Raw genomic sequence first — 121,588 nt, 5'->3', positions numbered from 1 at the left:
ATGGCAAAACTGACAATGAAACTAAGAAACGGAGATGACAATGAATTTAAGGAAGAATGGAAGATGTTTATTGCATATATACAGAAGCATTGTACACAGTTTAATACATTAGCAGGGTTTTAAAAGTACTTGTAATTTTACAATGAATGGACAATAGTGATTTAAATATGTTACAAATTTAATAATGGACACGCAGTATATTGACAAAAAATGGAACCAGGGAAGGGACTAGAGGGAAGTCAATTTGTTTGTTTGTTTTGTATTGTTTTTTTTTTATTATTATTATTATTATTATTATTAAAACCAATAAAATATTATTTTTTTAAAAAATAAATCTCTAGCACCCAGCTTAATACACATGGGTCTAGTATCCAGTTTCAACACTCCAAGCATTGGGGCTCAGGGTGGGGGCCGTATCCAAGAACCCAGAGAAGAATCGTGTGCCAGGTGGGTGGCACTAGGTCCAGGTTCCCTGCTTTGCCATGAAGTCTGACAGCTCTTCAAAATCATTGGGGGGGGGGTGATTGCATGTAAGAAATCTATTAAAAATCCTTTTAAAAGCAGCAGCGCTCTCCATGACTGGGTGCCTTTTGGTGTCCAGGGTGGGGTTTGTTTCCTTGGGGGCACTTATGGGAGAACAGCCGTTCTGCTGCCTGAGGCCCTCTTGCTTGGGGTCCAGCATGGGGTGGGGGAAGTGGGGCTCCCCCAGAGTTGGGGCACAAAAGGGATATGGGGTCTCTCAGGCAGAGGACCCCCCCCTCCTAGGAGGTGCCCCCAGCTGACCCTTCCTCTGCCCCTAGGATGGTTATGGCCATATTTACTCAAATGTCATGCACACCTTTTTGTGTTCAAATCAAAATACTTTTCCTTGTATAAGACGGGGGGGGGGGTACTCAAAAATAAGGTTGAAGAACGAGGCAGTGCATTGTGGGGCCGGGCAATGGGGTGCAGCCGCCAGCTGCAACTTGTCCTGGGCGACTTGGTGGGCAATTGTCGGCTGCTGTGGCTGCCGCCATCGGGCGTTCAATAGCTGGCTGCTGTTGGCGAGCGGAAGACGCTGCTTGTGTTCTGCGTTTTCCATTCTGGTTAGTGATTTTCTGCAGTCCCCTCCCCCCAAAGAAGCTCAAGAAATCTTGGCAACCCCCCCCCCAAAAAAAGCTCAACAGCTATGGGCCACCTTCCCCATTTTCTTGTGAGTCCCCCCAAATAGGGAGCGTCTTATACAAGGGGGGGGTGTTATACAGAAAGAAAGACGGTATGTTGGAAAAATGAGGGTGTGCATTAGATTGGCATCAATACGGTCTCCTCCTTCTTTTCATTTGTTAAAGGTATACACCGAAAAGACACATTCCATAAGATGAGCAGCATCAAGGGGGGGGGGCAGGGAGAAAGCTTTCCAAGGCGAGAGACTCGAGGGTGAGGGAGGAGGCCAAGATGGAGGCCCAGACCAGGCCGGGGCCTTTCCTGCCCTCCTGCCTGCCTCTGCTCCTGCAGGACCCTTTGGGGAGGGGGCACCCCCCAGCTGAGCCAAGAGGACAAGGCCCCGCCCTGAAGGGAGGGAGCTGGGGGGCCATTTTGCAGGCGGAGCCACAACTCCCCGACCAGGTCTCCTGCCTCGTCTGGGTATCCCCAATGGGGGAATCTGGGCTGGGGGTGGAGGGGCTGAGGGTGGCTGGGCCTTGTCTTGGGGCAGAGCAGGGAGAAGCCGCTTCCCCCCCCCCCGATGTCTGCCCCCCCCAGTAGCCACGGTGGCCTGGCCCCCGCCCTCAAGCAGTGAAGGCCACGCCAGCCCCCTGGCACCTGAGGGGGGAGAAAGTGGCTGGCTGGGGGGGGGTCCTTCCCTCCTCTGGGGAAGCCCCTGGCCTGGTCTGGTCACCCCACCCACCCACCCCCCATCCCAGGCACCACCTCCTGAAGGTCTGGTGGGGCTGAATGACTTGGGGGGCAGGGGGCACTCAGGAGCCCCCTTTGCCTGGGCTGGGACTGCCTTGGGGGCCTTTGCCTGCCTGCCTCTGACTTGCTTTCTCCTCTCTTGTCTCCATTCCAGGTCTGCCTTGGGCTGAGAGGCCTTTCCTTCGTGTAACAGGTAGGATGATAAAAAAATTCCTTCAGTAGCACCTTAAAGACCAACTAAGTTTTTATTTTGGTATGAGCTTTCGTGTGCATGCACACTTCTTCAGATACAGTGAAATGGAAGTTTCCAGGCACTTATGTAGAGAAGGGGTGGGGAGGGGTGGGGATGGGGAGGGGGGATCACTCAGAAGGGTGGTGGAAATGGGTGATTGACTGACTGATAGCTGTTGATGACCGCAAACGACTGCAAATGGTTTTGCATGAAAAAGCAAGGGTTGAGATGGCTGAAGATCGCTTATCATGTATAATGAGATAAGAACCCGATATCTCTGTTCAAACCAGGTCCCTCCATGGTTTTGAGCTTGGTGATAAGTTGCAATTCAGCAACTTCTCTTTCCAGTCTATTTCTGAAATTCTTTTGTAGTAAGACAGCTACTTTGAGATCTTGTATAGAATGTCCTGGGAGATTGAAGTGTTCTCCTACTGGTTTTTCTGTCTTCTGGTTCCTGATGTCAGATTTATGTCCATTTATCCTTTGGCGTAGGGTTTGGCCTGTTTGTCCAATATAGAGAGCTGAAGGGCACTGTTGGCATTTGATGGCATACACAATGTTAGAGGATGAGCAATTAAATAGTCCTGAGATGGTATGTTGGATGTTGTTGGGGCCAGTAATGGTGTTGTCTGGGTGTATGTGGCAGCAAAGTTGGCATCTGGGTTTATTGCAGGCTCTGGTACCAGTGTCCATGTTAAGTCTGGTGGTTGTGTTATTGTGGGTGAGGAGTTGTTTAAGATTGGGTGGCTGTCTGTAGGCAATGAAAGGTCTTCCTCCCAGAGCTTGAGAAAGGGAGCGGTCATTGTCCAGGAGAGGCTGTAGATCTCTGATGATGCGTTGTACTGTTTTAGCTTGGGAGCTGTATGTGATGACTAGTGGTGTTCTGTTATTTTCTTTTTTGGGTCTGTCTTGCAGCAGGTTCTCTCTAGGTATCTGTCTGGCTCTGTTGATCTGTTGTTTAACTTCATCAGGTGGATATTTTAGTTCTAAAAAGGTTTGCTGTAGATCTCTTAGGTGAGATTCTCTGTCTGTAGAGTTGGAACAGATGCGGTTGTAACGTAAGGCCTGGCTGTATACGATGGATTGTTTGGTATGTTTGGGATGGTAGCTAGAAGCATGTAGATATGTTTGTCGGTCAGTTGGTTTTCTGTATAAGGTGGTGTCTATACGTCCATCCTGTATTTTTATAGTAGTGTCCAAAAAATGTATTTCTTGCATAGATTGGTTCATTGTTAGGTTGATGGTGGCATGGGCGTACCCAGGATCAAAACTAGGGGGGGCAAGGGGAGGGGCCAAGGCACGGAAGGGGAGGGGCCACAAAGTGGGCGGGAACAGCGAACAAAGTGGGCGGGAACAGATGCTTTTAAAATGTTCTTAAAATAGAACATTTGATGAGCGTATCTGCTGGTGGCTTAAGGTTTGCGGATTGCAATAGATGTGTGTGGTAGAGAAGGACATATGTTAATGCAAGACGAGTAAAGACAGAGCACAGCATATATATACTGTATATAGCAACTCCGTTGGGAAAACGGTCTCTGCTAGGATTATATGGGCTGCGGGAGGTTGTGTGGCGGCCAGCCTGATCGCAAACGGGTTACCTCTTACTACGTAACAAGACACGTATCGAAGTATTGTCGCACCGCAGCATCCCTTGGAACAAACCTGCCCCTTTATCCCTAATTGATGTCTCACAAAAAGATAGCCGCGGTTCTGCCGACGGCGTCTTAATTATTTTGCTTTGGGTCTGACAACCGCGTTGCAAAAAGCGGGGATGTCTACCGGGAGGAAAGGAAATACGGGGCTTTGGGGGAAGGAGGCAGGAAAAGGTCTGCGTAGAGATAATGGAGGGGGCGGTGGAAATCCCGCCAGTCTCGCTGGAGAACCTGCGCATCCCTGCAGTGCATCTGTTGAGTCAGCCCCGCCGCGTTCATCGAGGCCGATTCCGAATCCGTGCGCGCTGTGCACACAACCGTCGCCTTGCAAACCCTGAGCCCGCTTGAAATGAAGGCACTGCAGGCAGGCACAGGCAATGATCGAGCAGCTTTCGAGAGGGGGGCGGGTGCCCAGTACCGTATTTGTGGGGGGTGGGGAGAAGGAAGTGGGTGGGATGGGAGAAGCCCTCTCACCGCGTTGCTGCAAAGGAGGCGCGGGCTCTGAGAGCAGAACTCAAATCCGCAGCGCCTTGTTGCAGGGAGGAAGCCTTTTGGCAGCGCTCCTGACGCTGTAGGCTGTGCGAGGAGGAGCGTGGGTTCCCCGCTCCCTGGTTCCCCGCCGCGCTTGGCCTTGCCTGAGGGCGCGCCGGGGAGCTGGAGGGAGGGTGCGGCGCGGCGCGGCGGGAATGGCGAACTCGCGCTCCGCCGGGCTGTGCTCCGCCTCTGCCCACCAGCCCTGCTTCTAGAGTAGGGCAGCTGCCCTAACTTGCCGCATGGTGGGTACGCCCTTGGATGGTGGGGTGAAAGTTTTTATTTTGCACATCCAAGAACAGATCCTCACAAACACACCAGCGGAACCTCGGCCAGGAACTTTCTATCTTCTACCCAAAATACACAAACCAGGAAACCCAGGACGCCCCATCATCTCAGGTATTGGCACCATTACAGTGGGTGTTTCCGGCTATATGGACTCTGTTCTGAAACCATATGCTATCAGTGCTCCCAGCTACGTACGTGACACCACAGATTTTCTGAGGAAAATACAATATTTGAACAATCTTCCTAACAATACTATACTAGCCACTATGGATGTGGAATCTCTATATACCAACATCCCACACAATGATGGTTTACAAGCCATAAGGAACACCATTTCAGATAAAACCACAGCGGACTTTGCTACCAAACTCTGCCACTTTGTCCTTACCCACAACCACTTCAAATTTGGTGATGACCTGTTCCTCCAGATCAGCGGCACAGCCATGGGCACCCGCATGGCCCCACAGTATGCCAACATCTTCATGGCAGATTTAGAACAACGTTTCCTTAACTCCTACCCACTCAAACCTCTCCTGTACCTGCGATACATTGACGATATTTTTATTATCTGGACACATGGACAACAGACCCTGGAAACCTTCCACCAGACATTCAATGACTTTCACCCCACCATCAACCTAACAATGAACCAATCTATGCAAGAAATACATTTTTTGGACACTACTATAAAAATACAGGATGGACGTATAGACACCACCTTATACAGAAAACCAACTGACCGACAAACATATCTACATGCTTCTAGCTACCATCCCAAACATACCAAACAATCCATCGTATACAGCCAGGCCTTACGTTACAACCGCATCTGTTCCAACTCTACAGACAGAGAATCTCACCTAAGAGATCTACAGCAAACCTTTTTAGAACTAAAATATCCACCTGATGAAGTTAAACAACAGATCAACAGAGCCAGACAGATACCTAGAGAGAACCTGCTGCAAGACAGACCCAAAAAAGAAAATAACAGAACACCACTAGTCATCACATACAGCTCCCAAGCTAAAACAGTACAACGCATCATCAGAGATCTACAGCCTCTCCTGGACAATGACCGCTCCCTTTCTCAAGCTCTGGGAGGAAGACCTTTCATTGCCTACAGACAGCCACCCAATCTTAAACAACTCCTCACCCACAATAACACAACCACCAGACTTAACATGGACACTGGTACCAGAGCCTGCAATAAACCCAGATGCCAACTTTGCTGCCACATACACCCAGACAACACCATTACTGGCCCCAACAACATCCAACATACCATCTCAGGACTATTTAATTGCTCATCCTCTAACATTGTGTATGCCATCAAATGCCAACAGTGCCCTTCAGCTCTCTATATTGGACAAACAGGCCAAACCCTACGCCAAAGGATAAATGGACATAAATCTGACATCAGGAACCAGAAGACAGAAAAACCAGTAGGAGAACACTTCAATCTCCCAGGACATTCTATACAAGATCTCAAAGTAGCTGTCTTACTACAAAAGAATTTCAGAAATAGACTGGAAAGAGAAGTTGCTGAATTGCAACTTATCACCAAGCTCAAAACCATGGAGGGACCTGGTTTGAACAGAGATATCGGGTTCTTATCTCATTATACATGATAAGCGATCTTCAGCCATCTCAACCCTTGCTTTTTCATGCAAAACCATTTGCAGTCGTTTGCGGTCATCAACAGCTATCAGTCAGTCAATCACCCATTTCCACCACCCTTCTGAGTGATCCCCCCTCCCCATCCCCACCCCTCCCCACCCCTTCTCTACATAAGTGCCTGGAAACTTCCATTTCACTGTATCTGAAGAAGTGTGCATGCACACGAAAGCTCATACCAAAATAAAAACTTAGTTGGTCTTTAAGGTGCTACTGAAGGAATTTTTTTATTTTACTTCGATCCAGACCAACACGGCTACCTACCTGTAACCAGGTAGGATGATGGGGAACTTCTGAGCCCGTGGGGAAGGCAGGTTGGAGGGAATCCCCCCCCCGCCACTGGCATCGCGTGAGAAGCCCCCTTTTCCTGTGAACAAGGCCCCTCTCTCCTGGCTGGCTAGACTCCTCTTGCAGCTGGAGGTTCCATCTACAAAGAGGCAGATGGAAAGGGACTTGCCAGCAGGCCTTCCGCTTCGCACCCGGGGCACGTTACATCAGAAACCGTCCGTGTGGGGTAGAGTGGGGGACTAGGAGCCGGGAGACAGGGTGCAAATGCCCACTAAGCTATGAGCCTTGGGGCAGTTACTGTTTCTTAGACTTGCCCCATCTCTCAGGGTTGTTGTGAGGATCGTGTCCCCTGGGGGAGAGTCATGCATGTGACCTTGAGCTCTTGGGAGGAAAAGTGGTATATAAATACAAAGAGGAACAAACTGGAAGGAAGAAGAATGAAGGCAGAGAGCGAAAGTACAGTGCAAGTCCCATCAGCCATGGCAAGCGGCTTGGGCCTCCCAAGGTGACCTCCTGGGGGCAGGGGGCTTGCACAACTTGGCTGTGGCTTGTTTTCTTACCTGCTGCGGTTGTGGCCACGTCCTGGGCTCCTGCTTGGCAGCAGAGGCCACAGAACTGCAGTTGGTGGGGAGCACCACCCTCAAATCTTGGGCTGGGCGATCCATCTAGCGCCAGTCCCCTCCCGTGAAACTGGGCACATCTTCAGTCTGTTGAACTATTATCTTAATCTGCTGGCTTTTGCTCTGCCTTTGATGGTGAGATAAAAGAGTTGCACCTACCAGCTTGTAAAGGCACATCCGGAATATGTTCAGACAGCTTTTTATTAACCTTCTCTTGGGCTAACTCCAGAATTGGGGCCTGTTAAATAACCCGCAAGAAGGAAAATTAGACAGTGCTTCCCTGAGTTCTGACTAGGCCTTCCACAGAATGGGAGAAATGGAAGGGGCACCCAGTCCCACTGCCAGACACTCTGAACTTGCGTGGTTGTTGGGAACATGGGCCTTGCCAGGCTGTGTCAAGGGTTTGGTCCCCAACAGTGGCCAGTTGGATGGCCCTGCGAAGCTCACTAACAGGGTATGAGGCCCATTTCCTAACATCTAACTAACTCCTTTCCCCTACCTCCCAGGCCCTGTAAAAAGGTAAAGGACCCCTGACAGTTAGTTAAGTCCAGTCGCGAACGACTCTGGGGTTGCAGCGCTCATCTCGCTTTACTAGCCGAGGGAGCCAACATTTGTCCACAGACAGTTTTTCTGGGTCATGTGGCCAGCATGACTAAGCCGCTTCTAGCGAAACCAAAGCAGCGCACGGAAATGCTGTTTACCTTCCCTATTTATCTACTTGCACTTTGACATGCTTTCATAGAATCATAGAGTTGGAAGAGACCACAAGGGCCATCCAGTCCAACCCCCTGCCAAGCAGGAAACACCATCAAAGCATTCTTGACAGATGGCTGTCAAGCCTCTGCTTAAAGACCTCCAAAGAAGGAGACGCCACCACACTCCTTGGTAGCAAATTCCACTGCCGAACAGCTCTTACTGTCAGGAAGTTCTTCCTAATGTTTAGGTGGAATCTTCTTTCTTGAAGTTTGAATCCATTGCTCCAGGTCCGCTTCTCTGGAGCAACAGAAAACAATCTTTCTCCCTCCTCCATATGACATCCTTCCATATATTTGAACATGGCTATCATATCGCCCCTTAACCTTCTCTTCTCCAGGCTAAACATGCCCAGCTCCCTAAGCCGTTCCTCATAAGGCATTGTTTCCAGGCCTTTGACCATTTTGGTTGCCCTCTTCTGGACACGTTCCAGCTTATCAGTATCCTTCTTGAACTGTGGTGCCCAGAACTGGACACAGTACTCCAGGTGAGGTCTGACCAGAGCAGAATACAGTGGTACTATTACTTCCCTTGATCTAGATGCTATACTCCTATTGATGCAGCCCAGAATTGCATTGGCTTTTTGAGCTGCTGCATCACACTGCTGACTCATGTCAAGTTTGTGGTCTACCAAGACTCCTAGATCCTTTTCACATGTACTGCTCTCAAGCCAGGTGTCACCCATCCTGTATTTGTGCCTTTCATTTTTTTTGCCCAAGTGTAATACCTTACATTTCTCCTTGTTGAAATTCATCTTGTTTGCTTTGGCCCAGTTGTCTAATCTGTTAAGGTCATTTTGAAGTGTGATCCTTAGCCACCCGTCCCAAATTGGTGTCGTCTGCAAACTTGCTCAGGATGCCCTCAAGCCCATCATCCAAGTCATTGATAAAGATGTTGAATAAGACTGGGCCCAAGACAGAACCCTGTGGCACCCCACTAGTCACTACTCTCCAGGATGAGGAGGACCACTAGGTTGGCAGGAGCAGGGACCGAGCAACAAAAGCTCACCCCGTCATGGGGATTCAAACCGCCAACCTTCCAATCAGCAAGCCCAAGGTTCAGTGGTTTACACCACAGCGCCACACGCGTCCCCCCAGGCCCTGTAGCTAATCCTAAACAGGTATAACTGAAACCCTGTGCCTCTCCTTCCTGCTTTCTCCCCTCTGTCAAGTTTTAAATAATAAGTGCCTTGGGACAGGGACCTGTACACTGTCAAGTGTCATTCATACTGATGGCACCATATAAACAAACAATCAGAGAGTTTTAGAGTTGGAAGAGACCCCAAGGGTCATCAAGTCCGACCCCCATTTGCCAGACTCCAGTCTGAAGGAACCTCACCTGTTCTCCAACAATTCCCGAAGATTATAGACAGAGGCTCTGATATGACACCAGCAAGCTCCTTTCGCACCCTTGTGTGCAGCTCATCAGGCCCTGGAGATATGAATTAATTCAAAATAGCTAGGTGTTCCCTGACCACCTCTTTCCCTCCTTGCGGTCTTCCTGGCCTGATGCACTTTGCTTCTTCAGCCAGAGCAAAAAGCTGCAGCTTCTCGAGGCCCTTCTGCATTCTCCAGAACTAAAACATGATGGAGATTGCTCATCTAAGTTTTGCTCAGAGCAGACCTACCTTAGCCACATTCATTAATTTCAGTGGGTCTACTTTGAGTAAAACTTTGTTGACTACCACCCTAGTATTGTGAGAATGTTATATTATTACTGTACCCTCCTAGCACATTTCTAGTGCTAGCCACTTGTTTTTCTCCCCACCTTTGCTCCCTTGCATCCCAGGAGCAGCTGCTTCCATGGTTCCAACTCAGCCTTGCCCAGCCAGCCAGAAAGTGAAGTGCTCAGGTCCAGGTCTGGAGCTCCACCCTGCTGCCACGCTGCCCCCTCCCTGCCCCCACCTGTGCCCTGGAGTCCTGGTCTGGCCGTTCTGCCCTTCTTCATGCTCATTGGTTCACCTGTCAGCTCAGCGCCAGGTGCGCTGAGCAGGTGGTGACTGGATCCCCTCCCCCCTCCCTCCCTCCTGCTCCCCTCTTGTGCCTCTGACACTCCACTTTCTCTCTAAGGCTGCTGCTCTCCTAGTGAGGGTTCCGGTGGATCCTTCCATTTGTGCAGCTGTCACCCGGTCCTTGAGGCACCTCTCTGGGGTGGGGGTGCTGCTTATTGGGGGGGGGGGGAGTTGGTGACTTTCAGGCTCCACTCTCAATCCAGCTCCAAAGCCGCTCAGCCCACCTGTTGCTGCGTTGGAGGAAGAGATATCTTTATCGCCTGTGATCTCATTTGACCAAAGTAATAAGAGTCTTCCTTTTGGGATGATGTAGCATCCTCCACCCCCCCCCATAGCTTTCTAGATGGAATGAAGGATATATAATTGAAGGGCAAGTCCCAGACTGTAGCCAGCCACTGGGCTGGGGGGGGGGTGTCTGCTGGGGCAGCCTGTCCCTCTGGCCGCCAGCCCTTCTCTAATGAAGCCACTTAGAATGAGCCTAATCTAGATTCCCTGCCAAGAATGCCGCTCTCCCCCCCCCCCCCCCCGTCCCTGTGAGGCAGATCTGCTCTGCTTCTGCTGCCCTGCCCTGGGGCTCTTCCAGTTTAATCCGCCCTGGACAGAGTGGTCCCCACCGCCTGCACTTGCCCTGGGGGAAATTGCCCTCCTGCCGCTGGTGTTAATGCCAAGGAGTGGTGGATGTTCTCCTGTGGGTCTTGGGTGGGCCTGTCTTTGAACATGGTCAGGAAACTCCAGCTGGTCCAAAACAGGCCAGCAGCAGCGTCTGGCTGACAGGATTTGGCCAGCAGGGTCACACCATGCTGCCTGCAGGTGTCCTTGCCGGTTAATTTTTGCATTTTAGTGATCTTTCACAGGGCATAAAGACCACTTTTGGAAATGTAGTGAAATGTAGTGGAACTTTAGCACTCAATTCAGGGCTAGTTTTTCCCCCGAAATAAACAATCTGTATGCAACCCTAACAAAATTGTTTGCAACCCTGTTAATGGGGGAAATCCCATTGTTGGGCCCGACTCAACGTGCTGCTATTACTCTTTAATAGAATCCTAGAGTTGGAAGAGACCACAAGGGCCATCCAGTCCAACCCCTGCCAAGCAGGAAACACCATCAAAACATTCCTGACCTTTGGCCGTCAAGCTTTAAGGCCCCCAAAGGCGTGGGGCCGGGGCAGCTGAAGGGTCATCTTCAAGGCCCTTTTCTGGATGCAGGGGAAGGAGAAGGTTCCTTGAGCGAGACTCTCTTCAGTTTTGTGTCCCGTCCCCCCAGCGAGGCTCTCCTGAGGCCCACGCTGGCTGTAGCCTTTTTCTGCACCAGCTAAGGCGTTTTCATTTCCTCAGACATGTCATTCTCTTTAGCCTCATGAGATCCCACATCCTGATATTGCTCTCTCTGGCTGGCTTGGGGTTAGTTTGCTTTTAGATTTCACATTTCTGTTTTATTATTTGGTAGTCTTTTCTTTTTTACTGTAAATGGCAGAAAGCCTTTGTTATTGGCCAATGCATCAGTATTGAGGAGAGTAAATAAGCCTTAAGAAGAGAACTTGAGGGGCAGCATGGGGCAAGGAAGGTGTGTTCAGTGCTATTGAGCCTCATGCCCCCCACCCACCCCTGACGCCTCCCAGAGATCTCTGTCAAGCTGGTGAGAAACTGGCTGGCTAGACTAAGACTCTCTGAAGACAAAGAGGAAGCAGAACCGACAGCTGGCTGCTCTCCACCTCGACACACCTTGACTCCTGCTGCCAACCAGGGGGCTAGGCCTGCGGTGTCAGGATGCGGCTGCGGCAGCAGCATGGAGGGCCTTGGGATGTGACAGGGATGCCCCACATTCCCCAGGAGTCACCCTGTGGGCCTTGCCTCCCTAGCAGGAGGAGGGTGGGCTGCCCTCTGTCCCTGAACAAGGAAGTCACCCCCCCTTTTTTGGGGCACTGTCATCTTTGTCCCCCAGCAGCTAGCCTGTCTCCAGACCCAGAGTTGGGGTGGGCACAGGAAGGCGGCCTGGGAGCTTGAGGGAGGCAAGGAGGGGTGGGCATGGGCTGCAATGGGCCGCTTTGCATCTGCTGCCCTCTCCACCACCTATTTGTTGGTGATGGGTGGTCTTTTCCCGGGGGGGGGGGGTGGGGATGATGGTGCTGGTGGGTGAGGAAAGCCCATTCATTCTAGCTCTCCCCTCTTCAGAGGCAGCCCCAAGCTCTGTTTCCCTTGGACCACCATGAGTTCTGGACTGCGAGGAGGCAGCCGAGATGGTGCTGGCAAAGGCATGGCTGGGGCTGGGGCCCCCTCTCACTCCTGGCAGCCCCCTCACATCCTGGTCGTGGAGGCCCACCCCTCTCACTGGGCCCACACCTGCCACAAGCTCTGCGATGCCCTGGAAAACGTCTTCTCTCTGGCCTGCAGTCTGGCGGGGCCTCCCCGCATCCCTCTGCTCAGCCTCTATGTGGTCCAGAGCCAGCAGGAGTGCCTTCTGCCCTTTGTGGTGAGTGAGTGCTGCTGGGGGGGGCACAGTGGGCAGGGGGGGGAGGCCTCTCTCTGAAGGGGAGCATCTCTTTGCTGGTCTGTCCATGCAGAGTCTTCCTCTTGCTCCTTGGCTTGCCCTCCCAGTTAAAGGGCTCCAAACGCCCACTTTCAAGGGGCCTTGTGCCACGGAGGGCTCTTTTGTGTTTTCCGGAGGCGTAACATAGAGCAGCTTCAGGCAGCAGCATTGCTGGGAAGCAGGGACAGCTTGGAAGAAGCTCCCTTCAGAAATGGTGCTGCAGAGCTGGAAAAGGTCCAGGAAGGGGCAGTCAAAGCGATCCAGGGAATGGAGGGACTCCCCAAGAAGGAGCGCTGGAAGCGCTGGGGGGGGGCGGAGTTTAGGTTACAGAAAAGGTGCGTAAAAAGTGACAAGATAGAAGTGTGTGAAATGCTGCACGGCCTGGAGAATGTGAGAAGCTTTCTCTTCCTCTCTCATAATGGCTCATCCAGTGGTGCTGAATGGTGGAAGGTTCAGGACAGAGAAAGAAGCATATGGAACTCCCTCCCACAGGAGGCTTTAAAAGTGGATTAGACAAATGCATGGTGCATAAGGCTATCCGTGGGCTTGGATGCTTCCAAATGCCCTGTGGGGAGAGCCCTGCTGTTGCGCTCATGTCCTGCTTGGGGGCTTCCTCTGGTCGGCCAGTTGGCACCCAGTGAGAACAAGGCACAAGGTCAGCCTCCTTGCACCTGGTCCAGCAGCCAGGCGCTTCTGAGGGCCTTAAGGAGTGCAGGAGGGCCTTAGGCTGCTCTTGCTACAGACCAGAAAACTCTTCAGCTGTCCCCAAAACAAAGAGGACCCCTCGTTTCTCTGGAGGAGCTGAGCCTCAGAGAACCTGGCCACCTTCATCCCGAGCAGACAAGGCTGTCTTGGTGCCGCTGTCTCCTTGCATGGCTCCTGCAGCAGACTCCCAGAGTGCCTCGGCTGGGCTGGGCTGCAGCTCATTCCTGGCCAAGCATGTCTAGACTTGGGTGTCTCCTGCCCACAGAGGGGCTCATTAACTCAGGCTAACTGGCAGTGGAACTGCGCTCAGCACCCTGGCTGTCTCTCTACCTTGGCCCCCGGCCATCGCGCCCAGGCCGGCCCCAGCTGCATCTTGGGGAGGGGGGGGGGGCTTTCCAATGCCCAGTGTGTCCCACTTCATGCCCATCTCAGAGACCAGGGGAGCCGGCAGAGGCTGTAGGCAGAGTGCATGGCCAGGGCAAGGTCTCCCTTCTGGGAAAGGAGACGAGAAGGTGCTGTTTGCCTCCCCCCTGCCCCAGGGGCTGAGCACCCCTCACAGGGGAGGCATTGGGCCCTCACCAAGGCACATCTACCCACTGTCATTGCAGCCGGTGAGAGGGAGCTTCTCTCGGCTCCAGAGCTGCCTGGCGGAGTTGCGTGCCTTGCCCTCCGAGGGGGTCTTCCACCGCAAGGAGGACGCCATAGTCCAGGCCGTGCAAGATGGGCTCCAACAGTTCAAGCAGTACACAGGGCAAGGCATGGCTGGGGCCTCCCTGAGCAGCTCCTCCCTGGAGGTAAGAGGAGGGCAGACGGGGGGGGGGCGGGGAGGCCAGAGGGAGGGGGCCGCTTTGACTGCTGCAACTACCCAATTAGCTGTCTCATCTTGCCGGAATAGGAAACGGAGGGAGGAGGGTCACTGTTTCTCTCCACTTCCATCTCCCCCATAACCTTCCTCCTCCAGCCAGGTTGGGGCGTCTTCCACTGCAGGGGGTTAGACTAGACGATCCTATGAGATTTCTGCCCAAATGTCTTTCCCCAAGCAGAAGCTGGCACTGAGGCACATAAAATAATAATAATAATAATAATAATAATAATAATAATAATAATAATAATAATAATAAATTCCTGAGTTGCCCCCTCTTTGCCTGCCTCTTCTGCAGCCTCCAGCAAGACGAGGCGGCCTTGCAAAGCCACCTCTGCCATCCTGCAAGCAATACGCAGAGCTCTGCAAAGCACCAGTTTGCATGGAAAGAGCAAGTGGATTCCTTGCACAGACTCCAGCATGACTGGGGCCAGAATCTGGGGGGTGGCAGATTCCCTCTGAGTGTGTCCCATTACTGCCAGGGATGTTCATGACAGAGGGGCACTAGAAAGCCTGGGCAGATGGTTGGTGACACTGCCATCTGATGCTTCAAGAAGCTCAGGTCACATGTCCATCTATCCCTCCCCAAATTTATCCACTCAAGATCCTGGTGAGGTGCATTGAACTGGACCAAGGTCACCCAGTGAGGTTCCTGGCTGAGCAGGGATCTGAAGCGCCCCCCCCCCCCAATCCCTCTAGGGCTCTCCTCTGAGTCTCCGGCAGCCATGTGGCTTCTCTTCCAGATGACCATCCTGACTGGCCAGCCCAGCGCAAAGGTGGCCAAGCAGCTGGAGGCTGGGCTGCAGGGCATCGACCTGGCCAGCCTCCGCCAGCTGCAGGTGGTGGAGGTCTCCCGAATGGGGCTACAGGAGGCGCCTGAGGCTGCGGCTGAGGACGGAGAGGGAGCCACCCCCAGCAGCAGCAGCAGCGGTGGGGGTAAGTGCCCCCCAACCTGTGGCATTTCAAATGACGCTTCCAAGCAACCCCTTTATCACTCCACAATGTCCCTTGCCAAGATGCTCCTCTGGTGTCTGCTTAAGAGCAAGCGCCATTCATGAAAGGGAACTAGGAGCTCATGGCTTCCGTCTCTGACTACTGGAGAATGGCTGGCAAAGTGCCCCCTAAGTGCACAGGAAGTCAGTTTCTCTTCCCTGCGGGGCAATGGGAAAGGTGGCGTTAATTCCTTTTCTCCATTTTCTTTTCTTGCTTTTACAGCACATTAAAATGAAAGAAAGACAATGAAAGGATGCCACTAATTGAAGCCCACCCCGACCAGGCGGGGAGGAGAAATTGACAGAAGAGGCTTGCCAGAGATCTGCGCTGGGACCTCCCGGGCTGCTCAGTTTTAGCAGAGAGCAGCTGGAGAGGAACCAGCTGAATCTGGCTGGATTAGGAGGAACTTAGGTAATTGTGCTTGAGGGTCACCTAAAAGGGTGACACTCAGGGCAGACGAGTTTCCTGGGGCATCCAGGGCTGCTCTTTGCTGAGATTTAGAGAGTCGGGAGATCCAGTCGCAGATCTTGGTGCTCAGTGAATAATTCATGCCTCATCCCCAGCTCGGCTGAGGAGGAAGCACTTAGAGGCGGAGGAAGCCGCTCGGCCCAAAGGGGGAAACCTCTAATTAAAGGCGCGAGAGCCCAGGAAAGCCTCTGCGGCACTTGGCCTGCCCCCTCTGGGCTGGCTGGCACTGGAGCTGAATTTTAAGTGGGGGGAAATCACCGCAAATCAGATCTTGGGGGGAAAGGCAGGAGGACGAGGCAGGAAACTCTGGCGCACAGCTGTGGGTTGGCACCAGCAGCGCCTGAAACGGAGCCGGCAGGAGCCTCGGGAGGTTAAGAGCCAGGGCAGCTCTCTCTACCCTTTGTGCAGCCGTCACACTGCCAGTTGCAAAGAAATCCTGAGAGGGCCATGCATGGGTCACGACAGCCCCCAGCAGAGGCGACTTGGCTTGATGTGGAGAGACAAAAGTCACCCTTTGGCTAGGCCAGCTGACGGAAGCCCTTCTCTGGGGGAAGCCAGAGAAACAACTGCTGGGGATTTCTTGCTTTCAGTCTCGCCCCAGATGCGGAAGGGAAAGCAGCGAAAGGGGCCCAGCCTGGCTGCTTCCTCCCCTCCCGTTAGGAGGTCTCTTGAAGCCTTGATCCTCCTGGGTCTCTCGAGGAGCTGGAGTGTGGCTCCCTGACGGGACCGGAACAGAGCTCTGCTGGATCAGAACCGAGGCCCCACCTGTCAATATCATCATGCATGGTCTCAGGAACGCCTTGCTGCAGTTGCCTCTTCAGCTGCCAGGCTCCACTTGGAGGAGGATTTTTAGCAAAGGGCTGAGGGGATGGCCATGGCCTTCTGCTGCCACCTAGTGGGCACGGCCACCCTGGCTCTGCCCTCTCTTGGGCTGCCAGCTCTCCCCTTTGCAAGCCGGCTGCCTGCCCCCTAGCTGGGCACTGGAGGGCTGTGTGCTCACTGCCTCCTCCGTGGGGCTGCCTGGGGAGGGACAGATGGTGGCATCTGTCGTTCTTAATCCTGAGCCGCCTCCTTCTCAGGCGCAGATTTCTACCCCCACCCCCTGCTGGCCTGATCCCCCCTGCTCAGCCCAGATTAAGCCAGCCACCCTCCTTGAGCTGTGACTGGTCCTTTCTCTGTTGCTAACCAGGCCAGCAGGATTCCCACTTCTCCTTTCTCACAGCCACCAGCTTAGGGCTCTGGTTCCAGAGAGGGATAGGTTTCCTGTGGGGAGAGACCCCAGCCCCTGCTGGGTGCCTATTTCTGTGGCCCTCATGGCCTTGTATTCCTGCAGCAGCGGCTGGTGGGCCTCCTGGTCCCAGAGATCGCCATCAGAGATCGCCTCTAAGGAGCCTCCCCAGCAGAGATGCGAGTCCCAGGCAGGGTCTCTGCTGGACTTGAAATTGTTTTTAGCTACACAGTGGTCTTATGTGTTCTTATTGCCGTGTGAAACCACTTCAAGGTGCTTCATAAATGAACCACGTACGTTTTGCACCTGTGCTTGGCCCATTCTGGGCAGTTCCTCTTGTCCCCCTCAGAAAAGATAGAGCAGAGCTGCAATAAGAGACAACATTTGGTCCGGAAAAGGGCGAGCAACGTGATCCATGGGCTGGAGTGACCCTCCTATGAGGCTCAGGACAGGCAGCACAGAGCTTTTGGCTCCCAGAAGAGGCAGAGACGGCAGCCCCCAAGTGGGGTGACTTGGAAGAGAACTCGAGCAGCTCATGCCAGGAGGACGAGGCTCTCCTGGAGGATGGGTCTCGGTTGGGTGGCGCAGAATGGGCTGGCCCAGTTGGCAGCTCCTTCCCTCCTGAGGCCTGGGATTGGGGCACTCAAAGGACACGTTGACCCTCCAGGAGCCCCAGGGGGTTGCTGCTGCTCTAAGGGAGACGTCTCTTTGTTCTGGGGGGGGGGGCAGGAACTTGTTGGGATGCCCAGGCTGAGCCAATGTCGGGGTGGATACCCAGGTATGTGGAGATGGCGCTCCTTTCCTCTCCCTGTAGAGAGCGCTGTGACCCTGGGCGCAGTCCTTGACCTCCAGACTGTGGAGAGTGATGTGGTGGCCCTGGAGACTTTCTTCAAGGGCTGGTTCCACGACCGCAGCACCGACCAGGAGCACCTCCACCTCCTCCTGCCCACTGGAGCGCTCAGCCACCCTGCTGCGGTCCAGAGCTGCCCAGGTCAGTGTGAGCCAATGGGATTCCTGGGCTGCTGCTTCGCCCAGACCAGGCATCCCCAAACTTCGGCCCTCCAGATGCTTTGGACTACAATTCCCATCATCCCTGACCACTGGTCCTGTTAGCTAGGGATCATGGGAGTTGTAGGCCAAAACATCTGGAGGGCTGCACTTTGGGGATGCATGGCCCAGACCTTGAAGGGACCAACTTCCCCAAACTCTACGATTCCATGCTTCTGTGAGCCTGCCAAGACCACACCCAGCACCAACCCTTTGGAACTCCTTGCTGTTGTGGGAGAGACGGGTGCCCTCCTCTCTTGCCTCCACTGCTAAAGATGCTCCGCTTTCAGAAAACCTCCTTACCTCTCTATCGCAGTATTCTAAACTCCCTTTACATTTACAAATGTTTTGGTTTTTTAAATTGTTTCCCTGTGTGCAGTTGTTATTGCTATTTCAGTACTGTATTGCATAGTAAATTGCTTTGCCACTCATAAATGAAATATTACACAAATAAATACACACGCGTACTAAAATTACTGATACGACGAAATGTTACAAGGAAGCGGATGTAAAAAAATATACATCAAAATTTAAATAAACCCAATGGTTTTGAAAAAATAAAACCATATACAGTATTTGAATACATATCAAATATACATGCGTGGAAGCTTACTGAAGCAAAAAAATAAATAAAAATTAGCAGGTGTCCAAAGTACTGCAGCAACAGCGCTAGCATCGTTCCCATCGGCACCGAGTTCCAGAGTGTTGGTGCTGTTGTGTGTGAGGGGGGAATCCTTGGGGGCATTAAATACCAAGAGTGGCGCCTTGAATTTGGACGGGGCCTGGCGGTGCCTGTGCCCAGGGCCCCAGGCTGAGCTGCAGGGTTGGAATCCCCCCTGCTCCGCACCAGCAGGTGAAGGGCAGGCAGGGCAGCCTCTCCAAGGGCTTCCCATGGGATAGAGGGACCTTCTGCCCAAAGACACAAGCCTGATCTCTCCAGTCCTTGGCACAGCCCTCCCCCTCTGCCCAGAGTTTCATCCTGGGCAGGCAGTGCCGCCCACTTGGGCTGGCAGTGGCTCTGGGTCCTTGGCAGCTGGAGGGGTCCCCTCAGAAGCACCCCCTGCGCCCCCTCAGCCCTGCTGCCTTCTGCCCTTGCAGTGTCCGTGAAGTGTGATGCCCAGGAGAGGCTCCTCAGCCCCGCTCTGCTTACTGCCGCCTGCAGAGATGGCCCCACCGCACAACGGGAGGATTCCAATGGCCCCTTCTGGATGGCAGCTGGCCCAGGCCTGGTGCCACACAAGCTCCGCATCCTCAGGTATCTGCCATCTGAATGGGGGGGGGAGAGAGACTGGGAGCGCCCCCAAGGGCCCCTTTGAGAAGGGGGCAGCCTGCCATGTCCCTCAGCCCTTTCCCCAGTTCCCAGATTCCAATGGGAAAATTGTGTTGTGGCCACATCAGCTGCCCTGGGAGCCCTGCCCCATGTTCAAGGGGTGTGACTGCAGTGAGAAGCACTCTGTCCATGCTTAGAGGCACTCTTAACCCCAAAAGGGGCTCTTGTTAAAACTCAGGAAATCTGGCTTTGGCCCCTCACTCTCTGGGCTACAAGCAGCACGGAGGGGGGAGCTCCATGGGGTGGGGGGCAGGACAGCTGCTGTGCTGGAGCCAGTGTGCTTCTCTCTGCAACTGTCCCCCCCCCCCCCTGCGCTTCCTGTTCTGGGCTGGCTGCTCCCTTCCCCTGAACCTGCTCTGGCTTGCCTGGCTCAGTGGCGCTTGAGGTGGGTGGGGAGGACAAGCACACACACACACACACACACACACACACACACTGGCTTCACTTATGGCTGCTTGGAGGAAGCCCAGCAAGGCTGGGTAGGACTTCCCCCTCCACTGTTCCTGACTGAATGAAGGAGACCCCCACCCACCCAGAGCCAGGAGTTCAGCAAGTGGCCCTACCAGTGTGGACAAACTGTGTCTTGAGGTGCAGCCACAGATTGCGAGGCTCTGGCAGGCCAGGAAGCCCCCCCCCCCCGCTTGCCATGATGCAGGAGCACCTTGACAGCTCTCCCTCTCCACCCCACCCCACCGGGCATGGGCAGGTGGACAAAGGGGGCAGGGAAGACATTGGAGCCACACCGGGCAAGTCACAGGCCTATCACGGGGCCTGGTTTTTGGTCTGCTGATGCAAGGAAGTAACCCCAGTTGGTGGCAAGATGTTCACTGCTTGCAAAAGTGCCATGGCAGGTCAGAGGCCAGCTAGGCTCTCTGCTTGGGGACAGCAGCAGCCCCCCCCCACTCCACCCCCAGCAGCTCAGCACAGAGCCCCACCCCCAAGGGAGCTGCCAGGCACACAAACAGCAGCCCCAGCTTCCCCTTCTTCACAGCTGCTGACAGCCAGACTGCTGCAGGTTCCCCTTTGGCCCAGGACATCCTGCCAGGAAATGCCGATTGCTTTGCAGAAATGGTCCCTCTGAGAATCCCCTCCCTCCCAATTCTTCTTGTGAGACTGCTGAGTGATAAGAGCCTGCTGGGTCCAGCCAGTGGCTTCTCCAGCCCAGAATCCTGTTCTCATCAGACGCCCCAAAGGGATCCAGCGGCAGCTTTCCCCTCCTGGGTCTTCCAGCCCCTGGGAATCAGAAGCACGGCTGCTTGGGGCCCTGGAGGCAGACCAGAACCCGTGGGCCTAGGACTAGTCTCATCCTCTTGGAAAGCCATCAAAGCTGGTGGCAATCAGTTCCACAGTTGACCTCTGCTCTGCGGGAAGAAGTTCCTTTTATCTTCCAACGTTCAGCTTTCTGCCATGTCCACGAGTTCCGTTGTTTTAAGAGAGGAAAGCTTTCCTCCTCCACTCTCTCCATGCCAAGCATTGCTTTATAAGCTTCAATGCTGTCTTTACTTTGCCTTTTCTGCAAACTCAAAAGCTGCAGATGCAGCAACCTTCCTCCACTGGGGCGTCACTTGCCCCTAGAATCATTCCCAGTCCTGAGGGGCCCCCAGTGCTTCCTGGGAGCCAGAGGCAGGCTCCGCCCCCTTGACCAAGACCCTGCCCCCCGTCTCTTGCAGGGCCCTGGAGGCCAAAGGGCTGTGCACCTCACTGCTCTATGGGCTGCCTCTGGTCATCCGGCCCACAAGCTGCTGGCGGATGAACTGGGATGAACTGGAGGCCAACCAGCAGCTCTTCCGGGCCCTCTGCCACTGTCTGTGGGTGAGTTGGGGTGGAGGGTGCAGAGCTGCAAGGCACTGAGTTATGGGTGGGGGGATTCCATGCCATAGCACCCCCCCCGTCATGTGACGGTGCCTGCTTTCATGAGAGGGCACCCCCCTTCTCCCTGGCACAGGGTCCCTGGGAAAGAGGAAGGAGAACCACACACGTGGCCCCCCCCCCCCAGGGAGGGGGGTGCCTGAGACTGTCATTTCCTCTTTCAGAAGCGAAACTGGCTGCTGCTGGCCAAATATGAGACCCTCCCAGGGGGGCCTGGTCCTGGCTGGAGCCCCCTTCATGTCCTCCTGCCCTCGGAAGGGGCCGCCTCGCTGCTGCTCTGCTCCCTCGTGGGCCGGGAGCTCCTCCTGCCCTGCAGCTTCCCTCACCTTCCAGCAGAGCCTCCCCAGGCCACTCTCAGCCAAATGGAGGCAAGTAGTTTTTTGGGGAGGCAGCCAGGCAGTGCACCCCACCAACAACCCCGCCAGGCAGGCACTGGCCCACCAGAGAGAAAACTAGGAAGGGGGGTGGTCCCGGAAGAGGGTCCCAGGGGGCTGCACCCTCTTGGTCCCACCCTCAGGCTCTGCCTGCTTTCAACCCTCCTGCCCTGGGGGGTGCAGAGATATAGGGCTTCTACCTCATCCTTGCTGGGAGGGGGCTTGGGTGTGGGGGTGACAGGAGGGGCCTGGCTGGGTGCCACCGGCCAGAGATGCTCACCGATTCCAGGATGAAACCACCTTCTCCCGCTGGCTCCTTCCCTGCAGAACATCCTGGACAGCCTCGAGCTGGAGCCGGCCTACAGTCCCCTGAGTGGGGGGGCCCCCCTGTACCGAGCCTTGAGGAGCAGCCTGGGGCGCCCACCAGCCTCCCGGCCCGAGCGCAGGGCAGATCGGCACCTGCCCCGTCAGGTAGGTATGGCAAGCACCCTAACCCCACAGGTGGGACTGCAAAGATGGGGGGGAGGTCCACTTGAGATGCAAAGGGAGCCGGTGCCCCCCAGAAGCGGCAAGGGGGACACAGCCCTTGCCTGGGGGTCACACTGCCTCTTCCACCTCCTCCTTCTGCCCACAGCAGGGCAGCCGCCCCCACCTGGGCAAGGCCAGGGCCATGGTGGCCCCCCTGCCCCTGGCGCCCCCTGCCCCCCGCCCGCCCGCCTTCTCCCTGTTCTCCAGAGAGGATGAAGAGTTCCTGGATGCTGTGTGACAACGCAGGGGCCGCTCCCTTCGCCCCACGGAGGCACCCACAAGAAGAGGAGCCCAACCCACAGGCACCCCATGGCTGAGGGGCAGCCTCCTCCCCACAGACTGAGACCCCGGCAGATGCTCCTGAACTACAACTCCCAGCAAGCACCCTGTTGAGCACCTGAGGGGGGGGGAGGCATTACTTGCATCTGGAGTTGTCCCTCCCCTTCTTGTGGCAAAACTGGAGCCTCTGCAGCAATGCCTGGATCTCGGTCTTCTTGGGGGCAGGGGAGTCTGGCTGGAAGCCCCCTCCCCAGTTTCTGGTTTCTGGAGACCCCCCCTTCCATAAACTTTTGTCTTTGTTGCGCCAAACCTAGAGTTGTGCCCTTCTGTTCCCCCCCCCCGCAAGAGCAGGGCACTCCCCCCCCCCAAGCTGTGGGGAAGAGAGGAGGGAACCTGCTGGGAAGCCACAGAGGAGGAAGCGGTGCAGGAGGCGGAGGCTGCAGCCCCTCCCTGGGCCCCTTCCGCCTTTGCACCCCCAAGTGGCATCTTTTGGGGGGAGGGAGTTCAGCCTGGGACTAGTGAAAGGAAGCGGTGGGGGCTCATCACTCTCAGGCACTTCAGGGGCTGGGAAAGGGGCGTCTCTCTCTCCCCACCCAGAAAAAATGAAGTGGGGCAGACACCCCAGTTGAAGGGGAGTCCAATGCTCTGAAGCAGGTTGCCCCACATTGTAGAGGCCCTTAGGACCAGAGGGAGCTGGGGGGGGGGAACCCCCTGACGGTTGGTGGGAGCAGAAGGCAGGGCTCAGCTTCCACTCGCCTGGCCTGCTCCAAACTGCAGCCTCCCAAAGCAGCTCCAAAAACCTGCTTTGCTCAGCCCCCCCCACCCGTTGCCCCCTGGGGCAGCCAGCCCCCCCCCCCCGAGTGCATTTAGATCGACTGAAACAAAAAGCTTTAATATGAAAATAGGCATCTGTAGAAAAATATTGCAAGGACCCAAGGGGATTCCGCCTGCCCCTCCAACTTCCCTGGGGGCCATCAGATCTCACCCAGGTCTTCGTAAACAGAGGCCGGCCGGCTCTCGTCCACCGACTGCTCCTCCCGACTGCTCCCCCCTGAGCGACCGAAGCTGGCGAGGGGCGGCTTCACCACTTTGCTGTAGAGGGGCTCCTCTGCCCCGCAGCCACTGTTGTTGTTGTTGCTGTTGCCGGGTGCCGGTCTGGGGGCTCCTGGCTGGGGGGGCTTCTTGTGGGTGCGGGGGGGCTTGGGGGCAGGGCAGGGCTTGGGGGGCTTGGAGAGGCCTTGCTTCAGGGGGAAGGCCGGCACTGAATATTCCCCCGTCCCCAGCAGGCAGGGCAGCTCATAGCCAGCCGGGCTCTCCATGCCCTGCGTCCGCCAGGCCTCGCAGGGGAGGCAGGCCTCGTCGTAGATGGCAGTGGGGGTGGGGGCCGGCCACTGGGCCCGCCCCTCTGGCTCGTCATAGATGTGCACCTTGTCGCTCTGTTTGTCCTGGCCGCCGCCAGGCCCCACCTCCTCATACAGCAATTTGTCCTGGGGAGGGCAACGCTCCTTGCCCCCCTCGCGCCGGCTGTCCACGGGTTCTGCATAGAGGGTGTCCAGCCGGGGGCGAGAGGCCCTGAGCGCGTCCAGAGGCTCAGAGTAGACGTTGCCCGCATCCTCGGGGGGCAGTGGGTGTCCTGGCACCTCAGGGAGTGGGGAGCGGGGGGGAGTGCTGGGCCACTTGGCCAGAGGGTCCCGCAGGCCCAGCCCCTTGGCGGGGGCCACCACCTCCTCTTCCTCCGCAGCAGTGGCAGCGCTGAGCTTGGCAGCCAGGGCCGGGCGCAGGCTGTGCCTCTCGGGGGCCAGAGCGGGCACCAGGCTCTCGCCCTCCAGGCTGAGCGAGCTGGCCAGGGCGCCCGGGAGCTGGCCCACCTCGGCGTCCAGGGAGCAGGTGCTGTGGCGATGCTCAACCACCTGTGCCTTCTGCGCCTGAATGGCCGCCTCCACCACATGGAAAATCTCATTGCCCTGCTTGGTCTCAAAGGTGAAGTTGCCCGGCCCAGACTCACAGCGCCGTCCGGCTTCAAAGGAGAACATCACCTGAAGGGCAGAGAGCGGGCACAGTCAGGGGCCGCAAAGGAGCCCCAGGGGCCAAGAGACACCCTTTAAGGGGCACAGGGACCTCCCCGACCCCTGCTCTGCCTGCTCTGAGCACAGGCCCTGCCAGCCAGGAATCCCACAGGGCCAGCAAGAGAGCAGAAGGCCGAGGGACTGCTGCCCACTGCCCCACCCAACGCCAGCTGGGCACCTCCTCAACCACCTGGCCCGCTCATGAGGGAGCCCAGCCCCTCGCCAGCCCCATCACCAGCTCTCCCAGGGCAGCTCTTTGGCAGACAGGCAGCAAGAGCAGCTCCTCCTGTTCACAGAATTGCAGAATTGAAAGGGCCCCTGAGGGGCATCTAGTCCAACCCCCCTGCAATGCAGGAATCTCAACTAAATCCCCTTGGGCTTCCATGATCCCTGCCCCTGCCCCCAGTAATGCAGCCTCACCCCCCCCCCACCTACCTGCCTCTCCCTCCCACATGCACCCCCTCCTCCTGGACCCACCTTGTCCCGGCCATATCTGCGGAGCAGGCGGTAGGGCCAGGTGAAGAGGGGCTGGTTGGAGTGGGGGTCCCCAAGGACGAGGCCCTCGCCGGATGCCTTGAGCACGTAGACCCCCTGCAGCTTGCAGCGCTCAGCAGCCTCCGTCTTCTGCACCGTCACCCAGAACTCGCTGACTGTGGCCAAGGGGAAGAGTCAGAGCACAAGACCCCCCAGAGAATCGGGGGGGGGCAGATACCCACCCAGCAGCCATCACCCCAGAAGCAGCAGCCCTGGCAGCCAGCATCCTCCCAGGCCAAGCTGCGTTTCCCAAGCATGCAATTCTGTCCTGCAGCAGCCATGACTTCCTATGGCCCTCCCTCTGCCCCACCCCCCAGTCTCCCGGGGATAGGGTGGAGCCAGCTCTGCTCCTGAGCGCCTCCTACCTTCCTCTCGGGAGTAATAAATGGCATTCATGGCCATCTCCAGGGGTCGCCCCCCAGCGCAGTTGGCTGCTGCTTTGCCAGGATTGCCCTGCTGGGAGAGAAGAACGTCAGCAGACACCCCCCAGTCCTGCCCAGGAATGGCAGCTCCTCTGCCATCCCCTGCATGCACAGCACACCTGCCGCCACGGAGCATGGCCAGCGGGGGGGGGGGGGCAGGGAGTGAAATGGGGGGGGCTCTTGCCACCAGCCAAGACTGACCAGCCCTCTATCATCACTGCAACATAGGGAGCTGCCTTATGCAGAGCCAGCACAGGGTTGTCTACACTGGCTGGCAGCAGCAGCTGAGCAGGGTTTCAGGCAAGGACCTCTCCCTGCAAGGCACCGAGACACCCCCCCCCACTGCCACCCCAGGGTGGCCTCACCAGAAAGGCTGCCTCGCAGAGCCTGGCCACCCAGTCGGCCACCTCGTGGGGCTCAGCGGCAAAGAGGTAGCTGCGCTCGTTGGTCTCCAGGCGGAAGGCGGAAAGGCCCTCCTTGGGGCTGCCATCTGGGGCGGGGGCCACGCTCACACAGTCCGCCAGGCGCACAATCTTCTTGTCCAGGCGCCTTGTGCCCACTCGCTCTGCCGGCACAGGACCCTCCTTGCCGTCAAAGAACTCCAGGCGCGCCACACCATGCGGGCTGGCCGGGTACAGCACAAACCAGCTCTTCTTCCATCGCTGCAACGAGAGGCAGAGGGGAAATGGTGGCCGAGGAGTCTTGGGGACACACAGTCAGTGCACTTGGAGCCTGCCTTTCTGCAAGCAGGGAATTTGCATATAACCACGGAAGGGTCTGCCCCCCCCACTCGCTGCCTTCAGCTGGCGTTAATATGCCAGCGCCCAACAGGTGCCTCCAAGTCAGGGTTCGAGGAGAACTCGGTGCATGGCTCCCCCTGCAGGAGGTAATCATCAGGGCAGAAGCCCCCCTTGTGCCCCAATGGGGGCTTAACAGGCTTTAGCTTCTTTCTCTGGGGAGGGGCTCTAGTGATGTGGCAGGAAGCAAGCCACTTAATAATAATCTTAATGCTTTTGTTTTTTATATGCTGCTCATCTAGCTGGGTTGACCTACCCACTTTGGGTGGCTTCCATCAAAACATAAAAAACAGAGTAAAGCATCAAACATTAAGAAAATCCCTACACCCTCCCTCAGTGAGGTGTTGCAATTCTTGTGCTCCACTTGGGGGAGAAGTGGTGGAAAGACCCTCTTGTCTTCCCTTCCCTTCTTGGCCTGCGCCTGCCTGGGGGAAGAAGTGGTCAATCCGGTCTGTTGCAGTTCTGCTCCCTGAAGCGCCCACGACGCCCCACCCCCTCTGGGCCAAGCCAGGTACCCCTATTAACACCCCGGGGCGCAGGGGAGAGGGTGCAGCGCCCGTCGCCGGGATCGGGGTCGGACCCAGAGTTGTAAGCTGGGTGGGCGGCCCGGGAGGGCGAGACAAGGCGCCCGAGCGGCAGAACTGAACGCTGCCGATGCCGCCGCCGCCGCCGCTTCCTCCGCGCGCGGCTCCTCTGGCTTCGACGGGGCGTCAGAGGAAGTGAGAGCCCGGGAGGTGTCCCAAGCAGCCCAGGAGTGGGTCCCGGATCGGCCTTCGGGCAGGGAGGTGGCCCGGGGCGTTTCGTCGAGGCAGAGCAGCCCACGGGGCGACGCGGAGACCGCGTTGCCGGGAGCGCCCCATCCCGGAAGCGCCGGCGGACGGGCGGTGCTCGTCGGAGCAACCCCCGCGGAGGAGCCCCGGCAGCGGCAGCGGCAGGACGCCCTTACCTTGGCGCCGATACGCAGCCCCGATGGCTGCTGGAGCAAGAGCGGCCCGGCCTTGACCGGAGGGTCCATCCGGAAGAGGCGCCGCGAGCAGCCGAGCCGCTCCGGATCTGTCAGCGCCGCCGCCGCCGCCTCTTGGCGCGGGGAGGGGCTTCGCCGACGGAGCGGAAGCCGCGGGCGGGGGAGGGGCGGCTCCGCCCCCAAGAGGATGGGGGGCGCTCGCCTGGCCGCGAAGGGGCGGGCCGGAGGGGGCAGGCGGCCGCGCTCGGGGCCGCCCTCTGACGGGAAGCTGCCTCGAAGGACGGCCGGCCCTTTCTGTACTCGGGGGCCTCATCCCGGACGACGTGGCCGCCGCGAAGGGAAGCTTCGAAGCGAATTGGTTTCGTGATCCAAAGTTTGCCTCTGCATTTGGGACGTTACAAGACCAGAAACATCAAAACTTCGACGGGACCAAAAAAAGTTTGAGAAAATAGTCCGCTTTCTGGAGCGGACATTCAGGCGAGAGGCCACCTTGAAGGAAAAAATAACCCCCAACCGACGCAAAAAATAGAAGAGAGAAGCGCGTTTGTATTTTGAAGCGTGGTGGCAAGTCCCCCCCCCCCGGGGAGGGGGTTGGCTGCGACGTCAGAAATGTAGTCGAAACTTTTGCCTGGTGACTCTGGAGCTCGTAGGTCTCGGGTGGGAGCGCGCGGTCCGAGGGAGGAGGAGCCCCGCGCTGCAGGTCTGTCTTGGACCACCGAAGATGCGTAGTCGGCCCAGGCGGAGCCCCTCGGAGCAGGGCTGGGCGGGGAAGTCGCAGGAGAAGAGTGTGGTTTCCCAGAATGGGCATCTGGCTGGCCACTGGGGGCTGGACGAGCGGGGTCCCCTTGGACGTGAGATTCCTGCATTCTGGGGTTTGGACTAGATGACCCTCGGGTCCCTTCCCACTCTACATTTCTATGATGCCTTCCTGCCCCACCGTCCCCCCTAGAGACCACGCAGGGGGACACATCTTGCACATCCAGGTGGAGGGAACACAAATGCCACTGGGGAAGCCGCTTGACCATTGGACCCTCCCAGCACAGACAAGAAGGACTGCCAGCCATCCAGCTTAGGATCCCAGCAGGGCGGGGCCAAAGCCTCTCCTGCCCTTGGAGCCCACAGGAGGAGAGCAGAGCTCCTGCGGCAGCTGCCTGGCTGAGTGTGGCCGTTGCCTGGCATGGGAAGGGGACTTCTGCTGAACCCCATGGCCTCTCAGCTGAGGCATCTGGAGAATGGAATTTTTATTTTATTTAGTTAGTTTGTTTGTATATCACACTTCATCCATAGATGTTGGGGCAGATCCCAACATAAAATAAAAGATAAAAACACAAAATATGCAATAAAAACAAGAACAAAAACAAACAAACCAATCACCCGCTCCCCACCACATATAAAAGGGTATCTTTGAAGGCCTGGTTGAAAGGGAGCAAAGAAGGGCCTCAGAAGATGATCTCAGGGTCCAAGTAGGTTCCTATTGAAAGAGGCAGTCCTTGAGGTATTGTTATCCTGAGCTGTTTAAGGCTTCAGAGGTCTAAACTAGTACAGTACTTTGAATTGGGCCCAGAAACTCATTGGCAGTCAGTGCAGTTGGACCAGGATTGGTGTCCTATGCTCCAACCGTCTTGCCCTGGTGAGCAACCTGGCTTCTGAATTCTGCACCAGCTGAAGTTTCCAAACTACATGTATCTCCAGAGGCCGCCCCACGTATAATGCCTTGCAGTAATCTAATTTAGAGATGACTAGAGCATAGACATGGGACCCAGGTGGCGCTGTGGTTAAACCACTGAGCCTAGGGCTTGCCAATCAGAAGGTCGGCGGTTCGAATCCCTGTGACAGGGTGAGCTCCCGTTGCTCGGTCCCAGCTCCTGCCAACCTAGCAGTTCGAAAGCACGTCAAAGTGCAAGTAGATAAATAGGTACCGCTACAGCGGGAAGGTAAACGGCGTTTCCATGTGCTGCTCTGGTTCGCCAGAAGTGGCTTTGTCATGCTAGCCACATGACCTGGAAGCTATATGCCAGCTCCCTCGGCCAATAATGCGAGATGAGCGCGCAACCCCAGAGTCGGTCACGACTGGACCTAATGGTCAGGGGTCCCTTTACCTTTACCTTAGAGCATAGACAATGGAGGTTAGGCTGTCCCTGTCCAGATAAGGATGCAGCTGGGTTACCAACCAAAGCTGATGGAAGGTTTTCCCAGTTTCCACGCCACTCAGGTCACCTGAGCCTCAAGAAGTACAGTACCCACAAGCCACGTACCTGCTCCTTCAGAGTCCTCTGAAATCAGTATCAGGCAGCTGGGCAGGGCTGCTGTTTCCCCACTAGAGGGCGCTTGCCCCCGTTGGTTCCAGCACCAGCTGGTCCAGCGCATTTAGGATGGGATGCCTAGAAACTCGGCCTCTTTGTCGTGCCCGGAACCCACATGCAGCCGCCTAGGTGAGCGGAGCGTCTGTGCCTCATGTCAAGGTCTCCTTGAGCATTTTGATCAGGGGGACTATAGCATGTTTCCAGACAGTACTGAATTACTCTGGGGCTTTCATCCCTCAATCAGTTTAAAAGCTGTCATAACTCCTTTTTTTTAATTTTAAACACCGACAGTCTGGTTTCTGGGGGTGGGGAGTGGGTTTGTGGGGGAAGAAGAAAACGGGGGGATATGCTCTAGGGCAGGTATCCCCAAACTTCGGCCCTCCAGATGTTTTGGACTACAATTCCCATCTTCCCCGACCACTGGTCCTGTTAGCTAGGGATCATGGGAGTTGTAGGCCAAAACATCTGGAGGGCCGCAGTTTGGGGATGCCTGCTCTAGGGGAATGTGCTACATACCAGAAAAAAATCAAGTAGGGTTCTCCAAAAATTTGCCTAATCCTCTTTAAAAGTCATCCAAGTGGGTGGCCATCACTGCATCCTGAGGCAGGGAGTTCCAGTGCTTCATCCGGCATTCTCTCCTGGCCCAGAGCTAGTCGAAGGCCCTGGACAGAGGAGACGCCCCCTGTGGGGTCCCGACCACCCCTCAATCTTTGGAGAGGGCTCCTTCCTTCGACTGTAAGATGCGCCTCTTTTCCTCTTCAAGAAGGTTTCCCGGCGGAAAGGAGACTGCCCTGGCCCAGCTATTGGTCTCTGCTATAGGATCGCCCTGCGCGCCCGCCTGCCTCCTCTTGCTGTTGCTGCTGGCTCGAGACCCTTTCTCGGCTCCCGGGAGCTCCCCGTGCCCCCTTAAGTAGGGAGGGACCTTCCAGGCAGGCTTCTCTCCCCCCCCCCGCCCGCCCCGCGTGAGTCCGTCCCGCCGCGGACCTGCGCCCGCCCCGTCCGAAGCGAAGCCCCCGACGCCAGGCGAGAGCTCTTCGGTGGCGGCGCGCCTGCGCCTCTCCCTCTGCCCGGGGGCTGCTCCCTGCGCCGGCCCCGCCGCCCCGAGCCAAGCGAGAGCAGGCCGGCCGGGGGCGGGGTGAAGGAGAGGCCGGCCGGGGGCGGCCCGTTAGTCGCCTGGCCTTGAACAGCGGGGCAGCGCGGCTCGGAGGCGGCGGGGACGCAGCGGAGGCGGCGCAGCTCAGCCGAGGTCAGCGGGGACCCCGGGCGGAGGAACGAAGACGGCTCTTGCGGGGAGCGCACCGGAGGCACGCGCGCTCCGTCGGGAAGAGATGGAGCTGGGCGAGCGGGAGGGGGACTTTGAAGACCCCCCCCCGCCGCCGCCTCCGAAGCAGGCGCCCATGGGAGAGGCCGCCCCCGATTCCGGCTGGCGGGACCAGCCCTGCCCAGCTCGGGCGTCTTCCTAGCGGGGGAGGCGGGGGAGCTCCGGGGTCGACGGCTGCGTGGGACCCTGCGGCATCCAAAGGCAGCTGCGAGGCGGGACAGGGGATGGGGCAGGAAGGGGGCCTCCAGGCGCGTCCCCGCACGGCACCTGGAGGCCAGGACTCCTCGGCTGGGTCGTGGGACCGCGGGGGCCGACGGGCGGGCAGCGGTTCCTCGGAACAGTAGACGGCCTCTGCCCGTGGAGGCTCCATCTCGCTCTTCCGGCTCGCAACCACTTTCTTCTTTTAAAAGTCCCGGCTCGGCAAATGCGGCCGCCGGCTACCTTCTCCGCCCGAAAGGCTCTTTGTCCGGCCCAGGAGGGGCCAAAGCCGCCTCCGCCTTCCTTCTCCGGGCCCTCCGCGCGCGTCTCAGGTTGCCCACCGGCAATCCCCGTTTTTGCTAAAGTTAAACGCCCCTCGACAGTTCCGCAGGGTGACGCGATCCCCAAGTGGCGCCCACCTGGGCCAGCGGAAGGGGCTCCCGCGGACGAGAGGCTTATGCGGCGGAGGAGCAGCGCCAGTTCATCAGGAGAAGCGGGGTGGGGCGCCTCTGGTCCTGGGTAAGGGCACAGGATGGCCGCGGGGATTTGCTCTGTGCTCCTGGGTGGAGGAATAGCCTCGCTGGGGCAGGAGGACTAGGCTGAACTTGCAGGCCCTCGACTGCAGGCCTGCCTGCCTGCCTGGGCCCTGGGGGTTCTCCCCCCTCAACCTCCCTCTCTTCCCCTCCAGGTCCAGGCAGCCAGGATGAAGGGTCTTGCCCTTGGGCTGCTGTGTGGTGTCTGGCTGTGGGTGAGCGGCACCCAGCAGAGCACCCCAGCGGCACCCACAGCGCAGAGCACCCCAGCTGGCCCCAAGCTGCAATTCCGGCTGGCTGGCTACCCCCGCAAGCACAACGAGGGGCGCATTGAGGTCTTCTATAGCCAGGAGTGGGGCACCATTTGTGATGACGACTTCACTCTGGCCAATGCCCACGTTCTCTGCCGCCACTTGGGCTTTGTGGCTGCCACCGGCTGGACTCACAGCGCCAAGTATGGCAAAGGCATCGGTGAGCATCAAGGGCTGGGGCAAGGGGTGGCTGGGATGGGAAAGGGCTGGGAGCTGGGGGCGGGGGCAACCCCTGTGCTGTTTCGTTCTTGAGAAGAGGAGACACTCATACGTTTCTGAGCACAGTTCAAAGTGTTGGTGCTGACCTTTAAAGCCCTAAATGGCCTTGGTCCAGTATACCTGAAGGAGCGTCTCCACCCCCATCGTTCTGCCCGGACACTGAGATCCAGCACCGAGGGCCTTCTCGGTAGTGGCACCCACCCTGTGGAATGCCCTCCCACCAGAGGTCAAAGAGAATAACAATTACCAGACCTTTAGAAGGCATCTTAAGGCAGCCCTGTTTAGGGAAGTTTTTAATGTTTGATGGATTTCTGTATTTTAATATTTTGTTGGAAGCCGCCCAGAGTGGCCTGGGGAACCCGGCCAGATGGGCGGGGTATAAATAATATATTATTATTATTATTATTATTATTATTATTATTATTATTATTAGCTGCAGCCTTTATCTGATCCAGGCTGCACATTTTAATTTATTAAATTTCATCTGAAGATCCCAGGATGCTTCACAATATAAAAATCACAAAATGCGTAATATAGTAACAAACACACCATGCAGTTTAAAAGGCCATAGATTGTTTAAATACATAATATTATGTAATTGTTTATTGCACTTAAATAAGGAGCTTACAGTGGACCACGTGCTTCTCCCACTCCTCATTTAATCTGCACAACAACCTTGTGAGGTGGGTATGGCTGAAAGGCACAGACCGGCCCATGGTCACCCAGTGAGCTTTATGGCCAAATGGAGATTTGAACCCTGGTCTCTCCTGGTTTGACACTCATAAAACCACACTGGCTCCTCACTTTCCACAGCTTTCTAGGCCACAATCTTGCAGAACCAGTGAAGGAAAACGAAAAGATTGTGCATTCGGAACAGTCTCTGGCTAGAGATGCTCTCAGGTTAGGCTGAGTGCTCTCTCCTTTCCTTCTTTCTTTCCTCCCTTCCTCTCCCATTCTTTCTTTCTCTTTCTCCCGCTACATCACCCACCTGGCTCCTCCTGGCTATGGCTTTGCAGGGCGCATCTGGCTGGACAACGTGAACTGTGGTGGCAGCGAGAAGAGCATCACGGACTGCCGGTCGAGGGGCTGGGGCAACAGCGACTGCTCCCACGAGGAAGATGCCGGTGTCATTTGCAAAGACGAGCGCATCCCTGGCTTTGTGGACTCCAATGTGATTGAGGTGGGTGGGTGGGAGGACATTTGCTTGGGGACAGGGGCAGGAGGCTGGCAGGGCAGCTGTGCCTGTGGGAGCAGAGACAGTGGGAGCTCGGGGGACTCCCGTTCCTGCTGCAGACGACTGCTCCCTAACCATGTGGGTCCCAACAAGGCTGCATTAGTCAGAAGTGGAAGGCTTGAAAGAGCACAGGGTGTTCCCTGAAAGAGACTGGAGGAGGCCCAGGCGGGGCAGGGGTGGATGGGGGTGAAAGGAAGGAAGGAAGGAAGGAAGGAAGGAAGGAAGGAAGGAAGGAAGGAAGGAAGGAAGGAAGGAAGGAAGGAAGGAAGGAAGGAAGGAGGGCCCCCAGCTAGCCCTGCCGTAGTGCCTGGGCCTGTTGCTTGGGGCTCAGTCCCTCTTGAGGAAGGATTCAGCTACCCTGAACCTTCCAACCTCAGTTTCTTGGGGTGCCCAGGTGTGGGTGTTTATGCATCTATGTCCATCTGTACATACATCTATGGCAGGTGAGAAAGAGTAGGAAACAGCAAGCGAGAGCAAGGCATCTCTGGCCAGATGTTCCTCTTGCAGCTGCCTGGAGCAAATGTTCAGAGGAGGGTGATTTTCCAGGGGAAATGCCTCTGGCTCCAGCGCACGGACTTTTCCCGGCGCATTCCTATGTGGGGCTTTAACGTCACTGTTAGCACAGTCTGGGATCTAGCCCTGGGGGTGTAAGAGAGTCCCTGCAGAAGCAGGGAAGGAGGGAGCCTGGTCTGAGGTGTCCCTGGAGCTGGGCAGGGTGGTTTGGGGCCACATTCCTTCTGTTTTTCCATTGCCAGTTTAGCCATATTATTTTCTGGAGAAATTTGAGGCGGCTGAACTCCTCCCCACCCCACCCCCATTTTGAGCTTCCCTGCAAGCCTTTCCCAGCTGGCCATGCCCCAGTCAGGAAGTCCTCCTGGGAAACAGCAGACCCCTCACCCCCCACAGACCCCCCCTTTGCTCTTCCTTCCTCTGCTCCATTGGAGCTCCTGGCTTCCCTCCTCGCACCGCCCTGATGGCCTCCCGTCTCCAGCTGGCGGGGGTGGGGTGACGTCAGCCCTGGAACTGGGGCACCAGCTGGGCAGGAGGCCAGAGGCGTTTCACACCCCCAGCATTCCGTTCTGTGACTCATCACTCGAGGGGAAAGTGGGGGCCGCCTGGCGTCACTTGGCCACAGCAAAGCCATGTTGCTTTCTATTCAACAGCCCCCCCCCACCCCTGTGGTTGCATTTTTGGGTCCAGGGATTCTTTTCTCAACAGCAGGAGGTTCCACCCCAGCCCCAGCCGCCTCCTTCCTCCCAGCAAAAGAGTCTCTGCCCTCTTCCTCCTCCTCCCTGCTAGTTTTCTGTGTGTGCTTGGGGGGCGGTGTTAAAAGCTATTTTTCCAGCAGGCTCCCACCAGATAGGTCCCCCCTTCCAGACTCCAACTCCTCCTCCTTGCAACCCTCTCCCAACCCCCCTTGCTTTGCTTCTCTGCTCAGAGTTTGGGTGTTATCCTCTCTCTGGGAACTGAGAATGGCCTCCCTCCTGTCCCAGCGTCCTGCCTCTCTGGCTTGGAGACCCTCCTTCACCTGGGGCTTCCTTGGCAGCAGGACCTGCTGGGCTGCCACCTCACCTGTCTCTCTACTTCCTGCTCCTAATATTGCGCCTTGAAAATGATCACACATTTTATTCCCTGCATCTTATCCTGGCTGGAGGAGCTGCGGGGGGTGGGGTGGGGCTGAGCTTAGCTTTCAGAGAGGCTTTTTGCAGCCTCCTGGAGATAGTGGCTTGGCCACTTCCGCAGTCTTGTTATTAAACGGAGCAGTTCAAGCGGATCCTTCAGTTGCCTTATTCATGGAGTCATGGAATTGTGGTGTTGGAAGGGGCCCCGAGGGTCATCTAGCCCAACCCCCTGCAATGCAGGAATCACAGCTAAAGGATCCCGGACAGGTGGTCACCCACCCTCTCTTCAGAAGCCTCCCAGTGCAGGAAAGGACACCACCCTCTGAGGACTTACCCTCAGAATGTTCTTTCTGATGCTTAGTCAGAATCGCCTTTCTCTTAATTTGAATCCAAATTAAACTAAAATGATTAAATCTAAGACGCTGCCATCTCATTTTTACTTCTGCTGCTGTTTAGTTAACCATGAATTCATCAGCTGCTTCTCCTCCTGGTGCTTAGCTGGACAGTCAGGTGAGGCCCTTTTGAAAGAAGATTAGACAGATTGCATGGAGGAAGGACATTCTCCTTCCAAGAGGAGAAGCACCCTGTCTCTGATGGGGGGTCCACGGTGGGCCAGGGTTGCTGCCGCTGCTGCTGCTCTTAAGCCCCTCTTAAGCCCCTCTTGGGGGGTGCCACTGTTGGGCACTCGTAAACTCCTTGGTCTAATCCAGCTACCAGACTCCAGCAACAGGCCAGCCCAGATGGGCAAAGAGCTTGAGGTCTTGGCACTTCTTTATAGAGCAGCCTCTCTCTGTGTCACTATCAGGCCAAATAAAGCCTTAAGGGGTCAAAATTCCCATTTCCACTCCAGAAGTCTATTCCTCTTGGGTCGGTCTGTAGCCCCCCCCACCACCACCCCAAGGAGGGCTGGTCTTACTTTTCCTTTCTTCCCCAGTCTGGGCTGTAAAGGGGACGGACCAAGCAGGGAGTCTTAGCAACAAAAGATTGCAGAGTTGGAAGGGACCCCAAGGGTCATCCAGTCCAACCCCCTGCAATGCGGGAATCACAACGCAAGCATCCTTTCTTGGGGTGGAACCCAGTCCTCTGCCAGGTGCGGAGGGGAGCTCAAGCCATGCATTTGCTTGGCTTGGGTCTGCCTGGGGCTGACCCCTCCCTCCCTTCCTCCTCCAGACAGAGCAGAACCATGTGGAGGAGCTGCGCCTGCGCCCCGTGGTCTCCCACGCCAAGCGGCCACTGCCTGTGACAGAGGGAATTGTGGAGGTCCGCCACCGGGGCAGCTGGGCACAGATCTGCGATGAGAACTGGGGCAGCCGCAACAGCCGCGTCATCTGTGGGATGCTGGGCTTCCCTGCCGAGAAGAAGGTCAACCGCAATTTCTACAAGTGAGTGAGTGCATGGGGGGGGAGAACCGAGATGCCCCCCTCCCGTCAGACTCTTGGACCCAGTCTTGCCACGGACCTCCATGGGGGAGGGGGCAGGGGGGAATGGACTGGTCACGTGCTGGGAAATGGCTAGTTAACATTGTCTGTCGCTGGAGACAATGGAGGAGGGTGTCTTTGGGGATGAAACAATATATATATATAAATCCTTCCAGTAGCACCTCAGAGAACAACTGTCATTGGTATGAGCTTTCATGTGCATCCATGACTGGAGAGATCGATAGGGGAGAGACATGTTTTGTTGCAGCTGGGGCAGAGAAAGGCAGTCAGTTGCACTATGGCATTTCTTCTCTCTGCGCTCCTGCCAGTGGTCATTCCTCCTCTGGTCACTGCTATAGATGCATGACCTGTCTGTTGAGAAACCAGGAGAGGACCTTTGGGCTCTTCCCCACCCTCTGCACTTAAGCCATGTGTCAAGACTCCTTTAAGGCTCTGCCCACCTGAGTGTAAATTCCTGTCAAGGATTATGCCAAACTGGGAGGTGTCGCAAATGCCGCAGAAGTCAGAATCTGGATTCAAGATGACCTGTAACGCTTTGGGAAACTGGTCTAAAACTGGCAAAATGGATTTTAATAGGGGCAACTTTCAAGTTCTACACTTAGGCAGGGATAACCAGATTTGTATATAGAATGGGGGACACCTGACTTGGCAGCAGGTCATGTGAAAAGGATCTCAGGGTCTTATTAGATCACAAGTTTGACATGAGTCCACAGTGTGATGCAGCAGCAAAAAAGGCTAAAGCAATTCTAGGCTGCATCAACAGAAGTCTAGTGTCCTGATCAAGGGAAGTCAGAGTCCTGCTCTAGTCTGACTTGGTCAGCCTCCACCTGGAGTCCTGTGTCCAGTTCTGGGCACCAAAATTTATAGGTTTGGACTTGCTGTAAATGACATCACCATCCTGGAACTGAGCTATCCTACAGTTCACGTCTAGCAATGTCTATCTTGCCTTGCAAGGAGCCAAGGTATTTGGAGGAGGTTGCTGTCTTGCCTTGGACCTTCCTGTCTTGCCAGCTAAGCTGCTTTGAATTCAGACGGTTAGCAAAGAAACCTTAATGGAAGCCAGATTTGGGGACAGTGTCTGACTGGGAGGTGGGAAGCTGCTCAGCGCAAGCCCCTCCAGCTCTTGCAGCTAGAGAAAGGGAGGATTGGGGGCCAACTTGGCAAGATGTGGCCCTAGGGGCTCCCCCACCTCCCCCTGCCAGCCCCCTCGCCTATCTTCCTGAAGAGGCCCTGTTGAACTTTCCTCCCGCAGGCGGGCCAAGCGAGCTGCCAAGGGCCGGAGGAAGCCAGGCCCCCGGAAGAGGTAATGGAGCCAGGAGGCCCCCTGCTTCTGTGCAGCAGGTGGATCCTGGCCCCTCCTGGCCCCTCCTGGCCCCTGAGTCCTGCCCTACCCCCCACCTGACAGGGCCAGGCTGTCCTGCTCAGTCTTGATTCACTGGCTGTGGATCCAGAAGGGGAGGTGGTGAACCTCCTCCCCAAACCGAGCGCCCCTTTCCGCAATGCTTCCCCTGCGAGTTTGAGGGCAGGAGGTTCACCCGGTGACTCAGAGGCGCTGCTGGAGGGCTGAGCTCTCTGCTTTCTGTGTCCTCTGCCTCTCAGTGGGGCAGCACCTCTCTCTAGGGCGTCCCCCAGGTGCGGGTGACATTTCTTGTCTTGCCAGGGGCCTGAGTGTCCCATGGCCTTAGGCTGCCCTGGAGCTGAGCCATTTCTGCTGTGCAGACAGGGGTGGGGCGGCACTGAGGAACATGGGGAGTTTGGGGGGAGGCAGCATTTTTATTGATGGGACCTGAGGGTCATTTGACAGGCAGGCAGGCAGGAGAGAACCCCTCTTGCCTTTCGATGGATGGATGCTTGCCTGTCTCCATCACCCTGACTCTGCCTGAGGAGCTGGTGTGTCGATGGCACGGGAAGACGCCAGAATGTTTCTGAGGAAAGGAGCAGGCAGAGCGGGGGGAGAAGGAAAGTGGGGCAGCACCTGAGCCATGGGAATGGATGTCTGGCTGCGGAGGACTTTGGACAAAGGCGGCAGTGTGTGCTCTGTCTGGTCCAGGGATGTCTGAGCGGTGACTCACTGCTGGGCTGAGGGCACCTCTGTGTGCCTTCAGCTGGGAAGAAAGAGGTGTCTTTACAGGCAGGCAAGCAAAGGTGGGCTGCAGGGGGGAGCGCTGGGAGGGAGTTGAGCACCCAGGTCCCGCTGCAACACGGGCAGCGTGTAATGTAACCTGGGTCATCAGTTTCCTCCCTGAGTCCTCCCTAAAGGGGCAAATTCTGGGAGGCTCTTCAGCTCAGCCTTAGGGCAAAAGGAGGTATAGGAGGAAAGTTTATAAAGTCACACAGAAAGTGCTTCTTTTTTGTGGGGTGGGTCCTCTCTCTTTCATAATTCCAGGACTCAGGAAGTGATCCAATGTTGGGAGAGTTCCAGTGGGCAAAAAGGCAGCGCTTCATTGCAGAACATGGAATCTGCTGCCACAAGTCAGATGGGGGCCACTTTAGAAGAGAATTAGACAAATTCCTGGAGGCCAGAGGAAGTGGGTTTGCCCTGCCTCATTCACTGGCCCTGAGCTCTCTGTTATGACTCTCCAAAGGTCTCACCAGGTGGAAAAAAGATCTTTCCCGGCCTTTGGTGTGTGTGAGAGATTTTTTTTGGGGGGGGAGGGGGAGTATCCTGGGCTCTTCTGCATTCAAAGCACCATGTCCTCTGCTGCTGAGCTAGGATCCCTCTTGGCTAAATGGAGCCTCCTTTTTCAGAAGGAGTCTACCATCCTACATGTGCCAGCTGCTGGGGACAAAATGGCGATCAGCTTTGAGGTTTCTCACAGCACTTTGCATGGTGCTGTGTGGGGCACAGTGGGGTGGGCTAGAGGGAGGCTTTGAATGACCAGCGAGGGCGGGAGGGAGGGATTCTCCTGTTCTTCAGTGTCCCAAGGCAGAAATGACACATTGAGCCATAGAACTGCAGAGCTGAAAGAGACACCCCCCCCCCGCAGTGCATGGCTGCCGGTGTGGCGCTGCATGGCTTCTCTGCGCTGGGGCTGGGGCTGCTGGCATGAGTCCTGGGGGAATGGATGCCAGGCTTGCTTCTGACAAGCCTGGGCTGGCCTCTGCAGCCTGATCCATCCCGGAGCAGTGCAAATGAGCGGAAAGTTTGCAAGTATCCGGCCCCAGGGAGGGAGGGAGGGGGCATGGTGGGCTCCGTCACTCACCTTGTCTGTCTGTCTTCCAGGCCGGTCTCCAGGTCTCGCCCCAAACATAGACGCAGGGAGGACTTTAGGGGCACCAAGAGGTAATGGGGCCTTGTGAGTCCCTGGGAGTCTGAGGGCAGGACTGGCGCCCGGCTGCTGCCCTCGGAGGGAGCCAGAGGCTCTTTTGCAACCGTCATTCCAGGTCCAGGGGAGCCAGAGGCCCTGCTTGGTATGGGAGTGCAGGGGACAGTGAAAGGGGGGGGAGAGATGCTACGATGCACGCCTGCCCCACAGGTGCCCCACCTGTGTGCTCCTTCCAGCCCTGCCCTCTGACCCCCTCTCTTCCCTGCAGGCTTTCCATGGAGCGGCAGCGGCTGAACTACCGGCTGCACTCGGTGGCCTGCCTGGGGACGGAGGTGCACCTCTCCCTCTGCTCCTTCGAGTTCTACAAGGGCAACGCCACAGGCGTCTGCAGGGCAGGGATGCCGGCCGTGGTCAGCTGCGTCCCTGGGCCGCTGTTTGCCACAGGGAACGCCCAGAAGAAGAAGAGGCAGCGGCAGCAGACAGGGCAGGTGAGTGGGGAAGGAGGGAGCAGGGGGGGCTTGCCCTGCCTGGCGGCAAGAGAGAGCACCCTGCCAGCTATTTCACAGAATCATAGAATTGTGGAGTTGGAAGGGACACCCAAGGGTCATCTAGTCCAACCCCCTGGAACGAAGGACACAGCTGTTTATTATGGCCTAAACATCCCTCCTTTCCTCCAAATGGAGCACAAATTGGCACCTTCCCAGTTTATCCTGCAACAACCCTGCAAGGTAGGCCAGGCTGAGAGATGGCAGCTGGCTGAAGATCATCCCGTGAGCTCCATTGTGGTGGAGTCTCTCCCAGGTCCCAGCTCTCAAACCACTGTGCTGCACTACCTCTGAGGAACATGGAGAGGGGCAGCCTCAGGGCACCACCTTCTGGGCGTCTCAGCTGCCCTTTGCTCCCCACAGCAACGCGTCCGGCTGAAGGGTGGGGCCAAGCCCGGTGAGGGGCGGGTCGAGGTGCTGAAGAATGGCGAGTGGGGCACCGTCTGCGACGACCGGTGGAGCCTGGCTTCGGCCAGCGTCGTGTGCCGGGAGCTGGGCTTTGGGAGTGCCAAGGAGGCTCTGACGGGCGCACGCATGGGCCAAGGTGAGCCACTAGGGGGACGGGGCCTGGGCTGCTCCTTTGGGGGTGCCCCCCCTGCCCAACAGTCCCTCCACCCCCCACCCCGGTCTGGACTGCCACAGGTGCCAGAGAGGCCTGGCACACCATGTTCATGTTGGAATGCACTCCTGGGGGGGGGGAATGGCAGACCCCCAGTACCTCTGAGGGTCTTCCATGGACCTCTCCGGCTGGCATGTCCCTTCAGTCCAGAGCGCCGGTAATATGTGATCCTTTCCTCTGGAAAAGAGCACACAGGTCTTGTAGCATCTTGCAGTGAGAAGAAAGACTCACCTGCAGTTCTAAACTACTTTATTTGCAAGTTATAAATACATCTGTGTTCTCTGAACAACAGTTCAGAACTGTGACGCTGCAAAAGTGAAACTAACATTACAATAACACTTCTGCGGAAGAGATAAGACAGGCTTCCGTTCCCACACTCTCTCAGACAAGGAGAGCTTCATGGGGGGGGGGTCCCCAACTCTGCATGCGCCCCCCACCAGGCAGATATGTGCTCACTTTGGAAACAAATATACTTCTACAGAAAAGTCTAGCTTGGCAAATGAAATGTGGGTGGCGCCTTGGGATGGAGAAAGGGGGCACGGGGCAGTCTCTGACTTCCCACCACCGCCTTCCCCATAGACTGCCCCCCGCAAAGGGGCTCTCGGCTGGCCATTCCCAGAGGCCCAGCGTTTCCTCTCCTGCCACAGGGATGGGCCAGATCCACCTGAATGAGGTGCGCTGCCTAGGCACCGAGAAGTCCCTCTGGAGCTGCCCCCACAAGAACATCACGCAGGAGGACTGCAAGCATACCGAGGATGCGGCCGTCCGCTGCAACGTCCCGTACATGGGCCATGAAACCACGGTCAGCACTGGGGGCCCCAGGGAAGAGGGGCCTTGTCCTCTCTCCACCCCTAGGCTGCCTGCAGGCTTTCCCCAGCCCACAACTCCCCCTGTGCAGATTGGGCCTGCCACTCCCCAGTGCACCTGTGGCCAGGGCTGGGGAACCCTTGAGGCCACGATGATGTGCCCCCCACTCAGCCTGGGCTGAGGGCGGCTGCTGCCTGCCTGCCTTCCTGGCCTTGGCTGGTGGAAAGGGGCAGTGAGCCAGGATGGGGAGGGACAGCCGCCGGCTCATCGCTGGGCTTCCCCACAGATCCGCATCGCTGGGGGCCGAACCGCGTTTGAGGGGCGCGTGGAGGTGAAGCACGCCGGCCGCTGGGGCACCGTCTGCAGCACAGGCTGGAGCACCACGGAGGCCATGGTGGCCTGTCGCCAACTTGGCCTGGGCTACGCCATGCATGCCGTGACGGTAGGCGGGGGGCAGCTGTGGGGCTGGGAAGGAGGCAGTGGGGTGGGAGGGGTTTCCTGGGAGGGCAGCTGGCTGGAGAAGAGGCCCAGTGGAGAAGAAGGGGGACGTGGGGGCTACTAGCCAAGAGAACTGTGGACTTGGGAGGGACCCCATGGGCAATCTAGTCTGACCCCCCGCAATGCAGGTATGGCGGCTGAAGCAGCCCTGGCAGATGGCCACCCGCTCTGCTCCATCAAGGCAGGAGAGTCCATTGGATCTCGTGCTCTGGTCTCTGGTTGGGCACTGCAAGAACAGGATTTGGGATCCAGCACAACAGACTCCCTGAGAAGGTCTGAAGCAGAGGCTGGGTGGCCCTGTGTCCCAGAGGCTTTAGTTGCGACTCCTGCATTTCAGGGGGCTTGACTAGATGGCCCTTGGAGGTCCCTTCTGAGATCCTTCTGTTCGGTGCCCCAGGGGTGAAGGTGCCCCATTGCCCTGCCTCTTGTGCTCTGTCCCCAGGAAACGTGGTACTGGGATGCCAGCAACGTGACCGAGATGGTGGTGAGCGGGGTGAAGTGTGATGGGCACGAGTTGGCGCTGAGCCATTGCCAGCACCACAGCACCCTCAACTGCCCCAAGACGGGCACCCGATTCGCCGCTGGAGTCATCTGCTCAGAAAGTGAGGCGGGGGGAGGGGCTGCTGGGGGGCAGAGAGACCCCTGGGAGCAAAACCACCTGGAAGCCAGTTGGGGGTCTTTGGAGAGACATGCCCACCCACCTTCCCTGGGGGCTGGCTCTGAAGCCCTGGGTGTGGGGTCCTTGAAAGGCAGAGGGGCCAGCCCCACAGCAGAGGCTGGCTCTCGGCTAGCTGGCCCCCAGGGGCTCCTTGGGCTAGCCCCACAGCTGCTGGGCCCGGCCCCCTCCCCTTCTCTCTCCACAGCTGCCTCGGACTTGCTGCTGCATGCCCCCCTGGTCCAAGAGACGGCGTACATTGAGGACCGCCCTCTGCACATGCTCTACTGTGCTGCGGAGGAGAACTGCCTGTCCAGCAGCGCACGCAATGCCAACTGGCCCTATGGCCACCGCCGCCTCCTGCGCTTCTCCTCGCAGATCCACAACAACGGCCGGGCCGACTTTCGCCCCAAGGCAGGGCGCCACTCCTGGGTCTGGCACGAATGTCACGGGTGAGGGCCTTTCCCTCTTTTAGATCCCCTTTCGTCCCCAAGGAACTAAAGGTGGCGAATGCATGGTTCTCTCCCTGCCCTCTTTATTTAAATACCCCCAACACCCCTGCAAGGTAGGCTAGTTGCCCAGGGAGCTTCATGTCCGATGCTCTAACCACTACACCACGCTGCCATATCTCACCCCAGGCACTACCACAGCATGGACGTCTTCACCCACTATGACCTTCTGACTTCCAATGGCACCAAAGTCGCAGAGGGACACAAGGCCAGTTTCTGCCTGGAGGACACTGAATGCCACGAGGGTGGGTGAGGCTGCCAGGGTGCCTGTGGGGCCGTGGGGTGGGGGTGGGGGGGGAGAAGAGCATGAGGAGCCTGGGGGGGGGCTGAGTTTGCCTACAGCAGCTCCCCAGGGGTTTAGGGAGGAGTTTGCAGCCCCCTGGCAGGACTTGACACGCCTCCCCTTCTTTGGACAGATGTGAGCAAGCGCTATGAATGTGCCAACTTTGGGGAGCAGGGCATCACGGTGGGGTGCTGGGACCTCTATCGCCACGACATTGACTGCCAGTGGATAGACATCACTGACGTCAAGGCTGGCAACTACATCCTGCAGGTGAGACAAGAAGAGGGAGGGGAGGGGGCAGCAAACTCCTCAGGTGAACTGTAGGTTGTGTGAATGCAACTGTCAGGGGTGCTATAGTTGTGGTTCCTGCATTGCAGGGTTTGGACTATAAGACCCTAGGAGTCCCTTTGTAGGAGATGAATTGAGGATTAAATCTGTAGATTAGAGTTTAAAAGTTAAGTGGGCTGTGAAGCCTTTTTAGCAAAGTAAACACACTTGTCATTTTGCAACTTGCTGGCTTTTAGGAATGAGGCAGTTATACCTTTATTTGCGGTTTGCTAACCTTCCTTTCTCCACCTGCTGCAGAAAAGGTATCACACGTTTGCAGGCAGCAAATACAGGAAAGTAGAAGCGTAATGACACTTTTAAATTGCAGTAAAATAAAGGTTGGTAGTCTGGAGGGTGGGTTTTTGTCTGGAGCCCCCAGTCTGGAGCTTGAGAGCACGGTGGACAGGGAGAGTCTTGGAGGCGGAAGGAAGGACAAGGGATGTCTCCTTTGTTACAGAATTCCCTCCCAGAGGAGACACACACACACACAGGGGCTCCTTCAAACTCTCCACATCTATTAAGCCTGGTCTTATGAGAGGCAGAAAGCAATTTCCTCTCTCTACCCCCCTCTGCCTAGTTTGTCGTAAATAGGGCCTGATCCAGCCCTGTGGCTGCAACTCTATAGACCTGGCAATGAGACCCATAGGATGTAAAGGTAAAGGTAAAGGGACCCCTGACCATTAGGTCCAGTCGCAGACGACTCTGGGGTTGCAGCGCTCATCTCGCTCTATAGGCCAAGGGAGCCAGCGTTTGTCCACAGACAGCTTCCAGGTCCTGTGGCCAGCATGACTAAGCCGCTTCTGGCGAACCAGAGTAGCGCATGGAAACGCCGTTTACCTTCCCACCGGAGTGATACCTATTTATCTACTTGCACTTTGACGTGCTTTCGAACTGCTAGGTTGGCAGGAGCTGGGGCCGAGCAAGGGGAGCTCACCCCGTTGCGGGGATTTGAACTGCCAACCTTCTGATTGGCAAGCCCTAGGGTCTGTGGTTTAACCCACAGCGCCACCCGCGTCCCTTCCCCATAGGATGTACTTCTGAGCAAAAGGCTGTCCAAGACTGGGCACCAAATCAGGCCGTTGAAATCAGTGGGACAGGCATGGCGGGGGGCGCTGCACCTGTGGAGCTTCCACCTCCCTCCCCTCCTCACCCTCCAGCCCTTCCTCAGGGCTTTAACGCCCAGCTCTCAGGGCACTCCCCGCCCCCCCCCCCCCAGGCACAGGGCTCCCTTCAGCCTCCCTCCCTCCCTCCCTCCAGGTGGTGATTAACCCCCGATATGAAGTGGCAGAGAGCGACTTCACCAACAACGCCATGAAGTGCAACTGCAAGTATGACGGCCACCGCATCTGGGTGCACAGCTGCCATATAGGTACTTTCCCAGGGGTTTGGGGGGGGCGGGGAGCTTGCTGGGGGTCCCCTCCTCTTCCTCATCCCCTCCTCTGGTCCTTCTGATGCAGGTGATGCTCTCAGCGAGGAGGCAAACAGGCGCTTTGAACAGTACCCAGGACAGCTCAATAACCAGATTTTGTAGGCCAGACCACAAGCGCCACTGGCTGGCCTGGCCTGCCCCACAGGAGGGGGGCTGAACCCTGAAAGCCCATGACAGACAGCGGCTCACCTGGCGCGGCGCAGCCCTGGACGGGGCAGAGGCCAGTTGGCAATGGGCAGAAGAAAAGCAGGCTGCTGACCCCATGTGCCCCCCTCCATAGGGGAGCTGGGACTGAACTGCAGGACCAAACCCCCCAAATGGGAGCATCTGATGTGATGGGGAAATTGCAGGGGTGTGTGTGTGTGTGTCAGGAGGAAGCTGCTCCTTCTGCCCCCCCCTGCACAGCCACCCCCCCTTTTCTGGTGCTGCAGGCTCTGAGGCCAGGTCTTGTTTCCTATATAAAGTTCATGTCTTTTGTCCAACCTGCCTCCCTGCTGATGTGTGAGGAAGGGGCAGCTCAGCTCCAAGACAGGAAAAGCTCCAACCCCCCCCCCCATTGCATTTGCACCCCCTGGCAAGAGCCAGCTGCACCTGGGAGGGGGGCAGGTCTGGCAGACCCTCAGCATGGTGGAGGGATGGCTCCGGTAGCCCCCAAAGTGCCAGGATTACGCAAGATCACAAGAATCCGCAGAATCTGGCCAGTGGCCCAGCGTCCTGTTCTCACAGCGGCCAATCGGATGCCCCAAAGGGATGCCACTCGTCATGGCAAAGGAGGAGCCATCAATCATCTCCTCCATGTATCGGTCACTTTCTTTAAAGCCATTCCAGTTGGGGGGGCCATCCCTGCCTCCTGCAGGAGGGAGTTCCACAGTTTCCACCGCGTGAAGTCCTCTTATTCCAACATTCAGCTTCTTGGATGTCCACACAATTTCTAGTTTTGAGAGAGTAGGAGAAAAACTTCTCTAACTGCTCTATTTCCCTCTCTTAATCTGGGTGGGGCATCTCAGATGGAGACAGCTGCAGCCAAGAAGAAAAAGGGGCATTTAGCACAAACACCCCGACCCACGGGAACCCCCCCCTTTGACCACTTCAGAGCTATGCGAGAAATGTCCTAATGGAGCCCTGCGGTCAGTCGGCCAGCCTGGCCTAATTCTCCTGCAAGAACCCACCTTCTCCCCCCCCCCCACTTACTTTCCGTGTCCTGTTTTCCTTCCTGGCTGGGCTGCAGAGAAACAAATTCCACGGCTGGAGGTGAAAGGAGAGGCCTGTCTGGGCAGCCGGTGGCGGCACAGGGGGACTCGGCACCCCTCCCGGTGAGACCAGGCTGAGCCCCTCAGAAACAAACAGCCCCTCACACCCACCCCCCAAAATTCCTGGGGCTTAGCAAGACCACTTCCAAGGCAAACCACACACACACTCCCTCCCCTGGCAGAAATCAGCCCACTTGGGGGCAAGGACACTGGCAGAGCAGAAAGGAAATCTGTGTTGCCATCGCTAAGCGCTGAGGTGGCACGTCTCTTTGGTCAGGGGGGGGGGTGGCTCTTCTGGGCCCACCTCCAGTAGCCCTCCCTCCCTCAATGCAGGCCTCATTTGGGGGGGGGGAAGAGCCCCACCCCTGTTCCTCCAGAGCAAAGCAACCGATGTGCCAGTCCTCTGAGCTGCCCAGGCAGCAGTTGTGCAGCCCCCGCCTCAGATGGATTAATTAAACACCCTCAAGCATCCCATAATAAAGACGAAATTGCTGCCCCCTTGGCAGAACCCTTTATTTGAGCAGAAAGGAACGAGCCACAAAGCCCGTCCCAGTCCCTGTCTGGCTCTGCGGCAAGTCAGGTCAGGCGGAGCAGCGGCGAGCTCGGTAGGGTTTTAAAACAACTTTCTAGTCCTTAAGGACCCTGTGGATGGCACAACCACCAGCCGCCCAGTCTCCATTCATTTACCCCACCCCTTATGTCACCCATGGCAGACAGACCCCTCAGCCTCCCCCTTAAGGATTCTTGCTTCGCTGCAACACCGTCTCACTGGCTGGGAGCAGAAGGGGCTGCGGATTGGGCCCCGCTGGGCTCGTTCCTCATGATTCTGAGTGGGGGGGGGGTAGCAAAAGGGGCCATCTTCCTGCCAATTCCCCCCAGAAGGATGGCCACTTGGCCCCTTTTAAAACAGCTGGGCAAGGGGCAAACAGTGCCTGTGGAAAAGCCTGGCCTTCAGTGCCCGTTTGCGCAGCACCACGACAAAGGAGAATGACCCCTGATCTCCGCAAAACGTAGGCCTGGACAGGTCAATAGCCAACGGGGAAAGGAAAAAAGGAAAGGGCTGCCCCCTCCCTCCAAAAGGAGAGCGCCCAGCTGACATCACACGACCAGGGAAGAGCGAGACCCACCAAGCTGGCACCCCGACACCTGCTGGCCCCCCCCTCCTCCTCCCGTGGGGACAGAGGGCAGGATCAGTCCTCTCCACACTCAGGGCAAAGTCCGTCGTCCTGCCAAGACCCCCAAACGCAGCCGCCACAACCCCCGCCCGCCGCTACTCTGTGACTTCGGGGACAATGTTCAGCAGCAGCGCCTCGTAGCCCCGGCGGACCAGCAGCGTGAGGGTCTTCTGGCTCCGCACCGCCTCGTAGATGTCTTCTGCCCGCCGGGATGCCTGGCCGTTGATCTCCATGACCACGTCCCCTGCCTTGAGCCCTGCCCTGTGATGAGAGCAAAGTACGGGGGTGAGGGCAGAGAGACAGGTAAGGGGCGGGCAGGCCCTCCTTGCTCTGCCCATTCTAGGGTTGGGAGGGGTCCCCCGGGGTCATCTAGTCCAACCCCCAGCAAAGCAGGTGGGCGTTGCACTTACTGATGTGCCGGAGAGCCAATGATGACCTTGTGGATGAGGACCCCGTGAGAGACATCGGGGAAGGCCGGATCCCTTATCTTCAACTCAGACAGGATACTGGGGTGGGAGAGGGAGCCACAAGGTTAGGATTCCAGCAGGAGGGGGAGAGAAGGCTCTAGGCAGACCCCCAAGGAGGTGGGGACTCTGCCCCAGCAGCTTAGGGGGAGCCAGGGCCCACTCTGGAAGCAACCGCCCCACTTGGGCCTGGAAGGATCGGGCGCTGAGCACCTACCTGGGTGTCAAGGTCAGCATCATCACCCCAATGTAGCGCCTCTTGCCATCTGTGCTGCCAAACCAGGAGTCTTGGGGGGGGGGGAGGAGAGGAGAGGCTGTCATTGGCCCCGGGGGGAAGGAGACTCTGGGGCCCCCTCCATGCTGGAAGACCACCCAGACTTAAGGCTGCTAGGAGGAACATCCCTGGGTTGAGGGGGGCTCAGGTAGCCCCACCATATAGAGGCCAACCCCACCTCTCTCCCCATGGAAGGGGGGCAGATCCTCACCCTTGCGCTTCTCCTCCTGCTCCAGGAAGGCTCTCAGTCGGTCGGAGGGGATGGCGAAGGAGATCCCGGGGGTCACCTTCATGGTGTTCACCCCAATCACCTCGCCGTCCTAGGAGGCAGGGAGAGGAGCCCCGGGCAGCCACTTCAGGTTGGCTTTCGGGGGGTGGGGAGAAAAGCTCTGCTCCCCCCCCCCTCATAACACTCCTAGCCATCCAACAAAGATGAACGTTGGGAGATTCAGGACTGATGCCACAGAAGGAAGTCCTTCTTTACGCAGCCCATAGCTAAACTGTGGAACTCCCTCCCACAGGAGGGAGGGGTGGCCGCCAGCCTAAATGACTTTAAAGGAGGATGAGACTGCGTGGAGGAGGGGGCTGTGGAGGGCTCTGCCACCCCCCCCCCCCCCGCCCCTGGTCAGAGACAGCCCTGCTTCTGAATGCCAATTGCTGAATGCCAATTGCTGGGCTCCGATCCTGCTTGCAGACATCCCTTGGTGGCACCTGGTCTGCCACTGAGAACAGGATGTGGGACCAAATGCCGCCCCGCCAGCCTGAGCCAGCAGCAGGCCCTTCGGAGAGTCTGCCAAGCCCCCTGTGCCGCCTGGGAAATGAAGGCCCTGTTCCCCAACCAGTCAATGAGCAAAGACCCCCCCCTGTGCGGCAGGAGCCCCCATTCCCAAGAAATATGCAGAGGATGAGGGACTTACCAAGTTGAGAAGGGGTCCGCCGGAGTTTCCAAACTGTAGAGCAGAAAACCAAAGAGGAAGTCACTTGGAGTGACCCATAGCTGCCCCTGGTCCCTCTGGGCACCCCCACCCTGGCCACAAGGGACAGGAGGCGGCCCAGGAATCCCCCAGGCCTCTCCCCCATGGCAGGGGAAGCCCCCCCCTGTGTTGCCGCCCCTCCTTACGTCAATGGCTGCGTCCGTCTGGATGTATTCCATGTCCGAAGCTGCCAAGCCCAGCTCCCGCCCCCCTCGCTGGGCAGCGCTGACGATGCCCGAGGTGATGGTGTTCTGCAGGGCAAAGGGGCTGCCCATGGCCACCACAAACTCCCCCTGGCGCACATCAGAGGAGCGGCCGAGGGGCAGCGTGGGTAGCGGGTGCTGCGGGGGGGGGGGAGGAGGAAAGAGACATGTGTCAGTACCAGAACACAGCAGGGGAGAGGCCCCCCCCCGCCTCATGGCCCCACAAATAACCCAGAGATGCATTTTAAATAAAAGGACACATTCTAGTCATGTAAAAACACGCTGATTCCCAGACCCTCCATGGGCCGGATTGAGGAGGCGGTGGGCCTGATCCGGCCCCCGGGCCTTCGTTTGCCTACCTATGGTCTAAGTCCAAGGGGCACTGTTGCAAATCCCCTGCTGCCTCAGGGCACCCATCAGCCCCCACCCCCCGGCCTCCCCGTGGAGGGACTCACCTTGGCGTTGATCTTGATGGTGGCAATGTCTGCCACCTGGTCCACCTGCCTCACCACAGCGTCATAGAGCTCCCCGCTGGCCAGGCGCACTCGCACCCGCTTCCGGTTGGCCACCACGTGGGCGTTGGTGACAATCAGCCCATCCGCAGACACCACGAAGCCGGAGCCGTTGGAGATGGGCACCTCCCTGCCGGAAAACGGGTGCCTGTGGGAGGGAGGGAGGGGGGAATGAGGGACACGGGGACCAGGCCCAGGCGTGGGGGAAGCCCCAACCCAGGAGGGCCCATGTCAAGGACTCCAGCAGAGCCAGGATCAGGCCAATGGGCAACCTAGAGGTTGTACAATGACAATAAAGTTATTATTATATCACTAGTATCTTGAAGCCCGTTAAAATAACGGATGCTAGAACATATGTGGTGTAAACTTTGTAAAAGAATCAGTGCATCACAGACGATAAAGGAAAAAGGGAACTGAACAACTGTGGCACATCCAAGAGAACCAATGCCATTTCTAATAGAACAGGGAAGTTTTAGGCCAGTATTTTAGGCCAATCCTATTCATTTTCAGTTTTATTTTCTAATGTTTACTGCTCTTCCTCTGAAAAGCTATGGTCATGCAATGCCATGTGTATGTTTTCCAAAGGGGAAAATTTCCTCTCAGAAATATTTCTAAACTGCTTCTCTCCCACCCCACCCCACCCTACCCCCATTTAAAGGCTAGCCTAATATTGGGGTGGAGATTGGAGGAAGAGGTGGAGGCTGGAGGTAGCTCCAGTTCAGAGTCAGTGGAGAGTCCGTGTCAGGACTTCGCAATCTCCAAACACTGGACGAAAGGGAGCTGGCAATACAATTCACTGGGATTTCCCTTTTTTTCTTTTAAGGGCAATTTCACTCGCTCCCCCCCTCCTTTCCCCCTGTCTCTCTTCCTTTCTCTCCCCATTGCTTTCAGCACGACCAGCTTTGCTCTTGTTCACGGAGGAGCAGCAGCGTCGAGGAGATAAGAAAAGCAAGGGGTGGTGGAGAAGAGGAGAAGAATATATATGTCCCCGTCCCCCCCCAAGCTGCAGCACCGTTCACTTTTTCTCCCGGGCTCTCTGTGCCTCTGCATTCCAAGTCCGTCAGGTGGGCCGCCTGGAGCGCTCTTACCAGGAAGTAGACCCCACATAACACAGGGACTTACTCCTGAGTAAACGTGCACAGGCTTAAGCCGGGCTCAGTCCCCAGAGCAGACCGTCCAGTCCTGCTCCGCCAACGAACAACACACGACTCTCAAGCTCTGACGGACTGATTGGCTGAACTGAAGGAGGGAGGGAGCCAAATGCCTCGTGTCTCTGCGCTCCAAGTCCCAACAGCTGCCCGTGGGGCACATGCGCAGTAGCGCGGACACAGGGACTGGACGCAGAGACACAGGGACTTTATTATATAGGATTATTCTTAGAGGAATCTCCTGTTCTCACAGTGGCCAACCCGGTGCCCCCATGGGAAAACCGTAAGCAGGACAGGGCTTTCTAGGTGGTGGCTCTCCTTCCCTAGGGAAGCCCGACGGGCTGCCTGCTTGCTGTCCCTCTGCTCTGTCCCACCAGCTTTTAGAAATGCACTGTTTTGAATGGCAAAGCTGGCACAGGGAGCTTTCTCTCTCTCTTTTTTAAAAAAATATTTTTATTAATTTTTCAGAATACAGAAAAAGCAAAAAAGCACAAAAAAGCTTTACAGAAAAAACAAGAATAAAAAAGCAAGCAGCTAAAAAAAGAAAAATACAGAATAAAAAGGAGACATATAACAGATTAGACTATATGAGGTGATTAAAATGAGTTAGAATTTGCTAAAGTAGATATGTGAGTAAGAACCACAGAGGAAGGGATCCCCGGGGGGGCGGGGGGGGTCCCACAACGGCAATGTAATTTTCACAGGGAGCTTTCTCTTGCTGGGACTCCCTGCTCTGCTCCTTCTTGCACCTTCATTCTACCCGTTTCCCCGCTTCTCATTGAATCATAGAGTTGGAAGAGACCACAAGGGCCATCCAGTCCAACCCCCTGTGAAGCAAGAAACACCACCAAAGCATTCTTGACATATGCCTGTCAAGCCTCTGCTTAAAGACCTCCAAAGAAGGAGACTCCACCACACTCCTTGGCAGCAAATTCCACTGCCGAACAGCTCTTACTGTCAGGAAGTTCTTCCTAATGTTGAGGTAGAATCTTCTTTCTTGAAGTTTGAATCCATTGCTCCGTGTCCGCTTCTCTGGAGCAGCAGAAAACAATCTTTCTCCCTCCTCCATATGACATCCTTTGATATATTTGAACATGGCTATCATATCACCCCATAACCTTCTCTTCTCCAGGCTAAACATACCCAGCTCCCTAGGCCGTTCCTCATCTGAAGGCAGCCCTGTTCAGATAAGTTTTTAATGTGTGACATTTTAATGTATTTTAAATTTTTGTTGGAAGCCGCCCAGAGTGCGCTGGGAAAACCCAGCCAGATGGGCGGGGTACAGATAATAAATTATCACCATCATCATCCTCACTCCACGCAGCCGAGGCGCCCGAATGCCGGGGGGGGGGGCGGGAGGGAGTCCCGCCTGGCCCCCGGCGCCGCCCCTTCCCCGCCGGGCGCCGCCTACCTGCCCAGGATCTCGATGTAGACCAGCGCCGGCGCCGTCCGCTCCACCACGTCGGCGATGAAGTTGTAGGTGGCGCGCGGGGAGCCCGGCGAGGGCGAGGGGGGCGGCGAGGGCACGGCGGCGTGGAGCGGAGGGAGGCCCGGCCCCCGTAGCAGGAACCAGCCGCCCGCCAGCGCCCCCGCCGCCGCCGCCCATCGCCACCCGCTCCCGCGCCCAGGAGGACGCCTCTGCCCGCCGCCGCCGCCGCCGCCGCCCACCCCTCTCCGCAGCGCCAGCGCCGCCGCCGCCATCCAGCGCCGCGCCACCCCAGACGCCGCCGCCATGCTGCTCGGGGCCGCCCGCCCGCCTGCCTCGCGGGGCACGCCGGGAAACGTAGTCCTGGGACGCGGCGGAAGGGGCGGGGCGGACGGTGACGCGCTTCCCTTCGGAGCGGGCGCGACCAAGATGGCAGCGGAGGCCCGTCCGGCCCAGGCCCGTCGCGCTTCCCGCTGAACGGCGCCTCTCGGAGCCCGCGGGCAGCATGGACGCCGCCGCCGCCGCCGCCGCCCCCGTGGCGCCCGACCGGCTCTTCGACGCGCACCGGTGAGGAGGGGGGCTTCCCGGAGGGGGTCGGGGCCGGGTCTCTCCTCCCTCCCTCCCCGCTGACGGGCGCTGCTCCTTCCTTCCTTCCTTCCTTCCCGCAGGCTCCCCGGCGAGGGTCCGCGGGTGCTGCTGGCGCTGCTCCTCTACGCGCCGGTGGGGCTGGCGCTGCTGCTGCTGCGCCTCTTCATCGGCCTGCACGTCTTCCTGGTCAGCTGCGCGCTCCCGGACAGCGCCCCCCGCCGCTTCATCGTGCGCGTGATGTGCTCGGTGCTGGGCGTCCTGGTGCGCCAGGAGGAGCCCCGGCCGCGCAGCCTCCGCGCGCGCGTCTTCATCGCCAACCACGTCACCCACTTCGACCACAACGTCCTCAACCTGCTCACGTCCTGCAACGCGGTGAGCGGGGAGGCAGGGGTTAAAGAAAGGGGGCGCGGGGAGGCAGAGCCAAGGCTCCCCCCTTGGCACGCTTCTCCCGGGATGGGCATAGGCATAGCTCTTGCAATTTCTCCTCTTGCTTCGAAGAGATGCAGGTCTTGTTAGTGCAGCTTTTGGCAAGGTAAGAAGCACCCGCTGGATCGAGCCCATGGCCCACCTAGTCCAGCATGCTGTTCTCCCGGGGACCCACCAGATGCCCCTTATAGGAAACCCACAAGCAGGATTTCAGCACAGGGGCCCTGGCCCTCCTCCGGTTTCTGGCAGCTGGCATCCAGAAGTACCGGTATTATTGCATCAGACCGTGAAAGCAGAGCAGAGTCATTGTGGTTAGCACATCGCAGTTGTCTCGTTCTCTTTAAAAACCATCAAGGTGGGTAGCCATCACTGGCTCCTGCAGGAGGGAGTTCCATAGTTTAACGATGGGCTGTATGAAGAACAACTTTATTATTTGTCCTAAATTTTCCAGCTCTCAGCCTTGGATGTCCACCTTTGGGAGTTCACCTTAATGTAATAATCGTTGCCATTTCATAGAATCATAGAATCATAGAGTTGGAAGAGACCACAAGGGCCATCCAGTCCATCCCCCTGCCAAGCAGGAAACACCATCAAAGCATTCTTGACATATGGCTGTCAAGCCTCTGCTTAAAGACCTCCAAAGAAGGAGACTCCACCACACTCCTTGGTAGCAAATTCCACTGCCAAACAGCTCTTACTGTCAGGAAGTTCTTCCTAATGTTGAGGTGGAATCTTCTTTCTTGAAGTTTGAATCCATTGCTCCGTGTCCACTTCTCTGGAGCAGCAGAAAACAATCTTTCTCCCTCCTCCATATGACATCCTTTCATATATTTGAACATGGTTATCATAACAAGCCATGTCCAGTCGCGAACGACTCTGGGGTTGCAGCGCTCATCTCGCTTTACTAGCCGAGGGAGCCAACATTTGTCCACAGACAGTTTTTCTGGGTCTTGTGGCCGCTTCTAGCGAAACCAGAGCAGCGCATGGAAATGCTGTTTACCTTCCCTGTTTATCTACTTGCACTTTGACATGCTTTCGAACCGCTAGGTTGGCAGGAGCAAGGGACCGAGCAACGAGAGCTCACCCCGTCATGGGGATTCAAACTGCCGACCTTCCAATCAGCAAGCCCAAGGTTCAGTGGTTTACACCACAGCGCCACACGCGTCGTCGTCCCCCCAGGCCCTGTAGCTAATCCTAAACAGGTATAACTGAAACCCTGTGCCTCTCCTTCCTGCTTTCTCCCCTCTGTCAAGTTTTAAATGATAAGTGCCTTGGGACAGGGACCTGTACACTGCCAAGTGTCATTCATACTGATGGCACCATATAAACAAACAATCAGAGAGTTTTAGAGTTGGAAGAGACCCCAAGGATATATAATTGTGAAATGCTCTCTCTAGGGATGTTCGGCTGGCACCTTCATTATACACCTTTCGGCGCCGGGTGAAAATGTTCCTCTTCAACCTTGGGCTGATTGACCTTTAAAATAGGTTGTGGAATTGGGGGGGGGCAGAAGGCAATTTTAAGAAATAAGAATAAATAATAATGGGTACAGTTTCATGCAGCACATAATTTAAACATTGGATTTAGCTCCCACAAGAGTTTGTGATGGCCACCAACTTGGATGGCTTTAAAAGTGGATGAGACAGATTCACAGCAGAGGAGGGGGCCCTAGCCCTGATGGCTTCCCCCTGCCTGTGGGGCAGAAGGTAGCTTATGCCCTTGTGTCCTGTTTATGATCCCTGGGGGCTGGCTTCCCCAGGGCTGCAGGTGCCCCACCCCACCAGGGGAGAGCCAGGGGCTGCCGCCTGTCTCCTGCAGGCCCTGACGGATTCTCCTCCCAACCAACAGCCTGTGCTGAACGGCACCTCCGGGTTCATCTGCTGGTCCCGGGGCTTCCTGGAGGTTGGGGGTGCAGAGAGCCGAGCCGAGCTGCTGGAGTCCCTGAAGGCCTACTCCTCCCAGGGGGGCAACCCGCCCCTGCTGCTCTTCCCCGAGGAGACGACCACCAACGGCCGCGTGGGTCTCCTGCGCTTCAGGTGGGCAGAGCCTCCGGCCTGGTGCCAGGCACCCGAGAAGATTCCCCCGGGGTCAGGCCAAGGCCACGGGGGGAAGCCAGCCAACAGCGGGGTGGGGGGAGTCTCCTGCTGAGCGTTGCCCCACTGACTGCACCCTTCCCTCTCCAGCTCATGGCCCTTCTCCATCTTGGACAGTGTCCAGCCAGTGGCTCTGCAAGTCCAGAGGCCTTTTGTTGCTGTGGTGAGTGGGGGGGGCAGGGGGCTGTCTGTTTGCGGCCAGAAAGCGGGATCCTCGGGCACATCCCCCCCCCCAGCAATGGGTGTTTGTGAGGGATTCTTCCTCCCCCATCCCAAGGGTCAGGGCCTGCACTTGCAGCAGCCCCCCCCCAGCTTTTTACTGTTTTCTTTCTCTCCCCGCCCCCCAGAGTGTGGCTGACGCCTCCTGGGTGACGGAGCTGCTCTGGACGTTCTTTGTGCCCTTCACTGTTTATCAAGTAAGGTACTAAAAGTCTCTGCTACTTCTTTGCATGGGGGAGGAGGGGGGGGACCTGGACAGAAGGAGAGGAGAGAGGCTTTCAGAGAGGAAGGGAAGGAAGCCTCTCTGCCCCTGAGCCCCCTCTCTCTGCCTCGTTTTGGGGAAGGGGGAGGCAGGTCACCTGGGTAGCCTGAGGCTCGTCCTCCCCTCTTCCCTTCCTTCCTCCCCAGGTGGCTCCCACCCATTGGCAGACTGGTTGAAGAAACCCGCGAGGAGTTTGCGCTGCGGGTTCAGGGGGTAGGTGCGGGGCCTCGGGGGCTTGGGGTGTGGTCTTGCACGCCTCTCGGCGGTGGGGTGGGAGGGGCTGCCTCTGTCCGCTCAGGCTGTGTCAGAGCCTGGATTGGGGGCTTCCCAGCCTGAGCCCTGGCCTGCGTCTCTCCTCCCTGTAGCTCCTGGCCCTGGAGCTGGGTGTGGTGTCGACTCGACTCACTGCTGCTGACAAAGCCGAGCACCTGAAGCGATTGCGCCACAGCCCCTCAGCCCCCTACAGCCCCCCAGGTGAGTGGGGTGGAAGCTGTTCGTCTCCTGCCTGGGCTCTGCCTGCTCCCAGCTCTCCCCTGGTGGGTGGCGAGGGTCTTGCCCACTGTGCTTAGTAGTGGCTGGCAGGGAGGGAGGGAGGGAGGATCCAGGCCACCCCGGAGGCTGTGTCCCTCCCCCCAGGCCTCTGTGCCTCAGCCTCCCCCTTTCCCCTTGCTTGCCTTCCTTCCTTCCTCTCAGCTCCAAGCCAGCCTTTGGGGGCCCAGGACCGAGCTTTTCCCAGTGTCGCCTCCGCAGAGGATGTCCGCTGGAGTGGCATGGCCCAGCGTGTCAAAGAAGTCCTGCCCCACGTGCCCCTGGCAGTCATCCGCAAGGATCTAGGTGCGTGGGGGGGGGAAGAGGCTCCGGGCGGGGGGGGGGCAAAAGCATTTGAGTAAGAGCTTGAGGGTGGATTCTCATACCCAGAAGGGTTGGGGAGGGCAGCTTCCCCCCAGGGGCATAAGAAGGGGGGCAGATGGCCCCTGCCTCCCCCCAGCTGTAGAGCGGCCGAGGGCTTGCCGCTCACATTGCGTCCGTATGGGCTGCCTCTTGCACATTGACTGTAATAATAATAATAATATTTTATTTATACCCCGCCCATCTGGCTGGGTTTCCACAGCCACTCTGGGCGACTTCCAACAGAAATATTAAAATACAATAATTTATTAAACATTAAAAGCTTCCCTAAACAGGGCTGCCTTAAGATGTCCTCTAAAGGTCTGGTACAGTAGTTGTTTTTCTCTTTGACATCTGATGGGAGGGCGTTCCACAGGGCGGGTGCCACTACTGAGAAGGCCCTCTGCCTGGTTCCCTGTAACTTGGCTTCTCGTAGCGAGGGAACCGCCAGAAGGCCCTCGGAGCTGGACCTCAGCATCCGGGCAGAATGATGGAGGTGGAGACGCTCCTTTAGGTATACTGGACTGAGGCCGTTTAGGGCTTTAAAGGTCAGCACCAACACTTTGAATTGTGCTCGGAAACGTACTGGGAGGCAACGTAGATCTTTCAAGATGGTGTTATGTGGTCTCGGTGGGCGCTCCCAGTCACCAGTCTAGCTGCCGCATTCTGGATTAGTTGTAGTTTCTGGGTCACCTTCAAAGGTAGCCCCAAGTAGAGCGCATTGCAGTAGTCTAATCGAGAGATAACTAGAGCATGCACCACTCTGGCCAGACAGCTGCCCTGGATACAGAATTAACCTGCACCTCCATGGACAGCTGTGAGTCCAAAATGACTCCCAGGCTGCGCACCTAGTCTTTCAGGGGCACAGTTACCCCATTCAGGACCAGGGAGCCCTCCACACCTGCCCGCCTCCTGTACCCCACAAACAGTGCTTCTGTCTTGTCAGGATTCAACCTCAATCTGTTAGCCACCATCCAACCTCCAGACACTCACACAGGACCTTCACCGCCTTCACTGGTTCTGATTTGAAAGAGAGGTAGAGCTGGGTATCATCCGCATACTGATGAACACCCAGCCCAAACTCCTTTATGATCTCTCCCAGCGGCTGCATGTAGATGTTAAAAAGCATGGGGGAGAGGACAGAACCCTGAGGTACCCCACAAGTGAGAGCCCAGGGGTCTGAACACTCATCCCCCACCACCACTTTCTGAACACGGCCCAGGAGGAAGGAGCGGAACCACTGTATGACAGTGCCCCCAGCTCCCAACCCCTCTAGACGGTCCAGAAGGATGTTATGGTCGATGGTGTCAAAAGCCGCTGAGAGATCCAGCAGAACAAGGAAACAGCCCTCACCTTTGTCCCTAGCCCGCCGGAGATCATCGACCAGTGCGACCAAGGCAGTTTCAGCCCCATGATGAGGCCTGAATCCCGACTGGAAGGGATCCAAATGGTCTGCTCCTTCCAGGCGTGCTTGGAGCTGTTCAACAACCACTCGCTCAAGCACCTTGCCCAAGAATGGAAGATTTGAGACTGGGCGATAGTTGGCCATATTGACCGCATCTAAAGATGGTTTTTTAAGAAGCGGTTTAATAACTGCCTCTTTCTGTGGGTCTGGGAAGGCTCCCTCACCAAGAGAAGCATTTACCAACCTGTGAAGCCCATCGCCCAGCCCTTCCCGGCTCGCTTTTATTAGCCAGGATGGGCAAGGATCAAGGAGACAGGTGGTTGGTTTCACTCGTGCAAGCAGCCTGTCCACATCCTCGGAGGTAACAGATTGGAACTAATCCCACACAACTTGACTAGACAGGACTCTAGCACTCCCTCGCCCCGGCCCTGCTCCCACGGTGGAGTCTACCTCTTCCCAAATCTGAGTAACTTTATCTGCAAAAAAACTTTGCAAAATCATTGCAGGAGATCATGTGGCCCGTGCTGGGCCTCGATGGAGCAGGTGCTTCCGCTAAATTGCGAACCACCTGAAAGAGTCTCCTGCTGCTGTTTTCTGCAGATGCAATAGAGGCGGTGAAGAAAATCTTCTTCGCCGCCACTACCGCCACTTGGTAGGCTCGACACTGAGCTCTAACCCGTGTCCGGTCAGCTTCAGAATGAGTTATCCGCCATAACTGTATGGGCTGCCACGCGTGCGCAGTCCGTACAGAGTGCACACTCGCAGGATGTCACACATGCGCAGGCTGCACCCAGGTGCTGGAGCGGGTTCCTCCGCCACTGCTTCCCCCCACTAGAAACACAAGAATTGTAGGGCTGGAAGGGTCCTAGTCCACTCCCTCCAATGCAGGCATCCCAACTGAGAGGACCACCCAGCCTGTGGTCCGTTCTAAGTCTGGCCTCTTTCTCTCTCTCTTCCAGCTCAGACGAATTGTGTGGATGCAACCATTGCCAATCTCCTGGAGGGGCGGGTTCCCTTCATCCCCAGCGAGGCGGAGGCGGAGGATTCCTCGGCTGCCCCGTCCGTCTCTGGCGCTCACTACCTCGCCTCTGCTCCCCTGACCACGGTATCCAACACCCCCCACCCCAAGGAGGAGGGAGGGAGCAGGCGCTGGGTGGGCCCATGGGGGGGGGCTGAAGAGGGCCGGGGCTTCTCAAGGCTGAGCTGCCCCCTCCTCCCTCTCTCTGCAGGCCCCCATGAAGCTCTTTGCCCGGTCCCCAGAGGCAAGGCACGTCTCCCTCCAGGAGCGGAAGCGGCTGCTGTACGACTACGCCAGGAGGTGAGGCCAGGACCCTTTCCCTGCCGCAGAGGGAGCAAGGGGTGGACCCTCCCCAGCAGCAGTCTTTCTCACACACCCCACAGCCCGTCCGGGCTTGCTGTGGCTGAGCTGCTCTGCGCCTCCATGTGCTGATGAGAGGCTCCCTCTTGCCTTCACAGGAGATTCATGGAGAAGCATGGGATGGCGCAGAAGGAGGGGAGCCACTGAGCAGCTGGGGTTTTTCTTGAGGACTGCTGGCTTGATCAACTCTGGATCTTGGTGGAGGGTTGCTGCGGGCACTGCCGCCCTGCTGGACCCATGTGGGGTTGGCGGTGTGTCGGTGGCTGCCCTTGAGCGGTGTGCACTCACCCTGCCTGACGTCTCCGCAGGGCAAGAGGGAGGCTCCCGGCCCCCACCCCGCCCGCTGCAAGGCCCGGACTCCACATCGCCCTGCCGCACAGCCGGGGCCACCGACGGCCTCCCTCAGAGTGCGGGTGGGAGGGGGCAAGCTTTCACTATCAAAATAAACGTTACTCTAATTCTCATCCTCTCGGACGCGCCTTCCTTCGCTGCTGTTGACTCCTGCTTGAGAGGCAGCAGAAGCCCCACCAAGGGAGACACGATGGGTCCTTGTTCCGCCACCGCCAGGTGTGGCCAGGCTGCCTTGCCTCTTGGGAGTGTGCTGCCTGGGTGCCCTCTGGCTCTGCCCTCTGTGCCCTGGCTCCGGAGGGGGTGGGCCCCTGAGCCAGTCAGCTGGCAAGCTGAGCTGTTCTTGCATTTGGGGACAGCTGTCACCTGCCTTGAGCCAGGCTCCTCCTGTCCTGACCCAGCCTGAGCCACACCAAGCTCCATTCCAAGTGCTTTTCGGTGGCTGGTTTTTGTGTCCTCGCCGTCTTGAGTCTCTGGTTTCTGTTTCTGTGTGGTGAGAGTCTGCTTTAGCTTTGCGTACTTCACAGTGAAGCAGGTGCTGAAGACAGTGGTACCGCGGTTTATGAACACAATTGGTTCCGGAAGTCTGTTCATAAACTGAAGCATTCATAAACTGAAGCGAATTTTCCCATTGAAAGTAATGGAAAGTGAATTAATCCGTTCCAGATGGGTCGGCGGGGTTTGTAAACCGAAAATTCGTAAACCGAGGTGTTCATTAACCGAGGTTCCACTGTAGTGGGGTTGGGGTGATAGTAGTGTGTGTGGGGGGGGGGTGATTCTTGCATTGTGAGGGGTGGACTAGATGACCCATGGGCTCCCTTCCAATGCCTGGCGGCCTTTTCTAGCCCCCAGCGGTGTGGTGTTCCTTTAGCGGAATGGCTGCTTCTTTCCTTTGGTCTCCTTGCTGTGGCAGCCTTGCATAGCTCTGCCCTGAGCAGGTGCCCCAAAGCTCCTTGGAAACAAAAGCAGTGGGGGCGCCTTTGGATCCTTGAGTGAGGGCTGCGGGGGGCCAGCCCTTCTGCTCCCCCAAGAAAAGAAAGCCCGGCCACCTGCATGCTATTTTCCCTGAGAGGGGGGTCCAATAGACTCCACCTGAGCCTTGAAAATCACCTAGGAGTTGAAAGGGGAGGGGTTGTCACTGTCCAATTGGCTGCCTGTACTTTGGACAAAGGGAACCTTCCTGACCACCTGGAGAGGGCAGCGGTTCCTGGGGGGAACCGGGTTCCAGGGGGAGGTCTTAGGCGACCCTGAGGGGGAATGGGGGGGGGTACTCTCCACACCTTCCAGAATCCAGTGGCTGCGAGTGTGGCAGGAGGAACTCTGGATCCTTGGTGCCTCTATTCTGGGCATCCTTTGATGAGCGCTTCCTGCGTTGGGGGGGGGGTCCCCCTTCCAGTTCTCTGAATCAGTGGGGCAGCCTAAATTTGTTCAGGTTCCCCCCCCCCCGCCCCGCAGTCCTGGGCAAATGAAGCTGCGAGGAGGAGAGGGGCGAGGAAGGCTGCCCGGGAGGCGGGGGCGCGCGGCGCGCTCCGGAGGATACTGCTCCCCGTCCTCGGATCCCTTCTCCGCTCGCGGGGTCGGCCCAGGTCAGCCTCCTCCTCCCGGGCGGGAGATGCGTGCAGCTCGGCATGTCTGGCTGCGCCCCTCCCGGCCGCGCGTTCATTCATGGAGCACGTAGCCGGCTACTCTTAAAGGGGCAACGGGGGGTGGGGGGGCGAGTTGCCTTCCTCCAGCTCCCTCCTTCCGTGGCTTCGGCGGCGCCCCGCTCTTTGAAAGAAATAGAGCAGGACTAGGACTTCTCTTAGAAGAGCATTAGCCTTTTTTGCTGCTGCATCACACTGGACTCACGTTAAGCTTGTGGTCCACCAAGACCCCGAGATCCCTTTCACAGGTACTTGCTAGTAAGTAAGCCAGGGGTCCCCCCCCCCGTCCTCAGGGCCGGATTTAGGTTGGATGAGGCCCTCAGCTACTGGAGGTAATGGGGTCCTTTATATGTCCAGCTGTATTTTGTCAACAACAAATGGTCGCTGTTTTTTGTGTTGAATACAGTATGTTATGTAGTAATTTTGGCGCCCCAAGAGAGTGGGGCCCTAAGCTATAGCTTGTTAGCTTATACGTCAATCCGGCACTGGCCGTCCTAAATTTGTGCATCTGGTTCTTCCTGCCTCAGTGCAGAACCTAGCATTTGTCCCTATTGGAATTCATTTTCTGAGCTTGTGCCCAGTTCTCCAATCTGTTACGGTCATTTTGCATTCTGATTGTAACTCCACGGTGTGATGTTCAGAAAGCCTTCCCCTTAGAATCCCAGAATTGTAGAGATGGAAGGCACCCCAAGGGCCATCTAGTCCAACCCCTGGCAATGCAGGCACCACTGCAAAAGCTCTTCCTGTCGAAAGATAGAATTTCCTTCCTGATCCTTTGAATCCAATGGTTCGGGACGGGTTCTCCCTTCCGGAGCAGCTGGGAAAGGAGCCGGCTCCGTCCTCCATAGGGCAGCCCTTGCACATGGGACGGTGCCCCTTCCCCTGTCTCTTGCCGATTGGGGTCCCCACCCCTCCCAGGAGCAGGCTGGCGTCGCCCTTTTAAGGCGCGAGGGTGCCCGGCGCTTCTGTTTACAGAAGGCAGCCGGCTGGGCGTCACGTGGCCTCCAGCTGGCCGGCTGGCTAATGGGACGGGCACCTGCCTGGCACCGGGAGGGAGCCCCAGGCAGCGGAGCGATGGAGGCGCCCCGGGAAGACGTCCTGCAGAGTGAGTGGCCCTGGGCGGGCGGAGGGGAGGAGAAGCGCGCTCCCGCGCCGGGTCCCTTGCGGGACCAGATTGCGGTAGGGGGGGATCCAGTTCGGTCCCTCTAACTGCCCCTCCCTCCCTGCCTGCCCACTTCCTAGGCTCCTGGGTGGAGGTGACCCCACTTGGCCAGGAGGAGCCCCCCACGCCGGCCTGTGCGCCCCACCGCGACATGGAACAGATTCTGCTGGAAGCGCAGCTGGAGGTGGAGTCGCCGCGGGCCGAGGGGTAGGTGGCTGGGGGCGGATGACTCTTTCGTGGGCAGCGGGGTCGGCGGAACTCCTTGCAACTGGCTGTGAGCGCAGCCGGGAAGCGACGGCACCGGGGTGGGGGGGGGGCGGGCGGGCTGGAGACCAAGCTTGGACTGCCGGGTCTCTCTGGTGAGGGGATGGCAGATCAGCCCCTCAGAGCCAGACAGGCGCTACTGGGCATCCCCGGCTCTTCGCCCTTTCCTTAACCCCTGCTCAGGGCTGCGTACCCAGGGGGCGGCCCACTGCCTGGCCTGGGGGGAGGCCAGCTCTTCCTTCCAAGTGCTCCCAAAGTCCTCCCGTGAACCTGACTCTACTCCCCCCCACACACACTATGGGGCTGTACTGTGGCTTTTACTGGAGTTGGCATAACTGCGCTCCTAAGCAAATTCCAGTCAGCTCCTTTTAATGCTAATTGCCCAGATGTTCCCTCAGTACTTGCGGTTCTGTTCCGTTCCCTTGTTGGGATGCTCTGAAACGTCAGAGTTTGAACCAAATCGCTTCTCTTGAGATTTGTCTTTCTGAACTTTTCCCTGTGAAATTGGAAAGTTTGGCTGGTTTTCTTTGGGCTCCCCCTTGCCACATGAACCTGAGGAGGTGAACCCCACATCCTGCCATTATAAATGTACCAGAGCTGAAAGAATCGTGGAATCACAGAATTGTAGAGTTAGAAGGGACCTTCAAGGCCCATCTAGTCCAGCCCCCTGAAATGCAGGGATCTCAACAACATGACTGATAGCCATCCAACGTCTCCTTTAAAATCTCCAAGGAAGGAGACTCCACCACCTCCCTAGAGAGTCTCTTCCGCTGTCAAACAGCTCAGAAACTTCTTCCTGGTGTTTAGTCAGAAGGAGCCTTTGCTGTGTGGGGTCTGGTTTCTACAGCTGCTTCCCCAGAAACACCGGCCTGGGAGTGGCCACCAGACATCTTCCAGGGACACAAACCCCCCTGCAAGGATGACCTGGGCTTCTTCTGTGTGGTGACAACCTAGTGTCTTTCTCCTGCCTGAGGCTCCATTGGCCAACCACTTCACCTGCCCAGGAGGACAGGAGGCACCTGAGCATCTTCACAGGGTGTGGACAGGTCTTGCCTGGTAGAGATTTAGGTCCAGTGAGGGCATCAGCCTCTAAAGGGCTTCACAGCAGCTTCTGAGCATGCTCACAAACAGTATGGCAGTGAAATCTCTCTTGTGTTTCCAGCTCCTTCCTTGCACTGAAGGCACCTGGTGTGGAGGAGCTGAGCCCAGGGCAGGTGAGTGTCAATGCTGAGGTGTGCAAAGGACCCACCTGGGCCATGGGCTTGTGGGCTTGTAGCCTCACATTCAGAAGGCGCCAACCAAACTGGGGTCCTGAAAGGTTTAATCTCAGGGGTCTTTGTGGTGACCGGCCCACAAAGCACCTCGAGATCCATAAACAGGTGTGTTCACACCCACCCACAAGACATTCCCAGATGGTTGCCCAGGTGATGTCCCCCTCCACCCTTAAAAATATTATGGGATGCTGGACTTTCTCTTTGCAGAGGGAAGACGCTGAAGGGTCTGTCCAGCTGGGGACCCTGCCCTGGTCGTGGCCCAGCCCCCCTGAGCACCAAAAGTAAGGATGGCTCTTCACTGCCTTTCCATGGGGGTCCTTGCCCCCCCTGGGCAAGACTCTCACCCCACTGCTGCTCCACTTTGGACTCTGTCTCTCTGTCTCTCTGCAGGGAGCTGGCCTGTCTATCCCCTGCGTGTGCCCCCCTGCTCAGCCCAGTTCTACACAGGAGGAGGGGGTTGCGGGACCCCCAGCTGCTGCTTCTGGTCATCCCCTCTCTGCTGCTCAGCCACGTCTTGGCCTTGGGCCTTGGGTGAGTCGGGGGGGGGGGAGAGAGAGAGGCAACGAACCAGGCAGAGTTAGCACCTCCAAACCTCTTCTCTCACACACAGCAGTGGCCCATCAGTTGAGGAGAAATGGGATCATGCCAAAAAAACATGGGGACGGGGGTTGATTTTTCTCTCCCTTTACAGAAACACCCTTAATTCTGCCCAATACTGCCTGTCTCCTACCCCCCTCCCCTCCAAAACACATTGAGACCTGCTGTGACGTCTCTGAGCTTAGGTTCCCCCCAGGCACCTGGCTGGCCACTGCAAGAAGAGGATGCTGGATTCGATGGGTCTCCTCTGGCCTGATCCAGCAGCCTCTTTTCGTGTTCTTCTGCTGCTCAGAGCCTTCTGTTGTGGGTACCCTTGCCTCTCCCACTTTCCTGGAGGAGGGGAGCAAGAGAGGGGGCTGCTGGCCTTGCCTCTCCTGACCAAGCCCTTTCCCTCTCCTTTCTCCAGCATTTGTATCGGGAAGCGTCTGGCTGCCTCCCCAGCAAGCAGCCTGTGAGAAGCCGAGAGGGGCCTCCTGGGACATCCAACCCCACCCCAGCTCCCCACCGAACTGTTGCACGGCCCCATCTTGCCCAAGTGGTGCAGAGCCCAGCATCAAAGCTGATACCCCACCCCCACCCATTGTACACAACCTCCCTTGCCGAGCCCTCACAAAGAGTGTCTGCGGATTTAGCCCCCAAGCCCCCTCTCCACTTTCCCTCTTGTGGGGTGGCTGCTGCAGTGGGGCAGAGGGGATTGGGTAGCCAGGCTCCAGCAGCAGCCGCTCCCTTCCTCCCCCTCCTCTCCTGTGGGCCCTGCTAGCAGCTGGGAGTTAGAGCCTGGACACATCTGGAAGGCCACATCTGGAGGCTGCGCTACCCCCACATGCCAATCCAAGGAGCTTCGGAAAGACAATCGGCATCAAAGTATGGCAGCTGATCTACTCAAAAATGCCATTGCTTCATTCGAAATAAATCCTGTTTTTCAAAATCCTAAAAAAGTCTACCAGGCATTCCTTTTTAATGTACAGGGGGAGAGTAGCTGTGCTTTAGGTGTGGAGTGAGGGGCACCATGTTCTGGCAATGCCATGGGGAAGAAGCCCCCTCAAATATGTTATTGGGGGAGCCAAAGGGACCTCAGACCCTAGGAGTTGGCTCCTATGTAGCCGTAGAAGCGTGGGCTGCCTTGGATTGAGGCCTCCTCCGTCACTGGGGGGAGAAGGTGGCCTGTATGTCGCGGGGGCGGGGGGAGCTGCTGCTCTCAGCCTGGCTGGGGGAGCCTCTCTTTTCTCCAGCCCCTGGCCGGACCCAACGCTGCTCTTATTTTTGTCTCTCACATTTCTCCTTGCCACCAGCAGAGGGTCTGCAGACCAGCATTTGTCCTTCTCCTGGCGCCTCCATGCTGGTCTGCAAGCCAACGTTTCCTAGTCCTGACCTTGTTGCACATGGCAAAACCGAGGGAAGGTTCCACTTGCCTCAGTGAGCCCAGTACAGCCCACTCTGACTGGCAGCTCCTCCCATCCAGGGTCTTGCTACTAGAGCGGCTTATCTGGACATGCATCCATGGAAGCTGAAATCATAGCCAGAGATTCGGAACAGGCATGAGAACGGACTTCACACAGCCCCTCGATAGACCTGTGGAACTCACTGCCACTAGAGGGTAAAGCCCGCTTGGATGGCTTTAAATGAGGGTTGTGGAAAAGAAGGCTAGTAATGGGCACTAGCTACTATGGTGGTTTCCTGCTTCCAGAATCAGAGGCAGCTGGTCTCTCAATACCAGTTGCTGAGAATCACAAGGAATCAGGAATCTTGAGCTTTGGTCCTGCTCATGGTCTTTCTCCCATTGGCTGGCCAATGGCCTCATCCAGCAGCCTCTTCCTGTGCTCTGATTACTGGGTGCCCCCCCCCCAGCATCTCCCATAGATGGGACCGGATCTATGCCCATTTTACCTCTGGGACCGCAGGGGCTGACAGCCTCCCTGCCAAGCAGCTCAGTCTCTTCCTCAGTGGATCCCTCCATGGGCGACAAAGGAGGCAGGCAGGACACAAGGACTGGGAAAGGGACATGCATTTGGGGTGCCCATCCGGGATTCAAAGCCAGAGGCGAGGAGCCCACGCGGGCCTGGTTCTCTGCCAAGTCCGGGTCAAGCCAAGAGCCCCAGCAGCCTCACTCTGTTGTGCAAGGAAGAAGTTGGAGGTTCGTGGTCACCCTGAGAGCCTTGCGGGCGCAGAAAGGGACCCTCCCCCATCAAGACTGGCAAGGGGGTTGCCCCCTCCCCTTTAGTTCCTCGGGGTCACTAGAAAGTGTCTCCTCACCCTGTCACTTGCCTCTGGCCCACAGAAGGACTTGATCAACTTCAGTGGACAATGTGAACCCGTATTTTTCTAGCAGATGAGACAGAAGCGGAGGAATCTCCCCACTCCAGCTATGATTTTTAAAAATTTCTGGTTAAGATTCCCATGTTGGTCTTTGTTTTTACACATTTTGCATGTTGCGGCCAAAATATTTCAGTGCTTGAAACAATAAACCCAAATGCAGGGGTGACTTCCCCAACAGTATCTTAAAAAAGATCATTGGTTGAGCTTTACCGGCGCCCCAATTCGGGTCCTGCAGTGGCCCCTCCCTCTGCCAGGTGACTAGGAACCGTGGTGTAGCTAGCCGCTCAGGTGCCTGGGGCGGCGTGTGTGCCTTGCAGCCAGGGCTGGCTCTAGGTAGAGCCCCGGTGGCGCGGTGCACCAGGATGCCGGGCCGGTAGGTGGGGCGCTGCGCGGCAAAGCCACGCGGAAACCATGCTGTGCCCGGCGGGTCGCCGGAGCGATCTCCGCCCCTCAGCGCCATGGCGCCCGACCTGCTCGAGACTGCCCTGCTTGCAGCCGGAGATGGGGCGAGCCAAGGCAGGGCCTCACCCAGCTACGCCTCTGGATTAGGCAGATTGCTGGAGGAGAGGGCTGTCGAAGGCTACTAGCCATAAAGGCTGTGCTCTGCCTACAAAGTTTCTGGAAATCACTCAAGGGGAGGGTGCTCCTGCAGTGGCGCAGGAAGGGGCATGCCGTGCGTGCAGGAGTTATTTTTTGTCACCCCCCTCGGGGATGACATGCGGGGCGGCCCACACCCCCTGCACCCCCCTTCCTACACCACAGACTAGGAAGTTACCTTGCTGCCGGGGGTGGGGGTGGGCTTGTCCTGATTCTGGGATAAGGCAGCCTCCCTCCCCCTCCCCAAAGAAAGACTCTGAAGGAGAAGCAGTTTGAAAACAAGAGTTTATTGAGACCTCCTCGAATACAGTGTGTGTGTCTTCCCTCCCCTCCTCCCATCCTTTCATTGGGGGTGGGGTGGGGGCTCTGCAAGTTAAACTGGACAGATTCGAACAATAAAAAGGCTGGTGCAATCTCTCCACGCTGCAGCTCTGTAGCAGGTTGACTGGTGGGGGGAAGGCAGCCCCCCCCCATGGCTCCTTTTCCTCTCCTTGGGGAGGGAAACCCCCGGACTCTTCTGGACACGGCACCATCACAGGAACCAGAAACACTTTCGCCGGGACTTCTTGGGCTCCGCTTTCACCACGGCCAGATTCAGCGCTGGCGACGGCTCCTGGTGGTTCGGCGTGGCAGCTGGCCTAGCCCCCGGGGGGCTGTGGCTCGGCTCAGGCTCAATGGTGCTCAGCACCTGCTGCAAACGCCCCTCCTGCTTCCGGAAATCATGTTCCACACTGTGGGGAGGCGGGGAGCAAGTCAGAGGGTGGCGTCTCCCAAGGAACCCCACTCAGCCAACGCTAGGAATTGGGGGCAGAGACGGAGGTCTGGCTGGACTGGGCTGCCCCCATCCCTCCTGGGGGGCCATGGGAGCTGGTGCAGAGGAAGCAGCTCAGCCGGCAGGAGCCTGGGGGGGGGCACCAATGGGAGCCTGCCTGCCTCTGCCGACCCTGGCATGTCTCACCCGTCGCTGCAGCGGTAGAGACAGACCCGTCAATCCCAATTAGCGCTGAGGCTTTGTGTGAGCCACACAGGCAGGAGGCCAGAAGGAGCCGGCGGGCAGGCAGGCAGGGTGGCGGGAAGAGGAAGAGGGCCCAGTCCTGCCAGGGAGGCTCTGCACAGCCAGCACCCCCCCCCCAACAGCCTCCAAAGGTCAATGGAAACGTAGGGCAGGAACCGAGAAAAAAGCCTCCAAGGAGCAGAGGCTGCCGGTCTCTCCTTCCTTGGAGGTTTTTAAGCAGAGGTTGGGAGGCCGTCTGCCAGGATGCTTGCGGGGGGGGGGGGGCTGGTCTAGAGGACCCTCGGGGTCCCTTCCAACTCTACAAGTCTAGGATTCTATGGTCTGCGGAAGATGTCTTCCTTGTGCCAAACAGCCAGGGCTGAGAGCAAGAGCCCTCTAGGACTCGGATTCTAGGGAACCCAGAGCAGAGATACCCGCCTCTCCCTGGACCCCCTTTCACCATCCTGGCTCACAGCCCCCCATGGGGTATTGACTTCCTCTAACCCCTCCTTAACAAATTGTCCAGTAGCACCTTAGAGACCAACTAAGTTTGTTCTGGGTAGAAGCTTTCGTGTGCATGCACACTTCTTCAGACTTAGTTGGTCTCTAAGGTGCTACTGGACACTTTTTATTATCTATTTATTTATTCTGACTGCGTCTGTACTTAACCTGAAGCGAACGTTCCCATTGAAAGGAATGGAAAGTGGACTCATCCATTCCAGATGGTCTCCGGAGGACTCGACCTGAAGTGTACTTAACCTGAAGTATGAGTGTAATTGGTTCTGGAAGTCCGTACTTAACCTGAAGCGTACTTAACCTGAAGCGTACTTAACCTGAAGCGAACTTTCCCATTGAAAGTAATGGAAAGTGGATTAATCCATTCCAGACGGGTCCACAGAGTACTTAAACTGAAAGTACACAAACCGAAGTGTACTTAAACCGAGGTATGACTGTGGAATGCCCTCCCATCAGATGTCAAAGAGAATAACAACTACCAGTCTTTCTAGAAGACATCTGAAGGCAGCCCTGTTTAGGGAAGCTTTTAATGTTTAATAAATTATTGTATTTTAATACTTCTGTTGGAAGCTGCCCAGAGTGGCTGGGGAAACCCAGCCAGATGTGGGCGGGGTATAAATAAATAAATAAATAAATAAATAAATAAATAAATAATATCTAAGAAGGACTCAGAGGCAGCCTCTGGTATTTAGAAGCAGAATGTAGCGAAAGGGGCTGGTAGCCATTTGCAACTGTCAGCTCCATGGGTCTGGGCCCTGTGGGGCTGCCCCAGCCTGGCAGGCATTTCCCTGGGATATGGTACAAGCTCACCACAGGCCCTGCAGAGTCTGCTCCTGCCCCATCGCACCCCCATCAAAATCCACTGCCCCTACAGTGCCAGGGAGCCCAAGGGATCAGGCCAAGAGCTCACCTCGTCCAGCCTCCTGTTCTCACAGTGACCAACCAGATGCCTGTGGGAAGCCTGCAAGCAGGATCCGAACACAAGAGCAGCCCTCCCCCCTCCTGCGGTTTCCAGCAAGTGACCTTCCGAAGCCTTGCCCCCTCCAACTCTTGAGCCATTCCTGGCTAGGCCAAAACAGAGGCCCAAGCAGGGAAGGGGCTCTGTTGCAGAAGAGGGTGACCTGGGCGAGAGAAAAATCGGCTGGGCAGGGAGAAAAGTGGGCCTGCCAGAGATCCAGCAGGACTGGAAAGGACTGGAAAGCAGCCAAAAGACAACGGAGTTGGGTGGGCTTAGCCTGAAAGTGGGTTGGGGGGGGGAGATGCTGGCCCTTTAGGGAGGGCAGGGCCGGCTCTAGGTAGAGTCCCGGTGGCGCGGTGCGCCAGGGCGCCGGGCCGGTAGGTGGGGCGCTGCGTGGCAAAGCCGCGCGGAAACCATGCTGCGCCCTGCGAGGGCGGGGGTGCCGGAGCGATCTCCGCCGCTCAGCGCCAGGGCGCCCGACCTGCTCGAGAATGCCCTGAGGGAGGGGATCCTCTTCACCCCAGACCACATTCTGAACCGGGCCAACGATACAGACCTCCTCTCTCTCCTGAGCCCCCTCTGCCCTCGCTCAGCAGAAAGCGCAGGATCATCACCTCCATAATACTGAACAGGCTTACATTTTATGTTGATGTGAAATGTGAATGTCAGCAGCCTAGGTCTGGGCTGCAGGTGGATGCCGTGGCCGGCAGCCGAGAGCAGAGGAGGTGGGGAAGCCAGGGGGGCCTGGTGGGACTGGGCACCCCCAAACCCCACCCCACCCCTGCTCCGAGGCCCCTCCTACCTGTAGATGATGCAAGCGCTGTTCCGGCAGGTCCCGCAGTTGGTGGTGTCCTGCCCTGTCCGGTAGGACTGCCGCCTGAAACAGAGCAGGATGAGCCCATGAGCCGAAGGTCCCGGAGGGCACAAGCAGGCAGCCATGCCCCAAGGGCCGGGGGGAGCTGGCTTTGGGGGCCAGGAGAACCCCAGGAGGTCTTAGGAAGGGAAGCCAAGGCAGGCAGGCAGAAAAGGAGCCCCTCCAGCCTCCCAGCACAGAGGCTGCCCCAAGGCAAGGGGGCTGGCCCCACAGTGGCACTGCTTTGGCTTCCAAAGTGGGCAGGCACAGTGCTCCATCATTTCAAGCACAGTCAAACCAAAATGTCGTCTTTTGCTGGACAGGCAGCCGAGAGCAGCTGACGCTCACAGCATTTTCCTTTGTGTTTGCTGGAGAGAACTCTGCGAGAGCCAGTCCCATGGTGCCCTGATGGGCAGAGGGCACAGCCATAGATCTTTTCTCCTTGCCTGCCTGGGCACATGCTCTCATTTTTGTCTCTTCACCCCCAAGCCAGAAATAGGAGAACATCTGCGAAGTGTCTGAGCTCCAATGTTCAGACACCCTTTTAAGCTCAACTTAAGTACGCCTCTCAAATTAGCTCATTTGGTTGGAGCCTGGTGCGGAAAACAAAGGTCACAGGTTCGATCCCCGTATGGGATGGCTGCATATTCCTCCATTGCAGAGGGCTGGGCTAGATGACCCTCAGGGTCCCTAGAGGCCCTGCAAATTTTGTCTCTGTAACTGAATTACCATTTTAAGCCCCCTGAATAAAGCTGTTATTCTGCCGCAGAAACCCTGAGTGAATAGATGTTGTTTTTAATCTCTTACAAGACTGTTTGTATGATTATTGTTTTCAAAGGGGGAGAAAAGGGGGAAATATCAGGAGAATCCAATCTGCCTTAAAACATCCTAGATTACTTAAACAGAAAGGCTAAAACTAGCCCATCGAAGGTCCTTTTTAAGCCACAAAAGGGATATCACTCTGCAGAAGTAAGGAGAATATCTAATAAATATAGGCTCTCCTAGCATCTCTTCGACATCCCTGGCTTCCAAGGGTCAAGGTGGCTCAAGGCCTGGCCGGTGGGCTCCTTGGGGAACCCAGAACCCACCCAGCCCAAGACCCGCCTCACCCATCGCGCTGGGCCTCCTTCTTCTCCAGATCCTGAATGACATCGAGTAGCACCTTGATGGTTCGTTGGCTGGTCTCCAGCACCCCCTCGAGGGACTGCAGCTGGGAGTGGATCTCACCCACCCGCCTGGGGAGGTCCTGAGATGCTGGCGGGGGCTCCCTCTCTGCAGCAGCGGGACACGGTGGCCCTTCAGCCACAGACACCAGCTGCAGGTGGTGGTCCTGGACGCAGGGAAACGTCCCCCCAGGTTGGGCAGAGAGGCAGGCCTCAGGGGGGCAGCTGCTCCTAGAGGAGGGCAGAAGGGGGTCCGGGGGCTTCTGGGAAGGCGTGGGGGCTGTGGGGTGGGCCTGAGTGGTGCTGAGGCTCTCCGGGGAGGCCCCGGGCGCTGCTGGTTTTGCTGACTTGGGGGGCCCTGCTGCAGGAAGCAGGCAGGCAGGGGTGGGGTCTTGGGTGGGGGGGCCCTGAGAAAGGGGGTTGGGGGAAGGGGTGCTCCTCTGGGGGGCACAGGGAGGGGCTCTAGAGGCCTGCTCAGAGGGAGTTTGACAGAGAGGGAGTTGGCACAGCCAGGGGGCGCCAGAGCTGCCGAGGGGTTGCATGGAGGAGGGGGCACAGTGCTTGCGCTGGGAAGAGCAGCTGGCCAAGAGGCACGGCTCCCCCCACCCCGGGTATGGGGGGCATGATCCTCGGGGAGGTGGCAGCCCGGGGCACAGGGTGGCAGGAAGCCTGGGGCGCTGCTGGGTGTGGGGTGAGGCAAGGGAGCAACCAAGGGCAGGAAGGCTGGCGGTGCCCCCCGGGGGTGGATCCTGGTTGCGGCCCACTGCAGAGGGTGCCCCCTCCTGGGCGAGGTCGCAGGAGCTCTTGCTGCGGAGGGGCCGCTGCAGGCTGGGCGACGTCTGGCTGGCGGTGCTGATGCCAGTCGCCCCATGGGGATCCGGCAGGGCAAGCAGCAGGCGGGGCCCGGATTGGGGCCAGCTCCGCCTGGCGCAGTTGGCGGCAGAGGCCCGCGGGGTGGGGCTGCCCAGGGGCTTCTCTCCGCCCTCCTCCAGGTCCTTGAAGCGCACCTGCCGGGCACGGTGGCGGCGCTGCAGGCGATCCTCAGCACCCGGCGAGTCACGCTTGAGCAGCACGGAGCGGACCCCGGCGGCGGCAGCCTTCTCTTGGCCGGCCTCCAGGGCTGCCCCCTGGCTGGCCATGGCAGCCACTTTGCCCCGCCGGGGGGGGGGCGTCACGGCCTCCTGCCCCGCATAACCTCAAGCCCTTCCGCAGAAAGCGTTCGATTTGGCTGCCCCCTCCGCCGTGGCGCAAAGCATCTCTCCTGAGGGTGCTGCTGCCTGGGGCTCAGCCTCAGCCACTCCCCAGAGGGCAGCCGGCGCCTCATGGCTGGTGGAGGCCTGGCCTTTGCCCCCCAGCTGGCAGGTGCCCCATGGCCTGCTCTCCTCCTCCCCTCCCCCCTCTCTAGGGTCCGTCCCTGGCCACCGAGGGCCTCTCTCTCGGCCGGGAGAAGGGAGAGGGGGGAAGGGGGGCCATCCTGCTCACGGCTGCTGCTTCAGCTTCCTGAGGGTCGGTCACTTGTGGGGCTGGAAGGCACAGCGCCAGCCCATAGCCTCCCTGGGTGGCGGACCTGCAGGGAGAAGAGAAGAGAGGAGATGAGTGGGTGGAAACCCATTCCAGTTATATGCCACACTACAACCCTGGCTAAGAAAACAGTGCAAAAGTAAGACAGGGATAATGAAAATAAGAGAGGTGTAGAGCTGCAAGGGACCCCCAAGGGACATCCAGTCCAACCCCCTGCAATGCAACGCAGGAATCCCTGACTTGTTCTATTAACTGGCCTTAACGCTATGCAGAGCAGATGGCGAGTCATAAGAAGCAGCCTTGCTCAGATCAAGTGACCCAGGAGCCCAGAAGAGAAGGAGAGCCTGCAACTGGATGAGGCCACCAAAGTGGGGGCCCCTAATCCAGCACCCGGTTCTCCCCCTGGCCAACCAGAGGCCCTCAAAGGGACGCCCACAAGCAGGACCTGAGCGCAGCAACCTTCTCCCACTCTTGTTCTCCACCTTTCTAAGGTAGACTGACGCTATCCATGGAGGCTCCACTTAGGAATCACAAGAACCTAAAGGGAGCTCTGTAGCAGCTGGATCAGGCCACCAAAGGGGCTGACTATTAAAGGGCAGCTGTGGGGGGGGGGGGAATTTGCATCAGAGTAGGGCTGCGGGGGATTAACCCTTTCCTTGCCATTCACTTTTCTTCTGAAATAACTCCCCAATCCTGTCACCCACCAATCCCATTCAAGGTCTGGTGAAACAGACATTTGCGGAGGACGAGAGGGCGGTCGAGGGCTACTAGCCAGGACGCCCCTGCTCTGGCTCCACAGCCAGAATCTGCAACGCTTCTGAATCCCAGTTGCAGGAGGGGAGCGTTGCCTTGTGCTTAGCTCCTGCTGGGGGGGGGTTCCCACAGGTCGGCCCCTGTGAGGACAGGATGCTGGACTTGACGGGCCCCTGGCCTGATCCAGCAGGCTCTTCTGATGTTCTTAAAGCCCCTCCCAAATGTGCCCAGTTTCCTTTCGGAGGCTCCCACAATTCCCTCTGCCACGTGGCTAACCCCTAAAAAACACCCTCTCCTGTCCCTCTGCCACCTCCAGTCTCAGGCAGGATCACAAAACACAAAGCGACAAGCTCTGGTCTTTGGTGGGTCTGCTGCTGCCTCTGTTGGAAAGGGGGGGGAGGGGGGAGGGGCCCTTCAGCGTCAACAGGCCAGGAACGCCAGCCAGGCAGAAGCCACAGCTAAGAATAGCAGCATGGCCTTCATGGGGAGCAGGAAGAGGAGGAGGAGGAGGAGGAGGAGGAGGAGGAGGAGGAGAAACCCTCACCACCCGGCCAGGAGGACCCTCCTTCCTTCCCTCCCAGCCATCCCACCGCCTGTGTCGGCCTCCAAGAGGCACATCAGGGAAGGGACACCCCCAAAGAGCCTCTGCTGTGCCTCCTTAAACCGACCAGGGGCTCCATCTCCCAGCCTAGAGGCGGGAGGAGGCCACAGCCCGCTGCCGGAGGACCCTCCAGCCTCTCTTTGCCACAGAGAGCGTTTCCTGGCTGGCGCCCCTTTCGCCCCGCAACTCAGTTTCCCAGCTCACCCCCAAGTGGCTGTGCCAGGGGGAGGCACCTTGGGGAATTGGGGGGGGGGAGAAAGCAAAAGGTAGGTAGCAAGCCTGTGGACATTTCACCTTGTTGTCATTATTATGAATGGCTCTTGATTTTCTTGCCCGCCCACCACCGTAGGGTCCCAGGATATAGAATGACAGAAGGGTCATCCAGACTAGGTCCCCCCCCCCCAAATGCAGGAATCACAACTGATTCCATGATTCTGACACATGGCCATCCGACCTCTGCTTAAAAACTGACAACAAAGGAAAGGAAGGTTACAGCCATTTAAAAACGTAGTATTAAAGGCAGTTTAATAGGAATGACTGTGGGATCTATCGATCTTCAACAGAAAGCCAGGGGTTAGTGCTGGACTAGGACCTGGGAGAGACTAGGGTTCAAATCCCTCCTCGGCCAGGAAGGTCAGTCAATGCTCCCCTCAACCCAGCCTACCTCACAGGGTTGTTGTGGAGATTAAATGAGGAGGAAGGGAGAACCATACACCGGCCCTCCTGAGCTCCTTGTAGAGAAAGGTGGGATGGAAATTCAATAAAGAAATAAAACCCCAGGTGTCATCGAGGGCATACAATGGCAACTCTCCCCCAGGACTGTTAGGTGCCATGAGAACAGAATGGTGGACTCGATGGGTCACTGGCCTCATCCAGCAGAGCTCTAAGAAGGCCTAAAGAAGGTGCCAGAAGCCCCCTCTGTAAGGTGGGAACTCCCAGACAACCAAGGGAGAGCCCTTTAGTTGGGGGGAGCCCCCTGTGCCGCAACACTCTTCCCTCCTGCAGCTGACTTGGCAGGGGGGGTCAGGGACCCACCAGAAAGGAGCGAGAATGAAGGGCAGAGGCCTCAGGGTTGCACAGGAGGGGCGTCCCAGGCAGGCTCTGCAGCCCCCCCCCCCCCGCCAATGCCTCCTGGCAAGAGGGCCAGGCCAGAAGAGACCCCTTTCTGCCCAGCTGCAGTGCCTCCCCCCCCCACTGTGCCATCATAGCTTCTCCCCAGCAGGAAGGGAGTTGCCAGCTCAGCACAGCCGCCCAGACTTTCTCCCGCACTGCTAACAAGCAAAGTTTCCAACTGCTGAGCGAGCGAATCACTGGCCTTCCTCAGAGCACCCCAGGAGGGGGGGGAGGAGGAGGAGGAGGAGGAGGAGGAGGAGGAGGAGGAGGAGGAAGCCTGCTTGCCTGCCTGCCCCCCCCCCATTTTGCTGCAGCAGAATTGAGGATTCTGGACCACTTGCTACCCAGGCAGACACCTGGGCAATTTCCTTCCTGTTCCTGGAGCTGTGCCCAGACCCAGACCTGACTGGAAGGGTGTCTCATTAGTATTGGCAACGCCGGGTGAGGAGAGTGGCAGTGGTGGGGGGGGCGGCAAACACCTATGGGTGGTTTACTTCACACCCAATGCCCTGCCGGCTGCCCATGATCACAAGCAGGACCCTTCCCTGAGAGCAGATGTGGGGGGGGGGAACTGTTGGATGACCATCTGCCATGGATGCCTTCGTGAAGATTCCTGCATTGCAGGGGGTTGGGCTGGATGACCCTCAGGGTCCCTTCCAAGACGACCAGGCTATGATTCTATGAATGTTCTGCAGAATGAGACAACCAGCCTGGAGCAGGTAGCTGGGGGCTGCAGGCCAAGAGGCAATAGGCAGAATACAGAGATCCAACAGACACAGTGAACAGGCTCTCCCACCACTGCAAAGGCCGGACGCCTCTGAATGTCAGTTGCAGGAGATCATCCCAAGTGTGGAGAGGGTATCGGCAGCTGCTACACTGACTGTGAGCATCTGGCTGGCCAATGTGGGAGCAGGAAGCTGGCTGGAATGGGCCACCTCTTGCCTGATCCAGCTAAAGAGCTCTCAGAATATTAGAACTGCAGAGCTGGAAGGAATCAACCCCAAAGGTCATCTAGTCCAACCCCCTGCAATGCAGGAATCTCAACTAAAGTATCCAAGACAGGCTTAAGAACCTCCAAGGAAGGAGCTGAGAACCCTTCCACTGGGTCTTACCCTCTGGAGGAGCACAAAGCAAGCTTGCTCCTTCTTCCAGGTAACAGCCTTTCAGGTATTTGAAGGTGGCTGCCTTATCTCCTCTTTTGCAGGCGAAACATCCCCAGCGCCTTCAACCATTCCTCATCCGGCTTTGTTTCCCGAGGCTTCACCTTCTTGGTCACCCTCCTCTGAAGGGCAAGAGGCAAAAAGCACCCCCCCTCCCCCCTTCTATATAGCCCACAAGCCTGGAAACGGAGATCCCAGAAATAATGGGTGCCCAGTGGGGCAGGTGGGAGCCGGGCTTCTACCTATGAGCCCAGCGAAGGCAGGGAGGGGGCTCTGCCACTCCCCCACAGGGAGCAAAGGCACTCAGGGAAAGTGAGACAGGGGCCACAAAGGGAGACTCCAGGGGGCCATGGAGGCCAGAAGAACAGGAGAGGGGCAGGTTGAAGCTGTGGGACGCTATCCAGGGGGCCATGGAGGCCAGAAGAACAGGAGAGGGGCAGGTTGAAGCTGTGGGACGCTATCCAAGGAGAGCTTCCAAGGAGACGAAGCAGTGGGCTTCCAGTAAAGGCCAGCCGGATGGGCTGGGTGCTCCATTGTGAGGGTGCCCATCCTTGGGGAGAAAGAAGCCCCTCTTGCAGGAAAAGAGATTCCAACGAAACCTTGGGAAGAACTTTCTGCCAGTACAAACGGAAAATACTCTTTCAGAAGGTGGGGGGGGGCTCTCCTTCCTTGGAGGCTTCTAAGCAGGCGTTTGGGGGTCACATCAAGGGGGTTGGACTAGATGACCCTTGCGGCCCCCTCCAACTCTACGATTCTAAGTCAAGCCAGTGCCAAGAGAGAGCACCAGCCCGGCCATGCCTCAGGCTCTCACCTGGCCCTCAGGATCACACACAGAAGCAGAGATGCGGCTCAGAGTCCAGAGGGCGGGGGGGGGGGGAGAGAGCCAGGGTCCCAGCTGCAAAGAAGAAAGGAGTGGCAAGCCCAGAAGAAGGGGTCCCTGGCTTCCCCACATCCAATATCCCCTGAAGGGCAACGAAATAGCAGCACTTTCGTGGCAGGTGCCTTTCTCAGGGCAGCATGAAGCCTGGGGGGCTGGAGCCTGCGCCCCCAAAGCACCCCCCACAATGAAGGTGGTCTTTAAGCCCCTGCATTGTTCCCTGCTCCCTTGGCCCGCTGGCAAGGGACGGGGGGGGAGGCGGGGGTCAGACATGTATTACGGTAGGGCCTCCCTCCAATAATCCCCAGAACCCCCCTTAAAACCCAGGCGGAGCCAGCCCCCGGACCTCAGGACTTTTGCCCGCAGCCTAAACTTTAAGACACCGGATAAAACCATCCTCACCGCCAGCCCCCCCCCCTCCCGCCAAGGGAGTTGCGGACGTGAAAGCGGCGCGTCTCAGAAGTTCCCCGGAACACCGCAGGCGCCTCGGAGAAAACTTTTCACCCCACGACAGATCACCCTTTGCGCCTTACTGTCTCTTTCAGATGGTTTTTTTGGGGGGTTGGGGCAAAATAACCCTCCCACAGGCGCCACAGACTAGCCCCCACCCGCTTACAAGGGCTCCCCAAAGGCTTCCACCGCCCCCCGTTCCGCTTGCGCGCCCAGCCGCGCCGCGATCCAGAAAGGCGTTCGTTCGCAGCATCCGCCCGGCCGAGGTAGCAGCCCCTGCTTCGTAGCGGGGTGTGTGTGTGTGAGGGTGTGGAGTAACCAAGCCAAGCCGAGGCTTGGTCCACCTAGCTCAGCCTTCTCGACACGGGCTGGCAGCAGCGGCTCTCTTCCGGGGAAGCCAGGCCGGCGAAGCCATTCGCGGGCGAGCCTTCTGCATGCCAAGCAGCTGCTCTGGCGCGGAAGAGGGGCTGCCGACCTTCCCGCAGAGCTGCCTCCCCCCCCCCACCCATGGCAGCCATAAAAAAGACCTCTGCCAATCTGCGCGCCCTGCCATCCCGAGCCGAAGGCGACGGCTGCTCAGGATGCCCTCCGTCCCCGCTGCGCGCTCCTTGCCTGCCTGCTCGCTCGCTCGCTCGCCCACCAGCCCGGCGCCGGCGAGAGGGTCCTACGCCGCCGAAGCGCTCGGCCGAGAGAGGCGGAGCCGGGGCGGGCGGGCGGGCGGCGTCGCGCCTTCCCGGGAGAGCGACCGGCGCTCCGCCGCCGCCGCCGCCTCCCTGGGCGGGGCTTCGCCTCGGCGGGCGGCCCGGCCACGTGCGCGACCCCGAGCGGAGCCCCAGCAGCTGCACGTCGCGCGCGGGGATCCTCCTCTCTCTGCCTCCCGGCTTGGCCCTGGCTTGGGAGCCGCGCGAAGAAGACGCCTCCGAGCATGTGCAGAGGGCGTGGCGGCCCCTCTCCTCTGGGCTTAGCCGGTGGGGCTTCCTGGCAGGATTGGCCCTCTTAGGGGGGGCTGGGATTTGCTGCAGCTCCTGGGCCCTGAGGCTCACGGGCCTGAGCCGACTAAGCCCCGCTGCCCCTCGGGGCTGCCCCGATCCTAAGGTCCGGGGGCTTTTTTGTAAGGCCCTTTTCCAGTCGAGGTCACTGTGTGGCCTGGGCGATCTCTAAACTGCTTAGATGATTCAGGGGCATAGAAATTTGGTTCAAATAAAACAGACTCCTTTGTGAGCCAGAAGTAGAAATGTATCCAGGGAAAGCCCCCTTCCCCCCTCCCCTAGCCAAGACATGGGTGGCCACTTGTCAGGGATCCCTGCATTGCAGGGGGTGGGACTAGATGATCCTTGGAGTTCTCTTCCAACTCTACAATTCTAAGATTCTGTGAAACTGAGACACTCATCATTCTGAAGGTCAACGGAGCTGCTGGAAACGGCCACAGGGACGTTGGAGCAAAGGACATTGGGGTTGTTCGAGGCACAATTTGTGTAAATGAAAACAACAGTTCTGCTCTGATGGGAATAGAAATTTAACATTCATCAGCCGCTTGGGCCGAGAGCACTGCTTTTGGACCCAAACTGTGCAGACTCCGACCTGCAGGGCAAACCGCCACCCTCCAAGGTGTGGCTGGTGGCCCTTCAGGGGCTCCTGATTTCAGGTGGCAAGGAAGGCAAAGTGGCTCCTTAAGTCAGGCCTGTGGACAAGGACTCTTTCCTCCTTAGGTGCAAAGAGGGAAGGGTGCAAAAACTGCCCAGCAAGATATTCAGTGTTCTGGGAAGGACTCTGGGCAGAAACAGGCCTGTTCTTTTAGGGACGCGGGTGGCGCTGTGGGTTAAACCACAGAGCCTAGGAGGGCTTGCCGATCAGAAGGTCGGCGGTACGAATCCCCGCAACAGGGTGGGCTCCCATTGCTCGGTCCCAGCTCCTGCCAACCTAGCATTTTGAAAGCACGAAGTGCAAGTAGATAAATAGGTACCAGAAGCGGCTTAGTCATGCTGGCCACATGACCCAGAAGTTCTACGCCGGCTCCCTCTGCCAGTAAAGAGAGATGAGCGCCGCAACCCCAGAGTTGTCCGCGACTGGACCTAATGGTCAGGGGTCCCTTTACTTTTACCTTTTATACCATTTATATGCCCAAATGGCTTCTAAGCAAATTTACAAATGTGAAATCAGTCCGTAATTGAATTCTGGTGCTGGAGGAGACTCTTGAGAGTCCCATGGACTGCAAGAAGATCAAACCTATCCATTCTGAAGGAAATCAGCCCTGAGTGCTCACTGAAGCTGAGGCTCCAATACTTTGGCCACCTCATGAGAAGAGAAAACTCCCTGGAAAAGACCCTGATGTTGGGAAAGATGGAGGGCACAAGGAGAAGGGGACGACAGAGGACGAGATGGTTGGACAGTGTTCTCGAAGCTACCGTACCAACATGAGTCTGACCAAACTGCGGGAGGCAGTGGAAGACAGGATTGCCTGGCGTGCTCTGGTTCATAGGGTCACGAAGAGTCGGACACGACTAAAAGACTAAACAACATCAAAACATTCTTAATTAAAATATACAATAAAACAAGCCGTTAAGAAGCAAAACCATTTAAACAGGTAAAAACAACAATGCCTCTCCTATCTCAACGGGAGGGCATTCCGCAACACTGGGGCCACCCATGAAAAAGGCCACCTCTGTGGTACCACAAGCAGATAATCATCAGGCCATGTCCAGACTAACTGGGTACCATTATTTTATTTTTATTTATTATATTTATATGCTGTCCTTCATCCTAGAACCATGATGATTTACAATATAAAAACACAAAAATGCAGAACATAGTAACAAACAAAAACAATACCCCCTATGGATAGTTTAGTTAGCCCAAGCCCTGGGAGGAGAGGAATGTGTTTGCCTGGTGCCGAAAGAGATGTAATGAGGGCGCCAAATGAGTCTCCCAGCGGAGAGCATCCCACCAATGGGAAGCCGCCACAGAAAAGGCCTGTCCTTGTGTTCCAGACCTCTTGTGGAGGAGACCCACGAAGAAGGGCCTCTGATGATGATCTCAGGGTTTGGGCCAGTTCAATATAATAATAATAATAATAATAATAATAATAATAATAATAATAATAATAATAATAATTTATTATTTATACCCCGCCCATCTGGCCGGGTTCCCCCAGCCACTCTGGGCGGCTTCCAACAAAACAGAAATTCTAAAATACAGAAATCCATCACACATTAAAAGCTTCCCTAAACAGGGCTGCCTTGAGATGCCTTCTAAAGGTCTGGTAATTGTTGTTCTCTTTGACCTCTAGTGGGAGGGCATTCCACAGGGTGGGTGCCACTACCGAGAAGGCCCTCTGCCTTCTCGGTAGTGATGGTGTTGCCCTTGCCAGGCAGAAGAGTCCTGGTGAAGGATCCATCCCTGGCCAAACTGGCTGACTGACACAAGTACAGGTCTGGCATGCCACGGAAGTTCTGGCCAGAACAAATGTTTACCAAAACTCCTGGGGTCTGACAGAGTGAAATGTCACAGACCAGCCCTCCTCTTCCTGAGTTGCTTGGCCAGACAAGCCCAGGTGCCTCGTGAGCTGATTTTGGGGTGTCTGTCTGTGCCACTTCCATCCCAGTTCCCCGTCAAGCAATGTGTGCACAGAGTGTCACCTCTCATTCTGAGAACAGGGACATGATGCTGGTGTACAGCTTGGAGGGGAACGTTTTGTTCACAAAGCAAAGGCGCTGACAGAGGCTATTAAGAAAGCGAAGCTACCAACATTTCCTTGCACTGGGAAGTAAAGAGCAAACTCTGTGCTCTGCGGTGGAAATGAAGAAGCCTTTCCTCCTGCTTCACAAAGACTCTTGCACAGAGCAAAAGATGGACAGCGGGGACACCAAGAGCCCAGCTTGCCCACCCCATTCCTCCTTTTCATCCATGGGTCACATAATTTGATGCAGGTAGCTGCATGACTGCTGCCAGCCAAATCACCCCAGGAACTGGAGAAAGATCCACTGGTCCCTGAAAACAGCACCAGAGCACTGACTGGTCCTTTTGGGCTTGGTCTCCCAATCATGTAAGCTCCAATACAGAAATGTGTACCCAGTTTTCTTCTAGAGGCGTGGTGTGTTCTCTGTCATTCAACCTGCACAATCAAATGAGTAAAAAGGTTCCATTCCCATCCCGTTGCACATTGTTTTCCTCCTAAACTGCTGACATCAGCCATGAGAGTCACTTCTGTCGTTTTAAAATACTATGTCAGCAAACCTAGAATCATAGAGTTGGAAGAGACCCCAAGGGCCATCCAGTCCAACCCCCTGCCAAGCAGGAAACACCATCAAAGCATTCCTGACAGATGGCAGCAAGTTTCACTGTCGAACAGCTCTTACTGTCAGGAAGTTCTTCGTAATGTTTAGGTGGACTCTTCTTTCTTGTAGCTTGAATCCATTGTTCCGTGTCCACTTCTCTGGAGCAGCAGAAAACAACCTTTCACCCTCTTCTATACAACATCCTTTTATATATTTGAACATGGCTATCATATCACCCCTTAACCTTCTCTTCTCCAGGCTAAACATACCCAGCTCCCTAAGCCGTTCCTCATAAGGCATTGTTTCCAGGCCTTTGACCATTTTGGTTGCCCTCTTCTGGACACGTTCCAGCTTGTCAATAGCCTTCTTGAACTGTGGTGCCCAGAACTGGACACAGTACTCCAGGTGAGGTCTGACCAGAGCAGAATACAGTGGTACTATTACTTCCCTAGATCTAGATGCTATTGATGCAGCCCAGAATTGCATTGGCTTTTTTAGCTGCTGCATCACACTGTTGACTCATGTCAAGTTTGTGGTCTACCAAGACTCCGAGATCCTTTTCACATGTACTGCTCTCAAGCCAGGTGTCTCCCATCCTGTATTTGTGCCTTTCATTTTTTTTGTCCAAGTGTAGTACTTTACATTTCTCCCTGTTAAAATTCATCTTGTTTGCTTTGGCCCAGTTGTCTAATCTGTTAAGGTCATTTTGAAGTGTGATCCTTTCCTCTGGGGTATTAGCCACCCCTCCCAATTTGGTGTCATCTGCAAACTTGCTCAGGATGCCCTCAAGCCCATCATCCAAGTTCTTGATAAAGATGTTGAATAAGACTGGGCCCAAGACAGAACCCTGTGGCACCCCATTAATCACTTCTCTCCATGATGAAGAGGAGCCATTGATGAGCACCCTTTGGGGTCGGTCAGTCAGCCAGTTACAAATCCACTGAATGGTAGCATTGTCTAGCCCACATTTTACTAGCTTCTTTACAAGAATATCATGGGGCACCTTGTCAAAGGCCTTGCTGAAATCAAGATATGCTACATCCACAGCGTTCCCTTCATCTACCAGGCTTGTAATTCTGTCAAAAAATGAGATCAGATTAGTCTGACATGACTTATTTTTCAGAAACCCATGCTGACTTTTAGTGATCACAGAGTTTCTTTCTAGGTGCTCACAGACCGTTTGCTTAATGATCTGCTCTAGAATCTTTCCTGGTATTGATGTCAGGCTGACTGGGCGGTAATTGTTTGGGTCCTCTCTTTCCCCCTTTTTGAAAATAGGGACAACATTTGCCCTCCTCCAGTATGCTGGGACTTCGCCTGTTCTCCAGGAATTTTCAAAGATTATTGCCAGTGGTTCTGAAATCACCTCTGCCAGTTCTTTTAATACCCTTTGATGTAGTTCATCTGGCCCTGGAGACTTGAATACATCTAAACTAGCCAAGTATTCTTGTACTACCTCCTTACTTATTCTGGGCTGTGTTTCCCCTGCTGAATCATCTGCTCCATATTCTTCAGGTCGGGCATTGTTTTCTTTTTTGGAGAAGACTGAGGCAAAGAAGGCATTGAGGAGTTCTGCCCTTTCTCTGTCCCCTGTTTGCATTTCACCATCTTCTCCTCTAAGTGACCCCACTGTTTCCTTGTTCTTCCTTTTGCTTCGGACATACCCATAAAAGCCCTTTTTGTTGCTTTTAACCTCTCTGGCAAGCCTGAGTTCATTCTGTGCTTTAGCTTTTCTGACTTTGACTCTACACGTGCTGGCTATATGTTTGAATTCCTCTCTGGTGATTTCCCCCCTTTTCCATTTTTTGTACATATCCCTTTTAAATCTTAACTCAGTTAAAAGTTATTTAGATAGCCACGCTGGCTTCTTTAGGCACCTTCCATGTTTCCGTCTCATTGGTATTGCCTGAAGTTGTGCTTTTAATATCTCCCTTTTAACAAACTCCCAACCATCATGAACTCCCTTCCCTTTTAGTATTACTGTCCATGGGATCTCACCCAGCGTTTCCCTAAGTTTTCTGAAGTCAGCTTTCTTAAAGTCTAGAATTTGAGTCTTAGTATGCTTGGTTGCTCCTTTCCGCTGAATAATAAACTCCAGAAGAGCATGGTCACTCCCACCTAATGATCCTGCCACTTCTACCCCACTAACCAGGTCATCACTATTGGTTAGGACCAGATCTAAAATGGCTGATCCTCTTGTTGCTTCTCCCACTTTCTGGGCAATGAAATTGTCTGCAAGGCCAGTGAGGAATCTGTTCAACCTTATGCTCTTGGCTGAGTTTGACATCCAACAAATATCAGGATAGTTGAAACCCCCTATTACTACCATCTCACCTCCTTTTGAATGCCTGTTCATCTGTTCCAGGAAGTATGCATTTAAAAACTATGGATCCTAAAGGCACCACAGTCTCTGCTGTTCCTCATTCCAAGGAAACCAAACCCCCTAGGTAAGCGCCTGGAACCCCTCGAATCTCTCACCACTCGGAGATTGGGGTGGCGTGCAACAATCTTCACTGGTGACGGTTCAGGTGGTTACCTAAATCAGCTTTGACTTTGCTGTGGGCTCTGCAGGTGGAGGCAGAGAGAAGGATGAGGAACTCAGGGGCGACTTGATGGAAGTTGACGGATCTCCTGATAGCTAATCCAGTCCCACGCCTTCCAAGAAGGTTGCCTTGCCTTGCCTCACCCTAGAAGGTCAGTCACCCTGCCTGCCTGCCTGCCCTCTTCGTCTTCAGCAGGCAGGCAGCTGGGCTCACCCTGCCCATCCCTGGGTCCACCCGCCCTGGCCTGCTGAATCATCTGCTCCATATTCTTCAGGTCGGGCATTGTTTTCTTTTTTGGAGAAGACTCCAAAAAAAGCTATTACAAAGCGATTGTTCTACCAACCTTACTATATGCTTGTGAAACATGGACCACTTATAAACGCCATCTCCAACTCCTCGAAAGATTCCATCAACGGTGTCTCCAAATATTTTTACACATCACTTGGGAAGAGAGGTGAACTAATATCAGTGTACTGGAAGAAGCAAAGATCACCAGTGGAGGAGGGAGAAAGGTTGTTTTCTGCTGCTCCAGAGAAGCGGACACGGAGCAATGGATTCAAACTTCAAGAAAGAAGATTCCACCTAAACATTAGGAAGAACTTCCTGACAGTAAGAGCTGTTCGGCAGTGGGATTTGCTACCAAGGAGTGTGGTGGAGTCTCCTTCTTTGGAGGTCTTTAAGCAGAGGCTTGACAGGCATATGTCAAGAATGCTTTGATGGTGTTTCCTGCTTGGCAGGGGGCTGGACTGGATGGCCCTTGGGGTCTCTTCCAACTCTAGGATTCTATGATTCAGTGTGGAAGCAATGATTCTTCAACATCAACTTCATTGGACTGGTCATGTTGTGCAGATGCCTGATTATTGTCTTCCAAATCAACTACTCTACTCCGAACTTAAAAATGGAAAGCATAATGCTGGCGGTCAACAAAAGAGAGTTAAAGACTGTCTCAAGGCAAATCTTTTTTAAAATGTAGAATAAACACTGACAACTGGGGAACACCTGCAGGCGTTCCATTTGGAGAACAGCCTTTACCAAAGGTGTCATGGCTTTGAAGACACTCGAACTCAGGACGCAAGAGAGAAATGTGCTAAGAGGAAGGCACACATGGCAAATCCACACCGTGATCAACTCCCGCCCGGAAACCAAGGTCCCCACTGTGGAAGGACGTGTGGATCCAGAATTGGCCTCCACAGTCCCTTACGGACTCTTTTTTAAAAACTGTGTTTATGGAAGACAATCTTGCTCGGCCACGAATGATCACCAAAGAAGAAGATTATTGATAGAGTTGCGAACTTGGTAGATGCTGTGCAAGTGGTGTCTCTTGATTTCAGTAAGGCTTTTGACTAAGTCCCCCATGATATTCTTGCAGAGAAGCTGATAAAATAATAATAATAATAATAATAATAATAATAATAATAATAATAATAAAATTTTATTTATACCCCGCCCTCCCCAGTCAAAAACTGGGCTCAGGGCGGCTGACACCAACAGAATTACAATAAAACATAAGAACAATTAATTAAAATACAGTATTAAAATTTAAAGTGCAGCCTCATTTCAAGTAGTCCATAAATCCAAGCCATGAGGGAGGAAAACACAGGGGTCAGGATGAGTCTAACCCAAAGGCCAGGCGGAACAGCTCTGTCTTGCAGGCCCTGCGGAAAGATGACAAATCCCTCAGGGCCCTGGTCTCCTGGGAAAGAGCGTTCCACCAGGTTGGGGCCAGTACTGAAAAGGCCCTGGCTCTAGTAGAGGCCAATCTAGCCATCTTATGACTCGGGATCTCCAGAATATTGTTGTTTGTGGACCTTAAGGTCCTCTGCGGGGCATACCAGGAGAGGCGGTCCTGTAGCTACGAGGGTCCCAAGTCGCATAGCAACTGGGAACTCCTCCTTGGAGCTGCCAGCCCTCAGTTGCCCTTTTCTTTGCAATGCCCTGGCAGTGCCGAGCGCCCATGATGCCCAGCCCCTGTGCTGCATCTGGCCATGGCCTCACAGAAGTGATAGGAATGGCAGCGGCTTCCACAGGCACAAGAATTCCCGGTGTGGAAAGAGTGGGCAGAGGAAAGGCTTTTCTCCCTTTCTCGTAACACCAGAATTTGGGGGCGTCCCAAATTCTAGTGCTGAACGTTGGGAGATTTGAGACAAACAAACGGAAGAACTTCTTCACGCAGCGCGTAGCTGAACTGCGGAACTCCCTCCCACAGGAGGCAGTGACAGCCCCCAACCCCAATGACCTGAAAAGAGGATTAAGGCAAATCCATGGGGGCTACTATCCACAACAGCTACGCTCTGCTTCCAGTTTCTGGGGGTCTTGGGGGGGCTCAGGTCCCCCTTGTGCACTTCCCTCTGGCTGGCCACTGTGAGGAGGACCAGAACCCTTTGACCTGATCCTGCTGCTGTTAGGCTCCTCCTGTGTCCTTGATTTGCACGTAAATCCTGTTTGGCTCTCTGCTTCCGTTCCTGGGGCTGCAGCAAGTTCACCTGAATCGGAGTCCTGCGCCTGCCAGAACGGATGTTTCCAGCTGGCTGAGCTCGCCACATCAGTCCCCAGAAAATACTCCTGCGCTTCTGGCTGGCTGAACCTCACGGCTGGTCTGGTGAGGAGGTGGGCCTGTGTCCTCCTGGCCTGGAGGGCTCTGCAGGCTGCTTTTGCCCTGCTGGGGTGGGAGACAGGAGCAGAGCCCATGGGCCCATGGCTTCCTTCTAGGCCCCCTGGGGGCTCCCTCTCCCTCTCCAGGAGGTGGTTGTGAGCTCAGCTCCCCTCTTGGACTTGGGCATGCCAATCCTGGCTGGCTGGCGAATTGAAAGAGTGCAACCTGGAGCAGGCAGGGACCCCAGCACACATAATACCAGGGAAGGCGGCAGGGGGCACTGACCCCGGTGCCCTCTGGCTGCATGCCAGCCATCGGCAAGGGCTGGGCTATTGCCTCTGCAGCCGCACTCCTGCCATGCTCATGGGGATTGATTTCTATTCCTTCCTTGTTCAGCAGGATGGGGGTGGGTGGCACTGGCTGGGTCCTTGGCCCACTTTCCTCGCCCGCGGGTGTCCTTGGCTGGCATCCAGACTGGCCTCCCCTTCGCAGAGCTGCAGCTGCAGGAGGTGGGGCAGCCAAGCCCACCAGCCCAGGCTCCTCCCTGCAGAAGCAGAATGTGTGGGCCTGCAAGGAACTGGACCTGCAAGAGGCCTGATCCTGCATCTCTGGCTCCCCTTTTCTTTCCCCTGCACAGTCCCTGAACCTTTTCTGTTGGGGGGCAGCCAGGCAGCCTCTCTTCAAGCCTCTCTTGCCTGCTACCTGACCCCCTTCCCAGCCCCAACAGCCCCCTCCCATTCATCTTCTTCATTGCCTCCTGATGGAGCCCCACCTTGGGCAAAATATTCCTGCATTTTGGGGGGGGTTGGACTAGATGACCCTTGAGGCCCCTTCCAGCTCCATGATTCTGTGACCATCTAACTGGAAGCCTAGCCTTCTCCAGGAGGAGGGCTGGCTGCAGGCCTGCAGGAAAGGCTTTGGGGGTCTCTGGGAAGGTCCATCCTTTAGCTCTTGCCTTGTCAGCTCTCCCACCCAAACGCCACCCCATCCTCTCTGTCCCCTAAGAGATCTCTCTCCCTCTCAGCCCAAACTATTTGTTCAGAGAGCGAGATGGGGAAGGACTCTGAATATGGCACTGAATATTCCCGCCTCTTCCCGCTCCCTCTGGGCCTTTACTCTGCTTGCCTCACTCATCACTGACTCAGCCTTGCCCTCCAGCCTTATTGGGGGGCAGGAGAAAATCTCTCTGCCATGAATATCTCAAGTCTCCTGCACCACCACCATGCTTTCCTCAGGGTCATAGAATCCTAGAGTTGGAAGAGACCCCAAGGGCCATCCAGTCCAACCCCCTGCCAAGCAGGAAACACCATCAAAGCATTCTTGACATATGCCTGTCAAGCCTCTGCTTAAAGACCTCCAAAGAAGGAGACTCCACCACACTCCTTGGCAGCAAATTCCACTGCCGAACAGCTCTTACTGTCAGGAAGTTCTTCCTCATGTTTAGGTGGAATCTTCTTTCTTGTAGCTTGAATCCATTGCTCCGTGTCCGCTTCTCTGGAGCAGCAGAAAACAACCTTTCTCCCTCCTCTATATGACATCCTTTTATATATTTGAACATGGCTATCATATCACCCCTTAACCTTCTCTTCTCCAGGCTAAACATACCCAGCTCCCTAAGCCGTTCCTCATAAGGCATCGTTTCCAGGCCTTTGACCATTTTGGTTGCCCTCTTCTGGACACGTTCCAGCTTGTCAGTATCCTTCTTGAACTGTGGTGCCCAGAACTGGACACAGTACTCCAGGTGAGGTCTGACCAGAGCAGAATACATCGAGCATCTACATGCCAGGATCTGGCTCTCACACCAGGCAGCACAGGAATTGCCCTCCTTTTCTCCCCCTTTTCTCTGCTCACATGCTGCATTTTGTTCCCCCTCCTGACATGAGGGGCTGCTATTAGAATAAAAAACATATTAAATTTCGTATGATAACAGATTTTTTGTTTTGGCCGCTTCCTGCATGAGCAGAGTCTAGCGCAGAGTCTGTTTTGCAAAGAGGCAGCGTGCGCATTCTACTAACGCTCACCTCCCCAAGATGCTTTGCAAGCGTCGGCTTCATTTGTGCGCTACTGCGCAGGTACCCTGTCTTCTCCATTCCCCTCCCTCCTCCCTGGCGCAAGCTGCCTCTTTGCAAAACAGTAGTGTTTGTAAACAAAGCAAGCATTTTCTTCCATGTGTTTCATGAAAAACAAATATAGGAATCGGCTCGACATGCGGTCGGATTTCAGAGTGAAAGTTTCAAGTTTGGAACCTAATATTTCAGAAATAATGGACTCAAAGGACAGATTTAACTCATCTCATTAAGAACTGAAAATTAAACTGAAAATTAAAACTAACTGTATACTGATGGAGTACTCTGTTGTAACTGTAAAAAACGTATAAATATAAAATATAAAAAGACTTAATTTGGCTCTCACTTTTTAATTTTAGGATTAGGAATTAATGGGGGTCCTTGTCACAATAGCGGCTCGATGAGGGGTCCTCGAGAAAATTTTGTTGAGAACCCCTGCTCTAGGGAGAGAGTCCCAAAGTTGTCTGGGAGCTGAGAAGACCCTCTCCCACAATCCCCACCCAGTGGGCCTGTGTGGGTGGCAGGACCAAGAGAAGGCTTCCCTCGAAGATCTCCAAACGCAGGCAGTTTGGCATGAGGAGAATACGGTCCTTCAGATAGTTTGGAGCTCAGCCATGTAGGGCTTTATAGGTAATAACCAGGCCTTTGAATTGTGCCTGGATACAGACCAATAGCCAGTGGAGCTGCTGAAACAAGGGAGTCATCCCTATAACAAGCCCTGGTCAGCACTCTGGCTGCAGCTTTTTGAGCCAGTGGAAGTTTCTGAGCCCTTTTCCAAGGCAGCCCCATGTAGAGGACATTACAGTAGTCCAGACGGGATGGAACTAAAGTGTGCGTCACTGCAGCTTCAACTCAGACATCTCCAGGAAGGGGCACAGTTGGCACACTAGGCTGAGCTGTGCAAATGCGCTCCTGGCTACTGCGGAGACCTGGTCCGAGTCCTGGAGCCTGCCCCAAATGCAAAGGTGTCTTTAACAGGCTGCATCCCTCCGAAATAGCAGAGCCGGCTGCCCTCAGCATCACTCACCCACGATCCTCTCCCTGAAGTTTCATGCAGAGGTGATATAGCATGGAAGGCTGACTGGGTCTGCACAGCACTCCAGAAATGCCCTTGGGGCAGAGCCACTCCCTGCAACGTCTAAAGGAACATGCTTTGCCTGCCTTCATGTTTGCTTGCTCACCTTCATGCTAATGTTTTGCTTCTCCTCCTCTTCCTTATGTCCAGAAAACCACTTTTCAGGGTCAGCCTTGACTCTGCTCATTAGGCTTGCTGGCATCTCCTTGGATTTCCTTGGGCCTTTTGTCATCTGTCACGCACATTTCTTTGCCAGTCTATTCTGCTGATCTCCGATCTTCCACAGAGGGGTTTGGCCTCTGCATCTCCCCTTCACCTTCAGCCAACAGCCTCCCTTTGGAGAGAAGTCCCTCTTCCGAAATTCAAAGTGACAGCGGGTGGAGATCCCTCTCACTTTCTCCTCCCATCCAGGCTGAATCGGATGGTGTCGTAATCACACCTTTGAATGCTTTGACGAAAACAAGGGACAGTAGTCAACTAAGTTGACCCACTGGAATTAATGGAATTAATGGGTGAAACATGGCCATGCACATTCATTCCAACGGATCTGCTCTGTATAATAATAATAATAATAATAATAATAATAATAATAATAATAATAATAATTTATTACTTATACCCTGCCCATCTGGCTCGGCTTCCCCAGCCACTCTGGGATGCTTCCAACAGGATATTAAAAACAAAATAAAACACCAAACATTGAAAACTGAGTTACTAGTCCAACCCCCCGCAGTGCAAGAATCACGGCTACCTGACGTCACAGCTGTCTTTGGCTCACTCCTCTCTGGTCAGGCACTCGATCCCTGAAGCCATGTAGCATAAAAGGGATCTGGCCTTATTTGGCTTCCAATTAGGGGAATCTGGTGGGTTAATATTTCATCAAGTGAGAAGGCAAATGACTCCCTTTTGCTGCCCTCTGGTGACGGTTTTCTTTCACCCACAGTTGCTCTCCTAAGCGGCTCCCAGCAGCATCTTAATAATAATAATAATAATAATAATAATAATAATAATAATAATTTGTTGTTTAGTCGTTTAGTCGTGTCCGACTCTTCATGACCCCATGGACCATAGCACGCCAGGCACTCCTGTCTTCCACTGCCTCCCACAGTTTGGTCTAATAATAATAATAATAATAATAATAATAATAATAATAATATATTATTTGTACCCCGCCCATCAGGCCACTCTGGGCGGCTTCCAACAAATATTAAAATACATTAAAATTTCACATATTAAAAACTTCCCTAAACAGGGCTGCCTTCAGATGTTTTCTAAATGTCAAGTAGTTGTTTATCTCTGACATCTGATGGGAGGGCATTCCACAGGGCGGGTGCCACTACTGAGAAGGCCCTCTGCCTGGTTCCCTGTAGCTTTGCTTCTTGCAGTGAGGGAACCGCCAGAAGGCCCTCGGTGCTGGACCTCAGTGTCCGAGCAGAACAATGGGGGTGGAGACGCCCCTTTGGGTATAGAGGACCAAGGCCGTTTAGGGCTTTAAGGGTCAGCACCATCGGAAATGTTATGGGAGCCAATGTAGGTCTTTCAGGACCAGTGATATAATGTCTCAGCAGCCGCTCCCAGTCACCAGTCTGGCTGCCACATTCTGGATTAGTTGTAGTTTCCGGGTCACCTTCAAAGGGAGCCCCACATAGAGCGCATCTGAAGACCCCAAAGAGGGAGGGAGGGACCAGGCAAGATACCTTCAGGGATGCCTCCAAAGGGGTTTTGAGTGGCTTTTTACTGCCTACTTAGAGGGAGCGATGGTGCCCCTACCTTTCAAAGCATTTTCACATTTGCTTATTTAATGGACAAACAACTCAATTATAAGCTTTCGTGTTCAATATTGCTGAAATGTGTTTTCATGATTCATAACTGTGCCCTTGAATTAAAAAAGCAGGAAATCTGACAACTACCCATTGATCAGAATAAAAAATTACAGAACATCAATCAGCCTTTGATAGCATCATCGGTCTTTTCTGCCCAATCCACCACTGGCTCAATTTGTTGGGGAGCTTTTCCCCACTTCCATGGGTTCCTTCCCCTGATTTTGATCCTTTGCTTTTTGATCTGTGATAAACACAAAAGTAAAAAAATGAAGTAACAGAGTGATGGGAACTGGGCAGCCCAAGGGGACCCCCCTCTCTTTTCCCTCATGCCCCCACCCTGGCAAGACCCGAGGAGCTGTAAGAACCTAGTCTAAGCTGGCAGAGTGCCCTGTTTTAAATGCCACCCCAGAGGCAAACCCTGGTCCCAAATGGAGGGGGCAATTGCTCTTGTTGCTCCTTGAGAAAATCCGACTTTGCTGATCAAAACCTGGGAGGGAGGGCAAGTGATGACGTCTCCAGCCTGTCCCAGACTCTCTTTCTTGGGGCTCTCAGAATCAATTAAACATTGATGTGTTGAACATCAAGGACCTGCAGGTAAGGTGACAGGATTTTACAAAGGGACCATTGGCAGCCAGCCCCCCTCTTTCCTCCTTGCAAAGGCCATTCAGCTCTGCGTCCTTTGTGCATCAGAGGGCAGGTCTGAATTTGAGCACAGGAGGGAGGCTGCCCTTGGCCAAGGTGAAATCAAAGGCCCCTCGCCAGACAGGAGACTCATTGCTCCCCATGGGAGGGAATTAATTGGATCCTTCCAGAGCAGGCCACCATCCCAAGCCCCTGTGCAAACTTTCACTTTTAGCTGAACTGGGTGGATCAGAAGAGAATGTTCCAGCAAAAGGAAAGTCCGATTTCTGTGGCCTGGCTGTGCAAATGCACACAGCTCAGATTCCCTCAAAGATGGGAGGAACTTCATTCATTCTAAGCTACAGGAAGACTTTGGAGGCAGGGCAGAGCGATTGTGGCTAGAAGCCATCAATAGCCCTCTCCTCTGTGAATTTGTCCAATCCTCTTTTAAGCCATCCAAGTTGGGAGCCATCACTGTCTCATAGAATCATAGAATTGGAAGAGACCACGAGGGCCATCTAGTCCAACCCCCTGCCAAGCAGGAAACACCATCAAAGCATTCCTGACATATACGGTACCTGTCAAGCCTCTGCTTAAAGACCTCCAAAGAAGGAGACTCCACCACACTCCTTGGGAGCAAATTCCACTGCCGAACAGCTCTTACTTACAGAAGTGGACTGGTGGGGGAAGGGAGGTTGGTTGGAGGGACAGAAAATAGATATATTGTTGTATTTTATGTTTTGTCTGTTTATATATAAAAAACTAATAAAAATATTATAAAAAAGGAAGTTCTTCCTAATGTTTAGGTAGAATCTTCTTTCTTGTAGTTTGAATCCATTCCTCCGTGTCCGCTTCTCTGGAGCAGCAGAAAACAACCTTTCTCCCTCCTCTATATGACATCCTTTGATATATTTGAACATGGCTATCATCTTCTGGAGGCTAAGGTTAGCAGTGTCATTGGTTCCCACATGGACCAAAAGGAAGGGGTATTTGTCAGTGGGTTTTATACCGGTAATTCGTTGCAGCCGTTCTGTTACATCTTGGATCTTGGCCCTGGGGAGACAGAGCACACCTCTCGAGACATCTTATCAGGCCCACAGATCACTGCTTCTGTACCCCTCAGTAGGGAAACCTCTATCACCACTACACGCCTCCTCATAGGCTTGGTCATGATTCTTCCATGTGCCGTCCCTTCCAAAGTCACCTGCATATTCCCAGAGGACTGACTCCCGCAGGCATGAATTCCATAGTTTAACTCTGCCTTTGTTCCTTTAAAACGTTTATATTATCAATGACTTTAAGTCAGTTTATTAGCCATCTGCAGCTGTACAAGGTTAAATGTGTGTCTGTCTATATTTAAACTCGAGTTATCTGAGTGTAATTTTTGCATCTCGTCATCATTCAGTGCACACCTTTCGGTCTTCTCCGTCACGGGCCTGGTAAGGAAGACTCCAAGTGTTTTGTGATATCCATGAAATCTCCCGCCATGATTAATTGGCAAAGTCTCTTTGTTTTTCATTCAAAGCTGAAGGCAGCAAAGCCCAGGAGGCCTTTCCGCAGGTGGGGCTCCCTTCTGACGCACCAGCGGGTGTGTTTGTGTGTGTGTGAGGGTGCTGAGAAGGGAGTGTCCAGACTCAGTGAGAGCTTCGGGGTCAAGGAAGAAGCAGCGCTGTGAACTGGGCCTGGAAGCAACAAGGGTGCCAGTCAGGTCTGATGGCTGGCAAGATGTGATCTGGGTAAGCAGTGGCACTCAAAGCCTCCCCCCCTCTTTTCCCTGCTATTTTAAATCGGCATGAAGCCACTGAGCTGAGATTAGCCTCGGTGGCCCAAAGACTCAGTCCGGGAGATGCCAGCCCTTCAGTGTGCTCCTGACTGCGCAGCTCAAGGAAGTGAGCCAAGGAGCAGCCGGCACCACAACGATGCCGCATTCTATCTCCCTGCCTGCCTGCCTGTCTGCCTAGGTCGCTCCCCGCACCTGGCCAGAGTCACCGGGCGGCCCTCGCCTCCTGCCCATCTTGCCCAACGTGACCCGGGCATCAACGCCTCCTGCCCCTCCGCCCCAAGACAGCCAGGGCAGCGCATGGTGCGCCTCGGGCTCCTGGCTTGGTGAAGCTTGTCTGGGAGGACCTGTCAAAGGGAAGGGGCAGCAACAGCATTCCAGGGGGCAGGGGGGGGCAAGTGGCCTCCTCCACTTTCCCTCCCGGTGGGCTCCTCCTTCCCCCCCCCAAAAAATGTTTTATTGCTTTTATGAAAGCAAATTAACCACAGATACACAACAACAACAACAACAACAACAAAACATAAAACACATGTGGTAAAAAGTTCCTTCAACACCTTTGCATTTCCAACATTTGTTATCATGTGTATGGTAAATTTTTGCAAGTTTAACTTGTGTTAAATGCCACCTATACATCATTTTCATCAAAAAAATTCCTTCAGTAGCACCTTAAAGACCAACTAAGTTTTTATTTTGGTATAAGCTTTCGTGTGCATGCACACTTCTTCAGATACACTGAATACACTCCCGTGTGTATCTGAAGAAGTGTGCATGCACACGAAAGCTTATACCAAAATAAAAACTTAGTTGGTCTTTAAGGTGCTACTGAAGGATTTTTTTTATTTTACTTCGACTCAGACCAACACGGCTACCTACCTGTAATCATTTTCATCAAAGTTTCTTTCAAAACATTACATGCGGTAAACCTAATAGACTTTCCCCACAACCTTTCCCATTCCTCCACCATAATATTATGCCCCCCATCTTTTGCCCATTCAATCATTACCGATTTCGTTTGTTCATCTTTCGTATGCCATTCCAGCAATAAATTATACATCTTAGAAAGATTCTTCGATTTTGTGTCCAGCGGTATCATTTCCAAGTTTGGATTTTTCCATTTGGAAACCTATTTTTTTATCCTTTTTAACCACCTCTTTAATTTGGCAATATTGAAACCAATCATCGACATCATCTTTCATCTGTTCATTGTGTTTTTATCTTAAAAAGGGCTTAGAGGGCTCCTCCTTGCGCGCCCCGGGAAAGGCTGCAGCGAAGGGGCGCAGAGTCCGGCCTTGCGCGCCCCAAGGTCTCCAGCAGCAGGAAAGGGGCGCCAAGACCCACCTCCGGGGAGGGGGCGGGAGAAGAGCGCCAGGCGGAGCGGGGGAGTCGGCCCCGCCCCGCCAGGTGTGCATGACGTCACAGGAGGCGGGGAGGAGACCGGAAGTGCCGCTCGGCTCCGCCCCCCCCAGCTGGAGAGCCAGCCGTCTAGTCCGGCGGCCATTGGCCGCTCGCGGTCACGCGGCTGCGCCCCCTCCCCCTCCCCTCCTCCCTCCTCCCACTCCGTCGCCTGCGCGGCGCAGGTGAGACAGGTGAGGCCCGGCGGGGGGGGGAGGGGGGTCCGGGAGGCGCCCCTCTCCGTCCCCGATCCGGGCCGGGCGTCGGGGGCGCAGCAGCGGCTTGGCCGTGGCTCTGCCCGTCGGCGGGAGGGCGGGAGGCGCCGCCGGGATCGGGGCCCCCGCCGGGATCGGGGCCCCCACCCTCCCGCCTGGGGCAACAGCGGCCAGGCGCTCTCGGCGCCGCCCCGGGGCTCCCTGCGGCCGGGGTGGGTGGGGGTGGGGTCTCCCCGGTTGCCGGTCTCTGCGGAGCCACCGCCCCCCCCCCCCGGCCAGCCAGCCTGCCTGACGTGTCTGGGCGAGGATGCCGCCCTGCTGCTGCTGCGTTGCCCCGTGAGCTGGCTGCTTGGCACCGGGCAGCGGCAGCCTCGGCTCCGCCCGGCCCTCCCCAGGCTCCCTGGGCTTGGACATGGGGGGGGCGATTGCTTCCTTGCAGCAGGTTGGGCTAGATGACCCTTGGGGGTCCCTCCCAACTCCACCATTCTATGAGAGAAGGTTGTGGGCACAGAGCACAGGGGACCCGCTTGCCTAATGCCCCTAGCTTCTCTCTCTCTCTGACCCACATCCAGCGCCGGCGGGGGAGCTGAGCCGTTTCAGCTGCTCTCCCTTGGGGTCTGGAGGAGGGCAGGGAGCATCTTGGCCCACCTGGAGCCATGGATCCCCCTTTGCACCTGGTCTGACATTTGGGCAGATCCAGGAGATCAGAGCCCAAAGCCCTTTGTCCCTGAGGCAGAAACCCTGCGGCATCCCGTGATCTGGCATTCAGAGTCCCTTGGGTGGGCTTCCCCCCCTTCCTTCCCTCTCCCCTCTGCAGGTTTCCTGGGAGACCCCGAGGGCTGGACTGCCATGGCAGCGGCTGCAGCAGCAGAGGACCCCCCTGGCCCCTTGGATCAGTCGGATGGGCTGAGCTCCCTCCTGGATGAGGAAGAGGACGAAGATGAAGACGGCGACAGCCACACGGAAGGCCTGTCTGGGAGCTGTGAGGGCGACCTGGAGGTGAATCCGTACGACGGGCTGCCCTTCTCCTCCCGCTACTATGAGCTGCTGCGCCAGCGCCGCCACCTCCCCATCTGGGGCTCCAAGTTCCCCTTCCTGGAGCACCTGGAGGGCGGAAGCAGCATCGTCGTGGTGTCTGGGGAGCCGGGGGCCGGCAAGAGCACCCAGGTGAGTGGGCACCCAGCTGGCCTGGCAGCAGCTGCCACCCGAGGGGAGGAGAGAGGGGGCTGTGCTGCGGAAATAGCGTAAAATATTGAAAGAAAAATAAGATGTTTAAATAATATGGGGCGCCCGCCCTGTGGGACGCCCTCCTGTCAGATGTCAAAGAGAAAAACAGCTACCAGATTTTTAGAAGGCAACCCTGTTTAGGGAGGCTTTTAATCTTTAATCGATTATTTTATTCTTCTGTTGGAAGCCGCCCAGAGTGGCTGGGGAAACCCAGTCAGATGGGCGGGGTATAAACAATAAATAATAATAATAATAAATATGTTTAAAGGAAAAAATATGTGAAGTTACAGGGAACCAGGCAGAGGGCCTTCTCGGTGGTGACACCTGCCCTGTGGAACGCCCTCCTATCAGATGTCAAAGAAATAAACAACTACCTGATTTTAAAAGACATCTGAAGGCAGCCCTGCTTAGGGAAGTTTTTAATGTTTGATGTTCTACCATGTTTTGAACATTCTGTTGGAAGCAGCCCAGAGTGGCTGGGGAGGCCTGGCCAGATGGATGGGGTATAAGTTATTATTTATTATTATTATTATTATTATTCCCGGGGTGTGTGTGAGAGGCTTTCCCCTTCCTCAGTCCCAAGAGGCTGGGTGCTGTGTTGTTGTCTGAACTTGCTGGCTTAGCTGCCAAGGTGTGCCCTGCCTTGGTCTCCAGGCAGTGTGAGGTTTGTCTCAGTTCTGGTGCCAATTAGCCTCTCATTGACTTGGGATTTCTGCTAGAGAACGCACAAACTCTCTGTTAGCATAGATGGGGATACATCATCATGGTGGGGGGGGGAGCTTTGTGGCCTCACCCCTTTTCTTTCTTTCTTTCTTTATATATACTGTATATATATAATTTTTAAATTAGATTTTTTTTTTACAATTTTAAATTCTCATTTTACATCCTTAAGATATCAATGACTTTGCTTCTTCTCTTTCCATGGTTCATTTTTAGATCTCATAAATCTCTGTCTATTGTACAAAAAGCTACACCATTCAGTATTCCATTATTGCAGGGGTCCCCAAGCTAAGGCCCAGGGGCTGGATGCGGCCCAATTGCCTTCTCAATCCGGCCCGCGGATGGTCCAAGAATCAGCATGTTTTGACATGAGTAGAATGTGTCCTTTTATTTAAAATGCATCTCTGGGTTATTTGTGGGGCATAGGAATTCGTTCATTTTTTCCCCAAAATATAGTCCGGCCCCCCACAAAGTCTGAGGGACAGTGGACCGGCCCCCTGCTGAAAAAGTTTGCTGACCGCTGCATTCTTGCATCCATCAACACTTGTTAACACTATTGAATTTATCTGAATGCTGCCAGCATTTTCAGCTGTATTTCACTCCTTTTCCTCTTGGCGGGGGCCGGCTTCTCCTTCCTTGCCTACAACCAGCTTTTGCCCCCCTTGGTCCAGGCAGGAGGGGCTCGGCATGAGAGGGGCGTGCAAGGGGAGTGCTTGGGACCCAGACGGGCAGATTCCAGGCAGAGCCTCTCCTGACATGGAAGGAGAAGCCGCAGGGAGGTGGACCTTGGCCTGGGTGGGGCACATTGGAAGCAGCCTTCCTCGCTGGCTCCCTCTCAACACGGAAGGACACCTGTTTGCCCAAGGAGAATCTTGAGTACCGTAGCCCTGGGGGCACCTGCTCACCTGGCTATCTGGTAGCACAGCGGTGGGCATGGAGGAGTTTGAGTGGGGCTTGCCCTTTCTCCTTCGGTTTCATTGAAATTCCTGCTGATCAATAGCAAGCAAGAAACCCACCTTTGTAAATTAAGGAGAGCCTGCTGGATCAGGCCAAAGGGGCCCATCTAGTCCAGCACCCTGCTCTCCCAGATGCCCCAGTGGCGGACAGGATGCCCTCCTGTGGGTTCCAGCAACAGACCCCTCACGCCCCAATCCACAGAGTAGAGCTGGCTGGTGGCTCCCAGCAAGCGGAAGGGAAGCTCTGATGGTCTCCCTGGGTTGGGGCAATCCTGGCTCACGGATACCAAGGCGTAAGGCAAGCTCTTCTTCTGTGGGGTGTTGTGTCCAAGGCACTAGTGTGGAATCCTTGGGGTTTCACATTCCCTGCCTATGGCTTTGGGGAGGGGGGTGTCCTTGCTTGCTGGCAGTTGGCAACCCCTCCACCCAAGGATGATGGGCCTGCCTGTCGTTTTGGGGGCTGGATCCTGCTCGCGTTTGGGTGCTTTCCCTGGAGAAGGGAAGGCCCAGCGGGGACATGACGCCGCTCCTCAGATGCTGAAGAAAAAGGCCGGAGGGAGAGGGGGAAACATTTGGAGAAGCTTTTGTGCACAATTCAAAGTGTTGGTGCTGACATTTAAAGCCTTAAATGGCCTTGGCCCAGGATCCCTGAAGGAGCGTCTCCACCCCCATCATTCAGCCTGGACACTGAGGTCCAGCTCCGAGGGCCTTCTGGCAGTTCCCTCACTGTGAGAAGGGAGGTTACAGGGAACCAGGCAGAGGGCCTGCTTGGTGGTAGCTCCCTTGGTGGAACGCCCTCCCATCAGATGTCAAAGAAATAAACAACTATCTGATGTTTAGAAGACATCTGAAGGCTGCCCTGTTTAGGGAAGTTTTTAATATTTGATGTTTTATCGTGTTTTTAATAGTCTGTTGGGAGCCGTCCAGAGTGGCTGGGGAAACCCAGCCAGATAGGCGGGGTATAAATAATATATTATTATTATTATTATTATTATTATTATTATTATTATTATTATTATTATTTATTGTGCAGTGTTAGAAACAGGGATAGGGAAGCTAAGAGCCATGGGGCTCCTGGAAGCTGGGTGCTGAGCACCAAAACAAAATGTCTAGACCAGGCATCCCCAAACTGCAGCCCTCCAGATGTTTTGGCCTACGACTCCCATGATCCCTAGCTAACAGGACCAGTGGTCAGGGATGATGGGAATTGTAGTCCAAAACATCTGGAGGGCCGAAGTTTGAGGATGCCTGGTCTAGACACTTCTTCTTTTCTCTTTCTTTCTTTCTTTCTTTCATTTTTTGCTGCTACTCTACCAGGCCAGGCAGCCCGGCAGAAATTTTCTTTTTCTTTCTTTCTTTTCTCTTTTTGCTGCTCGGCGAATCAGGTGGTCTTTAGCTCCTGCGCTCTCCTGCAAAAGGAGGATTGCTGCCAGTTGTGTCGACTCTGCTCAGCCCCCCCTAGTTGGAGGCGGGGGGGTGTTGCTCTTGAGCTCGGATCCTGCTTTCAGATTTCCCTTGGGGGGGATCTGGTCAGCCATTGTGATACCCGGATGCGGGGCTAGATGGGCCATTGGTGGGATCCAGCCGGCTAGTCTCTGCCCCCTCCAGATGGAGGATTATGGGCTTTTCCCCTGGGTGCCTTGGAAGTGTGGAGTCCAGAATGGTAGCACCTGGAGGGGAGGGATAGCCAAGCCCCGCCTGGCCCGGCCTCACCTGTCCCTCCTCCCTTCCCCAGGTGCCCCAGTGGTGTGCTGAGCACGCCCTCTCTCTGCAATTTGCACCCGGCCAAGTGGTTTGCACGCAGCCCCACAGCCTGGCCGCCCTCAGCCTGGCCTTGCGGGTGGCAGACGAAATGGACCTCAATGTGGGACATGAGCTGGGCTACAGCATCCCCTACGAAGACTGCTGCACCTCCGAGACGCTGCTCAGGTGAGGGGGCAGGGGACCCTCCGGGGCTGCCAGGGGGAGGGGCGTTCTTTGGCCTGCCAGGCCTGCCTCCCGCAGGTGCCTGGTACAAATGGAGCCAAGCAGGCTTCAGGCTTGACTTAGAATCCTAGAGTTGGGAGGGACCCCCAAAGGTCATCCAGCCCAGCCCCCTGCAAGGCACGAATCACAGGTGACAGGTGGCCATCCAACCTCTGCTTCAAAATCTCCAAGGAAGGAGAGTTGGCCACCTTCCATGGGAGTCCTTTCCCACCATCAAACAGCTCTTAGCAATAAAAAGTTCTTCCTGATATCGAGTCAGAATCTCAAGGAAATAAGCAACTATCCTACTTTTAAAAGACGTCTGAAGGCAGTCCTGCTTAGGGAATTTGTTACAGGTACATAGCCATGTTGGTCTGACGTAGTCGAAACAAAAAATAAAATAAAAATCCTTCCAGTAGCACCTTAGAGACCAACTGTTTGTCATAGGTATGAGCTTTCGTGTATCTGAAGAAGTGTGCATGCACACGAAAGCTCACATCTATGGCAAACTTAGTTGGTCTCTAAGGTGCTACTGGAAGGATTTTTTTATATATATTTTGTTTTGACTGTTTAGGGACGTTTTTAATGTTTAATGCTGTATTGTGTTTTTAATATTCGATTGGGAGCCGTCCAGAGTGGATGGGGAAACCCAGCCAGATGGGCAGGGTATAAATAATAAATTATTGTACTTATGTTATATTATTATTATTATTATTATTATTATTATTATTATTATTATTATTATCTCCTTTCCTGTAACTTGAAGCCATGGGTTCAGATCCTGCTCTCTGGGACAGCAGGAAACAAGCTTGCTCCATCTTCCATGTGACAGCCCTTCAGATATTTGAAGATGGCTGCCATACCTTGCCCCAGCCATTGCAGAAGGAAAAGGGGCAGGCGTGGGGGAGCCCAGAGGAGAGGAGCACGCCATGGCCCCCTTAGCCCCCATCACCTGGCCCAGAGGGAGCCGTCCTGCTCACCCCACCCCAGCTCTGGGTTGCCCCTAAAGAGAAGACTCCATCGACCTGAGCACAACCCTTTGGGCACCTTTGCCCCCCGCCCCCTGGCCAGCTCCTCTGACACACAGGAGGAAGGAAGGCTGAGAAGTGGCGAGGGGTGACTTTGCACCCACTGCTTCTGCCACCCCCCACCCCTTTCTTCCATCTCTGGGTCACCCAGGAGCCTGGAAGGCAGCAGGAGTCAGCCTGGGCAGAACTGGATTGGCAAGTCAACCGGAAATGCTTCATGGGCAAAAGGACACAGTTGCTCATGAAGCGTTTGAGGGAGACAGAACAGGGAGATCCTGACTAGCTGGAAAAGCAATGGGTGGCGGCAATGGAGGGGGCTCTGCGACTGTTATTTTAGGCTTATTCTTATTCAGCGTCCCGTCCAGATCAAGGGAAGGGATAGGGCTGCTCTCTTCTGTCTTGGTCAGACCACAGCTGGAGTCCTGTGTCCGATTCTGGGGACCAAAATGGAAGAAGGATGTTGACAAGCTGCGATGTTTGCAGAAGAGGGCAAGCAAGATGGTCAAGGGCCTGGAAATAAATAAGCCTTCCTTGGAGGTTGGACGGTCCTCTTGTCATGGATGCTTCAGTTGTGATTCCTGCATTGCAGGGTGTGACCCTTGGGGGTCAAAATCCCCAATTCTTTTATCCTCCCGTGTGGTCCCTCTGTTGGAAACAGCCCCAGCCATCAGACCCTTCCGAGCGGCCTTCCCTGGCTGCCGATGCCTGGACAGACCAGAGGCCAGTGATATGCGACTCCCCTCCGTAGAGAAAAGCATGCACCATGCAGTAGGAAAAGAAAGAGCTGCTTTATTCAAAGGCTATTTACACAGTCCATTCTCTGCTCCTTAAACTCCATCAGATCAGTGCTAGGCATCTTGCTTCCTCCTCCATTGAGAAGTGAAAGAGTACAGAAAAACATCACATGACCAGGAAGAGACATAAACTTCCTCTCTTACGATGTAACTCAGACTCAGTGTGTGAAAAACAGTAGTCACACCTTTGCTGCTTGCTGTCGCAGCAGAGGATATATAAAAACTAGTGTATTTCAGCCCGTTCAATAACGGGTGCTAGAACATCCTGGGGTTCGGAGAAGCGCTTGCGGCTTGCAAGGGGGGACAGGAAAGCGCTGCTTTCTCCTCCTTCCTTCCTCTCCCCCAGCCACCGACAGGAAGGACGCGGGACACAAACGCCTACCTCGCCGCCGCTGCTTCGCGGCCTCCCGCCGCTCCTCTCACGGGCCAGGGAGGGTTGTGAGGAGGAGGCCTCCGCCGGCCTCCACCCTCGCTTCCCTGACGTGCCCTGCAGTGAGGCGGTGTCCGGCCGGAAGCGGAGGTTGGAGGAGGCAGGGGGGGGGAGAGTGCGCACATGCAGTCTCTTCGTCCAATCCCTGTGTCCCTGGGGCACATGCGCATTAGCGCGGAAAACGGGACACAGGGAACCTGGACGCAGAGACACTTGCACTTTATTATATAGGATTCTGACACCCTCCTCATCAGCTTCTGCCATGAGGCTCTTGAGAGACCTGCCAGGAGGGGCCAGTTATTTGGGGGGGGGTTCAAAGGGCAGGGTGGTCTTGAGTCTTCTGCCTGCTCAGGAGTTTCAGCAGCAGCAGCAAGAAATCAAGGGGGGGAGCCAAAGCATGGAGGGCCCAGCCCCCCGGACCCCACCCACCAGGTGCCTTGTGGCTTCCAGGTTCTGCTCGGACGAGGTCCTTCTGCGGGAGATGACGTCGGACCCCCTGCTGCACCAGTACGGGGTGGTGGTCCTGGACGAGGCACAGGAGCGGACGGTGCCCACCGACCTCCTGCTGGGGCTGCTGAAGGACGTGCAGCGCCAGCGCCCAGAGCTTCGCCTGGTGGTGGTGACCGAGCCGCTGATGGAGGAGCCCCTGCGGCGCTTCTGCCCCGACGCCCCTGTGGTGCGGGTCCCGGAGCCCAGCCCGGCCCCCCGCTTGGCCTTCAGGCAGCCCCTGCCGGGGGGGCACGTCTTGGCCGCCTGCCATGCCGCCCTGGAGCTGCACCGGCGGAGGGAGCCTGGCGATGTGATGGTCTTCCTGGCCAGCAAGCAGGTGGGGATAGCGGGTCTCAAGGCATCCCTGGCTCTCCCTTTCCAATCGAGATGAGGCCCCAGGCAGGCAGAGAGCGGGAGGGGGGCCCTGAATGTGCCAGGCCTTGCCTTAGCCCCTGAAGGGGGTTGCCGTCCCCTGAAGGAGCAGGTTTGGAGTTTGGGGGTGTTTCTGGCCCTGGGGGGCTATGGGAGTCTCCGTGTCTAGAAGGGCCTTGGACAACCGGGGCTGGTTCTTCACCTGCGGCCATTCCTGGACCAAGAAAGCCTTGCCAGAGTAGTTTGTGCCTTGGTTATTTCTGGATTGGATTCAGGGCCAGATTTGGGTTGGATGAGGCCCTCAGCTCCTGAAGGTAATGGGGCCCTTTATATGTTCAGCTGTCCTTGGTCAACAACAAATTGTCGCTGTTTTTTGTTGTTGAATATATGGTAATTTATGCAACCAGTCCATGCAGAATGGAGGCACCCTGTATATAGAAATGAGCAAACCAGGGATATTTTAGGGAGCAGGCTAGCAGGCAAGGCCCATGACTTACATCATAGGACCCTACACAACACAACACAAAACAAAACACTGTTGCTGGATGTAGGTTTTGTTTTATTTATTCTTATATTTTGGAAATGTACACCCAGGTGTTTTTTCCCTTTAAATTTGGGGGCCCCAAGAGAGTAGAGCCCTAAGCTATAGCGTGTTTAGCGTACCTATATGTAAATCCGGCACGGACTGGATTACTGCCATGCGCTCCAGGTGGGGCTTCCCTCGCGCTGGATTCGGAAGCTTCCGTGAGTGCCGAATGCTGCAGCGCAATTGCTGAGAAGAGGGAGGCCTTGCCAGCATCCGACCCCTGGGCTCGGAGATTGCCCTGCTTGTCTGATTGGCTACCAGGCCCAGTTCAGGGTGTTGCTATGAGCATAAAGCCCTGAGCAACTTGGGAACTGTTCACCTGCATGTGCCCATTGGCAGAATTGGAACCAATCCAGGTGCCCCTTTCTGCATTGGCAAGAACTCCAGAGTTGAGTGTGGCAGCTCCTGCACTTTGGAACTCCCTGCCTCTTGATATCAGGCAGGTGCCGTCACTGTCCTCTTGGGGGCACCGGCTAAAAACTTTAATGTTTAGGCAACTCTACCCAGTTATTTAGAATGCTTATGCCTTTTAATTTTATTGCTGGTTTTTCATTTTTTGCATGGTCTTACTGTTTTGTTCTAAATTATTTGAGGTTTTCTACAACCAAGCCATATGTCCATTTTATGAAATAAAATGAGATTGTGAGTTCTTGGGGGCCTTTGTGGGGGGAGGTGAACAATGGTAGGGTCTGGGGGATTGCCTTTCAAGGGGGATCCCTAGACCCCCGGGTATAGCGCGGTATATATATTCAATAAATCAGGGTTTCCCAACCTTAGGTCTCCAGCTCTTTTTGGACTACAATTCCCATCATCCCTGGCCACTGGTCCCACTAGCTAGGGATGATGGGAGTTGTAGTCCAACAACAGCTGGAGACCTTAGGTTGGGAAACCCTGCAATAAATAATCATCATCCTAATTCCCTGGGGTAGGAGGCTTCTGGGATGCCCCTAGAGTTCCTCCTGCAGCTGAATACCTTTCTCTTCCCGCCCCCTTGTAGGAGATTGACGAGTGCTGTGAGGCCATCCGGGCGGAGGCCCTGGCCTTGGACCCCAGCCTGGGGCCCCTGCTGGTGCTGCCCCTCCACCCTGGCGTGGGCCGAGACGTCCAGCGGCTCTACGAGACCGGCCAGGAGCAGCCCGGGGTGGTCCGGGCGCGCAGGATTGTGGTCACCCACTGGGTGGCGGACGCCGGCTTCTCCCTGGGGAGCGTCAGGCATGTCGTTGATGCCGGGCTGGAGCTGCACAGTGTGAGCTAGGGGGTGGGGTGGCTGTGAGCCGCCCGGGAGGAGCTTTGGGGGTGGGGGGAGAACGGGCAGCAAAGGGTCTCCCCAGGGTCTGCCTCCTGGTGTGGTTTTCTTATATATATAATAATTTTTATTAGTTTTCAATTACAATCCAGTAATAGCCTCGTTATAACAATACCAATTTATAATACAATGATTAAATAACAAATTCTATAATTTAGATAAGGTGCCCCCCCCACGTGCTAGAATTGATGGCTTGATTATTTGCTTCATTTCTGCATTCCAAAATCTTATTAATTTCCATTACATTCCAGTTATAATAATAATCCCTTATACAACAACAACTGCAATATTATAGAATCATAGAGTTGGAAGAGACCACAAGGGCCATCCAGTCCAACCCCCTGCCAAGCAGGAAACACCATCAAAGCATTCTTGACATACCGGTATGCCTGTCAAGCCTCTGCTTAAAGACCTCCAAAGAAGGAGACTCCACCACACTCCTTGGTAGCAAATTCCACTGTCGAACAGCTCTTACTGTCAGGAAGTTCTTCCTAATGTTTAGGTGGAATCTTCTTTCTTGAAGTTTGAATCCTTTGCTCCGGGTCCGCTTCTCTGGAGCAGCAGAAAACAACCTTTCTCCCTCCTCCATATGACATCCTTTTATATATTTGAACATGGCTATCATATCCCCCCTTAACCTTCTCTTCTCCAGGCTAAACATACCCAGTTCCCTAAGCCGTTCCTCATAAGGCATCGTTTCCAGGCCTTTGACCATTTTGGTTGCCCTCCTCTGGACACGTTCAAGCTTGTCAGTATCCTTCTTGAACTGTGGTGCCCAGAACTGGACACAGTACTCCAGGTGAGGTCTGACCAGAGCAGAATACAGTGGTACTATTACTTCCCTAGATCTAGATGCTATACTCCTATTTTTGCAGCCCAGAATTGCATTGGCTTTTTTAGCTGCTGCATCACACTGTTGACTCATGTTCATGTTGACACATTAAATGACACATTAAATGAAACTACAAGTGAGGCACTCACACTACCCTGTTTCTCCGAAAATAAGACGTAGCCATAAAATAAGCCATAGCAGGATTTTTAAGCATTCAAGGAATATAAGCCATACCCCAAAAATAAGCCATAATGATAGGCAGTTTAACCTTGTAAAAAAAAGAAGAAGACATCCCCTGAAAATAAGCCATAGTGTGTTTTTTCGAGGGAAAATTAATATAAGACGGTGTCTTATTTTCGGAGAAACACGGTATATCCTTGATCTTCCTGTGTGTGGCAATTATTCTCTCCAAGATGTTTTTTCCTGGCCTTGTAAAACAGTCTGTCTATCTTTCCCAGTTGTTGCTGTTCTCCTTCATGCCTTGGGCGGAGCTGATATCCCTTTGTTGTTCCAGAAATTTCTCCCTCCCTCCCTCCCGTGCTTCATTGTTTTGCAACTTTAACAACAGCTACAAAAATCACTGTCCCAATGAATAACCTGTTTCCACCATTTCCCCTCTCAGCCTGGGAAGAAGAGCAGTCTGTCGAACTGCAGATAACTCAATAAAGAACCTTATCAGTTCCTTGGCAAGTTCACAGACTCCTTTCATTCTTCCATGCAACTGAAGATAAATGAGCACCAAGACTTCCAATTAATTTAAATTAAATTCCGAGTCCTCTTAGCGTTATTCAGTTCACTCTTCACTCCGTAAATAATAAAGGATGGGGAAGAGTCAACTCTAAGTTTCCATCGTAAACCTTTTGCAAAATAGAGCTTTCCCCCTTCCCCTCCTTTTTTACACACACAGTTCTGTTTAATGTTATATTCCATATCTATAACCCAATTTCTTCTGTCCTCGCTTGTACAAATATAATTTGAACTAAACATTCAGAGGAGGGTTGCCAAATCATCAGTGTAGAGAAGAAAACTTTAAATAAAAAAACTGTGGCCTCCCCTCCCGCCCACACCATCTTCTGCACCGAATGAAGTTTTATCTCAACTTCAAACCTTGAAGTCCTTGCAGTTGTTTGTCCCGCAGTTGATGTTCTGTCTCCGGACGTTTTCTCTCCTGGGCAGGTTTACAACCCGCAGATCCGAGCCGAGGCTCAGGGCTTGCGCCCCATAAGCAAGAAGCAGGCCGAGGCGCGGAGACTCAGGGCCGCCGGGAACCCCCCAGGTAGGCGATCCCTCCTTCCCCAGGGCCTTTGGGAGCTGTGCTACGGAGACCCTGGGACTTCATGGACCCCCAAGGGTCATCCAGTCCAGCCCCCTGCAACGCAGGAATCTCAACTAAAGCATCCTTGCCAGGTGGCCATCCAGCCTCTGCTTAAAAACCTCCCGCGAAGGTTTTTGGGTGGGGGTGGAGAGCAGCCTCCTTCTCTTCCCTAGGGACTAGAGCCTTGACTCCGCCCGCCTCACTGCCCCTTCCTGTGCCCGGCAGGGTCCTGCCTCCGCCTCTACTCGGACGCCTTCTATGAGCAGCGCCTGCCCCCCGTCCCTCCGGCCCCCATCACGGAAGCCAACCTCAGCCGCCTGGTCCTGCTGCTCAAGAGGCTGGACATTGCGGACATGGGCCAGTGCGACTTCCTGGACCGGCCAGGTATGTCTGGGCGGAGGCGGGGAGTGTCTGGCTGGGGGCAGAGCAGGGGGGGGGGCTCTGCCTGCCAGCCAGCCAGGCTCAGCGGGGCTCTCCCCTTCTCTCCCTGCCCAGCCCCGGAGTCCTTAATGCAGGCCCTGGAGGACTTGGACTACCTGGCGGCCCTGGATGACGACGGGAACCTCTCTGAGGTGGGCATCATCATGTCGGAGTTCCCTCTGGACCCCCAGCTCTCCAAGGCCCTGCTGGCCTCCTGCGAGTTTGACTGCGTCCACGAGATGCTCACGCTGGCCGCCATGCTGACGGGTAGGTGGAGCCGCCTCTCGCTCAACCCTGCAGGGGGCGCTGTGGGGCCTCCTCTCTGGCGGGCTCGGCCGGCTTGGCTCCTGCAGCTCCAGAGACCTTGGAGGGGAAAAGTCGGGCCGGCACTTGAACTCGCTCCCCTGGGAGGCAATGGTGGCCACCAACATGGAGGGCTTGAAATGAGAATTGGGCCGATTCAGGGAGGAGAGTTTTAGCCACAAAGGCTCTTCTCTGCCTCCATCACCGGAGGCAACGAGGCTTCTGAATCCCAGTTGCTGGAAACCGGGAGGAGAGAGCGGCCGTGACGCTTGGGGCATTTGGGTTGGGCCCCGTTTGGCCTGATCTAAAAGCCTGGCACTTTTTCTGCTCCTTTGGAGCCTCCAGGTCCAGACACAGTCTACCTAGATCCCTGGCTTCTTGAGGGGATTTGGCAACTGCGAGAAGAGCATCCTTTGCTCTTAAGGCCCTCGTATCAGACCCCCTTCCAGCCACAATCGGGGCATCTGGCCCAGCCGTCTGCAAGGCAGGGACTGCAGCAAAAGGCATTCCCTGCAGGGATGAGAATAAATGCTGGAAGAGGCAATATTTCTTAGGTATTTGTTAGCTCAGCAGAGTGCATCCCTTTGCAGCTTAAAAAGAAGCTTAGATGGGCTTGTTTTCGTTTAAGTGATCCAGGGTGCTTTAAGGCAGACTGGATTCTCCTGGGATTTCCCCCCCCTTTAAAACAATAGTCAACACAAACAGTTTCTGTTGCAGAATAACAGATACAGCATTCTTCAGGCAGGCTTAAAATGGTAATTCAATTACAAAAACCTACCTTTTTGGTAAAATCTGACTTTTAGAAGACATCTGAAGGCAACCCTGTTTAAAGGTAAAGGTAAAGGTAAAGGGGCCCCTGACCATTAGGTCCAGTCATGACCGACTCTGGGGTTGCGCGCTCATCTCGCATTATTGGCCGAGGGAGCCGGCGTATAGCTTCCAGGTCATGTGACCAGCATGACAAAGCCGCTTCTGGCAAACCAGAGCAGCACATGGAAACGCCGTTTACCTTCCCGCTGTAGCGGTTCCTATTTATCTACTTGCATTTTGATATGCTTTCGAACTGCTAGGTTGGCAGGAGCTGGGACCAAGCAACGGGAGCTCACCCCGTCGCAGGGATTCGAACCGCTGACCTTCTGATCAGCAAGCCCTAGGCTCAGTGGTTTAACCACAGCGCCACCTGGGTCCCTTGCACCTGGGTCCCTGCACCTGTTTAGGAACATTTTTAATGTTTGGTGTCTTATCGTGTTTATAATATTCTGTTGGGAGCCGCCCAGAGTGGCTGGGGAGGCTCTGCTAGGTGGGCGGGGTATAAAGAAATTATTGTTATTATTATTCTTGTTATTATTTATTATACAGAAGTCTAGCTTAAAATGGTGTCTGAGCCTTGGAGCTCAGGCTTAGCAGGCCTTCTCACGTTTCTGGCTGGGTGGAAGGTGACGAAAAAGACACGCTGTGCCCAGGCAGGTAGGAGAATATCTCTAGCTCTGCCCTCTGCCTGTCAGGGCACAATGGGAGTGTCTCTCGCAGAGTTCTCTCTAGCAGACTTACGAGAAAGCTCTCCGAGCTTCAGCTCCTATCCTAGGCATCCCCAAACTGCGGCCCTCCAGATGTTTTGGCCTACAATTCCCATGATCCCTAACTAACAGGACCAGTGGTCAGGGAAGATGGGAATTGTAGTCCAAAACATCTGGAGGGCCGAAGTTTGAGGATGCCTGTTGTGCCTCTTTGGCAAAATGTGAATGGTTGGTTTGGACTGCTCTTGAAATATCCCACATTCCCCTGCTCTCCCCCCCCCCCTGCAGCCTGGCCCTGCTTCCTGGCTCCCGAGGGGGCGCGCTGGGAGGAGGCCCTGGCGGCCCGGCAGCGGAGTCTGCTGCACCCGGCGGGGGACCACTTCACCCTCATCAACGTCTTCAATGCCTTCCAGCAGCGTGAGTTTGCGGAGGGGGTGGGACAGAGGGGAGGGGAGTCTTGCTGGGGAACCCTCTCAAGGGAAGCAGCCAGGAGAGGCACCCACACCCTCCTCCCTCCCTCCCCCCCCCCAGAGAGCGACCCGGAGAGCTGGTGCCGGAAGCACGCGTTGAGCGAGGCAGCCCTGCGGCTGGCGGGGGCCGTGCGGGCAGAGTTGCTGGAGGTCATGCAGCGCATCGAGCTGCCCGTCTCCCCGGCGGCCTTTGGCAGCGACAGCAACGTCCAGCGCCTGACGCAAGCCCTCATCTCGGGCTTCTTCCTCAAGGTAAGGCTGCTGCGTCAAGGCCTGGGTGGCGTGGCCGCGAAGCACGAGGGAGCTCTGGGCTGGGAGAGCCCTGCAGAAAGGGGGGTCCGGGTGGCAGGCAGGGAGGCTGCAGCCCAGGCTGAGAGCGGAGGGTCTCTCCTCGCCTTTCCCCCTGGGTTCCCCCCCTCATAAGTCCCCCAGACTTCACCCCCAAAGACAAACTCTTCCACTGTCTTCTGAGACAGATGGGGGCCAACAGCATCTCTCTCTCTCTCTCTCTCTCTCTCTCTCTCTCTCTCTCTCTCTCTCTCTCTCTCTCTCTCTCTCTCTCTCTCTCTCTCTCTTGGACACTCACTCTGTCTCTCACTCCAGGGTTTTGGGGTGCTGGAGATCTTGGGGTGCTGCTCAGCTGCAGGAAGAGCTGCCTGGGGTTTCCTTGCCTAGCCAGGGAGATTCAGGCTGCTGAAGCCAAGGAATGTTATCTCTGAGCCCAGCTGGGGGGGGCTCCACCCTGCACCGCGTCCCACCAGTCTCTCCCTGGGACTGCCTGCAATCTCTCCCTGCCTGGGCTCTTGGGAAGGGGATGGATCCGTCCCACCTGCTTGAGCCTCTGCTTCCCCTCCTGCTTTCAGGTGGCCCGGGACATTGACGGCTCTGGCAACTACCTGCTGCTGACCCACAAGCACGTGGCCCAGCTGCCCCCCAGCTGCTGCTACCGGCTGCGTCGCCCGCCCCCCCGCCCGCCTCCCTGGGTGCTCTACCACGAGTTCACCATCTCTCAGGACAACTGCCTCAGCATCGTCTCCGAGATCCAGCCAGAGATGTGAGCATCAGTGGGGGGCCTGGGGGAGTTAGGGCTGTTGACGCCATTCCTTGGCCATGAGGACTAGGACCTTGGCTTTTTTGAAGTCAGAGCAGGTGGTACTGTAGGCCATCGGACAGCTCCACAGGCATGCCTCTTAGACAAGGACTGGACAGATTCATGGAGGAAAGAGCTCTTGATGGCTCCTAGCTGGGATTGCTCTGCTCAACCTCCACGGTTGGAGGCAAAACTGCTTCTAAATCCCAGTTGCTGGAAACTGCAGGAGGGGAGAGTGTTGCTCTTGTGTTCGGATCCTGCTTGTGGGTTTCCCTTTGGGGGCCTCTGGTTAGCCACTGTGAGAGAACAGGGTGCTGGGCTAGGTGGGGGTCCCCTGTGGACTGATTCAGCAACCAAGCTCTTCTGGCATACTTATAGAGTAGAGCCTCCAGGCCCAGAGGCACTCTATCTGGTAGACCACAGACTTGACATGAGTCAGCACTGTGATGCAGCAGCTAAAAAAGCCAATGCAATTCTGGGCTGCATCAATAGGAGTATAGCATCTAGATCAAGGGAAGTAATAGTACCACTGTATTCTGCTCTGGTCAGACCTCACCTGGAGTACTGTGTCCAGTTCTGGGCACCACAGTTCAAGAAGGATACTGACAAACTGGAACGTGTCCAGAAGAGGGCAACCAAAATGGTCAAAGGCCTGGAAACGATGCCTTATGAGGAACGGCTTAGGGAGCTGGGTATGTTTAGCCTGGAGAAGAGAAGGTTAAGGGGTGATATGATAGCCATGTTCAAATATATTAAAGGATGCCATATAGAGGAGGGAGAAAGTTTGTTTTCTGCTGCTCCAGAGAAGCGGACACGGAGCAATGGATTCAAACTACAAGAAAGAAGATTCCACCTAAACATTAGGAAGAACTTCCTGACAGTAAGAGCTGTTCGGCAGTGGAATTTGCTACCAAGGAGTGTGGTGGAGTCTCCTTCTTTGGAGGTCTTTAAGCAGAGGCTTGACAGCCATATGTCAAGAATGCTTTGATGATGTTTCCTGCATGGCAGGGGGTTGGACTGGATGGCCCTTGTGGTCTCTTCCAACTCTATGATTCTATCTAAACTCCTAGTTTATTTGGGGTATTTGGCCGTTGTGAGACCAGGATGCTGGACTAGATGGGCCCCCCTATGGCTCTTACACTCTGTGGACCAGGAAGCAGCAGCAATGGGGGGGGGCGCTTATGCAGGGCGGGATGGTCAGAAGAATAATAATTTATTATTTATACCCCGCCCATCCGGCCAGGTTTCCCCAGCCACTCTGGGCGGCTCCCAACAGCTTATTAAAAAGACGATAAAACATCAAACATTAAACTTCCCTAACCAGGGCTGCCTTCAGATCTCTTCTAAAAATCAGGTAGTTGTTTATTTCCTTGACATCTGGTGGGAGGGCGTTCCACAGGACGGGTGCCACCACTGAGAAGGCCCCCTGCCTGGTTCCCTGTAACCTCACGTCTCACAGTGAGCAAACCACCAGAAGGCCCTCAACGCTGGACCTCAGTGTCCGGGATAGACGATGGGGGTGGAGACACTCCTTCAGGTCTACTGAGCCAAGGCCGTTTAGGGCAGCCTTCCATGATCCCTAGTTAGCAGGGATGTTGGGAATTGTAGTCTCAAAACATCTGGAGGGCCGAGGTTGAGGAAGCCTGGTTCAGGGCTTTCAAGGTCAGCACCAACCCTTTGAATGGAGCTTGGAAACGTACTGGAAGCCAATGGAGGTCTTTCAGGACCAGTGTTATATGGTCTAGCTGCTGCATTCTGGTGGGCTGTGTCTGTTCGTGCCCTCCCTCAACTGGGTGCTTCCTCCCCACAGGCTGGCAGAATTGGCACCCCAGTACTACTTGAGCAACTTGCCGCCCAGCGAGAGCCGGGAGCTGCTCCTGGAGCTGCGTGAGAAGCTGGCGGGGGCCTCCGAGTTGCCATCTCCGCCCCCATCCCCGCTGCAGGACGAGGGGCCTCAGGCGCCCAGAGCTGGCGAGGACGCAGAGGACACCTGCCTACTGCAATGAGCCCAGCAGGAGCACTGCTGGGTCCGGATGAAGCCCAGGCCCTGGAGGAATCCTGTTCACAGGGGACAGAGGAGGCTCCCAGGCCTGGAGCAGCAGCAGCAGCAGCAACAGCACTGGCCGCTGGTGTCCCTGGGTGGTGAGGCCTGCTGCCCCTTGACGCCAGAGCCCCTGGCATTCCCTGGGCATGGGAGAGGGCGGGCAGGGGGCCCAGGAGGCAGGTCCTGCTGTACTTTTGCTGTTGGACACTCTGGGGCAGACTGCAGGGAGCCTGGCTGCTCTTTCTGGGACCCACCAGAGGCTGGCGCAGTGGGTGGCGGAGGTGGCCTGTGGAGGTGTGCCGTGGGCTCAGGGCTCCACTTCCCCCTGGCTGCTCATTGGCAAAGGTGGCGGAACCCCAGGCAGACGGTCAGGTGGGCAGAGGCAAGCCCAGGCTGGAGGTGGTGGCAGGGTGGGGTCTCCTTGTGGGTCCCTGCTTCCCACTCCTTGCTGGTGGGAGGGCAGTGCAGGAAGGGGCGCCTGGGTCCGTGGGTCTGGGCAGAGTTTTGTTCTTGCATGTAGCAGGAGAGACTGCTCTTCCTCCTCCCTTGTCACAGAAGCCATGCGCCTGGGAGCTGTTGGGGGGGCTCCTCTGAGGGGCTCCCCCTAGTCTTGGGGCAGCTTTAGCCGAGGGTGATGCCCTGCCCCCTTGTTTTGGGACTCTTGGGGTTGGCTCTTCCCTGAAGTCTTTTCTTAGCTCTGCTTTTACTGCTGCCTTATTTGGGGGTGGGGGTGGGGGCGCAAGATGGCCCTTGACTGGCTGCCGAGCTTTTTATCGACTCTTTGCACCAGGGGAGGGGGTGGGTGTCTCTTGCTTGCAGTAGCGGCCATGATCCTCATCCTGAACTGTTAACTTTAGAGAGGCTGCTTGGGATCGGGGCACCCCTGTCTTCTGTCAGTGCCATTTGTGGGGTGCCTGGCACCTGGCGCCCCCACTTTGACTCTTTCTGGCCTAGAATGTGGTTCACCAAAGCAGAAGAATTAAAAGATACCTTTGGAAACACTGAACTCTGTGAAATGCAAGGTTGAATTCTGATCACCCTCGTCCCCAAAAAGGCACAGAAAAGGTGGTGCCAAAATGTGGGGAGAACCTCAGCCCACCCCCCCACCCCAAATTCCTTACAGACCCTGCTTTGCCCCCTCCTCTGGTATTTTGCCTGGCTGGAATGTGCCCTTGAACCCTTTCCTCTCCCAAATAAATTATTTTGTTTTGTTTGTGTGGTGTACAATGATAAATAGTAACCAGTGAGCCAGCCCCCTCTCCAAAGATGCTGGCATCTGCTTGCCATGCAAGCCCCCCCCCCCCGGTGTTTATCTAGAGTAGACCTTGGGAAAGGGAAGAGGTAGGCACGGGAGCAGCGAGAGGGCCAAGTGGATGAAAGCTCTGCTTTAGCCCGGACCAGCCTAGCCTGGGGCTACTCCGGTGAGGCTCCCGCCTGCCTGCCCTCCCCTTCTTCAGCCCGAAAGCCAACAGGACGGGGAAGCAGTCCTTCGCGGCCACGCGCGCAGGAACCGAGACCAAGGCAGCCCGGGACGCGGACGGACGCGAGAGCAGCTCCTGGCCCCTCGACGCCCGTCGGGCACAAGAAGCGACGGGGAAGAGGGGCTGCGGGGCCCCTAACCGGCGAAACAGGGCGGCGACGGCACGGGGGCAGCCAGCCCAGCCTTCTCCCCGGAGGGACTCCCGTTTTGCAGGGGGCGGGGAGGGGCGGGGGTCTCCCGGCACTTCCTTCGGGGCTCCTCCGGTGACGCCTTGGCGGGGGCGGCGATGGGGAGGATCCTAAGGCGTGCGGGGGCGGGGAGGAGGGCGACCTTTTAACCCTCGCAGGGTGAATAACCTGGCGAGTTGCGGGGGCGGCGCGGGGTTCCCCAAGCTGAAGCGGGGCAGGCGAGGCTTTCGAGGAATCCCGGCCGGGTGAGTCACAGGCAGCCGCCGCCCCGGCAGCAGGAAGCGCTCCCCAAGGCGGAGTCTCCGGATCCCCGGCTGCAAAAGGACCAGAGGGCGGCTCCTCCTCGGGATTTGTGATTTAAGCCCCGCGAAGTCTGCCTTGGCCAACACGCGCCCTGCACCTTGGCCTACCGCTCCCCTCGGCTCGTTTCGGGTGTCTGGAAGGACTGCCTCGCTTCCTGCATTGCAGGGGGTTGGACTAGATGACCCTTGGTGCCCCTTCCAACTTAGCCATCCGTTGTCTCTCTCAACGAGTAAGCCCGTTTAGGCTTCAGTCCCCTTCTGCAAACGGAAGCAAGCAGCGGCGTCCGGCTTCCTGGTTTAGGACCACGATGGGCCTCTGGCCGCCAGCAAACGGCGAGCAGAGAATGTCTGCCACGTATTTATTGATTTGTTCGTTAAAAAAAATGCGGCAGTTTTTCAATGTGCCTGACGGATGCAAGATCAAAAACTGCTGTGAAATTTCAAACACAACAGGCAAGAACTCTGTGCAAACACTGCAAAATTCTCTCGGTACTCCGAAAAGCCCACCCAAAGTGGGTGCCTTTTAAAAAAAAAAAAGTGTAATTGTGCCCCGTGAGGGAGTCTCTCTGCCCCGGAGGATATTCCTGGAGGTGGCTGGGAGCAGCCAAAGGGCACTCTGGGGGGAGTGGGGGGGGGAGTTCCTCAAGAAATGGACTGCTCCATAGGAAAACGGGGGAAGGGAGCCTTCCCTGTCTCTCACTCCAGTCCCAAAACACTCTGTGCTTCCTAAGCCACAAGTGGGACCTCTAATGGCGCCCAGGGAGGTCTCTGGTAGGAGGGGGTGTGAGGAAAGGAACCTCTCCCGTGAGCTGCTGCCAGTCCAAGTAGACAATACAGTACGTTTCCGAGCACAATTCAAAGTGTTGGTGCTGACCTTTAAAGCCATAAATGGCCTCGGTCCAGTATACCTGAAGGAGCGTCTCCACCTCCATCGTTCTGCCTGGACACTGAGGTCCAGCACCGAGGGCCTTCTGGTGGTTCCCAAGCCAAGTTGCAGGGAACTAGGCAGAGGGCCTTCTCGGTGGTGGCGCCTGCCCTGTGGAACGCCCTCCCAATAGATGTCAAAAAGGAAAACAACTACCAGACTTTTAGAAGACATCTGAAGGCAGCCCTGTTCAGGGAGGCTTTTAATGTTTAATAGATTATTGTGTTTTATTCTTCTGTTGGAAGCCACCCAGAGTGGCTGGAGAGACCCGGCCAGATGGGCGGGGTATAAATAATAAATTATTATTATTATTATTATTATTATTATTATTACTGGGCTGGGTGGGCAAATAGCCAGACTGGGTATATTGGAAAACACTGGCCTGCGAGTTCCCCAATTGGAGAACAGCCTTTACCAAAGGTCATGGGCTTTGAAGACACTCGAACTCAGGATGAAAGGGAGAAACATGCTAAGAGGAAGGCACTCTTGGCAAACCCTCACCATGATCAACTCCCACCCAGAAACCTATGTCCCCAATGTAGAAGGACGTGTGGATCCAGAATCGGCCTCCACAGTCACTTACGCCCTGAGCCCGGTCTTGGCTGGGGAGGGCAGGGTTTAAATAAAATTTATAATAACAACCTCAGATATGCTGATGACACAACCTTGATGGCAGAAAGTGAGGAGGAATTAAGGAACCTTTTAATGAGAGTGAAAGAGGAGAGCGCAAAATATGGTCTGAAGCTCAATATAAAAAAAACCAAGATCATGGCCACTGGTCCCATCACCTCCTGGCAAATAGAAGGGGGAGAAATGGAGGCAGTGAGAGATTTTACTTTCTTGGGTTCCATGATCACTGCAGATGGTCATAGTCACAAAATTAAAAGACGTCTGCTTCTTGGGAGAAAAGCAATGACAAACCTAGATAGCATCTTAAAAAGCAGAGACATCACCTTGCCGACAAAGGTCCGTATAGTTAAAGCTATGGTTTTCCCAGTAGTGATGTATGGAAGTGAGAGCTGGACCATAAAGAAGGCTGATCGCCGAAGAATTGATGCTTTTGAATTATGGTGCTGGAGGAGACTCTTGAGAGTCCCATGGACTGCAAGAAGATCAAACCTATCCATTCTTAAGGAAATCAGCCCTGAGTGCTCACTGGAAGGACAGATCCTGAAGCTGAGGCTCCAATGCTTTGGCCACCTCATGAGAAGAGAAGACTCCCTGGAAAAGACTCTGATGTTGGTTAGGAAAGATGGGGGGCACAAGGAGAAGGGGATGGCAGAGGACGAGATAGTTGGACAGTGTCATAGATTAAGCTACCAACATGAGTCTGACCAAACTGCGGGAGGCAGTGGAAGACAGGAGGGCCTGGCGTGCTATGGTCCATGGGGTCATGAAGAGTCAGACACGACTAAACGACTCAACAACAGCAACAACAACAATATTGTTGTTGTTGTTTGTTGTTGTTATTATTATTATTACGGACTCACTGCTAAGACCATTTTCATGGAAGACCATCTTACTGGGCTATGAGGGATTGCCAGAGAAGAAGAAAAGACAAGGAGAAGATGGCATATTCCATGCACATCTTTAATAACCTTTGGTAATTAACTGAATGATAATAGGCTAAATATTTTGGGAATTTGTTTGCTTGTTATGAACTTGGACACCTCTTAAAACATCACAAAATTCCAGAAATTATTTTAATCTTGTTAACTATTTTAACCCAGAAATTCCTGGTTTGAGGGGATGCCCAGAATATGCGACTCAGACTTCTGCCTCCTCCTGAGCCACATCTTCATCACAGATCTGTCACACAGACACTTCTCATGCATGGGAATTAGGTGGGTGACCTGTCCTGGAGGTGGGCAGAGGGGTTGTAGTTTGGGGGGGTTGTAGAAGAGGATTGTAGTTTGGGGGTGCTCCTGGATTCCAACTTTTCACGACAGTCTCCATTGTTGGGGTGCTTATGCCCAACTTATTTGTCAGCTACAATCATTTCTGGATTGGAATTGCCTGGTCTCAGTTGTCCATGTGCTGGTGACCTGCTGTCTGGACTACTGCAAAGCCGTCTATGTAGGGCTGCCCTTGAAGGCAGTCCAGAGGCTGCAGCTGGTGCAGAATACAGCTGCTAGGTTGGTAAGTGGGGCAACCTGTTACTTCATTAATAAGTAAGAGTACGAGAAAGTGGTGACCCAAGAGCAAAATATTTACTTGGCTGGCTGCTTGGAGAGCAGTCACCAAAAATTAGGAAAGTGCAGAACTTTTGAGTGCAAATGGGACGCAGGTGGCGCTGTGGGTTAAACCACAGAGCCTAGGGCTTGCTGATCAGAAGATCGGTGGTTCGAATCCCTGCTGGCCACATGACCTGGAAGCTATACGCCGGCTCCCTCGGCCAATAATGCGAGATGAGCGCTGCACCCCCAGAGTCGGTCATGACTGGACCTAATGGTCAGGGGTCCCTTTACCTTTTAAGGTGCTACTGGAAGGAATTTTTTTTATTTTGTTTTGACTACGGCAGACCAACACGGCTACCTACCTGTAACCGTAACGTAACGTAACATAACATAAAACATAACATAATAAAATGTTGGCAGTGCGGGGACAGCTGCTGATGGTGTCGTTCGTTAGGAGGGACCCTGTTTTCCAGAATCCCGTTCTTGTCCTGTGTGCAAGAAGGAAACTTAGGGAGCTGGGTATGTTTAGCCTGGAGAAGAGAAGGTTAAGGGGTGATATGATAGCCATGTTCAAATATATAAAAGGATGTCATATAGAGGAGGGAGAAAGGTTGTTTTCTGCTGCTCCAGAGAAGCGGACACGGAGCAATGGATTCAAACTTCAAGAAAGAAGATTCCACCCGGTGCAGCCCCAGCCAAGAGGGCGCTGCCGCAAAGGGAATTCTCCTCCCCGCTGAGCTCATGGCCGCAGCTTCCTCTTCTGGCAGAAGGCAAAGCCCAGCGGGGCGTGAGAGAGAGAGAGCAGGGGACCCCCCCCCCAATGGCTCATAGGAACTCCCAGCGCGGGGAGGGGGGAGGATGCCGACCTGATTGTTCGTTTGTGGCGTTTCTAACCCACCTTTTCCTCCAAGGAAGTCAAGGTGGCTCTACATGGCTCTCCCCTTCCTCCTGCAACCCCCACAACAACCCTGTGAGGTAGGTTAGGCTGAGAGAAGACAGCAGCTGGCCCAAGGTCACCCAGTGAGTTCAGGCCACACGCAGCAGCAGCATTGCTGGGCCTGGGGCCCTTGGGGGGGGCTGCAATCTGGCCCCTGCTGTGTCAGGCATGTTGGGGGGCAGCTGACCCTCCCTCCTCACCGGTAAAACTTCCCCTCCCAGCTGTTTTCTTTGACGAAAACGGCTTTCCAATCCTGTTGGATTGTGCTCCTATTGTACTGTGCAAACACAAAGAATGACAAGGACCATACAGGGGGGGGCACTATAGAGAGCCCCTTACTTATTTAAAAGTCATGGCTGCAGTGTGGGTAGCCTGATTCTGCCCGGCTGAGTAGAATGGGGACAAGACTTGAGCTGGGGGGGGGGGGTTCTCCCCG

At 55.6% G+C, this 121,588-nt stretch overlaps 8 protein-coding genes across 15 annotated transcripts; 5 read left to right on the top strand and 3 right to left on the bottom strand.

The window, feature by feature from the left end:
- The first annotated feature begins 2,043 nt into the window (after positions 1-2,043).
- M1AP (meiosis 1 associated protein) lies at positions 2,044-22,457 on the top strand. The gene is made up of 10 exons (XM_088660788.1): positions 2,044-2,086; positions 12,114-12,411; positions 13,782-13,967; positions 14,779-14,971; positions 17,539-17,715; positions 18,870-19,026; positions 20,772-20,913; positions 21,135-21,338; positions 21,672-21,815; positions 21,979-22,457. The coding sequence occupies exons 2-10, from the start codon at positions 12,148-12,150 to the stop codon at positions 22,108-22,110; spliced, it is 1,599 nt and encodes a 532-aa protein (XP_088516914.1). The 5' UTR covers positions 2,044-2,086; positions 12,114-12,147; the 3' UTR covers positions 22,111-22,457.
- Positions 22,458-23,027: 570 nt separating this feature from the next.
- On the bottom strand, positions 23,028-27,081 carry DOK1 (docking protein 1). 2 transcript variants are annotated; one of them, XM_035134549.3, is made up of 5 exons: positions 26,917-27,081; positions 25,539-25,835; positions 25,117-25,204; positions 24,695-24,867; positions 23,028-24,187 (listed from the first exon to the last, which is right to left on the bottom strand). In XM_035134549.3, exons 1-5 carry the CDS (start codon positions 26,983-26,985, stop codon positions 23,126-23,128), a joined length of 1,689 nt encoding a protein of 562 aa, XP_034990440.3. In that variant the 5' UTR covers positions 26,986-27,081; the 3' UTR covers positions 23,028-23,125. The 2 variants fall into 2 exon arrangements, with proteins under 2 accessions (XP_034990440.3, XP_034990439.3); XM_035134548.3 differs by having other exon boundaries at positions 25,117-25,207; positions 26,917-27,076.
- Positions 27,082-30,243: 3,162 nt separating this feature from the next.
- On the top strand, positions 30,244-45,534 carry LOXL3 (lysyl oxidase like 3). 4 transcript variants are annotated; one of them, XM_035134531.3, is made up of 15 exons: positions 30,347-30,483; positions 31,445-31,760; positions 32,836-32,999; positions 35,846-36,057; positions 39,338-39,397; positions 39,649-39,868; positions 40,289-40,469; positions 41,192-41,346; positions 41,638-41,793; positions 42,292-42,451; positions 42,713-42,956; positions 43,143-43,258; positions 43,430-43,566; positions 44,881-44,992; positions 45,081-45,534. In XM_035134531.3, exons 2-15 carry the CDS (start codon positions 31,460-31,462, stop codon positions 45,152-45,154), a joined length of 2,292 nt encoding a protein of 763 aa, XP_034990422.1. In that variant the 5' UTR covers positions 30,347-30,483; positions 31,445-31,459; the 3' UTR covers positions 45,155-45,534. The 4 variants fall into 4 exon arrangements, 3 of the variants coding, with proteins under 3 accessions (XP_034990423.1, XP_034990422.1, XP_088516913.1); XM_035134532.3 differs by lacking the exon at positions 39,338-39,397 and having other exon boundaries at positions 30,244-30,483; XR_015947838.1 differs by lacking the exon at positions 43,143-43,258.
- A 1,245-nt stretch (positions 45,535-46,779) lies between these two features.
- HTRA2 (HtrA serine peptidase 2) lies at positions 46,780-52,806 on the bottom strand. The gene is made up of 8 exons (XM_035136768.3): positions 52,464-52,806; positions 49,848-50,052; positions 49,336-49,530; positions 49,133-49,165; positions 48,427-48,535; positions 48,159-48,228; positions 47,888-47,983; positions 46,780-47,738 (listed from the first exon to the last, which is right to left on the bottom strand). The coding sequence occupies exons 1-8, from the start codon at positions 52,784-52,786 to the stop codon at positions 47,573-47,575; spliced, it is 1,197 nt and encodes a 398-aa protein (XP_034992659.3). The 5' UTR covers positions 52,787-52,806; the 3' UTR covers positions 46,780-47,572.
- Positions 52,807-52,883: 77 nt separating this feature from the next.
- On the top strand, positions 52,884-60,201 carry AUP1 (AUP1 lipid droplet regulating VLDL assembly factor). Its single transcript, XM_035134555.3, has 11 exons — positions 52,884-53,045; positions 53,147-53,438; positions 55,341-55,528; positions 55,676-55,748; positions 55,933-56,006; positions 56,213-56,279; positions 56,432-56,540; positions 56,760-56,900; positions 59,319-59,464; positions 59,589-59,677; positions 59,836-60,201. The coding sequence occupies exons 1-11, from the start codon at positions 52,984-52,986 to the stop codon at positions 59,882-59,884; spliced, it is 1,290 nt and encodes a 429-aa protein (XP_034990446.1). The 5' UTR covers positions 52,884-52,983; the 3' UTR covers positions 59,885-60,201.
- A 2,423-nt stretch (positions 60,202-62,624) lies between these two features.
- LOC118094315 (BCL2/adenovirus E1B 19 kDa protein-interacting protein 3-like) lies at positions 62,625-65,963 on the top strand. Its single transcript, XM_035134579.3, has 6 exons — positions 62,625-62,833; positions 62,971-63,097; positions 64,317-64,368; positions 64,636-64,709; positions 64,819-64,959; positions 65,432-65,963. The coding sequence occupies exons 1-6, from the start codon at positions 62,752-62,754 to the stop codon at positions 65,478-65,480; spliced, it is 525 nt and encodes a 174-aa protein (XP_034990470.1). The 5' UTR covers positions 62,625-62,751; the 3' UTR covers positions 65,481-65,963.
- Positions 65,964-68,206: 2,243 nt separating this feature from the next.
- On the bottom strand, positions 68,207-73,989 carry LOC118095518 (uncharacterized). Its single transcript, XM_035136769.3, has 3 exons — positions 72,369-73,989; positions 71,209-71,283; positions 68,207-68,669 (listed from the first exon to the last, which is right to left on the bottom strand). The coding sequence occupies exons 1-3, from the start codon at positions 73,559-73,561 to the stop codon at positions 68,471-68,473; spliced, it is 1,467 nt and encodes a 488-aa protein (XP_034992660.3). The 5' UTR covers positions 73,562-73,989; the 3' UTR covers positions 68,207-68,470.
- Positions 73,990-97,120: 23,131 nt separating this feature from the next.
- On the top strand, positions 97,121-116,356 carry DQX1 (DEAQ-box RNA dependent ATPase 1). 4 transcript variants are annotated; one of them, XM_035134527.3, is made up of 12 exons: positions 97,121-97,258; positions 98,097-98,446; positions 101,918-102,111; positions 104,850-105,225; positions 106,844-107,092; positions 109,161-109,260; positions 109,525-109,683; positions 109,795-109,986; positions 111,828-111,956; positions 112,071-112,261; positions 112,873-113,063; positions 114,910-116,356. In XM_035134527.3, the coding sequence occupies exons 2-12, from the start codon at positions 98,129-98,131 to the stop codon at positions 115,103-115,105; spliced, it is 2,295 nt and encodes a 764-aa protein (XP_034990418.1). In that variant the 5' UTR covers positions 97,121-97,258; positions 98,097-98,128; the 3' UTR covers positions 115,106-116,356. The 4 variants fall into 4 exon arrangements, with proteins under 4 accessions (XP_034990418.1, XP_088516911.1, XP_034990419.1 ...); XM_035134528.3 differs by having other exon boundaries at positions 97,124-97,249; XM_088660785.1 differs by lacking the exon at positions 114,910-116,356 and having other exon boundaries at positions 112,873-113,067.
- Positions 116,357-121,588: the final 5,232 nt, after the last annotated feature.

This window comes from Zootoca vivipara, chromosome Z1 (genome assembly GCF_965207765.1).
Source record: "Zootoca vivipara chromosome Z1, rZooViv2.hap1.1, whole genome shotgun sequence".
In the NCBI taxonomy this organism is placed as follows: Eukaryota; Metazoa; Chordata; class Lepidosauria; order Squamata; family Lacertidae; genus Zootoca; species Zootoca vivipara.
Note: the sequence above shows the minus strand (reverse complement) of the source record. Positions and strands in the feature narration are given on the sequence as shown.

What these genes read in the sequence shown, in the direction of transcription:
- LOC118094315 (XM_035134579.3), top strand. Translation starts at nt 62,752, where the DNA reads ATGGGACGGGCACCTGCCTGGCACCGGGAGGGAGCCCCAGGCAGCGGA. An exon ending in CCGGGAAGACGTCCTGCAGA is followed by an intron (nt 62,834 to 62,970) that starts GTGAGTGGCCCT and finishes CCCACTTCCTAG; the next exon opens with GCTCCTGGGTGGAGGTGACC. An exon ending in AGCCCCCCTGAGCACCAAAA is followed by an intron (nt 64,710 to 64,818) that starts GTAAGGATGGCT and finishes GTCTCTCTGCAG; the next exon opens with GGAGCTGGCCTGTCTATCCC.
- HTRA2 (XM_035136768.3), bottom strand. Translation starts at nt 52,786, where the DNA reads ATGGCGGCGGCGTCTGGGGTGGCGCGGCGCTGGATGGCGGCGGCGGCG. An exon ending in CCATCAAGATCAACGCCAAG is followed by an intron (nt 49,531 to 49,847) that starts GTGAGTCCCTCC and finishes CCCCCCCCGCAG; the next exon opens with CACCCGCTACCCACGCTGCC. An exon ending in ATGCTGACCTTGACACCCAG is followed by an intron (nt 47,984 to 48,158) that starts GTAGGTGCTCAG and finishes CTCCCACCCCAG; the next exon opens with TATCCTGTCTGAGTTGAAGA.
- LOXL3 (XM_035134531.3), top strand. Translation starts at nt 31,460, where the DNA reads ATGAAGGGTCTTGCCCTTGGGCTGCTGTGTGGTGTCTGGCTGTGGGTG. An exon ending in ACGCCATGCATGCCGTGACG is followed by an intron (nt 41,794 to 42,291) that starts GTAGGCGGGGGG and finishes CTCTGTCCCCAG; the next exon opens with GAAACGTGGTACTGGGATGC. An exon ending in GGTGCACAGCTGCCATATAG is followed by an intron (nt 44,993 to 45,080) that starts GTACTTTCCCAG and finishes CTTCTGATGCAG; the next exon opens with GTGATGCTCTCAGCGAGGAG.
- DQX1 (XM_035134527.3), top strand. Translation starts at nt 98,129, where the DNA reads ATGGCAGCGGCTGCAGCAGCAGAGGACCCCCCTGGCCCCTTGGATCAG. An exon ending in CCGGGCTGGAGCTGCACAGT is followed by an intron (nt 107,093 to 109,160) that starts GTGAGCTAGGGG and finishes TCTCCTGGGCAG; the next exon opens with GTTTACAACCCGCAGATCCG. An exon ending in GCTGGCCGCCATGCTGACGG is followed by an intron (nt 109,987 to 111,827) that starts GTAGGTGGAGCC and finishes CCCCCCCTGCAG; the next exon opens with CCTGGCCCTGCTTCCTGGCT.
- AUP1 (XM_035134555.3), top strand. Translation starts at nt 52,984, where the DNA reads ATGGACGCCGCCGCCGCCGCCGCCGCCCCCGTGGCGCCCGACCGGCTC. An exon ending in GTGGGTCTCCTGCGCTTCAG is followed by an intron (nt 55,529 to 55,675) that starts GTGGGCAGAGCC and finishes TTCCCTCTCCAG; the next exon opens with CTCATGGCCCTTCTCCATCT. An exon ending in TTCACTGTTTATCAAGTAAG is followed by an intron (nt 56,007 to 56,212) that starts GTACTAAAAGTC and finishes CTTCCTCCCCAG; the next exon opens with GTGGCTCCCACCCATTGGCA.
- M1AP (XM_088660788.1), top strand. Translation starts at nt 12,148, where the DNA reads ATGAGTTCTGGACTGCGAGGAGGCAGCCGAGATGGTGCTGGCAAAGGC. An exon ending in TGAGCAGCTCCTCCCTGGAG is followed by an intron (nt 13,968 to 14,778) that starts GTAAGAGGAGGG and finishes CTTCTCTTCCAG; the next exon opens with ATGACCATCCTGACTGGCCA. An exon ending in CCACTCTCAGCCAAATGGAG is followed by an intron (nt 21,339 to 21,671) that starts GCAAGTAGTTTT and finishes CCTTCCCTGCAG; the next exon opens with AACATCCTGGACAGCCTCGA.
- DOK1 (XM_035134548.3), bottom strand. Translation starts at nt 26,985, where the DNA reads ATGGACCCTCCGGTCAAGGCCGGGCCGCTCTTGCTCCAGCAGCCATCG. An exon ending in TCTGCGAGGCAGCCTTTCTG is followed by an intron (nt 25,208 to 25,538) that starts GTGAGGCCACCC and finishes CTTCTCTCCCAG; the next exon opens with CAGGGCAATCCTGGCAAAGC. An exon ending in GCAGATATGGCCGGGACAAG is followed by an intron (nt 24,188 to 24,694) that starts GTGGGTCCAGGA and finishes TCTGCCCTTCAG; the next exon opens with GTGATGTTCTCCTTTGAAGC.
- LOC118095518 (XM_035136769.3), bottom strand. Translation starts at nt 73,561, where the DNA reads ATGGCCAGCCAGGGGGCAGCCCTGGAGGCCGGCCAAGAGAAGGCTGCC. An exon ending in AAGGAGGCCCAGCGCGATGG is followed by an intron (nt 71,284 to 72,368) that starts GTGAGGCGGGTC and finishes GCTCTGTTTCAG; the next exon opens with GCGGCAGTCCTACCGGACAG. An exon ending in AGCGCTTGCATCATCTACAG is followed by an intron (nt 68,670 to 71,208) that starts GTAGGAGGGGCC and finishes GCCTCCCCACAG; the next exon opens with TGTGGAACATGATTTCCGGA.